The sequence below is a fragment of the Solanum stenotomum genome, chromosome 4, assembly GCF_019186545.1.
Source record: "Solanum stenotomum isolate F172 chromosome 4, ASM1918654v1, whole genome shotgun sequence".
Classification (NCBI taxonomy): domain Eukaryota; kingdom Viridiplantae; phylum Streptophyta; class Magnoliopsida; order Solanales; family Solanaceae; genus Solanum; species Solanum stenotomum.
The window spans coordinates 32,776,398-32,920,576 of NC_064285.1; the positions used below are offsets into that span (position 1 = coordinate 32,776,398).

At 37.3% G+C, this 144,179-nt stretch overlaps 1 protein-coding gene across 1 annotated transcript; it reads left to right on the forward strand.

Annotated features, from left to right (window-relative positions):
• Positions 1-57,210: 57,210 nt before the first annotated feature.
• Positions 57,211-88,625, forward strand: LOC125862658 (cyclin-dependent kinase E-1). The gene is made up of 15 exons (XM_049542779.1): positions 57,211-57,506; positions 57,592-57,702; positions 59,778-59,881; positions 59,968-60,010; positions 60,137-60,235; positions 63,109-63,178; positions 63,282-63,376; positions 63,510-63,543; positions 63,623-63,707; positions 63,828-63,905; positions 69,147-69,194; positions 69,883-69,915; positions 75,572-75,680; positions 88,229-88,447; positions 88,529-88,625. Exons 1-15 carry the CDS (start codon positions 57,300-57,302, stop codon positions 88,595-88,597), a joined length of 1,404 nt encoding a protein of 467 aa, XP_049398736.1. The 5' UTR covers positions 57,211-57,299; the 3' UTR covers positions 88,598-88,625.
• The last annotated feature ends 55,554 nt before the right edge of the window (positions 88,626-144,179 follow it).

The following is a 144,179-nucleotide window of genomic DNA, read 5'->3' on the forward strand; positions in this document are numbered from 1 at the left end:
TTTTATGAGTATTATGGATTTCTAATAAAAAGTATTTTTATTCCTTACGGTTTTTATAACCGAATGCGATTGACTAATTGCTAAGGGCTAGTATTAGACCTCCAAGAGGTCGAGTACGCATGTTACGACTTAGGAGTGCTCTCGGGTTGTGACATAAACCCTTTGAGAATACATAGTCCCCATATACTTTTGAATAAATGAACTTCAAAACTTTACTCTTTAATCTTTACTCAACTTGAACTTTAAGTCTTAAAAGAAAGTTAAAACATTTGGAAAAAACTTTTGAAAAACTCTAAGAACTTCTCTTGACTTGACTCTTACTTCTCTTGACTTTGATCTTAACTTTCCTTGAATTGGATTATGGATTCAAGGTTCATGATCTCGTGTTTATGGATGATTTCATGATGTTTAGATGTACCTTAGAGTGTTGGAATCAACTATAAAACATAGGTACATTGCTAAGGAACAAGTACGAAAGGTGGAGAACGAATGGGGAGAACTGGCGTCCCTGGTGCTATGAGAGGTGCAGGGCGCCAGCTCTCAAAATTCAGAGAACAAGTTGGGGCGCGCTGGCTGGCGCGGCACCCCAAGGGTGAAACTTCAGAAACCCTTTTGGGGTGTGCTGGTTGGCGCGACGCCCCACCCTCTTCCCCAGGTGTTTGACGACTTTTCTTGCTCGTTTTTCATCTCTAAACCCTCTAAACTTCAATGGTTCTTTCCCCAAACACTTAGAATCATTTGTACCCTCAATACACATCAGATTCTACTCGAAAAATACAACTAACAACATGAATCAATCTCAAGAAAACTCCAACAATAGAACCCACAAGAATTCAAATGAATTTCATCAAGAACTCAAGGATTTACTTTTAAATATAATAATTTCGCTGAAATTGAATCATGATTGGCGCGTGGGTGAACTAACCCAATGCTCTGTGATCTCACATACCTTGTAGGGATCACCCCCGATGAAATCCACAAGCTAAACTCGATGATCTTGACGAATCTTGCTTCTCTTCTCCTTTCTCCTCTTCATTTCTCTTTTCTACAAGCCCTAGCGTGAAATTCACTTTTTATAAACTAACTAAAATCTGACTTTTCCCCAATTAAACTCCTAAAAATGAATTAAGTAAGTTGGGTAAGGAAAAGACCAAATTACCCTTCTAAAATCCGGTATTAGACTATCCTACCCTAACTTCCAAAGGGCATAACTCACTCATACGAACTCGACCGCCCATACAACCTCTTCATATACACCTAAGTGTTCCTAAGAGTTACCATAGACAAGGGTTTTATCATTACATTATAACATACTAATTCAACATTCTTTATAAAACCATTTAAGAGACACACAAGCATATAGGGGATAATCACATAATAGCACTAAGGCTTAGGAAACTCACTTTCGCATCATCTAAGCCTACTCGTGCCATGTGTAGATAGCATCCTATACTATTACCTACACGTTGTAGAACCTATCCAATACTAGAGTGCACATCCCATATGATGGAAATAGGCCTTAACCGACATAGACCACACTAGCAAGGTATGGAATCCAGAGTCTATCCTACTCCGTGGAGATTGTTCTACTTGCCAAGCGTAGAACTAAAAGCAACCCTTGTTGGCACACGGTTTAAGAGATGCCCAAGGATGTTCATTGTGCCTAATCTCATGCTCAACTAGGCCACCATCCTAACCACATCCACTCGGTGCTTAGCCTTGGTTTCCATAGAGTATTCAATCACATATGTACTAGAGAGGGCTCCTTTTCTAGTTCAACCAACTCATAGTACCTCTTCCCAAAAAAGGCCCCATTTCTTAGTCATAGCCAATCTAGGTTCATAAGGATAGCTCATTTGACTTTCTTAGATAAGGATTCTCATGCCGTTCCGGCTCCATCCATCTCTAAGTCTATCATTTCACTCAAGAAGGGAACATCACCCTAAGGCCCATCCTTCAAGGTTATACATTTGCTTAGGAAAGCTAGACTCATGAAAAAGTCACTATGCTTAAGTCTACCAATTCAAGTCTTGGCCTAGAATTCCTCTTTTAGCATTCATAGGAAGAGCTCCATTACTAAGTCATAGCCCAACCAAACATTCATATATATAATCAAGCTTTCATGACACAAGACAAGATACTCAAGTCTAGCATAAGAGCCACAACATCATCTTATAACGACTCATCATAGTCCGTCATCACCACATATCACCATTTCAAGAGAAACATGCTTTCACATTAGCATAATAACACTTTATACAATATCACATTAATACCATTAGAACATCTTCGCATTATAGCTTCACACAAACTTTACATATAGCTTCATATAAGACTTTACATATAGCCTCATACAGGACTTTACATATTGCCTCATATATGTATAATAATATAACAATATAGTAACACTCATAAAATGCCCTTCATGGCCTCAATTCACAATAATACAATATTCCAATACCATACAACTTCACCAATGCCTTCATGGCTACAATTCACAATAATACCACATCAGAATAAGATAATACACTTCCACCAAAGGTGGATTCAACCTACGAACAACAATTAATTCAATTAAGAGAGTTCAAGCTTTCTTACCATAATCCAAAGCCATAGCCAAAATCACCAAAATCACCAAAATCCAAGCAATCACCAATACCTCACCCATAAGGTTTACCACCCTTAATTCACCCATTATCAACAATTAATCATGAATAAACATTAAACAACACAAGAGATATCAATACAATTCACTTTACACTTAATTCCATCAACTTTGAATTTATAGAAATAGACCCACTTCATAGCAAATTTTAGGGTTTTGTAGAAGACAATGGTTCATGGAGTATTTCATTCAAAAACCACAAACAAACACCAATTAATCCATATCCAAACATTTCAAATCATTTTCATGCAAGAACCCTTGATAGAATTCAAAAATAAGCTTTTAGTCACTTTTTGAAAACATTGTAAAATCCTTTGAAATTGACTCTAGGATGAAGATGAGTCCTAGCTGAAGAGCCACCATACCTCACTTGAAGAAATCCCAACAAAATTTTGTGGAAGGAACCCTCAATTTGAAACCCTAGCTCTCCACCTTCTTCCTTGAACTTGAGAGAACTCTAGAGAGAGAAATTCTTTGGGAGTTTTAACTTGAAGAATGAATTCAAAATTATGTTTTAAATGTTTTAATACCTTTAAAATACCTAAATTAAGTTAAAACAACCGACCCCATACTTTAAAAGACTAGGGGTGAATTTACCAATTCACCTGACCATTGCAGACTTAAATGACAGCAATATAGGTGCCAAACCACGGCCACCATCCACGGACCGTGGATGGATTGACGGCCCCGTACTGTGCATCCGTGGTTTGGTACTGTGGGGGGGCCAAAGGAGTTAAGCTCCAAAAACTAAGTGTTGGCCTACGGAGGCCATCCACGAACCGTGGATGGACCTACGGGGCGTGAACCCCATCCGTAGATCACCACTTTCTGGTGAATCATTTCATTTGGAGCATCCTTGGGGGTTGAACTTAGGTCCTCCTCAAGGACCCTTAGGGTGGTCCTTGGGGAGTCGTACCCGGACGTTTACCCCCTACACATGTCCAACTACACATTGGAACCGCCCCCTTATGATTTCACCTTCAAAATGACACATCATTATTATTAACAACACACTAGCATCAAAAGACTAGTTTCTGGACATCTCTCGATGTTTGACCTCCAACACAACCAAACTGACCTCTAACACCATTTTTAAGCATTTATACACGATTAGGAACTAAATACCAACACACGAGGTTCTAGTTTCACGAGTTCATTTTTAGGGTCGCTACATTATCCCCCACTTCGAAACATTTGTCCTCGAATGACACAAAGAGACATTTAAGGGAAGCAACCAAACTAAACAGCCCACCATCAAGTATTTAACCATATAAACAATACACAAAACAAAGGAGGAAAAACAACTCCACATCTAATCCTCATATAAGCATCATGCAATTCAAGAACACTCTTAAGCATCCTCAACTAATCAACTCTAACAACTTTTAGCAACTCACCAATTTATGCATATAAGGAGAACAACAATCATGAAACTTATTTTCTCATTTAAATCAAGAACTCAATTTAAAGCATGCATCATTATAAGGAGAAACATAGAAACTCATTTTTAACACAAGTCTCCAAAAACCATGCATCATGCTTCTAGAATTCTATGACTCAAGCTTGATTAGGAATAGAAGAAAGAGACAAGAATATCCAAATTCACCTCAACTCATCATTCAACATACCATCCCCTACTTAGGACAAACCCATCTTAACCAACAAAAAAGGATTCCAATACAAAACTAGAAATTATGACTTACTTGCACTTTCATCCGGATTTGCTTCCTTGTTAACTTGCAGAACATAGAAACGATTCCTTGCTTGACCATCAACACTAGGACCGCAATAAAGAGCTTGCCTAGCATTCCTTCCTTTAGCCACAATATTAGGACAATCTCTCACCTTGTGATCATTTTTCCCAAAAGCATAGCAACCACTAGTGTCGGATAAACACTTCCCAAAATGCTTCTTTGCAGAAGTGGAACAAGTAGGCTTAGCAATTTGAGAGCCACCACCTCCTTCATGGTTAACCTTAGGAGCACTTGAGAAATCTTGATTTGGAGCCCTCTTCTTAAACCTAGGTTGTCCTTGATCCTCATACCTACCCCTTTTCAAGTCTTTCCTCACCCTAGTCATCTTGGACTCCTCAATATATTGAGCATACACAACAAGCCTAAAGATGTTCATGTCACCATGGAGAATTGTCGTACGACACTCTTCCTTAACCAAGTCGGATACACCGGTAACAAACCTACTCATCTCGTCTCTAGAGTTAGACACCAAAGATGGAGCATACCTAAACAACATAGAGAACTTCAAAGCGTACTTCTCCACACTCATATTACCTGGCCTAAGATTAATGAACTCCTTAATTTTACACTCCCTCTTCTCTAGGGGAAAGTACTTACCCAAGAATGCTTCCTTAAAATCCTCCCATTCTATAGGACCCGCTTCCTCCGGTCTATTTGCCTTCCATTGAGTGTACCAAATTTGGGCCACCTCTTTCAATTGGTAGGAAGCCAACTCTGCCTTCTCCCTAGATGACACACCCATAGCATCTACAATCTTGTAGATTTCATCCAAGAATCCTTGGGGATCTTCTCCCATTCTAGAGCCAAGAAAGATAGGAGGATTCATCCTTACAAAGTCTCTCACTCTTGAGGCCACGGTACTCTGATTAGCATTTACCCTAGGCCCCACATCTCGGTTAGCTTGAGCCGTCATGGCTTAAGCTAGAGTTAGAAAAGCCGCCCTAATCTCCTCATTAGTCATGGCCGAGGGAACCACCGGAACCTCATTCTCTGGTTCACCTATAAGGACTTGGCCACCTTAAAGACCTTGAACATCTTGCACAACTTGAGGAGGAACTCCTCCATCACCTAACTCCTCTTCCACCCTCCTTCAGTTCGTCCTCGTATTCATTTCTTATAAACACAAGAGACGGATTAGGAAAGATACTTATAGACCAAACTCTAAGGCACGACGTCAAGATTAATGAAAGAAGTGAAACTTCTACCGTCCTATAGCCTCTCGATCATAGATTTGTCGTGACTTACACCGATGAACAAGACTCTACTAGACGTGGCATATAAGACTTTGAATCCTAAGGGACAATTTCAAAAACCTTATGCTCTGATACCAAGTTTTTCACGACCCGAGAGCACCCCCAAGTCGTAACATGCGTACTCAACCTCTTGGAGGTCTAACAATAGCCCTTAGCAATCAATCAATCTAATTCGGTAACAAAAACCGTAAGGAATAAAAATACTTTTTATTACGAATCCATAATACTCATAAAATCTTTCAAATGGAAAGAAGTAGAATTCCTAAGTATCATGTACCATTTTAGACACGAAGAGAACATCTTAGGGACACGGCCCTTCTACAACAGTTGAGAAAATACCAAGCTTCTTCAGAAGAGTCAATATCCCAAGCTCCCTTAAAAGATCTCCTCACTTTCCACCACCTACACTTATAACAATAGAGAAATATGGAATTAGTACAATAAGTACTAAGTATGATGACCATGCAAGAAAACATGCACAACAGACATTTACTAGGAAGGTATACTTTTAAGACCTTCTTAAGAAACCTTTACAACCACAAGCATAAACCCACATTTCAAGACACCATTCACAATAAGACCATATTAACATCATTTACAACTCAATTAACACAAGCATACAACACTTAAGCAAGATAGCAAAGTGATTCCTTCATTACCATTTAAGTCTCTATCTCAAGTCACCCTAAGACTTAAGTGAATAATGAAGTGACCTCCCATACAACCTCTTCATATACACCTAAGTGTTCCTAAGATTTACCATAGACAAAGGTTTTATCATTACATTATAACATACTAAGTCAACATTCTTTATAAAACCATTTAAGAGATACACAATGATATAGGGGACAATCACATAATAGCCCTAAGATTTAGGGAACTCACTTTAGCATCTTCTAAGCCTACTCGTGCCATGTATAGATAGCATCCCATACTATTACCTACACGTTGTAGAACCTATCCAATCCTAGAGTGCACATCCCATATGATTGAAATAGGCCTTAACCGACATAGACCACACTAGCAAGGTATGGAATCCAGAGTCTATCCTACACCGTGGAGGTTGTTCTACTTGCCAAGGGTAGAAATTAAAGCAACCCATGTTGGCACACGGTTTAAGAGATGTCCAAGGATGTTCATTGTGCCTAATCTCATGCTCAACTATGCCTCCATCCTAACCACATCCACTCGGTGCTTAGCCTTTGTTTCTATAGGGTATTCAATCACATATGTACTAGAGAGGGTTCCTTTTCTAGTTCAACCAACTCATAGTACCTCTTCCCAAGAAAGGCCCCATTTCTTAGTCATAGCCAATTTAGGTTCATAAGGATAGCTCATTTGACATTCTTAGATAAGGATTCTAATGCCGTTCCGGCTCCATCCATCTCTAAGTCTATCATTTCACTCAAGAAGGGAACATCACCCTAAGGCCCATCCTTCAAGGTTATACATTTGCTTAGGAAAGCTAGACTCATGAAAAAGGCACTATGCTTAAGTCTACCAATTCATGTCTTGCCCTAGAATTCCTCTTTTAACATTCATAGGAAGAGCTCCATTACTAAGTCATAGCCCAACCAAACATATATATATATATATATAATCAAGCTTTCAAGACACAAGACAATTTACTCAAATCTAACATATGAGCTACAACATCATCTTATAAAGACTCATCATAGTCCATCATCACCACATATCACCATTTCAAGAGAAACAAGCTTTCACATTAGCATAATAACACTTCATACAATATCACATTAATATCACTAGAACATCTTCACATTATATCTTCACACAAACTTTACATATAGCTTTATATAGGACTTTACAGATAGCCTCATATAGGACTTTACATATAGCCTCATATATGTAAAATAATATAACAATATAGTAACACTCATACAATGCCCTTCATGGCCTAAATTCACAATAATACAATATTCTTACATTATACAACAACTTCACCAATGCCTTCTTGGCTATAATTCACAATAATACCACACAGGAAATAAGATATTACACTTCCACCAAAGGTGGATTCAACCTACCAACAAAAATCAATTCAATAAAGAGAGTTCAAGCTTTCTTACCATAACTCAAAGCCATAGCCAAAATCACCAAAATCCAAACAATCACAAATACTTCACCCATAAGTCTTACCACCCTTAATTCACCCATTATCAACAATTAATCATGAATAAACCTTAAACAACACAAGAGATATCAATACAATTCACTTTACACATAATTCCATCAACTTTGAACTTATAGAAATAGACCCACTTCATAGACAATTTTAGGGTTTTGTAGAAGACAAGGGTTCATGGAGTATTTCATTCAAAAAACACAAACAAACATCAATTAATCCATGTCCAAACGTTTCAAATCATTTTTATGCAAGAAACCTTGATAGAATTCAAAAACAAGCTTTTAGTCACTTTTTGAAAACATTGTAAAATCCTTTGAAATTCACTCTAGGATGAAGATGATTCCTAGATGAAGTTCCACCATACCTCACTTAAAGAAATCCCAACAAAATTTGGTGGAAGGAACCCTCAATTTGAAACCCTAGCTCTCCACCTTCTTCTTCCTTACACTTGAGAGAACTCTAGAGAGAGAAAGTCTTTAGGAGTTTTAACTTGAAGAATGAATTCAAAAATACCTTTTAAATGTTTAATACCTTTAAAATACCTAAAATACGTTAAAACAACCGACCCCACACTTTAAAAGACTTAGGGTGAATTTACCAATTCACCCCCACCATGGCCGACTTAAATGACAGCAGCATAGGTGCCAAACCACGACCACCATCCACGAACCGTGGATAGAATGACGGCCCCGTGTTGTGCATCCGTAGTTTGGCACTGCGGGGGGCCAAATGGAGTTAAGCTCCAAAAACTAAGTGTTGGCCTACGGAGGCCATCCACGAACCGCAGATGGACCTACAGGGCGTGAACCCCATCTGTAGGTCACCACTTTGTAGCGAATCATTTCATTTAGGGCAACCTTGGGGGTTTAACTTAGGTCCTCCTCAAGGACCCTTTGGGGGGTCCTTGGGGAGTCATACTCTGACGTTGACCCCCTACACATGTCCAACTACACATTGGAACTGCCCCCTTATGATTTCACCTACAAAACGATACATCATTATCAATGACAACACACTAGCATCAAAACACTAGTTTCCAGACGTTTCTCTATGTTTGACCTCCAATACAACCAAACTGACCTCTAACACCATTTTTAAGTATTTATACAAGATTAGCAACTAAATACCAACACACGAGGCTCTACTTTCACGAGTTCATTTTTAGGGTCGCTACTTTATCCCCCACTTGGAAACATTCATCCTCGAATGACACAAAAAGAGGAAGCAACCAAAGTAAACGGCCCACCATCAAGCATTTAACCATATAAACAAAACACAAAACAAAGGAGGAAAAACAACTCCACATCTAATCCTCATATAAGCATAATGCAATTCAAGACCACTCTTAAGCATGCACAACTAATCAACTCTAACAACTATTAGCAACTCACCAATTTATGCATATAAGGAGAACAACAATCATGAAACTCATTTTCTCATTTAAATCAAGAACTCAATTTAAAGCATGCATCATTATAAAGAGAAATATAGAAACTCATTTTTCACACAAGACTCCAAAAACCATGCATCATGCTTCTACAATTCCATGACTCAAGCATGATTAGGAATAGAAGAAAGAGACAAAAATATCCAAACTCACCTCAACTCATCATTCAACATACCATCCCCCACTTAGGACAAACCCATCTAAACCAACACAAAAGGATTTCAACACAAAACTAGAAATTATGATTTACCAGCACCTTCATCCGGATTTGCTTCCTTGTTAACTTGGAGAGCATAGAAACGATTCCTTGCTTGACCATCAACACTAGGACCACTATAAGGAGCTTGCCTAGCATTCCTTCCTTTAGCCACAATCTTATGACAATCTCTCACCTTGTGATCATTTTTCCCACAACCATAGCAACCACTTGTGTTGGATAGACATTTCCCAAAATTCTTCTTTCCTCAAGTGGAAAAAGTAGGCTTACAAATTTGAGAACCACCACCTCCTTCATGGTTAACCTTAGGAGCACTTGTGAAATCTTGATTTGGAGCCCTCTTCTTAAACCTAGGTTGTCCTTGATCATCATACCTACCCCTTTTCAAGTCTTTCCTCACCCTAGTCATCTTGGACCCCTCAATAGATTGAGCATACACAACAAGCCTACATATGTTTATGTCACCATGGTGCATTGCCATACGACACTCTTCCTTAACCAAGTCGGATACACCGGTAACAAACCTACTCATCTCCTCTCTAGTGTTAGACACAAAAGATGGAACATACCTAGACAACATAGAGAACTTCAAAGTGTACTCCTCCACACTCATACTACCTTGCCTAAGATTAATGAACTCCTCAATTTTTCACTCCTTCTTCTCTAGGGGAAAGTTCTTACCCAAGAATGCTTCCTTAAACTCCTCCCGTTCTATAGGACCCGCTTCCTCTGGCCTATTTGCCTTCCATTGAGTGTACCAAATTTGGGCCACCTCTTTAAATTGGTATGTAACGACCCTCAAAGTAAAGTAGGATAAAGTAGAGCCTCACATGAGTTTTATGCATTAATAACTTGTTAAAATAATGAAGAATAGCCTTTTAAGTCAATTTTCAAGAGTTTGGAAGTAAATGTCAAGGGACGACCAAGACATTCGGAAACTAGTCTTTTACGTGTTGGTGTGTTCTAGTATGTTGTTCATGTTTTTATGTGTTGTTTGGAGTCTAAAATCAGTGGAGGTGACCCTAGTGTCTTAATAAATGTTTTTAGGGTCAAAGCGTTTGGATACGATGCCCCGGGGGCCACCATATGGGTCCCCGAGGAGGACCCCAACCTTGGCCACGCAAGCTGCCAGGGCAGCTTGACATTGCTCATGGAGGGAGCATGTCCGCGTCGCGGACTAGCTCCACCAAGGGCCAAAAGTTTGGTCCGCATCGTGGACATGTCACGGACTCTACTGTCTCGAATTTAATTTCCATAAAACTTGTGGGAACACCTCCATGTCGCGAACTTGTTTCCCAATGAAATCTGCGAAAATAAAACTCAAGTTTGACTTATTTAAAAAGGTCCAACTAAGTGAGGGGTAGTTTGGGTACTTTGGGGAATTATTATAAATGGTTATTATACCTATTTTAGGGTATTTTAAGTTGGTTAGAACCCCAAAACCTAAAATTAGACCCCATTCTTCAAATTGACATTTCCCTCTCAAAATAGATTCTCTCAAAAACTCCATTGAAGACCTTGATGAAGCTCAAGCTACAAGATGGGTTTTCAACTGATTACTTCTTCAATTTCATGGGTCTTCATTAATTAAGGTATGGTGACTCTTGATTCTTGAATAACCTCTCATTCAAGGAGTTCTATCAAAGATTTTCAAAAGTGATTCAAAGACCAATATTCCCAATTTCAATCTAAACATGGGTTCCTTGTCAAACGATCTTCTAAATCATTCTATTGATGAATTAATGTGGAATTGATTTTTTTAAGATAATTTTCAAATGAATTCTTAAAGAACCCATGATCCCCAAATTCTCAAAATTGGCCTATGATGTGGGTCTTTGTGAATATGATCTCTATTGGTGAAATTATGTTTACATTAGATTGTATTGATGTCTCCTATGATTATCTATACTTATTCATGTTGAATGTTGGTATATTTATGAGTTGAGGATTATGGCCATATGGGAAAAGTTATGGGTTGATCCCTTTGTTTATAGAATTGTACTTAGATTATGTTTATGTTATTGAATTACATTGTTGATTCTTATTGCTACCTATATCAATTGATTATGAAGTGTTGAGGATTGATCCATGGTGATCATGGCTTGGAGAATTGGTAAGTGACCTAACTTCTAGTCTATAGTATGAGAATTGATGTTGTGAGCTTTGATCCACTTATGGTGGAGGTTTTTACTTCTTGTCTATCTATGCATGTTGAGATCATGGCCTTGAAGGCAATAGATGTGAAGTGAATTGATGATTATGATGCCTATGTTTATAAAGTTGTGCTATGAAGGTTATGTATGAAATCCTCAATGCTAGCATGATGTTTAAAGTGTGTTGATGATGAGGAGTGTAATGTGAATGATAATGTTAGGGATAAGGTGTGGTCTACATGATTGATTATGTTAAGTACTATTATGGAATGACCCCTACCTATATGACCCCTATATGAATGTGTGATCATATACATGTTAGGAGTACCTATGCAATGTTGAATGTGTCCTTGTCTCTTATGATGAAGTGTGGGTGTGTGGTATAGAATCCCTAAGGGCTTTATATGTGAATTGCTCATGAATTGGGGACATTGTGAATATCTTGTGATCCTTTTAAGGGAAGAGCACTCATTATCAATGTTGTTACTAATATGTCACTATGAGGACCAATATGCACACACATACACTCTACATGTATAGCTATGAATATGATGTGTTATGGTGTCTATTGAAAGGTTTACTCTTAAATACACCTTACATCTTATTATGCATGCAAAATGTATGATTAGCAAGGTGTGAATATGTGTTGCATGAAGGTGTTTATGTGAAGGGATTTCTCACATATGTACACACATATGAATGAATGAATAAGGTTTATAATAATCTAGTGAAAGTGAGTCTCTTGAAAGGTTTCCTCAATTGTACTCTAAACTAGACTATGTTATGAATATGGTATGATTGTGTGAAAGGTCATTCACACATAATGTAGGTTCTATGATGAAAGGTCATTCTCATCTTAGAAACCTTTGAGTTATATGATATGAGGGATTAAGTCCCTAAAGCCTATTTTATGAACTAATGTTCAATAAAGGCTTAAAGATGTTTAAAAAGGGAGTTGGAGCTTAGCACCAAGGTAACATGAAAAATGAGAGTGGGGGCTTCACGTCTAGCAAGTCCGGTTTCCCACAAGAGAATCTTCACGTTTAGTCAGTCCAGGTTCCCAACATAGATGTTGTCTCATGAGATAGAAGTCTCCACGCTTAGAATTGGAGCGAATCCAGATGCAATTTACCAAGTCAAAGCAAGGGGGTAAGTCAAGGTTTTCTAGTAGCAATCTCCTTGTTCCATAATTACGTGCCCCTGTAGGTATTAGCTTAGTGGATCCACTAGATAGATATTATGTATGTAGGTCCTACTTTGGCAAGTAGTACCCTCTTTTTTCGGTGTGGGAGTAGAACACCAGATTCCATGTAGCTCACATGGTCTATGTCGGTTATGGAAATGTCATCCGAAAGTTAAGAAATGAACTAAGATAAGAATATGAACTCTAGTCATGATTTCTTGAAGAGTTACTTAGTGTAAGTAGGACTATGGACCCTACTTATGCATTGCACAAATGTACTCTAAGGGAGGTTATGATTAGGCTCTTTACGTAATGAAGACTATGGTCTATGTATGTTAATATGAAAGCATGATAAGGTTGACTTTACTTATGTCAAGACATGAAGTATGATTATGCATGTGAATTACACTTATAACTTCTTAATGGGTTTGCTTAGTATATGTGGGGGTATGGGACTCCATGTGTACATTTCACAAGTGAGCTTGTGAAGGGGTTGTGAGGGTGGTTTACCTATGATATGAACTAAATGGGTTATGACTAATGATGTAGTAAATGAATGAGTCCTTACATGATGTTATGAAGTATGTTGGTCTTATGTCTAAGGTTAGATGAAGATGTTATGACTTGTTGAATATGATGTGCCTAGTCTATGGTGGCTTCCTAGGAACACTTGGTGTGAGTAGTATTATGGGATGCAACTTGCACATTGCACTAGTGTGACTTGGGGGTTGTCTTAGGTGATGGTTCCTATGTGAAGACTATGTCTTATGGTGTACTTATGACTCTATGAATACATGTGGTTGGATTGATGAAGGCTATATGTAAGTTCACCTTTGGTAACCTTAAGGCAATACATTGCACCAAGTATTCCCTAAGGGTTGCTTGAGGAAAGGAGTCAAGATAAAGAGGAAGGTAATGTATTGTGTGCATTGAATGTGCCTAAAATGTTATAAGTGGCTCTAAGTGCTATTATGAATGGTTTCCGTGTGTATGATGATGTATGTGGTTTATATTGTGCCTATGTACTAAATGTTCTTGAAGTTTCTCTAAAAAGGCATGATGCATAGTTTCCAATTAAATGTCCTTTTAAGAGCATGTTTTGCATGGTTATCATACTTAGTGCATTCTTGTACTAACACCATTTTTCTTCATCTTTTTACACCAAGTGTAAGCGATGGTGACTAAAGGGCCTTTCCTAGAAGTGATGAGCTTGTCTTACTATTCCCAAGTTCGGGTGTGTCCTTAAAGATTCAAGGACCTTTATGTTAAAAAGTTTCCTTAAGTACTATGTACTAGATAGTAGTTTCATTTGTATTGTAAGGGTTGTGTCCCTCTAGTGTTGTAGTCATGTTTTAAGATGGCTACCTTGAGACGTAGTACTCCGATTTTGTAATAAAGATTTAAATGAGGTGACTTTTAAGTCTTGTGTTATATTATGAAAAAGTTTTAAATTTTCCACTATTTTTCTATGATAAATGCTATGATGCATGCTCAGGGCTTGTATAAGACCTCCGAGAGGTCGAATACGCCGGTAACGACTAGGGGGTGCTCTCGAGTCGTTACATGGTAGGAAGCCAACTCTGCCTTCTCCCTAGATGACACACCCATAGCATCTACAATCTTGTAGATTTCATCCAAGAATCCTTAGGGATCTTCTCCCATTGTAGAGCCAAGAAAGATAGGAGGATTCATCCTCACAAAGTCTCTCAATCTTGAGGCCACGGTACTCTCATTAGCATTCACCCTAGGCCCCACATCTTGGTTAGCTTGAGCCATCATGGCTTGAGCTAGAGTTAGAAAAGCCACCCTAATCTCCTCATTAGTCATGGCCGGGGGAACCACCAGAAACTCATTGTCTTGTTCACCTATAGGGACTTGGCCACATTGAACATCTTGCACAACTTAAGGAGGAACTCCCCTATCACCTAACTCCTCTTCTGCTCTACTTCAGGTCGACCACGTATTCATTTCCTATAAACACAAGAGACGGATTAGGAAAGATATTTATAGACCAAACTCTAAGGCACGATGTCAAGATTAATAAAAGAAGTGAAATTTCTACTGTCCTATAGCCTCTTGCTCATAGATGTGTCGCGACTCACACCGATGAACTAGACTCTACTAGACGTGGCATATGAGACTCTGAATCCTAAGGGACAATTTCCAAAAACTTATGCTCTAATATCAAGTTTGTCACGACCCGAGAGCACCCCTAAGTCGTAACATGCATACTCAACCTCATAGACGTCTAATAGTAGCCCTTAGCAATCAATCAATTGCATTCCGTAATAAAAACCATAAGGAATAAAAAACCTTTTTTTTACAAATCCATAATACTCATAAAATCTTTCAAATGTAAAGAAAGAGAATTTCTAAGTCTCATGTATCATCTTAGACACGAATAGAACATCTTAGGGACACGGCCATTTTACAACAATAGAAAATATAAGTCTTATACAATGTCTAAATGGAAATACTAGAAAGATAACAACTATGTCCTCGAATATATGACGACATATCAAGCTTCTTGAGAAGAGTCAATATCCCAAGCTCCCTCAAAAGATCTCCACACTTTCCACCACCTACACTTATAAAAATAGAGAAATATGGAATTAGTACAATAAGCACTAAGTGTGATGACCATGCAAGAAAACATGCACAATGGACATTTACAAGGAATATATGCTTTTAAGACCTTTAACAAACCTTTAGAACCACAAGCATAAACCTACATTTAAAGTCACCATTCACAAATAAGACCATATTAACATCATTTACAACTCAATTAACACAAGTGTACAATACTTAAGCAAGATAACGATGTGATTCCTTCAATACCATTTAAGCCTCTATCTCAAGTCACCCTAAGCCACACTTAACTGAATAATGAAGTGACCGCCCATACAACCTCTTCATATACACCTAAGTGTTCTTAAGAGTTAGAGTAGACAAGGGTTTTATCATTATATTATAACATACTAAGTCAACATTCTTTATAAAACTATTTAAAAGACACACAAACATATAGGGGCAATCACATAATAGCCCTAAGGCTTAGGGAACTCACTCTGATACCAAGTTTGTCACGACCCGAGAGCACCCCCAAGTCATTACATGCGTACTCAACCTCTTGGAGGTCTAATACTACCCCTTCGTAATCAATCAATCGCATTCGGTAATAAAAACCGAAAGGAATAAAAGTACTTTTAATTACAAATCCATAATACTCATAAAATCTTTCAAATGTAAAGAAGTAGAATATCTAAGTCTCATGTACCATCTTACACACGAATAGAATATCTTAGGTACACAGCCCTTTTACAACGATAGAAAATATAAGTCTTATACAATGTCTAAATGGAAATACTAGAAATATAACAACTATGTCCTCGAATATATGAGGACATACCAAGTTTCTTGAGAAAAGTCAATATCCCAAGCTCCCTCAAAAGATATCCTCACATTCCACCACCTACAGTTGTAACAATAGAGAAATATGGAATTAGTACAGTAAGTACTAAGTATGATGACCATGAAAGAAAACATGCACAACAGACATTTACAAGGAATGTATGCTTTTAAGACCTTCTTTAACAAACCTTTACAACCACAAGCATAAACCTATATTTCAAGTCACCGTTCACAAATAAGACCATATTAACATCATTTACAACTCAATTAACACAAGTGTAAAATACGTAAGCAAAATAGAAAAGTGATTCCTTCATTACCGTTTAAGCCTCTATCTAAAGTCACCCTAAGACACACTTAAGTGAATAATGAAGTGACCGATCATACAACCTCTTCATATACACCTAAGTGTTCATAAGAATTACCATAGACAAGGTTTTTATCTTTACATTATAACATACTAAGTCAACACTCTTTATAAAACCATTTAATAGACACACAAGCATAGAGGGGAATATCACATAATAGCCCTAAGGCTTAGGGAACTCACTATAGCATCTTCTAAGCCTACTCGTGCCATATGTAGATAACATCCCGTACTACTACCTACATGTTGTAGTACCTATTCAATACTAGAGTGCACATCCCTTATAATTGAAATAGGCCTTAACCGACATAGACCACACTAGCAAAGTATGGAATCCGGAGTCTCTTATACTTCGTGGAGGTTGTTCTACTTGCCAAGGGTAGAACTAAAAGAAACCCATCTTGGCACATGGTTTAAGAGATGTCCAAGGATGTTCATTGTGCCGAATCTCATGCTCAACTAGGCCACCATCCTAACCATATACACTCGGTGCTTAGCCTTGGTTTCCATAGAGTATTCAATCACATATGTACTAGAGAGGGTTCCTTTTCTAGTTCAACCAACTCATAGTACCTCTTCCCAAGAAAGACCCCATTTCTTAGTCATAGACAATCTAGGTTCATAAGGATAGCTCATTTGACATTCTTAGATGAGGATTCTCATGCCGTTCCGGCTCCATCCATCTCTAAGTCTATCATTTCACTCAAGAAGGAAACATCACCCTAAGGCCCATCCTTCAAGGTTATACATTTACTTAGGAAACCTAGACTCATGAAAAAGTCACTATGCTTAAGTCTACCAATTCATGTCTTGGCCTAGAATTCCTCTTTTATCATTCACAGGAAGAGCACCATTACTAATTCTTAGCCCAACCAAACATTCATAAATATAATCAAGCTTTCATGACACAAGACAAGATACTCAAGTCTAGCATACGAGCTACAACATCATCTTATAAAGACTCATCATAGTTCATAATCACCATAAATAACCATTTCAAGAGAAACGTGCTTTCACATTAGCATAATAACACTTTATACAATATCACATTAATACCATTAAAACATCTTCACTTTATAGCTTCATATATGTATAATAATATAACAATATAGTAACACTCATATAATGCCTTTCATGGGCTCAATACACAATAATACAATATTCCAACATTATACAACAACTTCACCAATGCCTTTATGGCTACAATTTAAAATAATACCACACAATAATCAGATATTACACCTCCACCAAAGGTGGATTCAACCTACTAACAACAATCAATTCAATAAAGAGAGTTCAAGCTTTCTTACGATAATCCAAAGCCATAGCCGAAATCACCAAATTCCAAGCACTCACCAATACTTCACCCATAAGGCTTACCACCCTTAATTCACCCATTATCAACAATTAATCATGAATAAACATTAAACAACACAAGATATATCAATACAACTCACTTTACACATAATTCCATCAACATTGAATTTATAGAAATAGACCCACTTCATAGCAAATTTTAGGATTTTGTAGAAGACAAGGGTTCATGGAATATTTCATATAAAAACCACAAACAAACATCAATTAATCCATATCCAAACGTTTCAAATCATTTTCATGTAAGAACCCTTGATAGAATTCAAAAACAAGCTTTTAGTCACTTTTTGAAAACATAGTAAAATCCTTTTAAGTTGACTCTAGGTTGAAGATGCTCCTAGATGAAGAGCTACCATACCTCACTTAAAGAAATCCCAATAAAATTTGGCGGAAGGAACCCTCAATTTGAAACCCTAGCTCTCCACCTTCTTCTTCCTTGAACTAGAGAGAACTCTAGAGAGAAAAAGTCTTTGGGAGTTTTAACTTGAAAAATGAATTCAAAAATACCTTTTAAATGTTTTAATACCTTTAAAATACCTAAAATAAGTTAAAACAATCTAACCCACACTTTAAAAGACTTGGGGTGAATTTACCAATTCACCCCACCATGGCCGACTTAAATGACTGCAACACAGGTACCAAACCACTGCCACCATCCACGGACCATGGATGGACTGACGGCCCCGTGTTGTGCATCCGTGGTTTGGTACTGTAGGGGGCCAAATGGAGTTAAGCTTCAAAAACTAAGTGTTGGCCTACGTAGGCCATCCATGAACTGTGGATGGACCTACGGGGCGTGAACCCCATTCGTAGGTCACCACTTTGTGGTGAATCATTTCTTTTGGGGCAGCCTTGGGGGTTGAAGTTAGGTCATCCTCAAGTACCCTTAGGGTGGTCCTTCCGGAGTCATACCCAGACGTTTACCCCATACATATGTCCAACTACACAATGGAACCGCACCCTTATGATTTCACCTTCAAAACAACACATCAATATCAATGACGACACACTAGAACACACTAGCATCAAAAGACTACTATCCGGACGTCTCTCGACGTTTCACCTCCAACACAACCAAGCTTACCTCTAACACCATTTTAAAGCATTTATACAAAATTATCAACTAAATACCAACACACGAGGCTCTAGTTTCACGAGTTTATTTTTAGGGTCGCTACATTATCCCCCACTTGGAAGCATTCGTCCTTGAATAACACAAAAAGACTTTTAAGGGAAGCATCCAAAGTAAACAGCCCATCATAAATCATTTAACCATATAACCAATACACAAAACAAAGGAGGAAAAACAACTCCACATCTAATCCTCATATAAGCATCATGCAATTCAAGAACACTCTTAAGCATCCTCAACTAATCAACTCTAACAACTTTTAGCAACTCACCAATTTATGCATATAAGGAGAACAACAATCATGAAACTTATTTTCTCATTTAAATAAAGAACTCAATTTAAAGAATGCATCATTTTAAGAAGAAATATAAAAACTCATTTTTCACACAAGACTGCAAAAAACATGCATCATCCTTCTACAACTGGATGACTCAAGCTTGATTAGGAATAGAAGAAAGAGACAAAAATATCCAAACTCACCTCAACTCATCATTCAACATACCATCCCCCACTTAGGAGAAACCTATCCAAACCAACACAAAAGGATTCCAACACAAAACTATAAATTATGACTTACCGGCACCTTCATCCGGATTTGCTTCCTTGTTAGCTTGGAGATCATATAAACAATTCCTTGCTTGACGATCAACACTAGGACCACTATAAGGAGCTTGCCTAGCATTCCTTTCTTTAGCCACAATATTAGGACAATCTCTCACCTTGTGATTATTTTTCCCACAACTATAGCAACCACTAGTGTCGGATAGACACTTCCCAAAATGCTTCTTTCCACCTCTAAACCCTTAGCAATTTGAGAACCAGCACCTTCTTCATGGTTAACCTTAGGAGCACTTCAGAAATCTTAATTTGGAGCCCTCTTCTTAAACCTAGGTTGTTCTTTATCCTTAAACCTACCCTTTTTCAAGTCTTTCCTCACCCTAGTCATCTTGGACTCCTCAATAGATTGAGCATACAGAACAAGCCTAGAGATGTTAATGTCACCATGGAACATTGTCAAACGACACTCTTCCTTAACCAAGTCGGATACACCGGTAACAAACCTACACATCTCCTCTTTAGAGTTAGACACCAAAGATGGAGCATACCTAGACAACATAGAGAACTTCACAGCGTACTCCTCCACACTTATATTACCTTGTCTAAGATTAATGAACTCCTCAATTTTGCACTCCTTCTTCTCTAGGGGAAAGTACTTATCCAAGAATGCTTCCTTAAACTCCTCCCATTCAATAGCACCCGCTTCCTCCGGCCTATTTTCCTTCCCTTGAGTGTACCAAATTTGGGCCACTTTTTTCAATTGGTAGGAAGCCAACTCTGCCTTCTCCCTAAATGACACACCCATTGCATCTACAATCTTGTAGATTTCATCCAAGAATCCTTGGGGATCTTCTCCTATTCTAGAGCCAAGAAAGATAGGAGGATTCATCCTCACAAAGTCTCTCAATGTTGAGGCCACGGTACTCTCATTAGCATTCACCCTAGGCCCCAGATCTCGGTTAGCTTGAGCCGTCATGGCTTAAGCTAGAGTTAGAAAAGCCGCCCTAATCTCCTCATTAGTCATGGCCGGGGGAACCACCGGAACCTCATTCTCTGGTTCACCTATAAGGACTTGGCCACCTTAAAGACCTTGAACATCTTGCACAACTTGAGGAGGAACTCCTCCATCACCTAACTTTTCTTCTGCTCCCCTTCGGTTTGTCCTCGTATTCATTTCTTATAAACACAAGAGACAGATTAGGAAAGATACTTATAGACCAAACTCTGAGGTACGACGTCAAGATTAATGAAAGAAGTGAAACTTCTACCATCCTATAGCTTCTCCCTCAAAGATGTGTCGCGACTCACACCGATGAACAAGACTCTATTAGACGTGGCATAAGAGACTTTGAATCCTAAGGGACAATTTCCAAAATCTTATGCTCTGATACCAAGTTTGTCACGACCCGAGAGCACCCCTAAGTCGTAACATGCATACTCGACCTCTTGGAGGTCTAATACTAGCCCTTAGCAATCAATCAATCGCATTCGGTAAGAAAAACCATAAGGAATAAAAATACTTTTTATTACAAATCCATAATACTGATAAAATCTTTCAAATGTAAAGAAGTAGAATTTCTAAGTCTCATGTACCATCTTAGACACAAATAGAACATCTTAGGGACACGACCCTTTTACAACTATAGAAAATATAAGTCTTATACAATGTCTAAATGGAAATACTAGAAACATAATAACTATGTCCTCGAATATATGAGGTCATACCAAGCTTCTTAAGAAGAGTCAATATCACAAGCTCCCTCAATAGATCTCCTCACTTTCCACCACCTACACTTGTAACAATAGAGAAATATGTAATAAGTACAATAAGTACTAAGTATGATGATCATGCAAAAAAACATGCACAACGGACATTTACAAGGAATGTATGCTTTTAAGACCTTCTTTAACAAACCTTTACAACCACAAACATAAACCCACATTTCAAGTCACCATTCACAAATAAAACCATATTAACATCATTTATAACTCAATTAACACAAGTGTACAATACTTAAGCAAGATAGCAAAGTGATTCTTTCATTACCATTTAAGCCTCTATCTCAAATCACGCTAAGCCACACTTAAGCGAAAAATGAAGTGACCGCCCATACAACCTCTTCATATACACCTAAGTGTTCCTAAGAGGTACCGTAGACAAGGTTTTTATCATTACATTATAGCATAGTAAGTCAACATTCTTTATAAAACCATTTAAGAGACACACAAGCATATAGGGGACAATCACATAATAGCCCTAAGGCTTAGGGAACACACTTTAGCTTCTTATAAGCCTACTCGTGCCATGTGTAGATAGCATCCCATATTACTGCCTACACGTTGTAGAACCTATCCAATACTAGAGTGCACATCCCATATGATAGAAATAGGCCTTAACTGACATAGACCACACTAGCAAGGTATGGAATCCGGAGTCGATCCTACTCCGTGGAGGTTATTCTACTTGCCAAGGGTAGAACTTAACGCAACCCATGTGTGCACATGGTTTAAGAGATGTCCAAGGATGTTCATTGTGCCTAATCTCATGATCAACTATGCCACCATCCTAACCACATCCACTCAGTGTTTAGCCTTGGTTTCCATAGAGTATTCAATCACATATGTACTAGAGAGGGTTCCTTTTCTAGTTCAACCAACTCAAAGTACCTCTTCCAAAGAAAGGCCCCATTTCTTAAGCATAGCCAATCTAGGTTCATAAGGATAGCTCATTTGACTTTCTTTAATAAGGATTCTCATGTCATTCCGACTCCATCCATCTCTAAGTCTATCATTTCACTCAAGAAGGGAACATCACCCTAAGGCCCATCCTTCAAGGTTATACATTTGCTTAGGAAAGCTAGACTCATGAAAAAGGCACTATGCTTAAATCTACCAATTCATGTCTTGCCCAAGAATTCCTCTTTTAACATTCATAGGAAGAGCTCCATTACAAAGTCGTAGCCCAACCAAACATATATATATATAATATATATATATATAATCAAGCTTTCATGACACAAAACAAGTTACTCAAATCTAACGTATGAGCTACAACATCATCTTCTAAAGACTCATCATAGTCCATCATCACCACATATCACCATTTCAAGAGAAACATGCTTTCACATTCGCATAATAACACTTTATACAATATCACATTAATATCACTAGAACATCTTCACATTATATCTTCACACAAACTTTACATATAGCGTTATATAGGAATTTACAGATAGCCTCATATAGGACTTTACATATAGCCTCATATATGTATTATAATATAACAATATAGTAGCACTCATATAATGACATTCATGGCCTCAATTCACAATAATACAATATTCCAACATTATACAACAACTTCACCAATACCTTCATGGCTACAATTCACAATAATACCACACAAGAATAAGATATTACACTTCCACCAAAGGTGGATTCAACCTACCAACAACAATCAATTCAATAAAGAGAGTTCAAGCTTTCTTACCATAATCCAAAGCCATAGACAAAATCACCAAAACCAAGCAATCACTAATACTTCACTCATAAGGCTTACCACCCTTAATTCACCCATTATCAACTATTAATCATGAATAAACATTAAACAACACAAGAAATATCAATACAATTCACTTTACACATAAGACCATCAACGTTGAATTTATAGAAATAGACCCACTTCATAGCAAATTTTAGGGTTTTGGAGAAGACAAGGGTTCATGGAGTATTTCATTCCAAAACCACAAACAAACATCAATTAATCCATGTCCAAACGTTTCAAATCATTTTCATTCAAGAACCCTTGATAGAATTCAAAACCAAGCTTTTAGTCACATTTTGAAAACATTGTAAAATCCTTTGAAATTGACTCTAGGATGAAGATGAGTCCTATATGAAGAGCCACCATACCTCACTTGAAGATATCCCAACAAAATTTGGTGGAAGGAACCCTCAATTTGAAACCCTAGCTCTCCACCTTCTTCTTCCTGAAACTTGAGAGAACTCTAGAGAGAGAAAGTCTTAAGGAGTTTTAACTTGAAGAATGAAATCAAAAATATATTTTAAATGTTTTAATACCTTTAAAATACCTAAAATAAGTTAAAACAACCGACCCCACACTTTAAAACACTTGGGGTGAATTTACCAATTCACCCCACCAAGGCCGACTAAAATGACAGCAACACAGGTGCCAAACCACGGCCACCATCCACGGACCATGGATGTATTGACGGCCCCATGTTGTGCATCCGTGGTTTGGTACTGTGGGGGGTCAAATGGAGTTAGGCTCCAAAAACTAAGTGTTGGCCTACGGAGGCCATCCACAAATCGTGGATGGACCTACGAGGAGTGAACCCTATCCGTAGGTCACCACTTTGTGGTGAATCATTTCATTTGGGGCAGCCTTGGGGGTTGAACTTAGGTCCTCCTCAAGGACCCTTAGGGTGGTCCTTGGGGAGTCGTACCCGGATGTTTACCCCCTACACATGTCCAACTGCACATTGGAACCACCTTCTTATAATTTCACCTTCAAAACGAGACATCAATAGCAATGACAACACACTAGAACACACTACCACCAAAAGACTAGTTTCAGGATGTCATGGACGACTCTCGACGTTTAACCTCCAACACGACCAAACTGACCTCTAACACCATTTTTAAAAATTTATACAAGATTACCAACTAAATACCAACCCACGAGGCTCTAGTTTCAAGATTTAATTTTTAGGGTCGCTACAGTTTAAAATGTTTTTCACATTTAAACAAGAAAGGAAACCTCGATTTCCAAAGAGCCTTCGGGTTAGTTTTCAGAAAAGAGTAATTGCTTTCTAAATGAAGCAACAGAGGAAACTTTGATTTCCAAGATAGCCTTTGAGCTATGTTTTTTAGCACTAATTTCAAATCACAGAAAGAAGTATGTTTTTAAAACATAAGAGCTAATATTATATTTTTGGGAGTAGTATTAAGCACCGATATGGGGGATAGTTCGGACAACTCACAGCCCCCATAAACCATGTAGCCATCATGGATAGAAAAGGGTCATACTTTTTAGATGATTCCTTTAGTGCTTTTTAGCGTAGACTAGTGGATCCACTTAGTAGTTCAGGTTCTATGCCCTCGACAAGGTATAGGACGGCCCTGGAAGCGTGAGGAAAAATGTTGTATCATCATAATAGCCCTTACGTGATGGTTGTCGGTTAGATAAACTCTCACAGAATTAATTGTATTTCTAAATACATAGTTTATTATATTTTTACATACATTTCAGAGTTATATGTATCTTTGCATACACACAGAGTTGACATCATGTTTTGAACTACTTTTCTTTATATTGCACTTGTTTTAAACTGCTTTATATTGAAATGAGTTCAGTTATGTTGAGTTGAGTTAAACCAGGTAAGTTCTTCAGATTTTTTTCAAGCCTTTATTTTGTTTAGCATTCCAACTCGCATACTCGTACATTCAATGTACTGATGCTAGTTGGCCTGCATCTTATTATGATGCAGACACAGGTAACTAGGATCGGCATCTAGCACATCGTTGATCCAGTGAGCACTTCAGAGTCATTTGGTGAGCCTCTTTGTATTCTAGAGGACTCCTTTTTATTTCTTTCGGTTCTTTTCAGTATTTCATTTGTTACGATGATTGGGGGTCCTATCCTGACATCCATCTCAGTTGCTTTAGAGGTTTCATAAACAATCAGATGTTAGTTCTTTAGTCTTTTCACTGTCATTATCTTATGTTAAGACTTGAGTTTGCCTTAATGGCCAAGTTGAATGGTCCATTATAATATTTCAGTTTATTACATAGACTTTTCATTGTTGAATTAAGTCTTCCGCTGAGTAAGTAAGCCAACAATGGTTCTCGAGTGTCAGCCACGTCAGGGGTGTGGGCTCGGAGTGTGACAAACTTAGTATCTGAGCACAAAGTTCAAGAGTCCTAGGGAGTCTATGAAGTCGTGTCTGTAAAGTCCTAGTTATCGGTGTGAAGCGCGCCACATCTATAATTAGGGGGCTACAACACTTAGGAAATTTTTTCACTTCTTTCACACTCATTTCGTGCCTTAGTGTTTGATCTCTAAAAAATTTCCTTTAATTCATGCTTGCGCGTGTTTTTAGATAATCATGCCTCCATAAAGAGCAGTCAGAGGTCATTCGGCTAGGAGAAATGTTGAACCACAGGAACAAGGGATACCTAATGCACCTGAAGTGCAACCTCAAGGACAAGTTACCAATGCTGAGTTCCGTGAGGCTATCCGGATGTTGAGCCAAGTTGTGACCAACCATGCTGGGCAACAAAGAGGAGCTAGATAGGAAGTGGCTGATACTTCTAGGATACGAGAGTTCTTAAGGATGAATCCTCCAAGTTTCACGGGTTAGAGCACTACTGAGGATCCAGAGAATTTTATTGAGGAACTGAAGAAGGTATTTGAGGTCATGCATGTTGCCAATACCGAGAAAGTTAAACTAGCTACATATCAACTAAAGAACGTTGCTAGGACGTGGTTTGGTCGGTGCAAAGAGGGTAGAGCTGAGGATGCACTACCTGCTAATTGGGCTTGTTTTGAGGAGGCTTTCTTGGGGCGTTTCTTTCCCCGAGAACTGAAAGAGGATAAGGTACGAGAGTTCCTCACACTTAAGCAAGATTATATGAGTGTTCATGAGTATGGGTTGAACTTCACCCAACTGTCCCATTATGCTCTGGAAATGGTTGCGGACATGAGGAGTAGAATGAGCTTGTTTGTTAATGGGCTAGCTCGTCTGTCAAGTAAGAAAGGTAGGGCAGCAATACTGATAGGTGACATTCATATCTCAAGGTTAATGGTATACATGTAGCAGGTTAAGGAAGAGGAGCTAAGGATAGAAAAGAGTTTAACAACAAGAGAGCTAAGACGGGGAACGAGTCCGGACAACATAAGAGTAATAACATCTGGTCATCCTTCCAACAGAAACAAAAGGGACCTGCTCCATCATTTGCTAGTGCACCTACACCTAGGAAAAAATGTGAGTTCAATAGTCAGAATATTAGAGCAAAACCTGCTTATTCTCAGGGTAGCATGGCGTAAGGGGGTAGTAAGACTCTTGCTTGCGCTAAGTGTGGTAGGAAGCACTCAGATACATGTCGTGAGGGCTCCACTGGTTGTTTCAAGTGTGGTCAGAATGGTCATTTCATGCGAGAATATCCAAAGAACAAGCAGTGTAATGGTAATGGGGGTAATAGAGCCCATTTCTCTTCAGTTGCTCCACCAGACAGAGCTGCACCTAGAGGAGCCACTTCCGTTAGTGGTGCAGGAACAAACCGCTTGTATGCTATCAATAGTCACCAAGAGCAAGAGGATTCACCAGATGTTGTCAGTGGTATGATCCAAGTCATTGACTGTACTGTTTATGCTTTGCTAGACCCATGAGTGAGTTTGTCTTTTGTAACTCCATATATTGCTATGAATTTTGATATTATTACTGTGCAACTTAGTGAACCATTAGGTATTTCTACACCCGTTGGTGAGTCTATTCTAGCAGAGAGAGTCTGTCGTGATTGTCCCATTTTGGTCAATTATAAGAGCACCATGGCTTATTTAATTGAGTTAGACATGGTAGATTTTGATGTCATTCTTGGTATGGACTGGCTTCATGCATGTTATGCCTCAGTTGATTGTAGAACTCGAGTTGTGAAGTTCCAATTTCCAAATGAGCCAGTCTTAGAGTGGAAAAGTAGTTCAACAGTGCCTAAGGGTCGTTTCATTTCGTACCTTAAGGCAAGAAAGTTAGTTTCTAAGGGTTGTGTCTATCACTTGGTCCGATTTAATGACTCTAGTGTTGAGATACCTCTCATTCAGTCAGTTCCTATAGTTAAAGGATTTCCAGAAGTCTTTCCAAAAGTCATTCCAGATGATTTATCCGGAGTCCCTCCTGAGAGAGAGATAGTCTTCGGTATAGATGTTCTTACAAATACCCGTCCTATCTCTATTTCACCATATAGGATGGCACCAATAGAGTTGAAAGAGTTAAAAGAGTAGTTGAAAGATCTTTTAGAGAAAGGGTTTATTCAATTAAGTGTCTCACCTTGGGGCACTCCGGTCTTATTTCACCATTTTTTAGGGTGGAAAGAACTTTATGTAGAATGACTTGGTAAGCTCTTTCTAAGACGTAATGGAGTCCCTTGGTAGACCTGCTAACCACTTGGTTGCTTCCCGATCAAGGAGAAAGGGAACAACCGGAGCCGAATTGATTCTTGTGAAATATTCTTGAGCGAGAATGGACTACATATATCCACAAAGTTCCAAATATGGTCATAGGGGTTCTCATGATCCAGCCATCCAAATACACCCTTAGCTTGCAAGAGTTGTAGCATCGTGTTTGTTACATGGAATGTTGCATGACCCACAATCGGAGGTACGGGAATAGCACCTACGTTCCCCAATTGAGCTTCATTGGCATGATTGAAGTCACCATCATTGTCTTGGTGACCAAGTTGGTTAACGGTGCTTCCATTTGCACTCATCTTGCCATCTGATCACAAACAGCTCACAACACAAGGTAAGTAGATTCAACTACAACATAAAAATATCACAATTTAAACTTCAATAATAGAATTCTAAACACCACTCCCTGACAACGGCGCCATTTTTTATAAACACCCAACTACACCTCATCCAATACTAGGTGTAAGCGAGCGTAATCTAGTATAAAACCTAAAAAAATGAGTTGGGGTCGAACCCACAGGCAACAGTACAAGTTCGAATTCGGTTATGAATTTATAAACGTGGTCTAATCGGTTATAGAAATAGAAATTATCGAATTCAGTTAAGTATATAAAAGGGGTGACACGAATTTTAGATAGGGGGATTTGTGTGTTAATTAACAACAAAAGTAATTATGAAAAACAGGGGAGTAATCAAGTGATTAAGGAGTACTTTGGGGATAAGACCGATTGATTGTCAATTTCACTAAATGGGTGATCAACAATTATTAAAGTTTGCTAAATCTTACTAAGTAGGCTAGACTTCAGATGAAATATATTTATCTCGAACAACTATTACGATTCAAGCAAGTTCTCTCAAACCTCGACAATATTAACACTATAAATAACCCAAATCCTCACTTTATCTACTCTCTCGAGCTATATAGGTAGAATCGAGGTTAGAATTCACTCTCTCGAGCTGAACCCACAACAACCCAATCACTACAAATGCTGATCTATAACCTTGACTTAACACCTCTTTCTCAAGCAAGCATAAAATACTGAATTAGAATTGCAATCTTTACTACAATTCATAAATTGAACCTCAGCTATAGATTAGACCCACTTCAAAACAACAATAAATCAATAATCCCTAATACCCATAAGCTAATTTAGACAATCAATCACACAGTCACTACCCCCAAGAATGGGGGTTTTAGCCACACATCATAAAAAGTAAGAAATCAATATTGATTACATTCTCCAAGATAGGTATTAATCTTCAAATCCTTACAATGATTCAGTGTAGCTTCAATTCCAAACCCAATTCAAAAACTACTCAAAAAACTCTTCAAAACTAAGCAAGAACAATATTTTTGTTCGAACTATGACTTTTTACAATGATTGAATGCTCTGATCTTTTTTAAAAAGTCCATTTATACTTTCTCAGAACTTGGCCTATAGTGTCATTCAGCGATATAAGTTGAGTGTCGCCGAGCAAGTCTGCGACACGCCACATGCTCATTTTCATAACATTTTGATATTGCGTTATCACCATTTAAATGTTGTAAACTTGGGTGATCGAGGTCGGGATTGCCGGCCCAATTGGCGAAGCACCACTTGTCCTTGATAATCGTTGTTTTGGTTGTGTCTTCACCAACCATTCTGTAATATTAAGCTATCTGATCCTCCTTCGCCATACCATTCGACGGGTCGCCGAAAGGTATGTTACCTCGCCCAAATTCTCTTCTTCAAGGGTTGGCACCCTGTGACTTTAGGGGAGCGAAGGGACTACTCGGCGAGTCACCGAGTGTCTTCGGCAGTCTTCAGCTTTACTTTTCTTCTTTCTTTTGTCCATTAATGTCCTTGCCTTACTCTTTTGCCTTTTGATCTGCACATTAGCATTTAAACATCATTTTAGAGCGTGAAATAGGCATCGAGGACAATAAAACTATGAATAATAAGCCTTAAATGAGTCAAAATCTTAGACTCATCACATACCAATAGGAGATTTGAATGTCGTGCGGTAGCTCTGAAGTGCATCATCAGACCTGTTGGACCAATCAGTACAATGGACATTCATATTTTGGGCTAAGAAGTTCGTTATTTCTCTATTAGACACCTCAACTTCTCCACTCGATTGTGGATGGTATGTTGTTGCAACTTTTTGCTTAACCCCATATTTTGAGAGGAGGGCTGCAAACTGACGATTGCAAAAATGTGATCCTCTATCACTTATAATGGCCCTTGGGGTACCAAACCTTGTGAAGATATTCTTTTTGAGAAACTTTGTGACACTGCGTACTTCATTGTTTGGTAATATCATCGCGTCCACCCACTTGGAGACATAGTCAACTGCTAAAATCATGTACTTGTTCCCAAAAGAGCTAGGAAAAAGACCCATGAAATCAATCCCCAAAACATTGAACAATTCAATCTCAAGGATTTGCAAAAGTGGTAATTCATGTCTCCTAGATATACTCCCTTGTACGTAATTGACATTTGACACAACACTTGCAAAAAGCATGAGCATCTCTAAAGATTTTAGGCCAATAATAGCCACATTGTAAAACCTTAGAAGTTGTACGAATGCCCACATGATGACCACCAGCTTGCAAGGAATGGTGTCACGACCCAAGGCTAGCCCCTAGACGCGACACGGCATACAAGACTCGAAAAAGTCTCATACAAGCCTCATAAAATGTCATCACATAAGATGATAGAAATAGTGCAGAATTTAAACTTTTTTTTAAATCCATACAATCAAAAAAATCTTTTAAAAAAGCGAAGTCTACTAGTCTCACATGGCCATCTAAAAACAATCTTCGAAACAAAAGTAGGATCACGGTCCTTTACAATATAAAGTCTAAAAGAGTTTATTACAATAAAAGACATGAAACATCAAAAGTACTTGTCCTCGAATCCATGAGGACATACCACTAGCCTTACAAGAACTCAATCCAAGCTTCGACTAGAGAAAACTCAACTCACTTGCCGGAACCTACACTTTGTAGAAAAATAGAAGAAATATGGGTTAGCACATTTAATGTATTAAGTATGATAGCCATGCAAAACTCATGCTTTAAAACGGACATTTGGTTTGAAAACCATGCATTACGCCAATTTAAGAAATATCATGAACTTTTGCATAAAAGGCATAAGATATAACATAATCAACATACAAGTCATTTCATCACATTAGAGCTTTCACCTCAAGTAACCCCAAACCATTCTTTGTGCAATGTATGAATAGTGTCCCATACCACCATCCACACTAAGTACCACATTAAGGCTACCAAAAACGAACTTAATATTCTTCCTTTTCATCATTAGATAATACTCATACATAAGGAACATAGACATTTCATAAGACATAAGAACAAATTGGGACCATCATCTAGGGAAACCCTAAGTCATACTTGTGCAATGTATGAATAGCATCCCATACTACTACTCACACTAAGTACTTCTTTCAAGCCACCATAGACAAGGAACATTCATATTCAATAAGTCATGTCAAGAAAGTAACTCATAATACAATCCAAGTATAGCATGCATCATTACATTAAGCATAAAAGTCAACATTCTTCATTAGCTTCATTTGGAGCACTTTCATTCATTAGTCATAAGACATTAGAGAACTCACTATAGCCCCCTCAAAGCCTAATCGTGCAATGCATGGATGGCATCCCATACTACCACCCACACTTCATAGAACTTCTTAATAAACCATAGTGCACATCTCACATGATGGGAATAAGCAGTAACTGCCATAGACCATGTGAGCTTGACATGGAAACCGGTGTCATATAACCCCATACCATAAAGACGTGGTCTAATTGCCTAAGGTAGGACCAGTAACATTTTAGCTTAAGTGGATCGACTAGCTAATATCTTATGTGGGCACATAGTTATGGGATAGGAAGATGTTCATTGGAAATCTAACCTAACATTGGGAGAGTTTCCATCTTACCATATACACTCATCGCTTAGCCTCCATTCCCATAGAGAATTTCATTCACATTACATTATTGTACTTGAGAGGAATGGCATTGGCTTATCGACCCAAGTTACATCTTTACACATGAAAGGAATGCCATAAGCCTATCGATTCATAGTTCATTTTTAGGATAGCTCTAGAATCCTAATGAAAGGGATGCCATAATCCTATCGGTTTATGGTTCATCATTACATTATTATACACATGAAAGGAATGTCATAAGCCTATCGATTCATGGTTTATTGACTCATTAGGAAAGAAATGTCATAGGCCTATCGATTCAAGAGTCGTCATTACATTAGTTCATTGGCCCATTATGAAAGGAATGTCATAAGCCTATCGATTCATATTCATAGCCTTAGAACACATTCATTATTCATTTATGAAAGGAATGCCATAAGCCTATCGATTCATATTCAATTAGTCAAGACACATTCATTATACAAGAAAAAGATGCTTTAACCTACCAATTCAAGGTACTTCACTCAAGACCACATTCATCAATACAAGAAAAGGATGCCTTAGCCTACCAATTCAAGATACATCAACCACATTACTTTCATTTATACAAGAATAGGATGCATAAGCCTACCAATTCAAGATATACATTATATAGAGGAAACCCTTCACATTCTATCATCATCATTCATGAGTGTTAATTGAGAACATGCTTTCAATTATAACACAATTACATTCTAATCATGATCATTATATTTTCATTGAGATCACACACATATATTTCACATCATAATCATAAATAGATTCTTCATGAAATTGCCCTCCAAGGCTTACAAATCATCTCAACCCAAATATCTAAGATACTACAATAGATAAGGGAATTAAAATGATTCAGTAACTAATTGAATGTAAACATAAACAATTCAACATGCTTTCTTGATTAATCAATTCCCAATCACAAATCACAACTTAAGATTTTGGGGGAAAACATGGGTTCATAGGAGAAATTCACCATAATTCATATTTAATTCAACAATCCATTCATAATTCATCATATATAAGCCTTTGAAAACGTTTTGGAATTGAACCCATGCATAGATTAAAAACTCTACGCTTTTGGGGGATTTTGGAAACTAGAAATCACTTATGATAGGGCTCCTTAAATGAAACTTAATCAATGATGAAGACTACCATACCTTTATGGAAGAAACTCCATGGAAATTGAGAGTGAAAGGTACGATCTGGAGCTTGAAAGCTTGACTCTTTTTTCTCCAATTGTGGTTTCTAGAGAAAGAATATTTGGAGAGGGTGGGAGGTTTCTATTTCTTTATTTGAAGTAATGAATTAGAAAAGGAGTTTTAATACCTTTTAAAGTCTTAAAATACCTTAATTAATCATTAATAACCGTCCCTTAACTCATTTAACTTAAAAAGGAATTTACCATAACACCCCTACACTTGGCCGAATTATGGCAGAAAGCAATGGTGACTTACGAACCCCACCCACGGACCGTGGCGGGGTCCACGAGCCGTACTGGCACACCATGGTTCGTGGTTGCAACATCTATTTTGGGACCTTGACCCACGGGGCGTATGTCCCATCTGTGGCTTACCATATTTTGGGCAGATTTTTTGTTTCTTGGGGTCTTGGGGGTTAGGCTTTAGGATTCCCCTCAAGGACCCTTGGTTGGTCATTGGGGGTCGTACCTTGACAATTAACCCCTTAACCCTTCAACTTAAGCTCGAGAACTCATTCTACACATTTAAACCTCACAACAAACTCAAACACACACTCGTTAGGCTCTAGTTTCACCTATTCGTTTATCGAGTCGTTACATCATCTCCCCCACCCCCCGCCTTAGGAACATTCGTCCTAGAATGACACTTTAAACACTTTAAGGGAAATAAAGACTCAAGACTAGCAGCCCATCGTGCATACAACCTCTTAAACAATGCACAAAACTAGGAGGAAACATCAACTCCATCTCAAACATACTCCATGCAACACAAGAAAGTAGGAACTACATCTACAAGCTCATTATGCATGAAAACTTCAACATTTCTCATTTAATTGGAGGGATTACCTTCTCCAACTCAAATCATGCTCATCATAACACCATTAGGCACATTATACAATTTCTCTTAAAAGCACATTTAGGCATGTTCAACAATTCACCTCATGAAGCATGTAGGCAACTCATACTAAATGAACATCAACATGAGGAACACAATTCATAAGAACTCATTTTCTCATTTAAACATGAATTCATCAAAAACATTCATAACATAAGAAGATAATGGAAACACATAATCACACATGACTCCAAAACATGAAACAAGCTACAAGGAACTCTTGGTCTCAAGCTTGAATAGAAATAGAAAGAAAGAGATAAGGATATTGGAACTCTCATCAACGTTACTATTCAACATATGATCTCCCCCTTAGGAGTAAACCCTTACTAAGGCTATCATGAAAATAACATAGGAACCTTAACAAGACATTCACAACTATAAGAAATCATCACTTACCGATGCCTTCATCCGGAAGAGCTCCTTTTCCCTCTTTAGCTTGAAGCACATAGAAATGATTTTTCTTGGGATCATTAGGATCCGACTCATTAAGAGAAGCTTGTTCAGCCTCCCTTCCTTTGGCCGTAGGACAATTTCTCACTTAATGATCATTCTTTCCACAATCATAACACCCACTAGTACCAGCTAGGAACTTCCATAATGCTTCTTCCCACACGTGGTGCAAATAGGTTTAGGAAATGGAGACCCACTCTCTTTCTCTTGTTTAACCTTAGGAGTTCTTGAAGATACTTGGTTTCGAGCTCTCTTTTTGAACCATGGTTGACCTTGCTCATCGGATCTAACTCTCTTCATCTCCCTATTCTTTCTCTTAAGTTTGGACTCCTCAATAGATTGAGCATAAACCATAAGCCTAGAAATGTTCATATCATCATGGAGCATTGTCGTACGGCACTCTTCCTCAACTAGGTCAGATACACCCATCACAAATCTACTCATCTTATCCTTAGGGTGACACCAAAGATGAGGCATACTTAGACAATTGGGTAAATTTCAAAGAGTATTCTTGAACATTCATGTTACCTTGCCTAAGATTGATAAACTCCTCCACCATAGCCGCTCTCTTCACATGTGGGAAAAACATACCAATGAATACTTCCTTGAACACTTCCTAATCTATAGGCCCCGCTCCTACATGCCCATTACTCTTCCATTGAGTGAACCAAAGTTGGGCAACATCATTCAATTGATAAGCGGCTAATTCCACTTTTTCTATAGAAGTCACCCCCATAGAATTCACTACCTTATACACCTCACCCACAAACTCTTGGGGATCCTCTCCCACCTTGGAACCTAGAAACACCGGAGGATTCATCCTCACAAAGTCCCTCAACCTAGAAGCCATAGTGCTCACAATAGGGTCCACATGAGTCTCAACACCTCTATTAGCTTGGGCCATCATAGCTTGGGCTTGAGTAGTTACGGTTTGAGCCATCATTAAAATAGCCGACCTAACTTCTTCATTGGTCATGGCCGGGGGATCAATAGGAACTTGATTGCCTTCAGGAACTTGGCCACTTTGAGGACCCTGGTGAGGAACTCCCTCATTCACATTCTCCTCTTCCATCCTTCTTGTGTTCGCCCTTGTATTCATATCCTATAAACACAAGAGAAGGGTTAGAAAAAGGAATCTTATAGATCTAAACTCTATGGCACGACTCAAAGAGTAATGAAAGAAGTGTAGCTTCCTAATGTCCTATAGCCTCTCATTCATAAATGTGTCGCGACTTACACCAATGAACAAGACTCTACTAGACGTGCCTTTGAGACATCAATCCTAAAAACCATTCCAAGACTTTGTGCTCTGATACCATGTTTGTCACGACCCAAGGCTAGCCCCTAGATGTAACACGGCGTACAAGACTCCAAAAAATCTCATACATGCCTCATAGCAAGTCATCATATAATATAATAGAAATAGTGCGGAATTTAAAACTTTTCTTTAAATCCATACAATCGAAAACATCTTTTAAAACAACAGAAGTCTACTAGTATCACATGGCCATCTAAAAACAATCTTCGAATAAAAAGTAGGGTCACGACCCTTTACAATAGAAAATCTAAAAGAGTCTATTATAATAAAAGACATGAAACGTCAAAAGTACTTGTAATCGAATCCATGAGGACATACCACTAGCCTTGGAAGAACTCAATCCAAGTTTCAACTAGATAGAACTCAACTCACCTGCCGGAACCTACACTTTGTAGAAAAATAGAAGAAATATGGGGTAGCACATTTAATGCTCTAAGTATGATAGTCCTCGAATAACACTTTAAATATTTTAAGGGAAATAAAGACTCAAGACTAGCGGCCCATCATGCATGCATCCTCATAAACAATGCAGAAAACTACGAGGAAACATCAACTCCATCTCAAACATACTCCATGCAACACAAGAAAATAGGAACTACATCTACAAACTCGTTATGCATGAAAACTTCAACATTTTTCATTTCATTGGAGGGATTACCATCTCCAACTCAAATCATGCACATCATAACATCATTAGGCACATTATGCAATTTCTCTTAAAAGGACATTTAGGCATGTTCAACAATTCACCTCATGAAACATATTGGCAACTCATACTAAATGCATATCAACATGAGGAACACAATTCATAAAAACTCATTTTCTCATTTAAACATGCATTCACCAAAAACATGCATAACATAAGGAGATCATGGAAACACATAATCACACATGACTCCAAAATATGAAACAAGCTACAAGGAACTCTTGGTCTCAAACTTGAATAGGAATAGAAGGAAAGACATAAGGATATTGGAACTCCCATCAACCTTACTATTCAACATACCATCTCCCCCTTAGAAGTAAACCCTCACAAAGGCTATTATGAAAATAACGTAGGAACTTTAACAAGACATTCACAACTATAAGAAATCATCACTTACCGGTGCCTTCATCCGGAAGAGCTCCTTTTCCCTATTTAACTTGAAGCACATAGAAATGATTTTTCTTGGGAGCATTAGGAACTGAGTCATTAACAGAAGCTTATTTGGCTTCCCTTCCTTTGGCCGTAAGAGTAGGACAATTTTTCACTTAATGATCCTTATTTCCACAACCATAACACCCACTAGTACCAGCTAGGCACTTCCCATAATGCTTCTCCCACACGTGGTGCAAATAGGTTTAGGAAATGGAGACCCACTCCTTTTCTTTTACTTAACCTTAGGAGTTTTTGAAGAATCATGGTTTCGAGGTCTCTTATTGAACCTTGGTTGACCTTGCTCATCAGATTTAACTCTCTTCATCTCCCTATTCTTTCTCTTAAGTTTGGAATCCTCAATAGATTGAGCATACACCATAAGCCTAGAAATGTTCATATCATCATGGAGCATTGTCGTACGTCACTCTTCCTCAACTAGGTTGGATACACCCGTCACAAACCTACTGATCTCATCTCTAGGGTTTGACACCAAAGATGGGGCATACTTAGACAATTGGGTAAATTTCAAAGAGTACTCTTGAACATTCATGTTACCCTTCCTAAGATTGATAAACTCCTCCACCTCAGCCTCCCTCTTCTCACGGGGGAAAAACTTACCAAGGAATGCTTCCTTGAACACTTCCCAATCTATAGGCCCCTCTTCTACCGGCCTATTACTCTTCCATTGAGTGAATCAAACCTGGGCAAGATCCTTCAATTGATAAGCGGCTAGTTCCGCTTTTTATATAGAAGTCACCCCCATACACTTCACTACCTTATACACCTCATCCACAAACTCTTGGGAATCCTCTCCCACCTTGGAACCTAGAAACACCGGAGGATTCATCCTCACAAAGTCCCTCAACCTAGAAGCCATAGTGCTCACAATAGGGTTCACATGAGTCTCAACACCCCTATTAGCTTGGGCCATCAGCGCTTGGGCTTGAGTAGTTACAGCTCAAGCCATCATCAAAAGAGCCGACCTAACTTCTTCATTGGTCATGGCCAGGGGATCAATAGGAACTTGATTGCCTTGAGGAACTTGGCCACTTTGAGGATCTTGGGGAGCAACTCCCTCATTCACATTCTCCTCTTTCATCCTTCTTGCGCTCGCCCTTGTATTCATATCCTATAAACACATGAGAAGGTTTAGGAAAAGAACTCTTATAGAGCTTAACTCTATGGCACGACTCAAAGAGTAATGGAAGAAGTGTAGCTTCCTAACGTCCTATAGCCTCTCATTCATAAATGTATCGCGACTCACACCCATGAACAAGACTCTACTAAAAGTGGCTTGTGAGACATCAATCGTAAAAACCATCCCAAAACCTTATGCTCTGATACCATGTTTGTCACGACCCAAGGCTAGCCCCTAGATGTGACATGACGTACAAGACTCTGAAAAGTCTCCTACAAGCCTCATAGCATGTCATCACATAAGATAATTGAAATAGTGTGGAATTTAAAACTTTTTTTAAATTCATACAATCGAAAACATCTTTTAAAATAGCAGAAGTCTACTTGTCTCACATGGCCATCTAAAAACAGTCTTCGAATCAAAAGTAGGGTCACGACCCTTTACAAAAGAAAGTCTAAAAGAATTTATTACAATAAAAGACATGAAAGATCAAAAGTACTTGTCCTCGAATTCATGAGGACATACCACTTGCCTTGGAAGAACTCAATCCAAATGCACACAACAAGACTCAATTTACTTATGCAGAGATCGAATGTGCACTCAAAGATTCAAGTTGTGACTCACCAATATCAAAGAATCGCATCTCACTATACTTGCTTCAAATGCAAGTTCAAGCTCAACCAAAGTGTTCAAATACCCTCACACAAGGAATTATTTCATATTCACACAATGGTTCACAGTTTAAAGCTTCGGAATCAGATGCAACGCTTACACTCACAAAGAAGAACACAATGCATAATTTCACCCATAGGTTTGCCCGTATTTTCCAATCAGCACTTGCTTCAGCTCACTCAAGATCACAAAGGTCTTTCAAGGCTTGAAATGGGGTTGAGTGCAAAGGTATGGTCATTTAGGCTCAGTGACTTTTATCCTCATGAAATGTGGTGGTCTCAACAATTCCTCTCCTTTTCTTGCATCATTTTCATTAGTGCTCATAAGTCATCCTATTATTCACTTCCCATGGATTGTTTGGGAACCCCTTTTCTTTTGTACTTTTCAACTTTATTCCACAACTTCTCTTTTTCATTCTTTTTTTTTCTTTCTTCTCACTCTTTTGTTATATGGAGGGGTTCCATTTTTCTCAACATCATGGGTTAAAGGAGACTTTCCTTGCACTTCTTGATTTTCTCTTCTTTTTTGACCACACCCCCAACTTAGGCTTTTGGCCTAAGTTGGCTATTCGACTAACCACAACTTCATAAGGATTATGGTGATGGATAAAGAAAGGTCATTGTTTTCATCAAGTTTCTCCCAAAGAAAGGTAAGGCTCAAGGGGTGTTCAAAAGCGTTTCACACACTCACTAGGTAGGCAACAAAAGAGGTATATGTCAAATTGGCTCACACTCTTAGAAGTTGCCTAAGCTCATATCAAGAGATAGCATCATTTAGTTGACCGGACCAACGGGGCAAATTCTACGATCCATCATGCATAGTTCACAGGTAAGCTCATCACACTAGGCATTGACACTATAAGTCAAACAAGACTCCACACTTTCACTAGTGTGCAACGATCATCACAAGAGACTCGATTAGATCATTGGCTAGTCACATTGAGATGCAAAGAGTTCACATATTGTCTATGCAACTTCATTTGGCCTCATTGTTGCCGCACATTAATATGTGTTTGATTATAAGTACTATCCAAGTCATCGTTATTGATCGGAACCGATACTCAAATTTGCGAAGGAACAGCCATATTCAACACAGAAGGGGTGGCAGAAATTTTTTGGAAGGGTCAAAATCATTTTGCAATTTAAAACACGGAGCCACAAGCTCAAACCTTCCATGAAAGTAGTATTTAACACAATTATAGCTCACAACCAATGTACTCAAACAAAACACCATTCACGAGTAGCACACAAAGCTGGGCCTCACCCCACCACAATTAAAAAGTATTTGTCCTCAAATGCAAATGAAATAAAGTATCCAAAACTGAAAGTAAGTAAAACAGAGAGGGAAGTCAAGAAAGGATCGTGTCTACATAGTCGCTCCATCAGTCGGGGCCTTAGTGCCGGTGTAGTGCTCTGAATATGGACATCAGTTCCCAAAGTAACCTTAGAAGGAATAGCAGTGCCAGATCCACTAGGAGTTGTTGTGGACGTCTCAGTCAGCGATGTCTGGGTCACCGGCTGCACAACCGTCTCTACAAGATTTGGCAACTCTCTAAATCTGCTCTCATCTCAGTTATCTCTCATCTCCTCATCGTGTGCTGCTATCAGCTCCTTGTCGGTCTCTGCATCTGACTCCTCATATGTTGTGCCATCCCTCTGCACTTCTCCGGTGGTAGCCGGAGGAATCCCCGAGGTTTCAGGAGCATCCTTGTCATCTGCACCCTGAATCAATGAAGTGAAGTTGGTAGACTTCAAATAGTCTACGTCCTTCCTCAAATCTTCTACTTCGGCTTTCAAAATCGAAACCTTAGATGTCTCTCTCTATCTGCTCTCACAAGCAGTGACTCTAGTAGCCAGATCATCAACAGAGACCCTAAGGGGGGTCAGTGCATCCAAGATAGCACTGCCAATCATCTCTAGGATGGATCTCTCCAATCGAGTCTCCCTCACATCAGCTGAATAGGCCAGATTCCCCATTTTCAGGATCACCACCGGAGTAATCTTGGAGGGCTGGGAGGATGATGAAACACCTGGGACCTTCAAAGAAGAGGAAGGGGCAGGTGTACCTGAAGGCTCAGAGGACGGAGTCGACGAAGATGCCTTTGCTTGTAACTTGTCAATATCGACCTCTGGGAAGTATCTGTCGGAGTTGTTCTCTCCTGTCAACCTCCTCTCATGTGTGCTAGTCCTCAATACGCCGAATGTCAGTAGAAGAAGACAAGGTGATCTCAATATCCCTCGTAGTGTCCCGAGGTACTCCAGCACACTGGCACAACACGATGATCAAGACTGGAAATGGCAGAGAAGTCAGCTTCTGCTTGGCTCTCATGGCCATCTCCTGTGAAATCAGCAGTCCCAAGTCAATGCATCTCCTAGACATTATAGAACCAAGGCAAACTGCCTTAGGATGGCGCAAAATGGACTCGTTTTAGGATGTCATTATGGTGCTGCTGATGAAGCCAAACCAGAACCTGGCAGCAATGTTCAAGTCCTTCATCTCAATAGGGGCTCCTACCCCGATCTACCTCGAGTGGTGTCAAAAATCAGAGGAGCCAACCAATCCTTCAAATCATCTAGGGACTGAACAATAGGCAACCTCTCGTAAGGAAGTACAGAGTGCAGCGGTCTACCCAATATAGTGTTAATATACTTTTTGTGGCACTCAACTTCCTTGCCTCTAACCATGACCGACTTTATCAGTCTAAACTCGCTTGCCTTCTTCTTGTTCTTGGGAACCAACTTCCCATAAGCTGCGTAAAATTCCCTAACCCAGGGGCCTTGTTAACTACTCAAACTCATGGTATCGGAGGGTGTCAATCACATCGGGATACTTGCTTTCCAGGCTTTCCATAGATAATAGTTTCTCTTCTAGGATGGTTTGTACCCCATCACCTTTCAATCTGTTCAACAGTCTAGGTAGAGGAATGATAGGGGGCCGGGGCCACTGGGGTGCCTGAGCTGGCACTGAATTTGTTCTAGGAGGGGTGGCAGCTGCGGGAACTCTAGTAGGCGAGGATTGAGATCTACCCTGGCGTCTACTCATTCGATGAGTCAAAGGCTTCTCGTCTTCTGGTTCAGAAAATTCCACATGGGTCTCAATAGCTACTCCTTTCCTAGCTATGTTCTTCTTCCTTTTGCCTTTATCTCCCGGTAGGAGTTCTTCTCCTTTCCTCTTTGGAGGATTTGACCCCCCCTCATCGTTTATGGTTATGCCCTTTGCTTTTTTCTGAGGTTGCGTGGTTAGATTTGTAAGTACAATATCTACAAAAGATCGAAACAAATTAGGAGAAAATCAAACATAAGCACATAAAATCTATTGCAGACAGACTCCCCGATCCATTCGACGAGTCGCCGAACCTCTTTGGCTAGCTAAGTTGGGCTCGCCGAAGGGATTGGCTTAAAGATTATGGCAAGTCGGCGATTGGAAGGCCCTTCGGCAAATTTCCGACTACTTTTGGTGAGTAAAGGTTTGTCTGCCGAAAGTTACAGTACAACAAGGGTTTCAGGGGTGCAAATAAAGAGCGATCAAGAGTACTTTCGGTGACCTCAGGCTTCTCGCCGAAAGTTACAAAATCAAACCACAAATTTAACACAAAAAAAAGCGAAATGAAGACATTACGTGAAACACCGAGTAATTCGGCGAGCTCGACCAAGCTCGCTAAACGGCCCAACGTGCCCATTTTCAATCCACCTTCTCGAATTCAACCCGCAACCCCTGAAAGAAAAAATCAAAGCATGCACTAATGTAATTCAAACAAGACCCATACTACCCATCACCCCGGGATACTCAGATTTTTCTCGGTTTAGCCAAATTTGGCCATTTGATGATATTTGCTCTTAAGAGTGGTGTTACCCGCTCTATCAGTGAGCAATTTTCATCATTTAGCACAAACATGGGCCACTCAGACTTCACCCACTCAATCTGAATAATATGCAAGCACAACCCAACAAAATTTCATTCATTTAAAAGCACAAATACATAGGCATTTGACGATTAAAACAATACCAGTGAGATTTTCAAATTGAAATTGGCATGGAAATATTCTAATCCTATTAGAGAGGCCCAGCACATGACAATACGATATGATCATTGCAATGAGTACAAAATTTTTGAAAGTAAACTCGGGATTCGAAAACCAACCTTATATGCCGATTAAAACGCGATTGAAAAGCTAGGCGGCAAAGAAATCCTAGTTTCGAGCACCAATCAACAACTAAAATACTAATGGAATATACAAATATTGAAAATACAACCTTGGTGTGAGTTTGTGAAGATTCAAAGCGAGGGAAAGTGAAGGATTTCAAATTCTAAGACTCTTGGCCATTATAAACTGTCCAGTTCGCGCCCATTCGGCGACATTAGTCGCACTCGCCGAACCACTCGGTGACACGCTGAGTGGTCACTTGGCTCGCCTAGTTTTACAGGACCTTCAGTCAAAGTTAGGGTCCAAACGGCGGTCTTCATCGTGAACATCGTACAGGTCAGCGAGTCACGAAATTGCTCTAGGCCTCGCCGAGTTTTACAGACTCTAAGTTAGTCTTGTGTGGGGTCAAATTGGCGGGTCAAATCGGGCACCCCGACCATTTCGGTGATTCATCGACTGAGCATTTTACTCGTCAATATACCTTTTTCAAACACCTTCAGCATTTAAACCTGCACCACTAACACACCATTATTTATAAAAGCAAACAAAAGAATCTACAACCTTGGGTTGCCTCCCAAGAAGCACCTTAGTTAACGTCGTGGCACGACGCAAGTCATTACTCACTCTCCATTGGTGGAGTTGGTCCTAGTGTTACTAGGTAACCCCAATAGTTCATTTGAGTGAAGAGGAGGCACTACATAACTCATGAGTGTCCTGATTAGCAGGATTGATCTAGAATGGGAGCCAATCATTTGATTCAACACTTCAATATTCTCCTTCATCTCTTCCAACATTCAATCTTGCTCGATAATCTTTTGGAGAATGATTTGGAGTGTATCCTCGACACGATTGTTCTCCCTGTCTCTAGAATGTTTCTACTCATGAGGGGATATGTACCTCCCTTGGCTCTTGCACTGGTTTTCCACCTCTGATATTTTGGTGGCTAACTTGTTCAGCTAAGTTACCAGTGCGGTTAACTTGAAGTCCCTCTCGACTTCTTGACTCGTCTCAGCCGAGTTGCTACCATTTCCCTCAACAATGCTCAGGGTATCTGCCTACATCAACAACTTCAAAGCAAAACAAAACTAAAAATAAAATTAGTAAACTACGACAATCAAAAGCAAAATTTGTCTTAACCAAAAAATTTCACGTAACACCACTCCCCGGCAGCAGCGCCATTTAAAAATTTGCATAACAAAACACAACTTCCAAAGCAAGTGTTTATGATCGTACAATAGTAAAGTAACCCAACCAAGGGTTGGGGTCGAGTCCTAAGGGAGTGGGCTTGAGAATTAATAGAAAAATAAAATTAGTTCTAATTAGTCATAGCTAAAAACATTATCGAATATAAACATGTTAAATCTAAGGGGTGACGCAAGCGTCAATTATCAATGGGGGTTTGTGACAAGTAAGCAAAAACAGCAAAAATGTAAAGAGTACTAATCAAGGAGATGGGATTCTTGGGATGTGATAGGAATACGGGATAGACTAAACTATTGGGTATGTGATTTTGATAATAAATTCGTTGAATATTTGTGACTAGGCTAGACTATAGTGGGGGTAAATTCTCTCTCGAGCAACTTACCCCGAATCAACTCGATTTCTCTCGAACACCGAGTTGCCGCATGAACAACATCCTCCACCTTAGCCCACTCACTCTCTCGAGCTGAGTGTGTGGGAGAAGGACTAGGGTTCACTCTCTCAAGCTGAACCTCATGTCGATCCAATTCCACCGGCCATCAATTTAGTACTCTTAGTTTTTCCTCTCTCTCGAGCAAGCCGAAAACACAAAGGTGATATCGTATTTGCAACTACAATTTCATTAAGTTCCACCACAACTACTAAATGAAATCACATTTACGCAATAATTAAACCATCAACAAGAAAAACCCAACATATAATCTAACCCATAATCAAAAAATCACACTCGGGTTTAAGCTAGACATATAAAAGAGATAGAAATTTATACCACTATGAGTTTGCATTCAAATGGGTATGAAAATTTAAGTCTCAAAACAAGCAAAGAGTAAAGAATCCACAAGACCCAAGTCCAAATTCTTGGAGTTGAAACCTTTTGAATCTTCAAGTTCTTCAAAACCCTCTCCAAACTTAGAACTCAAAATTCTATGTTAAAAATTTCTATATTAAAAATCTGATATTAAGCTACAACTCTCAACGAGTATTTATATTTTTCAAAAATATGTGCTGCAGCGGATCATTCGGCACCGTTAGTCGAGATCACCGATCAACTCGATGATCCGCCCTTTGGTAGCTTTCATCACCGCCTTACCCTATCCTTCAACATCGTCGTGTTTTGGATCATTGGGCGACATAGTACTACTTCGCGGAACTGATTGGTGACACGCTGACTGCTCCTTTTCACCGCCGATTTGATCTTTTCTTTCAAGGCACAACACACTGGAACAAAAGGCAAGGATAAGACCTTTTGGCGACTCGCCGAATGGGTTCGGCGATTCTCAGATCTTCATTTCTTCGTTCTTTTAGCTGCCTTTGTTCCTTTTTGCTAAGTAGTGTCCATGTTTTCCCTCAAACTCCAAATACTTGAAACTTAAGTGTTTTCATCAGATATTGAGACAAAATATGCATTTGAGGACACTAATTCTCTCAAAATATAGCCCTAAATGAGTCCAATTTGTGGACTCATCACTTGCCTACCCAAGTATTGAGAGAGTTTGGATATGAACTTTGGATCACTATAGAAGACCACAGTCTAATTTATAGATTCTCTTAAAGGTTTGTCTAACTTATCGATTCGATTGAAGGTATCTGCTCACGCTTGAAGAGATAATTCTTGAATTAAATCTCAGTAAGTTTATGTGTTCTAGCATAATTATATGTGTTCTGGCATAATTATATGTGTTCTAGCATAAATGTATTTGTTATCAATGATTCACTTAAGTAGCAAGATTATGGTATGCTTCTGTTGTGCAGATAGTTTTCCAATAATTGGCATCAAGATCCAGGCTTGCATCTATAATATATAACATGAATAAATATACCTATTTGTAATTATGTATGAATGTATTGGCTTTTCTGAACTCGTATCGACGGATGAAAATATGTAAAGTAAGGAGTGGGTTTAGCCCTTAAATCTAAGTGATGATTGATAACGCTCAACTACACATCATCCAATTCTAAGTGTCAGCGATCGTAATCTAGTATAAACCCAATGAAGAGTTGGGGTCGATCCCACAGGGAGTGATACGGTAGAGAATTCAACTACGAAGTGAAAGGCATGTTCTAATTAGTTGTAGGAATAGAAATTATCAAAACCATTAAAGTAAATCAAAAGGACTGAAAACTAGTGTCAAATAGGGGGATTAAGATTGTCAATTAACAACTACAAAAATAGGGGAGTATTCAAGTAGAGAGGGGTCCTTGGCGATGTGATCGATTAATTGCCAATTTCGATGTACTAGGTGATTACTAATTACTGAAAACTGTTGAATCTTAGTGGGTAGGCTAGACTTTAGATGTAATAGCCATCTCTCGATTAACTATCACGATTCAAGTGAGTTCTCTCGAACCTCGACAAGCATAACAATTAAGAACAACCTATACCCTCAATTAATCTACTCTCTCAAGCTAGATTTGTAGGATCGAATTTAGGATTCACTTTCTCAAGATGAACCCACAATAACCTAATCACTACAATCATCAATTGATAACCTTAATTCTAAAACCTCTTTCTCAAGCAAGCATAGAACACTAGGCTAGAACTGCATTTGCAACTACAATTCATGAATTAAATCTCAGTTATCAATCAAACTGACTTCAATTCGATACTTAAATCAGTAACTATTAACACCCATAAGCTAATTGAGACAAGTAATCACATAATCACACCCCCAAAATGGGGGGTTTAGCCACACATTATAAAAAGTAGGAAACAATTACCAACTATGTTCTCCATAAGTTGGGTAACAATTTGCAAGTCTTCACAATGATTGAAACCAAATAAAAATCAAAACCCATTTGAAATTCTAATCAAAAACCCCAAGACCAGTGTTTGGAATAAAAAACTCAAGATAAAAACTCTCAAACACTCAGAATAGTTGCTCAAAATTTCTGAACTCATTTCCATCATTTAAAAATTCGCATTTATACTCTTCCAGATTTTAAGCTTTTGGACCAATCGGCGGAATTAGTCGAGCATCGCCAACCAGGTCGGCAATGCGCCAAGTGTCCTTCTCTATCACCGTCTTGACTTGCCTCTTCACCATTTAGACCCTGTAACTTTAGTCGATCAGAATCCTTGTCACTGATTCATTTGGCGATTTGTTGAAGGTTCGTTTCCATTGCCAATTTGGTTTTTCCCCAGGGTTGGCACGCTATAATATTCGGGGGGCTGAAGTACCACTCGCAGAGTCACCGAGTGGTCTTGGCGATCGTTAGCTTTCCTTATCTTCAGCTTTTTCACTCCATTTTGCCCGGTAATGTCCTTGCCTTGGTCTTTTGCCTTCATAGCCTCAAATTAGCCCTTAAACATACGTTTAGAGCATAAAATAGGCATTGAGGACACTAAAACTATGAATAATAAGCCCTAAATGAGTTGAAAACCCAGACTAATCAACACCTCCAACTTAAACTTTTGTTTGTCCTCAAGTAAAACACGATATCAATCAGTTCGACAAGGATGTCTACAAACAGTGCTACCCAAGACTCAACATGAATGCACACAAGCGGTTCAAACTACTCATGCAATGTTCAAATGTGCACTCAAAGTTTCAAACTGTGACTAGTCACTACTCATCATCAAGTAGAATTCAAGCTCACAATGTTTGCTTCAAACGCAAGTTCAAGCTCAACAAAAGCATTCAAATGCCCTCACACCAAGAATGATTCCATGCTCACACAAAACTAATCAATTTTCCAGAATTTTGGAATCAAAGAAACTTTCACACTCTCAAAGACAAACACATACATGACTCTACCCATAGGCTTTCCCGTATTTTCCAACCAACATGACTTTCAACTCACTTTAGATCACAAAGGTCTTTCAAGGCTTGTAATGGGGCTGAGGGTAAAAGTGTGATCATTTTGGCTTAGTGACTTCTACCTTGATGAAGCATGGCCTGCATTTCACTTTTTCTCCTTTTCTTTCACACTTTATGATTTTCACAATCCACCTGATGCTCTTTTAAGCATGATTCATCGAACACCCCATTTCTTTTATCCGTTGCACAAACTTTATTTCAACATTCTCTTTCTCTTTCAGTCTGTTTCTTCTTTTTCTTTTCTCTTCTCTCTTTTTTTATATGGAGGGGTTCCATCTTTTTCAACACAATCCATCAACGGCAGATTTTCACCAACTTATTGACCTTTTCTCCTTTTTCACCACACCCCCCAACTTAGTCTTTTGGCCTAAGTTGGCTATTTAAACGAACCAATGCTTCATGAAGGTTATAGGTGATGGGACAAAGAGGTCAAAGTTATTCATGTTTCATCCAAAGAAGAAGGGTAGGCTCAAATGGTGCCAAGCTAGGTTCACACTCTCACAAGGTGGTCACAAAGAGGTATAATAGCAATTGTGGTTCACTCTTCACAAATTGTGCCTAAGATCATCTCTATCGTTCACTTGCATTAGTCAATTGGACTAATGAAGCAAGTTCTAGGTATTACCAAGCACATATTTCAAGGGAATCTCACAACACATGGCATTCAACACAATCATCAAACGAGACTCTACAATTTTCAACTAGCGTGCAACGATCATCACAAGAGGTCAACTCAACAACCGGCTAGTGACAATGAGATGCTAAGAGTTCACATATAACTTATGCAACTCAATTTACCTCATTGGAGCCGTACACACATATTGTTCAATCGAGAGCACTATTCAAGTCATCCGTATTGATCACAACCGACACTCAAAAGTGCAAGAGAATAGCTACATTCACAAACATCAAGAGGCGACAATTTTCAGTTCGGGTCAAAACCGACATAAACATTAAAACCAATATATATCAACAAAATCCATCATTCACAAAAACAATCACACAAAACACATAATATCCATAAAATAGCCCAATAGAGGTAGGTATGGAAATACCTCACCCCGCCAAACTAAACTAGCAATTGTCCTCAAATGCAAAGAAATAAACGGTCTAAACAAGAACAGAAAGAGAGTAAAATATACTCCTACCAGGCTAAGTCTGGTGAACTCTACATGATGGTGACTCCCTCGGTCTGGGCATCAGTACCCAACTCAACATCATCATTTGCTTCACTGGAGCCTACCATAGATGTGTCCCTCATAGATTCCTCTACAAATATATGTACCATAGCCCCCTAGAGGTTCTCTAAGTCATCATAAAGAGCTGCAACTCGAACACTCAACTCCTCCTCATCGGTCTCAGCCTCTAACTCAGCATCATCATCAGCCCTAGCAACATCTCCGGTTGTAGTAGCCGGATGGATCTCAGAACTGGCTAGAACACCTGTGCTCGAAACCACAGGGAGTTCCACTGTCCTGGAAAACATCGAGAGATCGGTGGATTTCAGCTCATCCATATCGCGTCTCAATTTAACAATATCGACCTTCAAGGCCGTCACAACCTCACACAAACCCTTTCCCTGCTCACATGCCTCCACTCTCACAGTAAGGGCATCCAAGGCTAAGCCAAGTGCATCAATAAGCTCACAGTGCTCTCTCAACTCAGCTCATATAAGGGCTAAAGCAGATGCAATGGCTTTCTCAATCATCCTGAGGACAACAGCCTCAACCCGAGAATTTAGCACGAGTTGATTGGGCCAGGTGGCCCATCTTATATAACATAGCCTGGGTAATCGAGTGTCGGGAAGAAGCAGAAGCAACAGTAGGAGGAGGAGAAGTAGTAGAACTAGAAGGGAGAGAAGTGGGAGTGTTAGGGGGTACATGTAAGCTCAGTGGCCTAAGGAGGAAGGATTGCCTCTATCGGCAACATCTCCACATCAACTACCGGGGAAGCATCCATCGGTGCAGCTCTCCTCCTATTAGCCTCATCTCTCATGTACTCGACCTCTATCCTCTTGAAGTCAGTAAAGGAAGTGAGAGTCACTTCCACATCCGTCTTCGAAATCAAAGGAACTCGGGCATACATGCACAACTCCGTAATCAGGATTGGGAATGAGAGAGAGGTTTTGCTCTGCTTGGCTCTCATGGATATATCATGCTTGATGATCTAACCAAGATTAAAATCATCTTGGTAAATGATGGATCCCAACAATACAGCCTTCAGATTCCTGAGTATAAACTCATTCTATGAAGGCATCAAAGTGTTGCTGATAAATCCAAACCAGAATCAAGCAGCCACATTTAGATCTTTCTTCTCTATCGGAGCTCCTGCCTCGATCCATTTCGGTGTGATGTCAGATATCAACGGTGCTAACCAACCCTTCAAGTCATCTAGGGTCTTCTTTTGTATCCAATCCACCAAGAAGTGGATTATATTCCTCGTGCACTCTAGCACCTCATTGATGTCGGTGCTACTGCATTTTACTTTCTGGCCCCGCACCACTACATGGTCAACAAGATTGAATGAGCTTGCCTTTTTCTTCTCTTTAGGAGCCAACTTGCCATACTCTGCATAAAAATCTCGGACCCAAGTAGGAATATATGAGCCTCAGGGCTTTGTGAAGATTTCGAACTTGTGGAACTTGATAATGTTCCACACCTCCGGGTACCAGTTTACTACTCCATCAGTAGATAATTGCTTCTCCTCTGAAATGGTCCTCAAACCCTCGGCCTTAAGTATATTCAATGACCCGGGTGGGGGTACCGAAACTGGTGGCATCAGAGGTACCTTCTCTACAACCTGAGTTGGAAGAGCGGGAGGAGTCACTGGGATCCTGGCTTAATCATTCAATGATTTGGAGCTTAGCTCTCTCCTAGTTTGGAGAGTCTGATCATATTCCGATTCAGATACGGAGGGTGAAGATCTATCACCCGAGTTGCCCTCACTTTCTGAAGCAGTGAAGTGGGTGGCATATACGCCTATACTATTAGAGATCTCCCCCGTTGGCGTTGGCATCACGGCCCCCTTTTCCTTGCCTTTTCCCCCTTTTGGAGGAAATTAGGCAAGTGTAGGCCAGGAGGGTGCAGAACCCTTTTGATAACAATGCCCCATGCATATTTTCAGGGTGGCTGATTTCTCCTTGGTACCTTTGGTCTAGTCATACCTGTAACACAACATAAAACAAATCAATACATTAGAAACAGTTCAAAAAATTAACAACTTTGAAAAATATGCAGAAAAACTCGTCGAGTAGTTTGGCAAGTCCCTGAACCCATTTGGCGAACCAGATTGGGCTCGCCGAATGTTTCAAAACAAAAATTCCCAGAAATTAACACAGATTGGCGATGCTCAGGGCCCTTCGACGAACTAAAAGTAGCTCGCCAAAAGTTACAGAACACTTTCTAAAAATTAAGGCGCAGAAGGGAGATCTAAAGGTGCTTTCGGCGAGCCGACTAGTTCACTCGGCGAGCTCAGGCGTATCACTGAATGTTACAAAATGATTTCCACAATTTGAAAGTTAAAAAGGGCGATTCAGGGTCTTTAGGTAAACCATTGAACTATTCGGCGAGCTCGACGAAAGGTTCTTCGTGCTAGATTTTGACCCCGACCTTCAATTTCTAACCCGCAGCCCATGAGAACAAAATTAAACACTTATTTTATGCAATTAAGCCCAGACACAATACACTATTGACCTCGGGGTTCTCAGACTTCACCCAATTTGTCCAAAATTGACCAATTGACATTTTTTGCCCTTAAGAATGACTTCACCCGCTCTATCATTGGGAAAAATCAGTCAATTGGTGCAAATGGGGTTACTCAGACTTCACCCATACTAGACCCAACAAGTTAATCAACACAACCCACAATTTATATCATGCAAATTCACGAGATTTCATAGTTAAAGGCTAAAATACGAAATGAAGTACGATAAGGGCATACATTACCAACTAACATTCAAACAATCAATATTACATAATTACAACGACACGACAATGATCATGCATTTGAAAATACAAAAATTTAAAGACGGTGTTTGGATAACCAACCTCAAAATCGAGTAGGTGAATGCTAGGCCAAAGAATTGAAGAAAAATGCATCAAAGTCCCCCCCGAGCAAATGATCCAACACGAAATTACAAGAAAAAGCAAGTACAAAAAGCTAAAGTGCAGTTGTGAAAGTGTAAAAGTCAAAAAATATGAAATGAGGGAAGTTTTTGAATTTAAAAATGCTTCAGCCTTTCTTGACCCTTCAGTTCGCGTGCTAGTCGGCGACAGTCACTTATGTCGTCGACCATTCGACGATACATCGAATAGCTCTTTTGCCTACCGAGTTTTACAAAACCTCTAGCTAAATAGTTGGTTCAAAAGACGATCCAAGCCAGGCTCGCCGACCTATTTGGCGAGTCGCAGACTGGTACCTGGGCTAGCCTAATTGCTCATTTTCCCTAAATTTCGAATTTTCAACCTGCACATTCAACACATGTTATTCAAATAGCAATAACAAAAGCTAAAAACTTGGGTTTTCTCCCAAGAAGCACCTTATTTAATGTCGTGGCACGATGAGGATATGCTTTCAAGGTTCATTCTTTGGGTTAACCAAGGTATCACTTGGTAGACACCCTTTTTTCCTCGGGTTTAAATGAGATGATATTTGGCCCATCTGTGTTTCCAGCTATTTAATGGACACCTAGTGAGAAGTAACCGTCTCATTCAGAATTGAGACGTCCTCCTTCATTTTTTTGAGCACTTTGTCCGACCCTTCCACTTTATTGAGAATGCGTGCAATCATATCTTCAGTGTGGAAATTTTTCGAGTCAACCCTTTGCTCTTTTGGCTTTTGATGCTCATTGGGGGGTACATATCTCTCTTTGTTATTGTCTCGCTCCCTTCAGTTTGTACCACGGTCATGCCACTCTTATCACAGTCTTTCCAACCTTCATCACGCTCTCTATTCCAACCTTGGTTCCCAGTTGGCCTTGGATAATTTTGGCGGAAACCTCCTCCCTGATTTGCTTGAAAGTGTACTTCTTCATTGTACAAAGCTTTAAAGTGCACATCATCAGGATTTACTCTGATAACTGCAACTGCGTTCACGACCTTAGAACCACTACCAATGACATGTTTTGATAAAAGATCCATTTGGGTAATCATATTAGCCATGTTTTCATCCCGCTCTTGGTCTTTTTCTATTTGTTTCTTTGTCATCCTAAAAGTCAAATGAGACACTAGATCCTCCCTAGTATACCAAGCACGGTTTATCTTCGTCATTCCATCAAGGAGACTCGACGCTATTTCAAAAGGTTGTTGCATAATACCTTTTTGGACAAGCCAGTCAGCCACACCTTTGTTGACCGAATCTAAACTCCGGTAGAAATATTGTAACAGCACGTTGTTCAGGAGTCCGTGAGTTGGACATTGCAGTAACAACTTCTGAAACCTCAACCATGTCTCGTGGATTGGTTCACCATCCAAATGTTTGAAACCCTGAATGTTATCTCTCAATGCCATCATCTTCAAATGAGGGAAAAATTTTTTGTAGAACGCCTCAGTAAGCTCATCCCAAGACGTAATCGAGTCCCTTGGTAGGTCAGCTAACCACTTTGTTGTCTTCCCCATCAAAGAAAAAGGAAACAGCCGGAGTTGGACCGACTCTTGTGAGTTGTTCTTGAACGAAAATGGACCACACACATCCACAAAGTTTCAAATATTGTCATAGGGACCCTCGGGAGCTAGCCCTCTGAATAAACCATTCATTTGCAATAGTTGCAACATCGTGCTAGTCACATGGAATACAATATTTCCCATGACCGATGGTAATCGAAAAGCACCTACATTACCCAATTGAGCTTTTTTGACATCATTCAAGGTCCCGATGTCATCTTGATGTCCAAATTGGTTGGTGTTACTCCTGTTCACACTCATATCGTCACATGTTCACAAGCAACCAATAACAAACACAAAACAAAGTAAGTCGATTCAACTACAAACAAGATTAGATCACAACTAAACTTCACTAAGAGAATTCTAAACACCACTCGTCGGTAGAGGCACCATTTTTTATAACGCTCAACTACAGTTCATCCAATTCTAACTATAGGCAATCACAATCTAGTATAAACCCAACGAAGAGTTGGGGTCGATCCCATAGGGAGTGATACAGTAGAGAATTTAATTACGAAGTGAAAGGCATGTTCTAATCGGTTGTAGGAATAGAAATTATCGAAACCATTAAAGTAAGTCAAAGGGATTGACAACTAGTGTCAAATAGGGGGGTTAATATTGTTAATTAACCACTACGAAAATAGGGGAGTATTCAAGTAGAGAGGGATCCTTGGGAATGTGATCGATTAATTGTCAATTTTGTTGTATGGGTGATTAATAATTAGTGAAAACCATTGAGTCTTAGTGGGTAGGCTAGACTTTAGATATAATAGCCATCTCTCGATCAACTATCACGATTCAAGCGAGTTCTCGCGAACCTCGACAAGCATAACAATTAAAAACAACCCATAACCTCAATTAATCTACTCTCTCGAGCTAGATTGGTAGGATCAAATTTAGGATTCACTTTCTCACATTGAAACCACAATAACCCAATCACTACAATCATCAATCGATAACCTTAATTCTAAAACCTCTTTCTCAAGCAAGCATAGAACACCAGGCTAGAACTGCATTTGCAACTACAATTCATGAATTAAAACTCAGTTATCAATCAAACCCACTTCAATTCAACACTTAAATCAGTAATTACTAACACTCATAAGCTAATTGAAACAATTAATCACATAATCACACCCCCAAAATGGGGGTTTTAGCCACACATTATAAAAAAGCAGGAAACAATTGCCAACTTTGTTCTCCTTCAGTTGGGTAACAATTTGCAAGTCTTCACGATGATTGAAATCAACTACAAATCAAAACCCACTTGAAATTCTAATAAAAAACTCCAAGAACAGTGTTTGGGATAAAAAAACTCAAGGTAAAAACACTCAAACACTCAGAACAGTTGCTCAATATTTCGGAACGTCTTTCCATCATTTAAAAATTTGCGTTTATACTCTTCCAGATTTTGGACCAATCGGTGGAATTAGGCGAGCATCGCCGACTAGGTCGGCGATGCGCCAAGTGTCCTTCTCCATCGCCGTCTTGAAATGACTGAAACACTTTTAGTTCGAAAAAATAAAAGTGATAGACATTTAATTTTGTTGAGAAACAATTAAGTGTAGCATGATGTTGATAAACTAATATACTAACAACACAAGATGAAATTATGTATTAATCTAAAAACGGTCAACGATTTTGGTGAAGACAATCCTGATTAATTTTCGTTGTTAATCCTCAATTAAGTGATATTGTTGATTGTTACTTGTCATAAAGTGATTTTTAAACCAAAACCCCAAATTTCTCATATTTCCCATTTTGTTTAGGAAATAAGTAGATAATAGTAAATAACTGCATGGATTAGATCTCACCTTACTCCTTATGGGATTTGATCCCAATCTAGTTGAATTTTATATTTGATAACGACCGCGTTATACTTTTTTATATAGGTGTAATTATCTAGATAAGATAGTAGACATTTAACAGATCACAAACAAAATAAATATTCATACAAAACATATATTTAGGAAGGCCAATCAACTACATGATTACTTGGAAAGTATGACTTTAGATCAAAGGGGTTGTTATAGTTTCAGGTCTTCAGAAAACTACCAAGTAAAGAAAGAAAAATCATAAACACAGATAAACAACAAATACCAACGTTGAGAAAAAATATATAGAAGAATTACATCAACATGCTAAATCAATTGCAACAAAAGACAATGAAGCACTACTATAATATTTACATCTTCATGTTTTGCCTTTTTAAAGGCCATAAAGTTGTGACTAAACTTGCTGGCCTAAGGTATTTTAGGTTACAAAAAGGACAGACAAAAAGGTTAGGTTATGAAGTCGGATCAGTCAAAAGTAATGTGAAGTCCGTTAGGAGCTTAGAAAGAAGAAGCCTCGGAGCAGCACCATCTTTTCCATCACTACTTCAGCTAAAAATAACATAAAAGATTAGGAAGTTGGTCAAGATTAGAAGCACTGGAATGCAAAAGCCTTTACCCCAAGATTCAAGATGAAGCCTTCTGATTCAAACACATCAACAAGTTCACCTTAAACTTAAGCACCTCCATTGGAATACACAACTTTAGGACAATAGAGTCAAATAAGAGGAAAAATTAAGCAGAAAGAAGAAACAAAAGAAGATATACTTACTTCTACGAGCTAAATACACTCCACCGACATATGAATGAAAAATATTGATGATCCAGAGGAGAAACTCGAACATGACACGGTTAAATGGATATTAGAACATGGAGGTCGGGAAACAATGAAGAGGAAGACAGAGGGAAGAAGGAATATGAAATCCTATATTTTAGGAATAATGTGTCAAGGAGTCATTCACTTTTGGACCGAGTCTGTACTTTTATTCCTTACCAATTGGGCTTTGTTTATTGTTTGATTTTGGGCTGATAATATTTTAGCTATCAGTCTTTGTTGTTATTGATTATTAATAAAACAGAGCATTAATCCATAAAGTTGATTAAAAAAAGTATTTTGTATCCCTATTAAAGAGGATTTAAAATGTTTATTCATACCCTAATTTCTTGTTATCCATGACTATCAATTGCTCTTTAACAATAAAAGTTCTTTAAGATATATTTATGTCGTTTTATAACATTTGATAGTTTTTTATTAGTTTAGTTCATATTGAAAATTGAGTTTCAATAAATGACCATATCCTATTTTTATGTAATATCCTATTTTTATGTAATAAGTTATTTGTTTTGAAAGATAAAACAAAAAGTCTATATTTGGATTATTTATTTTGACGATGTATCAATAAGTTTCTCTGCATTATGATAAAGATTAGAAGAATTCTTTTCCTCTTTGTATGTTCATAGATGACGTTAATTAGGATTTTTGTTTATAAATTTGAAATATTTTTTTTATAATAGTTTAAATATGAGTCAATAAGTTTCTCTGCATCATGATAAAGATTAGGAGAATTTTTTAAATATAAATATAAGATTTAAATGACCCACTATTAATGAGCTGGGTTGGCCCAGTATATTTAGGAAATATTGAATTTAATTATGATACTGGTGTGATAATATTCATTTTTCATTATTATTATTTAAAAACAAGTGTTGCATATAATTTAAATAAAATAAAATAAAAATGTTAAGTATTATTTTTTAAATTGATGGGATGCATTTTTTGTATAGAGGTGCTCCAATTGAGCAAGTCCAAGTGCCACAAAATTTCATCATCCAGCTTTGCGTCTGTACTCTGTACCCTACCTTGTGACGACACGCTTCTTCCCTTATACTACTTTTTTCTTGTCTAAAAATGAAAAAAAAAGACACTCTCCCTTAGCCCTCTTTGTTGACGGCAAAGCTCAAAATCTCGTCTGTCAATTATATTTGATCGCCATGGGAGATGGCAGAGGCAATTCCAATAGCAATCGGCCAGAGTGGTTGCAACAGTATGATTTGATAGGGAAAATTGGGGAAGGGACATACGGGTTGGTTTTTTTGGCTAAGATCAAAGCTAACCGCAGCAAATCTATTGCTATCAAGAAGTTCAAGCAATCCAAGGACGGTGACGGCGTTTCCCCCACCGCCATTCGCGAAATCATGGTTCCCACTCTCTCTCTCTATCCCACTTTCCCCTTTTTTGTTTCTAGTAAACACTATATCATTAACAACGACAATCTTGATGCAGTTGCTTCGGGAGATATCCCATGAGAATGTTGTAAAGCTTGTCAATGTGCATATCAACCAGGCAGATATGTCTCTCTATCTCGCTTTTGACTATGCCGAGCATGACCTCTATGTCAGTATATACACTTTATTCCACTTGTCTAAACTCTAATCTAAACTATATCCCCTTCCATACGTGTTTACCTTATTTACTATGGAAATTAAACTATACAACACTCCAGCAAACCTTAAGGTTATGATTTTGAGTTTATATACCCTTTTGGGAACTTTTTATACAATCAATGTGGGGCAACTATTTATACCATGTGTGACCTGATTTTGGGATTTACACATGACATTAATGCAATGTTACGAGTGCGATATTCATGCCAAAAATATTTATACCATGTGAAATTGTTTGAGCATCAAACTTAAAACCTTAAGGTGATAGGATAAGTAGTACCAGACTTCTATATCCCCTTACAAAACCTAAGTGGGAGGACTATATAACTGGGTAAAAACAATAGATAATGACAAGGTCTCTTCATTAATAGCAGAAAATAAAAAGAAAACCTCTAGTCATCGAAGCTTTCCAATTCCTTTGCATAAAGTCGGAGACCAGCTTCGGACCAAAACAACTGATGACGAAACTAACACAAGGAAATCAAAAACTGAAGAAATGAGAAATTAGAGATAGAATTTCGAAAGACATGATAGATTCTAGTAAAGGTAGCAATTATTCAGCCACAAGTTTAGACTAGTAACCAACAAATTAACATTCAGTCACTAGAATAGAATCCAGGGGGAGGAGCAATTGATTTCATACAACAATACACACTAGAAGTATTCAAGAAAGTTTCAATTGAAGGGTATTCACACTAAGGAAGGCTCCCTCAGGGCCACAAGAGAATTCATAAAAAACTAGATAAAACTCTATGTTACTTCTAATTATACTATTAGCTAAACAATGGGATTGGGTCCAAGTCCAAGTACTTTAACATAATAAAAGTCCTAACATAACTAAATGAATTGTGAGGCTAGTGGGGGCATGTGGGACCATGCTTATCCCTAAAACTGTAATGGTAGTTGTTGAAGTGTGTGAACATCTCATCTAAAAGATTAAGCTGCTAGAGAGATCATACTTTTGTTAGTTAATTGTATCTTCAACACTCCCTCCTCACATACGGGCCTGATTATTTTTCATGGCTCAAGCACGTGGACATTTTTTTGATATGGTTGACAATGAGATTTGATCCCAGGACCTCTGCGTGCTCTGCTACCATGTTAAAGTATGTACCATCTCATCTAAAAACTTAAGCCGTTAGAGATAGCACACTTTTTATTAGTTAATTATATTCTCAACCATAGTTAACTCTTGGTCAACATTGGATAAACCAATGGCCAGCTCTGATCAAACATTGTCAACTGTCGATCAAACCTTTCATTAAGTCTTCCAGTCTTCTTGATAAGGTAAGTTCGCAGTCATGTTGTTGTCATTATCCCTCTTAAAAAGATTTTGCCTCAAATCTTGTACTACAGTCAAAAGAGCCTTACAGGAATAAACATTGGAATATCTCACAAGGGAGAAGATCACAAATCATTTTATCCAGCACGAACACTCTTCCAACCATATTTTGTTTATTCCCGCACATTCTGTCATGATCCAATTTGCCTAATCCGCGATGACACCTGACCCCTACCTGTTAGATGAACCCAATTAGCATTCAACTTAATACTTATAAGACATTAATGAGTCTAAAGGCAAGTAATGTCTAGGTACGTTATCTGAACTTTGAAGATTGACATAGTGCATTATCCCCTTATTTCGTTAGTCAATTTAAACTTATCTCTGTAATTTAATTTCTGATGGTAAAACCAAAGAGGAATTAACGTCCAGCTTTAGACCAAAACAACATTTTTTCTTGAGAATGTTTAGGTGTATTGTACACGCCACACATATCTAGGTACTTCGTGCCAACTTTTAAGATAAATGAAATGGATGACCTCTTACTTTCACCAGTTAATTAAAACCTGATGGCAAAAAAATGAGGATTTCACTCTTCTATTCAAATATAAAGCTAATTATGTCCTTATCTTTGCTTCTTGAATAATATGCGTGTATCTTTTGCTCCTAATGTCTTAATTATCTATGTGGGGGGAAATTGTCATCTAACTCCATTGTCCATTTGAAACCTTCATTGACATTAGGAAATTATTAGACACCATAGAGACAAGGTCATTCTGGCAATCAATCAGTACACTGTAAAGTCTCTGTTATGGCAGCTGCTTAATGGTCTCAATTATCTTCACAGGCAAGACATGTTTATTAAATTTCTTTGTTACTTTTATAACTATATTCTTATATTGCCTTAGTGTTATCTTTTGCATTTCGTTGTAGTAATTGGATTGTACACCGAGACCTAAAGCCATCAAATATCTTGGTATGGTTCTGGCCTGTCTATCCTAATTTCTCTTCTTTTACATTTTCTTTTACAGTAGCATTGGGCCATATGACATTCTTGTAATCAAAACATCCCTAATTTTGTATCCTTCATTTCCCTTTACAGGTAATGGGCGAGGGAGAAGAACATGGAGTTGTTAAAATTGCTGATTTCGGCCTTGCAAGAATTTATCAAGCTCCATTGAAACCATTAGCTGAGAATGGGGTGAGTTACTCCTATTATTGCGACTATTGCTTCTCCATCTCTTCTTTTTGGTTTAACTTGTGATTGCTGTTGTGGATGGTGCTTATGCTTCCCCTTTCCCAGTAAAGTAGTTACACCTTATATATAAAAGCTTAAGCTATTTTCTGTTAAGTGGGCACCCACAAGGTGTAGTCTAGCAGTCACTAGAGCTGGAATGGACTATGGAAGACCAAAGTTCAAATCTAAGCAGGAAAAAAAACCACATTTGGTGGTTCCCAATTCTATAAGCCTTGATGGAAAGGCTATGTTGGTAGAAAGTATCTAGTTTCTAGTTATCTGGTACTTGTGCTGGTGGGAGGTAGCAGATACTTGGTGGGTTAGTCGAGGTGTCCGTTTGGCCCGGATACTGTAGTTATCCAGAAAAAGCTACACCATATCAACTGTGTTATCGTTCCCTTGTCTCTTATCTTTTTCTTTCAAAAGCTTTTGCAATTTATGTTTCCAATCTGTTAAAGAGTTTTATTGGTGCTGGACTGCTGGTGCACCACTTTGCTCTGGGGCAGCTTGATATTGGAGCAATAAGTCTCCCCATTTTCAATAGTATATATTCTGCTATTCTTTTGGTGGTTTTTGGATTTCAAATTGTTTTGTTTTTGTTTTGGTTTTAGAAATTAATCTTTTTATTTGTTTTGAAAAAGTAATTGTGAATATTTGTGTGAGAAAATAAGACAAGAAAGGGAGAATTGAACACAACACAGCATAATTATTCCCTCAAGCAATTGGGTATAAATAGTGAATGTACAAGTGCTAAAAAGGAAAGGTAATATTCTGACTACTTGATTACAAGAATCGATCTATTTAATTCTAAGTAATCCTAATCGGTAGACAATATCATCTAATATTCTTAACCATTTGGATTTGGAAGATTGATTTGGCTATGTTTACTTTTGTTGAAAAATATCACCAAAGCCCTAATAAATTAATGTTTGAAAGAGATTAAACCTAACTAATCTCCGTATGGAATTTCATCCCCCCCCCACACACACACAAACAAACAAACAAACAAACAAAGGGCCAAGGAGAAACTTAAGAAATTTGAGAAACAGCCCAGCAGTTGGCGATTAACCATAAGAAATACCTGACTTGCCTTTTTTGTTCTAGGTGAATCCAATGATCAGATTTTTTTGTATCATCCTGTTTTCGTTTTTGAAATCAAAACAAGTTGGTCCCAGAATGAAACAGATAGATGCCATTATGGAAAATGTTTAACCCTTCAACTTTGAGAGAACTGATACTAGAACTGTCAAAAGCATCACTTGGTATATTAAAGACTTATTAATCACCTATCTTTTATTTCTGGTCAATGAATGGTGGAGCCAAAAATGTGATTGTTGAAAGTCCAGTCTTTTTCTTTTTCTTTTTTTGATTGAGTAATAATTTATTGATGTTGTGGGCAAACCCTGCTATACAAGTCTTATATGAAAGTGTAGAGGATCGATGTCGATTAAAACAGGAAAGACAAGAATTAAAGATAACAAGTATGGAATATAGATAAGACTAAACTGGAAGCAAAATATAAAACATTCATGGAAGTACAACTGTCCTAATTAAGCTACAATTAGAGCCAAGCTTTATTGGATACTCTCAAGAGAACAGTAATCCCCTTGAAAACCCGCTTGAATAGTCTTGAAGAAACAATGAAGATTATCGATTCCCACTGGTTCAATATTCATCAAAGAGGTAAGCTCTGTTTCTACTCTTAGTTAAAAAGTATTTATACTAGGTAAGTCCTCAACTAGGCCTAAAAAGGAAACATACCAAAATTGATGAGCTCTGATGATTCAACTTTAAAGTGTGGATCTGGTTGCCTTTTGTGGAGATGTTTGGTGGCCTCCAGCTTCAGAAAGTTGGAGATCTTCATGGAGATAATCCAGATAGTGGGGGGATCTTCAGGGAGATGAAACACATTTTTTGGAGATGTTTGGTGACCTCTGGCTTCCGAAACGTGGAGACGATCCAGATAGTGTTTTCGACTCTTCTTCCAGTTTTTTTGGTTAATCAACCCACCAAATATAATGATGTTTTAATCACTATATTACAAGCATTTGCAAGTGTCCAGAGCTTTGGCTTGAGCCCTTGTGAATGACTCAGATGCTTGTGTGCTACTTTGATCTATTTTGAGGATAGGCAAAAACATATGGCTCTTCAAATAATACCTGTTTATCTGTATCAAATAATAGAGATCTCTTGGGTACAATTCAACAAAAGCGAAGTCATCCCCCCAACCCTCATCCACCAGCTGACATCGATTCTTCTACACTAACACACATGTTTTTTCAATATATATATATATATATTGAGGATAGGCAAAAACATATGGCTCTTCAAATAATACCTGTTTATCTGTATCAAAGTAATAGAGATCTCTTGGGTACAATTCAACAAAAGCGAAGTCATCCCCCCAACCCTCATCCACCAGCTGACATCGATTCTTCTACACTAACACACATGTTTTTTTAATATATATATATATATATTAGATCAGTCATATAGACTATGTTAGGAATACATGCATAAATGAATATATATATGAGCAGTGTTCGAACTGGAGAATAATTTTAAGAGTTTGAGAATGAGCGAAATAGATCTGAGCAGCATCACATTACTTCTGATTGTTACAACTCTGCTGTGTTAATACTTTTGTTCTGAACAAACTCAACAGTCCTGGATTTTTATATGGATTGCTTTTCTGATTGAGCTGCAAGACTGGAAGTTAAATACATGAAAGATGACTCCTTGATTCTTTTCTTCCTCATAGGTGCATGTTTGACTTTCTTTGTTGGACATCACTGCTTTGCAGTGACTCTGAAAAGTTGTACATTGGGTAATGACAGGTTGTAGTCACTATCTGGTATCGTGCGCCGGAGTTACTGCTTGGGGCAAAACACTACACAAGTGCAGTTGGTATGACCCTTTGGCTTTTTTGAACTTTGATAATTGTTGTTCTAAATAAGCAAACATTTTCTTTCTTCTTTTTGAACCAAGAGGAAAAAATGTGTTAATGTAGATATGTGGGCCGTTGGCTGTATATTTGCTGAGCTTCTTACTCTAAAGCCACTATTTCAAGGGCAAGAAGTGAAAGGCACACCAAACCCTTTCCAGGTTAATATTTTTATATTCTCCAGCATCACTTTTTATGCTTTTCCTTTTGGAGGTTCTATAACATACCTTTTATTCCTTTTTACCGTGTAATTTTCTTATTTTAGTAATCTAATACACAATTCTCGTAATGTAGCTTGACCAACTGGACAAGATATTTAAGGTTCTTGGTGAGCATTAATTTTTGTATATTCTCTTTTTTTCCCTTTGCATTGATTTGAACACTGCGCTAAGTTCATATTGTGTCAGGACATCCCACACCAGAAAAATGGCCAACACTGGTAAACCTTCCGCATTGGCAATCTGATGTGCAACGTATTCAAGGACATAAGTAGTAGGTTCTTTCATACCATTTTTAGTATTAAAAATTTCTTTTAGCAGTGAATTCTCTTGCTATCCTTACCTTGCTTGCAATTGGAGTTGTCATCTAAAATTTTTATTGTTTCCGTTGCAGTGACAATCCTGCACTTTATAGTGTTCTGCACATGTCTCCCAAAAGTCCTGCATACGACCTCCTTTCGAAGATGCTTGAGTATGTGCTTATTTCTTAATGTAACATAAATTTTTTAATGCGTTCAATATGATATGCCAATAAGCCTGCTAGTTGATGGTATGCATGCTAAATTTCTAGGGGGTGCTAATCTTTGTTTGAGGTGTCACGCTTACACATAACTAGTCAAGTGTATGTGCTTTTCACATGTGTATCACATTAATTACTAATATACTGGAATCCAGTGGGACAAGAGGGGGGATCTTGATGATGTGGGATGAGAGAGCCTGGAAGGGGGAAATCTTAGAAATAGGGGCATACTCCATCACATGTAAATTTGAATCTCAATTCCAAGATTTTAAATGCCACATCACAGGAGTGTATGCCCCAAACTGTTACAAGGAAAGAAGAATAGTGTGGGAAGAGGTGAGTGCAGTCAGAGGACTAATGGAAGGACCATGGGCTATTTGTGGTGATTTTAATGTAACAAGATACATATCTGAGAAGAAGAATTGTACAGTAAGAACAAGGGGTATGAAGGAATTCTTTGATTTTATTGAAGACATGAAACTAGTTGACTTGCAACTTGAGGATGTCACATATACTTGGTTCAAAGGGGACCAACAGGAAGCAGCCTCCAGGATTGACAGGATCCTAATTTCAGAGGAATGGGATGACAAGTTCCAAAATTTGAAACAGATTCCACTTCAAAGGTTGATTTCAGATCATATTCCTATAGCCTTACTAGGGGGGTCTTGGGAAAGGAACAAAAGTTACTTCAAATTTGAAAATTGGTGGTTAGAATCTGAGGGCTTCATTGACAGAGTCAGAGAATGGTGGTCTTCTTTCAACTTCACAGGGAAACCTGATTATAGATTGGCTTGCAAACTAAAAGCTCTGAAGACTAAACTTAAAGAATGGAGGAATGGGGAAGAAGGAAATTTGGGTATACAGAGGAAGAAATTGCTTGAACAGTTGGCTGATCTAGAAGCTGAGAGGGAAGACAGAATCCTTACTAATGAGGAGTCTGCCAAAAAATCTGAATTGATGTTGAAATATGAAGAGTTGATAAAAAAGGAGGAGATCTCCTGGAGACAAAAATCAAGGGCTCTATGGCTGAAGGAAGGTGATAAGAATACTAAATTCTTTCACAAGATAGCAAATGCACATAGGAGATACAACAACATTGATCAGCTTATGATACATGGTGAACTGAATCAAGAGCCAAGCAGAATTAAAGGGGAAATTGTTGAATATTATAAAAGGTTGTATAAGGAATCATCTCAGTGGAGACCTGAGTACATAAATGTGCAATGTCCTGTCCTAACAGAAGAAGATAATCAAGCTCTACAAAGCAACTTTGAGGAAAGTGAAGTGTTGAGATGTCTGAAGTTATGTGCTGTTGACAAAGCAGCAGGTCCAGATGGTTTTACTATGGGGTTTTTTATTAAATGTTGGGATGTGGTAAAGCAAGACATCATGGACACCTTTCAAAACTTCTATGAACATGAAGTTTTTGAGAAGAGTTTCAATGCAACTTTTATAGCTCTTATACCCAAAAAGAAAGGTGCCAAGGAGTTGCGGGACTTCAGGCCAATTAGTCTAATTGGTAGCATCTACAAACTTATCTCCAAAGTTCTTACTGAGAGGCTGAAAAGGGTGGTGGACAAGTTGGTAGACTCACAACAAATGGCTTTTGTTAAAGGGAGACAGATAATGGATGCAGTTTTGATTGCAAATGAAGCAGTTGACTCCAGAAATAACCAAAAGAAGCCAGGTGTCCTTTGTAAGTTGGATATAGAGAAAGCTTATGACCATGTTAGCTGGAAATACTTAATGAAGATGTTGAACCTGATAGGTTTTGGGCAGAAATGGTTGAACTGGATAAAGTTTTGCATATCAACTGTAAGATTCTCAGTACTCATCAATGGTAACCCTGCAGGTTTCTTTCAAACCCAAAGGGGTCTCAGACAAGGGGATCCCTTGTCACCTTTTTTATTCCTGATCACCATGGAGGGTTTAAACAACATGATAAAAACTGCTAACTTGAGAGGCTGGATAAGGGGTTTTGATGTGGCCAGAGAAGGTACTGAGAGACTAGAAGTCACACACTTGCAATATGCAGATGATACCTTGATTTTCTGCGATGCTGAGGAAGAACAACTGAAGTATCTAAGGGTGATTCTGGTCTTATTTGAAGGTATTTCTGGTTTGCATATCAATTGGAGGAAGAGTATGATGTATCCTATAAATCAAGTAAACAACATGAGTTGTTTAGCATCAATTCTGGGTGGTGAAATAGGAGTTCTGCCTACTATATACTTGGGAATGCCTTTGGGGGCTAAATCCAAGTCCATAGACATATGGAATAGTGTGATTGAGAAGTGTGAGAAGAAATTGGCCAAGTGGAAGTCTCAGTACTTATCAAAGGGGGGTAGACTGACCCTTATTAACTCAGTACTTGATGCTTTGCCAACCTATATGATGTCCCTGTTTCCTATCCCACCAGGGGTCATTAAGAGGTTGGATCGTATCAGGAGGAATTTTTTGTGGCAAGGCAACAAAGAAAAGAAAAGTTTTCATTTGGTTAAATGGGAAGAAGTCATGACAAGCAAGGAAAATGGAGGTCTAGGAATAAAGAATTTGAAATTGCAAAGCAAGGCTCTTAGTATGAAGTGGTTGTGGAAGTATGCAAACAACAACCAGATGCTATGGAGGGAAGTAATTGGAGCTAAATATGAAAAAGAGGACAACTGGATAACTAAAGAAGTAACCACTCCTTATGGTGTTAGCCTCTGGAGGTTCATCAAAAGCTTGTGGAATGAAGTTAAAAGTAACTCAAAGGCAAAAGTAATGGATGGGAATAAGACCAGATTTTGGAAGGACATTTGGCATGAGAAAGGCAACATGGAAGATCTCTTTCCAGACATCTACAACCTAATCATGTTTCAACAAAGCACTATAGCAGATATTTGGTCACCACAAGGATGGAATTTCATTTTTAGAAGAAACCTTAATGATTGGGAAATAGTGAGAGTTGCTGAATTTTTAAACACGGTGAACACTTTCACTGGACTACAGCCAGGTGAGGATAAATTGTGGTGGACAAGAGATGACAAGGGAGTGTTCAAAGTCAACAAATCCTACAAGTTGATGGATCAAACAGATCAACAGTGCTCAAGTTGGCCTTGGAAGCAAATATGGAAGAGCAGAATCCCTCACAAAGTCTCCTTTTTTGTCTGGTCAATGGCTAAAGAAGCAGTCCTTACACAGGACAATGTTATGAAGAGGGGTAGAACCTTGTGTTCCAGGTGCTTCCTATGTGGTGAAACATCTGACACTGTTAACCATCCATTTTTACATTGCAAGTACACCCATCATCTGTGGAGAATATTCCTAAGCCTCAAAGGCATCTCCTGGACAATGCCCAGGAAGGTGGCTGAGGCATTACTATGCTGGGAGGAAGCAGGTGTACATGGTAAGGACAGAGGTAGATGGAGAATTATCCCGGGGGCAATCTGGTGGGCTGTTTGGAAAGAAAGGAATTCTAGATGTTTTGAGAGCATAGAGAACAATGTGCAGAAAGTTAAACTAAACTGCATTTTACTTTAAGTCTTTTGGTGTAATCAATTATACTCTAATGACACTGTCTCTATTATTGATGTTATTGATGTGTTAGACTCAATTTAGACGTAGAGAAGTGAAATCAGGAGTACACTTGTACATAAGGTTACAGTACGACCCATGTACTGTTTTGTGATATAATACAAAGTTACCAAGTTAAAAAAAAAATAAAAATTTCAGTAATAAATTATTGTATGTACTTTATACTTTATATATAAGTAATAACTTGCACCGAGCGAACCAATATAACCATTCTATCTGACCCATGCACCATCTTATATTTTAGTTAGCATTGTCATTTTAAAAGTATTAAGTGCGGTTACTTTTACAAAGATAAAGTATCATCATTTAAACATTATGCACATACGTATGTACAACAATGCAAATAACCCGTTTTGGAATGTGCGACCATTCATAATAGTATTTTCATATGATCTGAAATCTTCTCATTCTAGGGTTATCATGCACGTGATGTCAAGACTCATCATTCTGTATCTTTTGAACATTTGCACCCTCTGTTCCAAACTGGCTTTAAGCTGCATATATAATACTTTTAGCTCCAAAATCCCAACTCAAGATTTCCACATAAATAATGCTACCCGGTTTCGCATTTACATAGACCAGTTGCTCGCATGAGTTATTGAAGTGATATTGTACTAGTGCCGTATCCCCCTTTGTATGCAAAAAGTAATTTCTAATATTCATCAGCACACTTTAAAGTCTTAAAACCATGAGAAATTTATAGGGCCGCTGCACCAACATTCACTCTCATATACTCTCCCTACGTCCTCATTTAAGTGTCTTAGTTTGTCTGGGTACAAAGTTTAATTAATAAAGGCATGCTTAAATCTAGAGGTCTTAAATTAAAGATGTGTGAAGTGATTTAAATCTTGTGGGTTTGAACTTGTCATGTAGGAGGTTGGAATTGGAAAACTTACTAAATCTAGAAAGAGACTTTCTTTTTGGGACAAAACCAAAAAGGAAAGTAAGACATTTAATTGGGACGGAGGGAGTAATATTGCTAGTCTTATAACAATTCTATAGAACTTTCTTTTATTTTGTTATAAGTATCCTTTTATTCCACCACACTTCTGTAGCACTTTTGCATTTTCGACCATCCTGTTTTGATTTTGTGTAAACTTTTTTTTACTCTATCATAACATTCTTCTGTAACCTCGAGCCTAGATATATGAATTATTTGCATTTGGGCACAACCAATTCCATTTAATCTCACCTCAACGTCCATATATTTGTTTTTTTTAAAAGAAACGAAAGATGTTTTGAAGAAAATATGAGTTCTTTATCTTATAGAAATGTACATGCTTGTACCGTGTATCTTTTTGGTGTTAAAATCTAATTGTCAGTGATATAGACCATATGATTGCGTTTGTGAATACACTACATACATAGCTATATAAGGAAGCTTTTGTATTTGTAAATACTAAATACTTGTCTTAGAGAACTTTTTTGGTGATATACACAATAGAAGTACCTACCTTCTCTTTTTTTTTTTCCTTTAAAACGCCTTACTAAATTATAATACTATTTGGTTTTATGCCCTAATGTTTGTTTCCCAATTGTTATTGACATGTTACTTATATTCCAGAAGCTTCTATTTAATTGTGATTAACATAATATTTAACGTCATCTAATATGCAGATATGATCCTCGTAAAAGAATAACAGCAACACAAGCTCTCGAGCATGAGTATGACATCTCCATCTCGATTCCCCCCCACCCCAACCCTCACACCCACACACTCTTTGCTCTATTGCGTTATTCACTTACAAATGCTTCTGAAAATGACGGAAATATTTCATCACAAAATAAATTTGTAAAATGGTTCATACATATTCACTAGTTGATTATCTTATATGTCTCTGATCAAAAGAATAGACAAAGTTAACTACTTCTCTATTTTTTTGTTGTCACCTGCCCAGATAACAAAATTTACCATTTTGAATTTTGATGTCCTAGTTCCATCCTTTAAGCACTGGGCTTACTCTACTAATCAATTGTTGAACGTATTTGGTCAACATATTTTCACTATTTAATTGCATTTGCCATGCCATAAACTTTTTCAGCTGATCTTCCAGCCAAGCAAGGCCTCTTGCTAATAGATTTTCTCCTGGAAGTGGAAAGTTGGCATAGTGTTTGGCCTAGTGAAGTTATCTGGGGTTATTCCTTTTTATACCAAACACTTTTCATGATCTTGGAAATTTCTTGAAATGAAAATATGAAATAGAGGAATTCTATTTTTGCATTGGTTTTACTTTTTGCAATATGGTTCTAAACCAGGAAGGTGAAGGCCTAGAGTTTCTTTTGATATCTTGTGATAATAGGTGGTGCTTCCCAAGTATCATTGTTAAAGCTTTCTACTTTTTCTGGTTTATAGGTACTTTCGGATGGAACCTCTACCTGGCCGCAAGTAAGTACACAACTTTCCAGTCTCTTGGCAAACAATTGATCTATAGGAACTTCATTAAGCTAGTTTGATGAGATCATATGCTAGAACACTTGAGTATTATGAAAATTGAGATTTACAAGTTCTACCTTTTTATATCCATTTACACATGCTGTAAATTTAATACTTATATAACCTTTTTGATCATTGATTCCAACAAAGAGAATATTCTATCCACTCTTGACATTGGCACTTTCCTACGCTTTGTGCTTAAAACTGGCAGTACGCTTATGTAGCCATTTGTCTATGATTTTCTACTTAATAGGTACATACATGTAAGTACCAAGTTGCTATGCCAGTTTTTGGAAAACTGCTTAGACTGTTGTGAATGAAGATGTGTTTAAATACTCTTTTCATTATTTCTATGTGAGAGATGTATGTTAAAGAAGTTCCAATGCTACTTTCATTGCTATTATACCCAAGAAACCAAATGCAATAATGTCAGAGATCTGACACATTAGTTTAGTGGGCCAGCATATTAAAATTCTTTCCAAGGTGCTTACAGAGTCACAACCCAATTTTCCTATGCTGCGATGGCACCTAACCCAACCATTACATGAACCCAAAAGGTATTTCAAATCACAACATGATTGATAGGAGACAATTCATGTAAAGTTGCTAATTTGACTTTCTAATAGGCTTGTTAGTTCCGCAACTTGGGGAGAAAATTTGGATAATTTAATTGTTGATGGATAGAAGGGAAATTGCTGCTTTAGAAGATACAATGGTTTCCGTTTCCCCTACAGTGACCCCTATTACAAAAATAGTGCGAATAATCATTACCAATTCATGGGGACTGGTGGTATAAATTATGAGTATCTAAGATAATGGAATATTACAAGTGTCTTGACAATGTGGTACTATCTGGAATAATGAACAACATATAAAAATAGAAGAGACTCCAAGGTGCTGCTGATTGGATCAAGCAGCTCAACACGACAATCTCGACTTACTCCTAGGTTTTGCTGGAGCACGAATTAGTATTTGATCTGCGCATAGTGCAACAAGTGCAGTATGACTACATCAACAAGTATTCATTAAGTATTATCATCCAACACCTAACAAGGTAGTGGCAAACGTTAGTTTGAAATACTCACTTAAAACACCTTGATAGAAGTAAAAGAACAGTACAACAAAATAAAAACAACATACCCAATGAAATCCCACTAAATGGGGTATGGGGAGGGTAGGTTGTATGCAGGCGTTACCACTACCTCGTGGAAGTAGAGAGGCAATTTCCGAAAAACCTTCGGCTCAAGTACATCAAACTAAAGTAACAGAAGAAGAAAACAATGAAGAAAACATAACATTAAATACGAAAAGTTGTGTAGTGCCTACAAGAAAAGAACAATACCAACAACAAAATAGTGCGATAATTGTAACATCGTACACAATATATGACGATAGATAACAAAGGTAAGACAACACTCTATCCCTATTAACTTCTACCCTAATACGCGACCTCCACTCCTTATCTAAGTCATGTCCTTGGTAGTATGAAGCTATGTCATGTCTAATTACCTCTCCCTAATACTTTTTCGGCCTACCTCTACCCTCCTTGTGCTCCCTACAACTACCGTCTCACACCTTCTCATTGGGGCGTCAGTGCACCTCCTCTTCATATGCCCAATCATCTTAGTTTCGCTTCCCTCATCTTGTTCGCTTCAGGGGCCACTCCCACCTTCTCCCGAAAACCTCATTCCCAATATTGTCGCTCCTAGTATGCCCACACATCCATCTCAACTTCCTCATCTATGCAACATGCATCTTTTGAACATGTCAGTTCTTGACTGGCCATATAACAAGAACAGTCTAACCACCACTATGTAGAATTTACCTTTAAGTTTAGGTGGTGCGTTTTTATCACACAACAAAATAAAGTATGCACAAATACAACATATTGAGATATACACAAATACATTCATTATTTCCTAAGCTAAGAAGTGAATAGAATAATGAATGGGGCTTTAGTTTTTGGATTTACAATAGATACTTTATATATTTAGGGGTAAAGATGTAAATATGATGATTCTTACTGGGTTAACGGTGAAACTGAGTAATCCTCCCCCGCATCGATAAACCATTTATTATGAAGTTTTAATCTGTTCACCAATAGTTAATCCGATAACCCAATGCCAATAAGCCAATAAGCTAATTTTGTGGTGGATTATCAGTTATTGTTAGGTTTTGAACGGGCCCACTGAAACTTGATTGGGAGAAGGCTTACGACCATTTTTATGGCCTTTTCTATATAATAATAATAATATACATTGCATAAGATGGGGTTTGGTGATAGGTGGATTGACTGGATGAGGTTCTGCATCGTGGCCGTCACATTTTCCATTGTTTTCAATCACTCATGTTGGATTTTTCTATTCCAAAGAGAATTGAGACAAGGCAACTCTTTGTTGCCCACCTTTTTATTATGGTTGTGGAGAGACACTTGAGGAGTTAAACTGGCTGAAGAGATTTAAGATTTCTGATAATGTTGGAGGTAGTGTGAATCTTTCTCATATTTTGTACGTTGACGACACACTGACTTTTTGTGACGTAGATAAGGAGCAAATCCTTTGATTGAAGGGGCTTTTAATTGAGTTTGAGTCTGGACTTCATATAAACCCGAAGAAAAGTAGTTCATTTTCGGTTGTAAAGAAATAAACCTTGGGCCTAATTCAACTCCAAAAGCTAGCTCAGGAGGGGAGGATCATATAAGAAGTCCATGTATCCATCCCACACAAATGATGTGGGGCTCAATATCAATAACTGCAAATTAGTTGGTTCAAGATTTTGCTGAGGCAATGGGATGCAATGTTGAAAAATTCTCCACTATGTATCTTGGTTTATCTCTTGAGGCAAGGTACAAAGATCATAGCATATGGAAGGTAGACACAGATAAGTGTGAGAAGAAAACTTTGTACCTGGAAAAACAGTATCTGTCACTCGGTGGTTGAATGACATTGTTGAATAATGTTCTTGATGACATACCAATCTATTTAATGTCATTGGTTGCCATTCCAGGTAGAATGGAAGCTCAGCTGGACAAATTAAGAAGTTTTTATAGGAAGGGAACCAAGATGTGAAGAAAAGACATTTGATCAGCTGGGAGAAAGTATTACTATGCAAGGAAAACAGAGGAATGGGTTTTGGAGATTTAGGGCTACAAAATAAGATCCTTTTGTGCAAATGGCTGTGGAGGTGGAGTGATTACAACAAGGAGCATTGGAAAGATGTATCAAGCTAAAATACGTGTGTCTGGATTATGGGAATTCTGTTTTTACTAGTACACCCCATGGATCAGCCTTCTGGAAGCATAGAAATAGCCTGTGAGATAAATTCCAAGAACATACCAAGCTGGTAATTGGGAATGGAAGGATAATTAAATTTTCTGGAATGAAAAATGTCTTGGGGATAATATGCTTTGCTGGCTGCCTCCTTTCCTGATCTGTACAACATAGGCTGTAGAGATTGCGTTATTGCTGATTGTTGATATGACAACGACTGGACATTTCTGCTTAGAAGAAACTTTAATGGCCTGGTGGTCAAAAGGAGAAATTTACTAGAAATTGTTAGAAACATCTCCCTGGTAAGCTCACCAAGTGATTCCTGTGTGTGGAAGGGCTGCAGGAACATTAAATTCTCTGTTAAATCAAGCTATCAGACACTGTTCAGGAAAGACCTGAATTCTCTAGCGTTGGGAACAATTGGCCATGGAAAATGCTCTGGAAATTGAAGGCTACGACCAAAGTTGCTTGCTTTGGATGGGAGGCATTGCATGAGGCTTGTTTGATGCAAGACAAGCTTCAAAAGGACGTTACAATCTCATAAGGTTGCTTGCTTTACTTGGTTGTTAGCTAAGGAATCTGTGCTAAAGCATGGGAACTTGATGAAGAGAGGCATTTCCTTAGCCTTGAACTGTTGTCTACGTTGGACTGAAGCTTAAACTGTCAGACACTTACTTTTGCATTGAAAGGTCACAGGCCAGCTATGGAAGATTTTTCTCAATCACAGGGGCATCTCTCGGACAATGCCTAGTAAGACTGTTGACACTCTTTTTGGCTGGGAGGAGGCAGGGACTGGGGCTAAGAGCAGAAGAAACTGGAGGATCATACCAACCTGTATTTGGTAGACCATTTAGAAAGAAAGGAATGCTAGAGCCTAGATGTTTTGAGAGATGAAGTAGCACTATACAGAAGATCAAGCTCAACTGTGTTTTGCTATTTTGTTTTTGGTGTACAGTCTCATATCCTGTAGACACCGACAAATCCTAGATGTTTTGGATTCATTCTAGGATTGTGTTGTGTTTCTTTTTGTTTTTGTTGTTTTCTCTTCTACACTTTCTTCTCTGAAGGGGGTTTCCGGTACCTCCCTCCCAAGTACTGGCTTATAATACAAAGTTCTTACCTGTTTCAAAAAAAAAAAGCAGGTTACAGTCTGTGGCATACACTACTTATGCAAAGATGATGGTGAATCAGTGTACCACTTGTTAAATTGTAGATTTGTGTAGCAGGTCTTGTTTATGCTTCTCAATATATTTGATGTTCAGTGGGTTATGCCTGCAAGTATCAAAGAAGTTCTTTGAACCTGGCAAAGTTAGAAGATAGGAAATAAGCATAGTAAGTTGTGGAAGACTGTTCCTTTTTCTTAATGTGGAGTACTTGGCTAGAGAGAAACCAAAGATACTTTGACGGGAAAGAGGAAAATAGTTACTTAGTGAAAACAGATGTATCCAAAATCTTTAATTTTGTTGTAGTGCTGATTTTGTCTGCGATACTGTTTTAAATTTCCCATTTAGCAAAAAATCCCTGTTGTTTTGTTAGAGTTTTTGGAATCCCTTGCGCCCTAGAGTATTCCAATCTTTTCAGATCTTGTACTTGCTTTAGTATTAATCTTGGTATTGAATCTTTTAATAAAATTTCCATTTACTTGTCAAAAAAAGAAGAAGAAAGAATTGTGTAGCTCGATCTGGTATTACAACTTTGAAAAAAGTTGAGCATTCAACTCAAAACTCTTACCAAAGTTTTTCAGTTGGCTCAAAATCTTTAGAGGCCCGATGGTTATATATGCCCGATTTGGGACTTTATATAACCTAACAGATGAATGTGAACATCCTGTCCGAGTCCTTAAGACAATGGATGATTTCCCAAAACCTTTATAAACCTTTTTGGATACTTTTTTAAAACCAATGTGGGAATTTGTTTACTTTTATGTTTTTGATATCTATAACCCAATTTTGGATACACACATGGATTTGAATACCAATTTGAGTGTGAAAATGGCTTAGCAACCCAGGTTCTAATACTGAATCCAAGCATCTAATGTAGAACTATGACTATAAAATAATGAGTGGGATCGTTCATGTTATTTAAACCCATTTGACCCCATGTGGAAGATGTTTGACTTTATGTAATTCAACAACAAACATTTCATCCCTTGTATTCTTATCGACCATCATTATGAGAAAACACTTTTGCATGGTAACGTGTTGGTTTTTCTATAGTTATTGAAATGTGGAGCTGTAGCACTTATAAATGCTTCATCTTTCCTTCATTTCAGGGAGACTACTTTGTCTTTATTAAGCTAGTTATTTCTGTTAATCATTAAAACTGCTTAATTGTGACAGTGCACTTGTACCACCACAACCTGGAGAAAAAGTTGTGAATTATCCAACTCGACCCGTGGACACAACTACAGACTTTGAAGGAACCATTAGTCTTCAAACTTCTCAGCCAGTAAGCAAAATTCTGTACATTGACTAGGTTTATATCCCTATGCTTGCTGGTTTATTTACTACTGATGTATTTCTTATTTCCTATTTATTAAATTTCAGTCAAAAAGTGTAGGAGTCAACTCAAGAAAGCCAGTCAGTTAGAACTATTATCTAAGTGAAATTGAAATGTTTCCTCTGCAGCTCAGCTAGAATGGTTGTTCTGCATTTCATCTAGAATGGGATTCACTAAGTAAATTTTAAACTCTGGATTTCAGACAGCATAGGTGCTCTGTACCATTGCTTAGAGCCTGTATGGATTGGCTTATTTTAGGTGCTTTTAAGCCAAGGTATCTTTTAAGCACTTTTGTAGTGTTTTAGTAAAATGAAAAAGTGTTTTTAACCACTTGTTTTTAAGCCAAAATCACGAAAATAAGCCAAAAGTCGTTAGAATTCCCAACATATGACTTACTGCTTATAAGCCATAATCTATAAGCCCATGACTTATCTAAACATGCCCTTAATCTGGATTTACTAAGATACTGTCTTATCCAATACTGCTATCCAAGTTGGAAAATAGAAAGTTTGTCTATATTTGGATCCTGCTCGGTACAAATTTCAGATTTATGTATACCAAGGGAGGAGGATTTCCTAAACAGTAGTAAAATTTATTTTGAACTCAAAGTATAAGAAAAAGCTTGAGAAGAAGAAGGTAAAGTAATTTTTTTATGGTTCCGGAAGATGTATTGTTTATGTTGGACACCGTTTCAGCACCATGTTGAATCTTTTGTTTTCCTTCAAATGGGAGACATGTTCTTGGTGACAAGTTTTCTCAAGCATCCTGGGATATGAACTTGTTTTATAAATTCTCATATGTCCTATTTTGTATATATATTTATATACTATTATTATTTTGAGTTTAAACAAATTTTCCATTACTACAATCTTCAAAAATTTCAATCTATGCCCTTTAACTTTGGGTGTGCATAAGTAGACACTTCGGGTGTGCTATTTTGACAAAATCATGCATGTGTTACACAAAAACATCTAAAATGCTTATATTGGTGAAGATGTATGTATAATAGACTATTTCAATGCCTTATCAAAATAAAAGAATAATAGATTATGTCAACAAAGGTTGTCATATCTAAGCATTCATTCAGTTGAAATACTATTCCAACGGAGACCCTCTACCACTATCCTTTGAAAGAGATTTGTGATCAAAATTGTTTGAATTATTTAAGGGATCTCCTTCAGCAAATATGGGGAATTTCCTCTCTTGGGAGCCGCCTATACGTTCTAGGATCACTAATTGGCTCCCCTTGTTATGGAAAAAGTTTAACGTCCAGGTCCATAGGAGTACATATGGGTCAACGGGTACGGGATTCCTCAAGAACGTCTTGGGCATACTTAAATCGACCTAAGTCCTTTGTCCGAAAATAGTGAAAGAGATGTTGTTCAAAGTTAATTATACCATCTTGATCATTTCCCATGATGACTTTATCATCAACATAAACTACCAAACGTGGACAAATTTGGAGTTGTATGCCAATAGAATACAAAAAAAGTTGCCTCACCGCTAGTCCTACCAAACTCCTGAACAATCATGTTGAACTTGCAAATTAATGCTCGAGGAGAATTTCAAACCATATAAGGACCTATGGAACCGACATACAAGATCACTAGGTCCCTCTGAGCAACAAAATTAGATGATTGCTCCATATATACTTCATCCTCAAGAGCACTGTGTAGAAAAAACGTTCTTAATGTCCAATTGATAACGAGGTCAATGAAAAACCACCATAGATACAATAAGATGAACAAATGCTATTTTAGTCACGGGGTAGAATGTACCACTGTAATTAAATCCCAAATATTTGAGTATAACCTTTGGCAACAAGACGGACTTTAAGTTGATCATTTAACTATTTGGACTAACTTTGACACTATAAACCCATCGACAACCAACTCTAGAGTCTAGATTTTACTAGAGGTAGCGCAACAAGCTCCCAAGTACCACTAGCATGTAAAGCAGACATCTCTTTGATCATAGCCTATCACAATGCAGGATGAGATGACATTTCACCTACAGTCTTAGAGATAGACACAGGAAAAAATGACACAAAGGCATAATGGGGAGACAATAGACGATGATGACTCAAATAAGTATAATGGGTACCTCAATTGACCAAGATCCTTAGTCTGAAAGTGCTAAAAGAAGTAAGGTTTCAATTTGGTGATTCCCTCTCATCATTACCTGGGAGGACTATGAAGGTGTTTGACTAAGCTTATAAGCTAGTCAATTTGGCTTATAAGCACTTTTTAACTTATTTACACACTTGTAATTACCAAAGTGCTTATAAGTGAAAATCAATCAAAAGTCATAAGATGGTTACCCCAACCTATAACTTTTCAGCTTATAAGAACTTTTGGTTTGACAAAGAATTTATTATTTTATTTGAATTGTCAAAATATCTTCTCCAAAACAAAATTCCTAACTTCCTCATCACATCGTATCCGTCGTTCTTCCTTTTCTTTACAAGGATACACTTACATTTATATCCTTTTTTGCAAAAGTTGTAAGGGTGATAGGGAGTCTTAATTTTTTATAATCATAATGGTTTCACAAGGGGGAGACAAAAGAGTTGATGCTTCTATGGTTGCAAATGAGTGTATTGAATACTTGGTTAGGAATAAAAAGTCAGAACTCTTAGCAAGCTAGACCGTGAAAAGGCATATGATCATGTAAATTGGACATGTTTATTGGACATCATGAGATGATGAATTTGGGAGAAAAATGGCTGAAATGGATTTGAGTAGTGCATATCTACGTAAGATTTTTCCAATGCTTATCAATGGAAGTCCTCAAGGTTTTCTTAAATCTTTCAAGAGGGATAAGGCAAGGGAATGTGTTGTCTCCATATTTATTTATTTGTTCTGATTACGAGAACAATTAGTAGTATGCTAAAGAAAGCAGAGCAATTGCGCTGAATTAGGGAGTTGTGGGTAGGAAGAAGGGGGTGGTGGTGTAGATTAAGTGATTTCTCCCATTTTGTATGTTGATGATACTCTCCTAATTTGTGAAGCAGAGAAGAACAATTCCTATATTTGAGAGGGGTTTTACTAGTGTTTGAAGCAGTGACAAGTTTAAGGGTGAATCCAGTTAAGAGTAGTTTGTTTAGAATTAATGCTGACCATTATATAGAGGATTTAACTGAGGTATTGGGATGTGAAGTGGAGCAGTGATCTACAATATGTTTGGGCCATTTTTTAGGAGCCAAGACAAAAGAACAAAGGATTTGGCAGGGGTATGGGATAGATGTACTAATAAAACAGACTCCAGAGACAAAATAGTATCTGTCTTTTAGAGGTACACTTACCTTGCTAAGCAATGTGTTGGATGAAATTCCAATCTGTTTGATGTCTTCATTCTAAATGTGGAGAAGATATTGAATACTATAAGGGGTCGTTTGGCGTGATGGATAAGAGAAGATAATCCTAGGATATGTTTTTAGTACCCGTTAATTCTTTGTCTGGTTACAAAGTCTGGGATAACTTATTCCAGGATATATAATTAGTACTGGGATGAGTTATCCCCCTGTGGTGGAATAGTAAAACTGGGATAACTCATCCTATGATAAATATGTACAATAACAAAAGTACCCTCTTTTATGCATCACTTTTACATCCATGTATATTCGCAATTTCACATAATTTTTAATATCATTTTAATATCTTTCACAACATTCACTATTCGTTATTTTTATTTTTATGATAATATATTTTTTCATTAAAAAATTACACTATAAATAAATTTGTATTTATGAATATACTAGTATCGATGCACGTGCGTTACACGTGAATGCCAATGAAGTACACTATTTTAAAGATAATATAAATATTATTAAACCAAAAATTTTAGTAAAGGATTATAAATGGAATAAATAAAGTATAAGTTCCTATAAATAATGGATGTAAACTTTCTTATGATTACTAATTGCATGCATACTGAAAGTTGTAAAATGAATATCCAAAAGCATCTATATCTATTTGTTATACAAAGCTAAGCATAGACAAGGTGGTGTGTATCTTTTTTCTCCTCTTTTTTGACCTTTTTCTCATTTTAAAATTAACTGTGATATGTAAATGAAAAAAAAATACACTTAAAATCTCTTAATTTCACCTCTTAAATATACCTCTCCTCCATCCCTATATTCTTTGCTTACTTATTGTTGTATTGTTGGAGTTAAATGTTTTTAATATAATATAAGTATAAAATATAGAAGATAAACGAAATTGAGTATTTTTAGTTGAACTATCAAAGTAATTTAACATTCAAGTGAGGGGTGTTCAAATTCCACTAAACTTTGAACTCCCACAACGACTTCAAATCACACTGGAGTTTTTTAAGAAGAGAAAAATAGAAAAATTAGAAAATTCGTGGTTTAAAAATGTGAGGGAACCCCTCCATTTATAGCAACCAAAGGGTAGTATGAAAATGTGCTTATTGTGTCTCATCAGAAAATTCAAAAATCTTTGAAAATGTCACAATTCTTCGAAGAAGTTACAACCCTTCGATAAAATCACAATGGTTCCATATGAAAAAGTTTCTGCTTTTTATATAATAATATAATATAAGTAAATAAACAAATATGAAATATTGAAGATATACTAAATTGGGTGTTTTAAGAAAAAGAAAAATTAGAAAATTCGTAGTTTTAAAATGTGAGGAAACCCCTCTATTTATTGCAAATAAAGGGTAGTATGAAAAAATTACTTATTGTGCATTATCAAAAAAGTCTCAACCTTTCAAAAAAGTTATAACCATTCGGAAATGTCACAACTCATTAGAAAAGTCACAACTTGTTGGAAAAGTCACAATCCTTCAGAATAGTCACAACCTTTCGAAAAATGCACAACCATTCAATGTGAAAAGGTGTATGCTTTTAATATAATAAAATATAAAAAATATACTAAAGTGGGTGTTTTAAAAAGAAGAAGAATAGTATGAAAAGGTACCAACCTTTCAAAAAAGTCTCAATAATTTGGTAAGGTCACAACTCATCTAAAAAGTCACAACTCTTAAATATGAAAAGGTATTCTCTCTTTTTTGAGAAGGAAAAAGGTATTCTCTTTTAATATTTATAATATAATGTATAGAAGATATACTAAATTGGGTGTTTTAAAATTATAAGAACCCTTCAAAAAAATCACAATTCTTTGAAAAAGTCACAATCTATTTGTTGCCAACAAAGGATAGTATGAAAAGGTACGTGTAAATATGTGTGTTTTTCATATAATATAATATAATATAAATATAAATAAATAATTCTAATATAAATTATAGAAGATATATCAAATTGAGTGTTTTAAATATAAATAAATATAATATAAACTATAGAAGATATACCAAATTGTGTGTTTTAATTAGAAGAATAGAAATAGAAAAGTTAGAAAATTTTTAGTTTAAAAGTGTGAAGTACAAAAACTGTTTATTGTACCTTATCAGAAAAATCATAACCTCTCAAAGAAGTCACAGCCCTTTGGAAAGATCACTACTCATCGGAAAAGTCACAACTCTTTGGAAAAGTCACAACCCTCCGGAAAAGTGACAACCCTTCAATGTGAAAAGATGTTTGTTTTTAATATAATATAATTTAAATAAATAAATATAATATAATATAGTATACTATACTATACTATAAAATAGGCTCAAGTCATATGCAACCCCTTAAAGTTGTCAGCATATTTCATTTAGACACCTTAATTTAGACTTGTACCTATTGAACACTTTAACCTTAAGAAATTTTTACCTATTTGACATAAACGGACAAACAATTGAAAAATAAAAATACGTGCATCTCAAACGTGACTACAAAATCGATTTACCAATAAAATGATGACAGTTGGTATTGTATTTAATTTTTTTAAAAAGCTCTATTTAAATAATTCAAAAAGTATTTTAAAAATTAAAAAGTTTTATTAATTAATAGCCCCCCCCCCCCTCTCCGCGTCCCTTCTTCTTCGATAGAGACCCATTTTTTATTTCCCCTTCCACTGGAGCTGGTGCACTGGCAACGCCATCAAACCATCGCTCTACCTTTTTATTCTCTTCCATTGGCGTCAACAGTACAAGAATATACCATTTCTATCCACTCAAGCTAAATACACATTCTCTTTCATTTCGATAGCATCAAAAAATTTCACTCATTGCCTTCATCTTCTATCCATTAGTAACTTTTTGTTAGAATTGGAAAAAAATAATAACAAACTTTTGCCCAAAAATTCAATTCATATTTTTCATGTAATAAATGGAGCTTCATTGAGATATTTGAAACATAAATCAACATAAGAAAAAAAAAGGAAAATAAGAAGAAGAATGGCAGAGGGTGAGAGAAAGGGAGAGGTGGAGGGTGTGTGTGTGGTGTGGTGTGCGCGTGTGTCTAAAAAGAATGATGAAAATGGTGAAAAAATAGTTGCAGGGATGGGGAAGAAGACGATTGTTCCTTCTTTTTTTTTGTTAATTAATTTTTTTTCTTTTTTATTAATCTAGGTGTATAAGTTAAGGGAAAAAAAAAGAAAAAAAATGTTATTTTTAATAACTTAACGCGCTCAAAGAAAGTGAACCACACGTTTTTTGCCATGTCAGCATTTTGTGTTTAATAGGAATGACTTTTGAACAAATAATGTGTTCAATTGGCACAGAGATAAGTGAATTATGCGGACAACTTTAAGTGGCCGCAAATGACTTAAGCTTATAAAATATATAAGTTATACTAAGTTGTATGTTTAAAGTTGGGGTTATTATAGTAATTTAACATTCAAGTTAGGGACTTAGTATAGATAGATATAGATATAGATATAGATAGATAGATTATTCATTGTAGTTATTTGACTAATTCTTATGTTAATTTATATTTTGGTTTCTCTTAAAATGTTTACACCACTCCTGAATTACATATTTTTAATTAAACTAGATTCATGGCACGTGCGATGGCACCTGTGTGGGACATGATTCTTTAAACATATTGGTATATAACTGTTCATTTAAAGTATGCATGAAAGGATATAATAATATTTTCAATTTTCCGTGTTGATTATTGTGTCTTGACATGACTGTCGTTGTCAATTATACCTTAAGCTAACATACACTTTTTCATTATTCAAATTAAAGAGAGACATTTCATTATATCACTGAATAACTCATTTTTATTTTCTTTTTAGTAAATAAGATAGTAAAGGCATAATTGGATCACTTTGTTTCAGTGACATTTAATCAGGCTGGATAGGATTTGAAGAGTAGTCACAATCATTCACATAACTATGAATAGGGATGCATAGTATCCTTCAATGATGACTCTTTGTCGGGGGGGGGGGGGNNNNGGGGGGGGAGTCTAAAAAGAAGTAGAAGAAGGAAATTAAAATGTAGTTTTGCATCCATAAAAGAAAACTTTGCACATATTTGGAGTATACATAAGTATGTATTACTTGCATGATTCAATGTAGTTAGATCAATGACAGCCTGGTCAAACAGAAATATTTTTTTTTTTATCTTTGCCATGGGTCAAAATTTGAAGTACAATAATAAAATTAGATATCAAAATGTAAAAAAAATATATATTTGATTGAAGAAACATCCAACATGCATTAAAAGAATTAGGAGCATGTACTTGAGGGAATAAGGTTGTGAAAACCACTTGAGAAAATTACTAAATATGTATATGACACAACAATAATATATTCATTGTAATCCCATAAAATAGGTCTAGGGAGGATAAAATGTACGTAACCTTATAGGTAACCTGGAGATAGAGAGATTGTTTTCGATAAACCTTAAGCTCAAGAAAAAAACATCCAAAAGTAGTATAGAAAAAGAAATAACGAAAATGAAAAACACATGGGAAAATAATTTCGACAACCTGACAAATCAACAATAGAATAACATGATAAACAAAAATTGAAGTACAAAAAAATAAATAATAATCAAACTCAAAGCAAAACAAAACTGCATGAGTAATACTATGATTAATTAGTACATAAGAATAAGTGAAGACAACACATCACTATCTAACTAATTACTTTCTGTACTAATTTATGTCCTCCATAATCTCATAAGGTCATGCCTGTGGTAAACTAAGTATGTATGAGACACATAATAAATTTAAATAAGAGATGATTAATTAAAGTATATGATTAAAATATCAAATTAGATTTGGGGTTACCTAAAGTGCAATTACAAGGGTAAATACTTTCCCGCATAGGATATTTTACCCTATAATGTCTCCGGCGAAGGATATTTTTTCCAGATATGAAACCTCATCGGCTTCTTCCATGTATCTCATTTATGCATTTATTTTGCTTTTACCTAAAAGAAAATTTGAGAATATTCCGTACGCAGAACAAAGGTTTAAAATGCTGAATTTGAAATTAAAAGATCAGAATTTAGAGAGGACCAAATTTGAAGGGAAAAAACGTTAAAAAGAATAGCAAAGAAGGAATCTAAGGACCAATTACTTTTTTGTGTTTCCTTCAAAATCCGTGTATGATGAATTCTCTTTGCAGAAGCAGTGCTAGAAACATGTTTATTCAAAACATGCTTGAAATGTTGGCATCTTTTTGGAGGATTGTAAAAAAGTTTGAATGTTTTTGCTAAGCGATGTGCTTTTTGCGTTTGGAGTTGTTGGCCAGCATATTTTTAAAGTTATAATTATAAGTAGGGTGTTTTAAGTTTATAAGGGTATGTGTATTTTAACTTGTTAAAAGTAGGTTTGGGTTTATAAGGGTATTTTCATAATTTAACTTTTGAGTTAGGGAGTTCCCGTTTTTAAGGTAATATAGATATAGATAGATAGATAGATAGATAGAGTCTTTTAGTCGCTTGAGACTTCATATTTTATATATCAATTAAAGTGAAGATAACATTAATATTTTACAATGTAGGAGTGATATGTGCTTAAATGAAGTGACATTAACAATAAATCTCTTTTACTTTGAACAAACTTAGGATGAAAGTTTTATTTTTTTTTAGCTAAAATAAGATGAAAGCTTAATTTTTAAGCCAAATAAGATGAAAGTTTTATTTTCTAAAAACACACGGCACAATCATTGGAATGCACACACAAAAATATTTAAGCTAAATAAGATGAGAATTTTATTTTTGAGCTTGAATAACTAAAGCTTGCAAAGTAAATATTAAAAAACTAAATAAGGTGAAGAGTATTTTTGTAAACAGACAACTTATTCTTAGAAATTATGCAATGCATATTAATTTTTTAATGAAAAACCAAACAATCAATAAGAAATTATTCTAGCATAACTTATCTCAATTCTAGAATAACTTATCTTCAAACAAAACGACCCCTAAGGAGTAAATTTCTGTATGATGGTAAGGCAACACAAGAGAAGTATGGGGGTTAAAAATATAAGACTTCATAATAAGAGCCTATTGCAGAAATGGCTGTGGAAATCTAAGTTGTGTGGACTCTTCACTTCTGGTACCACACCTGTGTTGACAAGACATGGGCATGGTTGTGGAATCGTATGGGATATGGTCATTGAGAAATTTGAGACTATACAATAAATCTGATACAAAACAAAGCTAGGGTGAAATAGCTCAAGTGGCAAAAGGTGGAGGATTTGTGGCTTAGGTTGCAGGTTCAAGCCCCACACCATGCAAAGCGAAGCCTGGTATTTAAGTGGAGAAGGGTAGAGGGGCAGGCCCATTATCCACCGAGTTTAGAAGGCTGTGATTGGTCCAAAGGGCGGGTCACAGACGGATTTCTCGGTTATCAAAAAAAATAAAAATACTTAGGCACATATTTTTTTATCTTTTTTTTTTTTTTTTTTGAAATTGGTAACTTACATATATTCTCATCTTTAAAAGATATATGTATTAAACAGTCTGCAACTAGAAGATGTTTAAAAATATTTACAGGTCCACCACTGAGGAATGTGCAATGAACTCAAAAAGTCTATCATGACCTCTATAGCATTAGCAATTAGGTGTGTTCAAAATTGAACAATAACCGATAACCCAAACTGAAAAGGTATTATTGGATTATTGTTATCAGTCTACACTTCGGGAGTGGATTAGAATTTTTATAAATAATGAGTTTTCGATTTGGTATCGGATTGTCTAACTTTTATATTAGATAAACTGATAACCCATTTTACTTGCCCCCCCCAAACCGATAATTCTACTTTACTATAAATTCCTTTTCCCCTAAACATCTGTTTTCATTCGCTGCTCACCCCAACCAATTACCATTGGCATCGCCTATCAACTGTATTCTCTGCCAACAACGACGATTTCATTTGATGAGATCAGGCCATCGGACGAGAAGTCATTGGTGGAGTACATAAAATCGTGACTGGTACCCCGTGGAATTAGTCGAGATGCGCGAAAGTTGGCCCGGACCACCACAGTTATAATAAAAAAAAATATGTTGATTTCAATTTTATATTGGATAAATCGACAACTTTTAAGGCGAACCAAATCAAACCGATTTCTTATTGGTTTAATACATATAATACACTGATAACGATCAGCCACTGCAAAAAGCGAATTGAACCACCCGATATACACCCCAATTTGCAATAATGTTACTTCAAAAAACAGCAAGGAGATGCATTTTCTACTTAATAATAATTACATATCCAAACTTGCTCTAAAAAATTGTGCATTCCTTCCCTTCCAATCAGTCAACCATATTAAAAGGGCTTATGTTGTAACTCTATTTTAGATATTGAATTTTTTTTAGAAAAATTCCTAAACCCGTATCCGTACCTAGATGCATACCTCAAATCTTAAAATTTAGATCATGAAGTATCCCACCTCTAGATCCGCACCCATATTGGACTCCCACACCTAAGTTTGAGCAACTTAGGTGGAAATATAATGATGGAAAAGGAAGTGCTTGGAAGAATCTGATAAATGACAAATATGTGAAGAAGTATATATGGAGCCCTCCTATCATTCAAAATTCTTCCAGAGTTGGTATCTGGAGTAACATTAGTAGGTTGTAGAATGATTATTAACAATGCGCTAAGTTGAAGCTGGGAAATGGTGTGAAAAATCAAATTCTGGTCTGAAGTGTAGGTGGGGGAGTAAGTTTGAAAAACAGATTTCCAACCCTGTACAATTGCTCCTCTAACAAAGACGGAAAGTTTTTAGAGTATTATTCTTCCAGTGGGTGGCAGTTGAATTTTAGAAGAGAATTTAATGATAAGAGAATGGAAGATGTAGGGCAACTACTTCAACTAGTGGGTACAACAGTGGTAGAAGAGGATAAAGAGGATTTCATGGTTTGGACAACAAGTTATTAAAAGCTGTTATAATCTTTTGCAGAAACAAATTTTTCTCTATGAAAAACCAAAGCACCTGTCAAGGTAGCCTGTTTTGGGTAGGTTGTCATTAGAGAAACTTAACCAAGATAAGTTGCAAAGAAGAGGACTCATTTTAAGCAAAATGTGTTACCTATGTGAAGAAGAGCTGGAATCAGTTAACCAACTCTTTGTTCATTGTGGAATTGCTAAGCAATACCGGAAGCTTTTCTTGAATCTTTGTGGGGTTGTTAGGAGTATATTGGATAGCTGGTAATGGAAGAAGACAACAAAGATCCACAAGCAGTGCTGGAGGACCATCCCATTGTGCAGTTTTTGGACTATTTAGAGACGAAGGAATAGTGTGCTTGTTTTGAGAATAATAAGGATTACATTTCTAGAGTAAAAATCTGTGTCTGCACAATCTGTTATTTTGCCATAAGAGGTATTTACTAGAAAAATATGGACTTGTTGGATTTGCTAGGAAATGTGTAACTAGAAGCTCTTGTAGGGGTGGTCTGTTTTTGTTGTACTTTTATGTACCTTTTTGGTACTTCTATTATTAAAACTTCCACCTCATCATAAAAAGGAATTTTCTTTGTCTGCAAAACATCTGACGCTCCTCTCCTTCCACACTGCTCACCAAATGCAAGCAGGTATGGTGTTCTTCCCTGTGCCTTCTTTATTTTCCTTTTCTTTATCCTTCTGCTTCAAACAATGAAGTAGTTGAGTTGTGATCCTCTGCATTACCCACGTTAAACCAGCAACGTTTAGGAATATTTGCAATAGTTAGTCAGTGACATTGCTATCCACAATAGGTGCATGATAATCTCCTTCCTTTCCACATAGATGACATCAATATAAAAAATTAGGACATAAAGAGCAATCAAGAGCACACTAGGCTTGATTTGTCTCCACTGGGTGTTTGGAGGGGTTATGTTCGTACAGTGCAGGTGGTTGGATGGGTAGTAGTCCTTTATATAATGCCTTCTAGATAATCTTCAAATAGATTCAAATGCTAATTCATTTCCCTGAATAGTGTGCCTGTTCTTTTCTTTTGTCACTGAAAAAAATCTTCATGCTCTTGAAAAAATGCCATATGTATCTACCATATTACTTAAAACATTGAACATATGTGAATTATCTTGGTGTTCTGCAATTTTTATATAACCAAGTATCATCATTCTAAAGGATTAGTATGACGCCGTATTGTCAATTGCATCTTGCTCATATTACTATTTGTTGGGGCAGGTATCATCTGGAAATGCAGCATCTGGTGGCATGCATGGTCCCCATGTTATGCCAACTAGATCTGTACCCCGACCAATGCAAATGGTCAACATGCCAAGGATGCAACCTCAGGGCATGTCTGCTTATAATCTTTCTTCTCAAGCTGGCATGGGTGCTGGAATGAACCCGGGAAACATGCCCATGCAGCGCGGTGTTGCTGCTCAGGCACATCAGCAGCAGGTTGCTTTAGTCAGCCTGGCATTATTATACTTTTGGTAGTTCTGATCCCTAAATTGATTAATGCTTTTGGATGTCAAGCAGATGAGAAGAAAAGATCCAGGAATGGGAATGCCTGGATACCCTCCACAACAGAAATCTCGACGGTTCTGAAAGTCTTTTTCATTGACAATCATGCACTGTATTCCCTTTTCCCGCTGAAAGTAGAAAGTTCCTATCTTTTACTGTCTGTTTCAGTGAATCCCTCCTCTCATTCTCTTATTGTCTCTAGTGGCTAAACTAGCAGGCAAACGGCAGTAGCATCCAAAACGTTTTCAAATTGATGTTTTCCTCCTTTTTAGTTATGGGATTTTTTGAATAACTCTGGGTTGCTGACTTTTTGTTCTTTTGAATTTCATGTTATGTTGTTCACAAGAAAAGAAGTAAAGATGCCTTTGCATTTTTTATTAAAGGGCTGTAATGTCATGGAAGACAATAATTTCTCTTCTTTTTTTAGCATAGCAGGTGGATTAACATTTCTGAAGCTGACTTAATTCTGAATGTTAATGGACACAAGTAGATGAAGCTGAAGAGGGTTTACAGACAGGCAGTAGTATGTCAGACTTGGAGACGCAATGTCTTTAGTGTCTCAGTCAAAGATGATTGCGTAAAGAATAACTTGTGTTGTGGATGAGATATATCAGCAGTCAGTAACAGATCAGTGATAGTGATGGTCAGCTATCCATTATTATAGAGTTATGTATACAAATAGTATGTACACCAACCAATTATCAATGTATCGTCTTTACTCATTGGTAGGAATTACCATCGATGGCATTGCAATTTAAAAAGTTAGAAATGATGTATAGTTAAGTACGGAATGGATGTACAAATGAATAGTACATGAGTTGGGATACCCTCCAGTAATCTTCAGCAACTGCAGATGGTAATGTATTTATGCACAAATCCAACTTAACATTTCACTCTTCTAAGTAACAAATAGTATATGATGTTTCTTCTTCCTCTGTTTCCCCAATGTTATTATGTCAAGTTTTCCAGTCAATTCTCATTTAAATTCTCCAAATAATTTTACTTTTGAGACAAAGCTCTAAATCCTTGTTTTGGCCGGACCTGTTGCATCCTAATTCTTTATTAGCTGGTCTTCGTCCTCCAAAAGCTTCGACTGTCGGGCAAATATTTTTCATGGAATATGTTTTTTTTTAGAAAATGTTTTGTTGAAAAATAAGTGGGCTAGGTAAGTGAAAAATAATATTGTTTTAAGAGCATTTATATGTAATCTAGTCAAACACTATATGGGTGAGAAGTGGGGGCATTAGGGATGTTGAGGAGACAATGAATTAGGAATGAAATTTATTTTTCCTACTTTCATTTGAAGTCATTTTTTCTCATGAGCCACATCTTTTAAAAAAATATTTTTATTGTATGTGAACTGATAAAAGCCTAAAGCAAAACAAGGTTTCTAGATATTTTCAAGCAAATTATAGGTAAAATAAGAGAATAAATAAAAGAGAAGTATTGAGAACACCCCTAAACTTGGTGCGACTTGTTAGTTTTATTTCTGAACTATTGACAGACTTAAAAACACTCCATTATTTTGACTGACTAAACTTAAATACACATCCGATCTTGAACCATGTTTATTTAGTCAAGTAGAAGGGTATTTTTAAAGCTATCAATAGTTTGGGGACGAGACTAATAATTTGGGCCAAATTTAAGAGTGTTTTCAACAGTTCTCTCTAGATAAAATCTTGAGCAATCTATTATCATTTTTTCAACTACACACTTTATTTTTGTGGGTTCTATTACTCCCTAAACTATTTTAAAGTGAAATTAATTCCACTAGTTGAATTTTTTTTTTTTCCAAAAAATTCTTCTTCAACCATTTTCAGCCTTAGTCATTGATAAAACATCACTTATAACCCCCACAGAATCCTTGTGTCTAATAAGTTTATCAATAAGTAAAATACATTTGTTTTTACTTATTTTAAGGGTTTTATTTCTATTAATGTGAAAACTATCTTTGAAAAATAGCCATATTTTGAGATAGAAGCGTTCAAGAAAGATGAAAGAGGAGACTTTTCATGAAAATCGACTTTGTCTCTCCCGTTAGATCCTTCATCAAGAATTCGGTTTGCGGGCTAAAGCGGAGCTACATTAGGGCTAGAATAAAGGCTTGGCATTGAGTATTAGAACATAAATAAAGTCATTGTACAATTATACTTGGTAGTCAACAAGAGTCCTTATAGTATTTGTTGTCCTTAACTACTTAAACCTTGTATTGTTTATTATTTATTCAAAGCTCATGAGAAGAGCGTAATGTGCAAAAACATTACCGCACATTACTTTACACATGGTATCAGATAGCCATTGATTGCTAAGGGCCTATTCTATCTGCTATTTCCCTTTTCCTGCGATCCTTTTGCCAAAATATGTAGACTTCTGCCGGTAGTGAGCAAACATCATCACCACTTTTGCCTTCTTTACCAAACGACGTAGTATTCCCCTTTCTACATGGCGTCCTTAATGAGGAAGTCTTCATGAAACAACCTCCAGGTTTTGTTCATGCCGACTATCCTAATCATGTTTGCAAACTAACAAAAGCTCTATATGGCTTGAAACATGCACCCCACGCTTGGTTTCATCGTTTTAGTTCATTTCTTCTTTCTCATGGTTTTGTTTATAACAAATCTCATAGTTCAATGTTTATCTATCATTCCTCCCTTGGTGTCCTTATTTTATTACTTTATGTTGACGATATCATTCTCACAGGTAGTCATATTGGTCTTCTAAATCAATTCATTTCTCGGCTTTCTAATCAATTTGCTATGAAAGATTTAGGTGATCTTCATTTTTTTCTTGGTATTTAAGCAGTCCATACATAAATATATTTATGATGTGCTTCATAAATTCCACATGCACACATGTAAGCCTGTGTGTACTCCTATAGCTTCTCGCACTTCTATCTCTCTTATGGACGGTGAGTTACTTTTAGATCCTAGTGAGTATAGCAGCATGGTAGGTTCTCTTCAATATTTGACTATGATGCGTCCAGATATCACTTATGCCGTGAATGTCGTATCTCAATTTATGCATGCTCCCCGCACCACTCATTTGCATAGTGATGCATGATTTCATTGTAGACTTGAATAGTGATGCATGATTTCTTTGTAGACTTGAATAGTGATGCATGATTTCATTGTAGAATCGAGGGATACAACATGATTAAGCCTACATACATGGTCTTTGTATTGTTGACCTTTATAATATAGTAAGTGACTACACAATCCGACAAGTTGGATCATGACACCATTAGTGTGAACAAGTTAAATCCTATTTTTTTAATCAATAAGTATAACTAGCCTTGCTAAATCTATGTTAAATTCCTAACTAAACCATTTATTACTCTATAATGAATTTGATTCGTCAATTTTATTGGTGTTAAAAACACTACTACCTGCAATTTCTCTTGAATCATTATCTATTATTCTTGAAGAAGTCTCAATTGATAAAACTAAGAAATTTAATGAATAAAAGTGTTGTTGAGTTTAGATAACATGTTTTATACCCCAAATCAAGACTATTGTCTTTGAAATTAGAGTGTTATTGATTGTAAAGAGTAAATATTTCCCCAATTTAAGTCACCATATGAGTCAATTGCTTAGAAAAATAAATAAATTAATGGATATGCTTTTAAAAAATGATTTGATTTATTGAAATGTGTTTTAAACAAGTCTTGTTGGTACCTTTTATATCAGACAACTATGATGAAACTTCGACAACGATAATGACAGATGTTGTATATTTGTATGGATAGTATAATGAGAAAGAGAGAAAAAAGAAAAGAAAAGAAAAGAAAAAGAGAAGAGAACAAAAATAAAAAGGAAAAAAATGTAAGAAATAATATTCAATAAAGAATATATTATAAAATTAATTTTTGATATATTTGTTGTTTCTTACTCTACTTAAAAGAGTGAAATACACTTTCTATGCTTCCCTCCCACTCCCTCCCACCCATAGAGATAAAATATATAGATGAAACATGATAATAGGTTTGGGTGGGGGGGGGGGGGGNGGGGGGGGGGGCGGCATTGGGGCATTGGGCAATTTTCTCGGTAAAACAACGCAGTGTGACTGCCAAACATTTTTATTGTCAAATTTTGTAGCATTTGATCTGAAAGACACTTTACACTCAAATCGTAAAGTCAAATTCTAGTATCCCGCTCCTGCTTTCTTCTTTTTGATGAATTTCTTTTCTCTTTTTATATTCTCACTTTTTTCACCCATTGACGATCATCACCGCACACTTTTTTTTTCTTTTTCTATTTCGTTGTAGAAAATACCAACATGCTAGCTTCTTTCTCCTCACTCTTTTTCCCAAGGCTCTCCTCCTTTTTCAATGATAAAATATTTATCTTCTCTCGATAATGCTCATCCAAAGTACGATAGTGGTTGATACCTTCTCCACTTGTTGTCCATTTTAGAGATGATTTTGCGTTATTCTTGGAATACTTCAAGAGAAGTATTTCTTGTGACCAAGTTTGTCGGTTCTTCAATTCTTTTTCTTCTTTTATACATTGTGTAATTAGTGTACAATAGTTGTATCATATGTGTAAAATTAATGCGTATGCATTATACACTGAATATACATTGATAATACATGTATTGAGCCGAATTACACAGAAAAATGGGTGTGAAAAGTGACTATGTTTGATACTTGATAGTGGCAAAAATGTATATATTGTGTATTAATATTGTATGAAAAGTGTGTCTACATGATATACAAAACATATACGGATCAGGCGGATAATAATACTTAACGACTTGGCTTACCAGACATTATTTTTAAATATACTAATCTGATATGCAACCAATAAGATATCGATTGGGTTGGTATCATGTCAAGAAAGTGTAGTATATGCAAGGAAATGTGACACACCAAGGCTCGTTGTCCTCGTAGATATCCTTTTTAATATAAGTATTTAACTTTTAATATTCATGTTTATGAGTACCAAAATTAAGTTCCATTTATTTTAAGCATATAGTTAAATTTTTAATATTATAAAATCAATTTGTCAATATCGAAATAGTAATAAAAACATAATACACTTTACAATAAAAGATACAAATAATCGAATATAATAATTAAGTGATACGATAATCATAGTTTATATAATGTTACATATTTTAATTCTTCATCAATATTTGGTACAACATCAACTTCATCATTTATATATCAATTTGGACTCGTATTTTTTCTTTGCTCAATTAAGGATAACTGATTTATACAACAATACGGCACACCAAAATTCAGTGTTTCTGGTAAAATTTTTTGTAAACCAGTCCATTTGTTAACAATTGGATAAACGGAATATGTAGAATCTCTATGTAAATTTTCATCTTCTAGTAGATTCCAATGTTCTTCTTCATTTGCTCCCTTATAGTTATGATCGTCTAATGAATGAAATATCTCTAAAGCATTTTTCATTTCATTGATTTCCTTGGACAAATATTCAATAACGACTGCTTCTTCTCTAAACTTGCATGTTTGATAAGTAGCCGACAATGCTTGTGAAATTAGCAAACCATGCCAACGACATAAAACTTTGTAATCACACCTCTTCGAATATAAACCAAGTCACTCGAGCGTTTCGCCCCAAATAATAAAATCATCCATTTTAGAAGAATGTGGTTCTCCCTCAATAATGTGTCCTGCAACTTGTAAATCATAATAAATATTGATTGGTTTATTTTCTAATGGATGAATTTTCCCATACCATTTTCTTCCCGACAAATCGGTGTAGCACCCAAATACTTTTCTACGATCTTTTGAGATACTATTATTATTTTTTTAGTACTATCAAACCAACTTTGTAATTTCATTTTTTTTTTTTGCATTGTTGAAAAAATATGTTTTCAAAATATGCATGAAAACGTATATTTATAATAAGTGTCAATCCAAAAATTATGGCACAATGGCCTATGCCTATGCGCATTTCAAGGAACAACATCTAACATACCATGTGCCTCTCATCAAGACTGAAGTGACATGACAATTGCTTTTGCTTTACTTGAAAATAAAATTTTGCAGTGTTGATTCAAATCAACACTGCAAGGTTTTTCAATATAGATAAAGAGTTTGCGTGTTAAATTTTTTAAGTGTTGAATTGATTCAACACAAAAAGTGTTACGTGAATTTTTTTTTTTTAAAAAAATAATAGGCATTTGAATTGACTTAAAAAATCGTTTTTAAGAAAAAAAAACTAAGGGAAAACATACTTCTATTGTTTTAATTATTTCAATAAAAATTTAAGTTAGGTTTAACCTTGTTCATCAAATACTTCCTAACTTATTTGAGTAATTTTTATATTTCTCAAAAATTTACAAAAGTTATAAACTAACAAAGTGGTAAGCTTATTATTTTCTCTATATATACCAACTCTTGTAGAGTTATCATATATTCACAATGGTTTTGCTAACACATCATTTTCAACATGAAATCTACATTAAAAAAAATGTTAGATACTATCCAAATTTTAGTAGCAATAGTAAGAATGGAAAGTACCTTCTTGAAATAAGATTCCACCAAATTAATTTGGATGGATACAATCATGTTATCTCTTTTTTTTTACAAGGCGAAGAAGCTAGAATGCCTTTTGTTATAAGTTTACTTTGCTTACATTCACAGGCTGAAGAACTCGAGTGTAAGTTTACTTTTCTTACATTCACAAGCAAAAGAACTCGAGTGTAACTTTACTTTGCTTACATTCACAGGCAGAAGAACTTGAGTGTTAGTTAATTCTACAACATCATGATGTAATGTCATGTTCTTGGAGATAACAATCAAGTTAAAGGATTTCAAATTTGAAGGAGAAAGTTTTAACTTCAAACTTGATTTTTATGATATATTTAAAGTGATTTGCTGATGAAATTTGAAGTCATTTCATTGAAGATTTAACTTAGTTAATTATGAACTACAAGCAACTGAAAATCGTAGAAATGTTGTCCTTTATATTTTCTATTTGAAATCTCTAGAAGTGTTGTCTTCTATATTTTCTATCATGTTCCCTTATATGTTGTACTAAATAATATCAAATTATCTAAACTAATTGCCGTGAAAAAAATGTACTTTTGAACGATTCAACACGTATTCATGGGCTTTGACATGGTCTTGAAGAAAGAATATAATTAAGAATAAGAATCACTATATGTTGACTTGCATAATAAACGATTCTGGAGCAAAAAGGACAACTTTACATGTAAAATTTAAAATTTACCGTCTTATAATTTTATAATTTACCGTCTTATAATTTTATAAATAAAGTAATATCATAAGACTTTACATGTTAAATTTAAAATTTAGAAATAGTAATTATTTTTCAAAGATATGACCGAAAAGTGATTGGTGGGAATAACACTATTTCTATGAAATTCTTTTATCCCCATGAAATTCTACTATTAGAGCAGAATAAATTTGAACCTCTTTTAATATTATTATTTTTTTCTTAGTTGGACTAAATCTTACAGATTTTAATTTAATATATAATATAACATAAAAAGAAAAAAAGGGTAACAACAGTTGTCTACTTGTCTCTATCTTCATTGAAAGAAACCATACTACAGATTCACATATATATGTCCGTCAAGATAGAAACGTGTGTATCTTTATGCATCATATCAACAACTATGTATTATTATTATTTTTATTAGACTTTCATCAAACAAAAAAATAAAACGAGAATATTTTTTTTTTTACAAAAACGAACAACCCTGCAAGGCTCATTGGCGGCTGAGCCTTACAAGGCTCAGTGGACTTTGAGCCTCGTTTTAGAAAACCTAATTTAAACGGTGTTAAAAATTGTTACCCTTTTGGTTTCATAATTAATTGAGTTGCCCTTTTGGAATTTTCAAAAAAATTTGTTGACCTTTTGGTTTCGGACTCCCGTTTCACGTTGTCTCTTTTCAGCTAGCCATCCATGTAGCATCGCCTTGTATTTACGGTTAAGACGATCACTAATTGGTTCTTGTGCAGGATTTGTACTAACCGCTTGTGGTTTATAAATGGTGTAACAGTTAGCTTCACCTTTAGAAGGTTCAATTCATAAGCTAACATTACTAAACACTGATCTTTTCTTCTTCTCATCGATCATTTTTACGGATACTCTCAAAGTAAAGAAAACAAAAAGTAAAGAAAACTCAAGAATAATAGTTGAGAAGTAATGTGGTTTTAATCTAGTTTTTGTATTTGCGTAAAAAAACTCTAGGGCATCTATAATTAATTTTACAAAAAAATTAGTGGAAAATAACTTTGACCATCAAAATAATAAATTCAAATCATCATTGAATCAAAGGAGTCATATAACATATGTGTGAGAAGAATCAAATATATTCCTACATGGATTTTTTTTGAAAATTAATCTAAATTTTTTTATTTTTCACTTTCATTAGAGGAAAATGGTATATGTGAGCATTTGTATAATAGTATGGGTATATATAAGCCACTTTAATAACGAGGAGTATATCAACTCTAAAATGACAAAGTTGAGGGTATATCAAACCTTATTTTCTCCTAAAAAAGTGCAATACGACACAATATTTTTCTTTATGAAACAATAGTAACAACCATCCGAACAAACATAATTACTCTAATCTAGTAAAAATAGACCAATTAAAATCTTGTTTCCAGAAAACCCAAATCTTACTGATAGAACAAAACTCAAACTGATTTCTTTCAAGAAATCATCAAACACTTAGGGCACAAATAGTTTCAACTAACAAAACTAAATTATAGTCTCCGCTGCCTCTCCCTCCTTCGTTGTTGCCACCGTTTGCACCATTACTAGCTCTGTCGTCATTTCCAACTAGACCTCTCACAATTTGTTGAACCTTGTGATGCCAACACCAATTTAGGTTGTTCAAAAAATATTTTTGCTTGTATTTTTCCTTTAGTGTGAATTTTCTTATTTGGCCCTTTGTTCCGAGCTTTTCCTCCAAGATTGAAGATTCAATTTTTTATTTTTGGGAGGATTCTTCTTTTGACATTCCAATATCCTTTCATTTAAAAAGTAAAGTTGTAAAAATACATAAAATACAAAAAAAATAAAGTTGGCTAGTAGCTAGTGTAACATAAACTTACCTTGTTTTTGTGTTTGAAATCCCTTTTCATGAGGTTGTTCCTTGCTTCACCGAAAGGTGGACGCCAGGGGTATTTTAGGGTTGATAGGTGGATGGAGGGTAATTTTGTGTCACGACCCAAAATCACAAGTCGTGATGGCACCTATGTTCCTAACGTAAGCCACCACAATACTTTTACCAATTCAATTCAATATTTAGTATAGAAATATAAGAGAAAAAATAATATCCAGACACTAAGTCTTTTACAATAAAATGCGGAAAAACGGAAATACCACCCCGGGATTTAGTGTCATAAGTACAAGAGCTTCTAAAGTCAATATAAGTCTCTAATTAATTAACAAGTCTATACATAAGAAATATCCTATCATAATACCAACACAACCTAATAAATAGATAGTCGTAGAATATCCAAGAATCTCACCACAACTCAAGATAATCCAAACTCAGACTCAAGCTCCAAGAAATGCGCTCAAATTCGAACTACAATCTGCACCACAAAAGAGTGCAACAAGTGTAGTATGAGTATGAAATCACGTGTACCCAGTATATCTCATAGACCGACAACGAAGAAATAGTGACAGGAGTATATAAGAAAATAATCCTTAAATTTTACAAGTCCACAATATATTTATCAACAAAGTTTTCATCAATAGGGACAATCAAATTTTACGTAATGTCCAACCACTAAATAAACACATAATCAACAAGAATGAAGGATGTCATGAGATGCAATGCAATGTGACACCATGAAATGAAATGCCGCAGATGTCAAGTACTCACTCAACCGTATATATATGATACTCCTCGGAAATACATCGAGAGTTCATGACCCATGAGGGACTCGCGAAGTCCATATACCGACACAGACGATCTCAATGCACTATCATAAAATCAAACAATCCCAACACGGACTATCTCTACGTGCCCAACTTATAATCATAAGCAATCACTCGCATGGACGATCTCCACGTGACCAAATTATAACCATAACTTGATCTCAACACGGATGATATCCACGTGTTAGACCTTTACTCATACTCAATCTCATGTGCACAATATGACATCAATAAAAAGAGGATGATGCAGTATCTGAATATATCAAATGTCACTATGACATATAATCATACAAATCTTTTCAACACTTTTTCTGTGTAGGCAGATTGATGAACAAAAAAATTGTTTGTCAAATTCTCAATTTGCAAACCAAGACATAATTTTATCCTACCAAGATCTTTCATCTCGAATTCATTCTTTAAATAATCAATTCCCACTGAAGCCGATAGTTCCAATAAGGTTTATGTCATTAACATAAACAGGAAGTACAAGAAATTCTGATGTTGTTTTCTTTACGAAAATACATGGGTAAATTGCATTATTTGTATAACCTTCCTTAAATAAATACTCACTAAGACGGTTGTACCACATGCGTCAAACCATACAACGATCTTTACAATTTAATTGAATACATTTCCTAAGATTTTAAACCACATGCTTTAGGCATCGTAAATCCTTCAAACAATTTCATGTATATCTCATTATCAAGTGATCTATAAAGATAGGTTGTAACCATATTCATCAAATGTGTTTCAAGTCTCTTATGGACTGTGAAATTAATGAGATAATGTAATGTTATTGCATCCATAACGGGTGAGTATGTCTCTTCATAATTGACACCAGACTTTTGTGAAAATTCTTGTGCAACAAGGCGTGCTTTATACCTTTGTATTTCATTTTTCTCATTTATAATCATTTATAGCCAATAGGCTTAATACCATTAGGTGTTTGAACTATAGGTCCAAAAACGTCACATTTGACAAGTGAATTCAATTCTGATTGAATTGCTTCTTGCCATTTTGTTCAATCATTTTTTGTCGACATTCTACAACATATAAAGGTTCAAGTTCCTCACTATCTTGCATAATTTTTTTGAAACATTATATGCAAAGACATAATCAACCACTATATTCTATTCCGATTAATTTCAATATCTCTTTAATTTCGGAGTAGTTCATTATTTTCTTGAGTCTCAAGCTCATCGATTTCTTCATGAATACTAGAATTATTCAAATTTTGAACTTCCATATATGATTCTTTTATAGTGTCATCTTGGCCTTCAATTTTTCCTTTTTCTAGGTATTTGATCCTTAGAACCCAATGGTCTACCACACTTTGATTGTGCTTTTGACTCATTAGCCATGACATTAGTGGATGGTCCTATAGGGACATCAGTTTGAATTGGGACATTCTTTGTAGGAATATGTGATTTAGTAATCCTTTTCAAATCTGTAAATGCGTCTGACATTTGATTTACAATTTTCTGCATGTGAATGATCTTTTGTAATTCTTGCTCATAAATAGAAGAACGTGGATCAAGATGAGACAATAATAAATTTTTCCACAAAATTTCTCTTTTTATGTCACTATTCCCCCCCGCCCCCCTAATTTTTGGAAAATTGTCTCATCTAATCAATAATCTGCAAATCGAACAGTAAAACATGTCTCCAGTTAATAGTTCAAGATAGGGAATAATGGAGGGCAATTCAAACCTAACATATATTCCTAACCTTCTTTGAGGGTCCATCTTAGTGAGGTTTGGTGGTGCCACAAGCACATGTAGAACACATTCAAAAATTCTTAAATGGGATATATTTGGTTCTTAACCCATAACCAATTGCAATGGAGAAAATTTATGACAATTCATCGGTCTGAGACGAATAAGTGTTCTAGCATGCAAAATTGCATGACCCCTTATAAAAGTGGACAGCCTAGTTTGCAGAAGCGATGATCTTTGTATCAACTATAGACATTTAATTAATGACTCAGCAAGGCCATTCTGAGTATGAACATGAGCAACAGGGTGCTCAACTTTTATCCCAATTGATGGGCAATAATCATTAAATGATTGGGACGAAAACTTTGCAGCTTTATCAAAGCGAATAGACATAATCTGATTATCAGAAAATTATGCCCTTAATCTTATTATTTGTGCCAGCAAATTTTCAAATGCCAAGTTACCAGATGACAATAGGTACACATGAGACCATCTAGAAGAAGCATCTATTATGACCATAAAGTATCTAAACGATACACTAAGTGGGTTAATAGGTCCACAAATATTCTCATGTATATGTTCCAAGAACGCAGGGGACACAATCTCAACTTTCATTGGTGATGCTCTCACAATTAACTTGCCTTGATAACAAGCAATACAACAAAATTCACCATTTAAAAGAATTTTTAGCTCCTTTAATGGATGCTCATTTGAATTTTCTATAATTCATCTCATCATTATAGACCCAGGATGTTCCAGACAATCACGCCAAAGTACAAAAGTATTGAAATCAAGAAACATTTGATTTACTATAGAATGTGCCTGAATTGGAATAATTCTTATCCAATACAAGCCAGAAGATAAAGCAAAAAACTTTCTATAACACATGTCGGCCGAGAAACATTTTTGGTGATATCAAGATATTCAAGATTTATTTCATCCATTGATTAGATATGACAACCATTTTTACGGATATCTTTAAAACTCAACAAGTTTCTCCAAGACTTGGGAGAAAACATAACATTATTTATGATGAGTTTAGTTCCCTTAGGTAAAATTATTATGGTTCTTCCAAAGCCCTCAATTGTATTAGTACTACCAAAAATTATAGTAACATTTATTTTGCTCATACTGAAATGAGAAAAATATTTCTCATTTTTGAATATCGTATGTGTTGTACCAGAAACAATCAAGCAAATGTCTTCATAATTAGATAATATGCTTTGAGAATTGTCCATATCTTCAAATAAAATGAAATAAATATCTATTAAGCCTTTATTACAAAGTAAAAGTTAGATAGTATAATAAACTAATAAACATCTTCTACAACGTAATTAATAAAGTAATAAACACATGCACATATTATAACAATGTATATTTTTTATTTTATTTTTTCGTGCGTATATGAATAAGTTGTGTTACTTGACATTTTTACAAGTAAAAAAACGCATTAACTAGTGTACAATAATTAAATAGATATTCAATAGCTTTTCAGTACACTATTTTTGTTATACTTAATACAGTCAATATATTAAAAATTCAACCATCATACAATAAAAAAATACAAAACCTATTAGAATACAAACGAATAGTAATTGTATTATTTATTCACTAGACCAATTTAAGTCTTAGTTTATTATAAACACATAATAAGGTTTAGTGTTTGACTAAAAAGTATTTCTCGAAAACTTTTCCAAATATAAAAATCAGCTCAAATATCTGAGATTAAAATACAAATAAAATGTACATTTATCAATGACTTTAATAAGATGCAGTTTTTTTCTTTTCTTTTTATCAAGCAAATAAAATATAAAAAACATTATTTAACTATGTTAAAATCAAATTCAAGTTCAATTCAATAATGAATTACAAAACTAATTAACACAAACTAAAAAAAGAAAAACTAACACTCATGTAAACAACTATCTTTACATGATTTATTTAATAACTACTAAAAAAAGACAAACAAGATGTTCACTCCTCCATGGCCACAGAACCATCACCAATCAAGTGATCTATCTTTCCTTAAGGATATGCGAAGAAATCTGCAACATCCAAGTGTGTGATGAAACCTTGATTTTTAGAGACAAAATTCGCTTTAGGATTTTTCTGTTTCTTGTTTAGCAAATCTTGGTAAAGTTCAACCAAGTGATTGGCAGTACGATAATCACGTGCACAATGACCTTTTCCACCACATCGAAAACAACCTACCCTAATTGCTTCACGTTTCTCATCCTTTCTTTTTTACTTTTGATGGTGGTTTTTATTTGATGAATGATGAACACCAGGAAAATAATTTCGTTCTTGACCATAATTACGACCAACATCCACATCCACCACCACGATCAGGTCCGCGACCTTTTTCACGCCTAACATGGTGGGTGTACGCCTCATTCACATCAGAAAGTGGTTCAGACACATTAAGCTGATTCTCATGATTTTTCATTAATAAATCATTATTTTGCTCAGCCATGAGGAGATGAGAAATTAGTTTAGAATACTTTTTGAAACCTTTCTCTCAATATTGTTGCTCCAGGAGAACATTTGAGGCATGAAAAAAGGAGAAAATCCTTTCTATCATATCAATCTCACTAACCGTTTCTCCACATAGTTTCAACTGAGAAGTGATTTTGAACATGGTAAAATTATACTCAAGACTTAAAGTCTTGTAGCCTTAGATGCATCCAATCATATCATGCCTTTGGATGTATGACCATCTTCAGGTGGTCATATATTTCTTTCAGGCTACTTGTAACGACATGTTCCCGTCATTATAGAAAATCCAATGGGGAAAGAATTGGGGCAAGAAAACTTTTGAGTAGTAACTTGGGAATTCCTAGCCTAGTCAGATTTGGATCAAATCTGAGTCAGTAAGGTCTAGGGAAATATGGTATTGCATGAGAGATTTAATAATGATTTGATGACATGAGTAGATATTCAAGACGTTAAGGAAACTGTATGACTTTCAGGAATGAAATTCGGGCGAGTAGAACTCTCGAAACTGATCTTAGCATGAGAGGGTAGTTTTTGAATGTCAAGGGTTGAAGGTGTGTTGTGAAATGGGGGCTTGGAACTAAAATTCCAACATTATGTCTCTGTGTAGGCTGCTGTAGTGGGATGGATCCCATTGTAGCGGGGTCACTGTAGTGGGATGGGTCCTTCTATAGCGGAACAGTCGCGACTTAAATAAGGTAAAACCCCTCCAAAATGTTATTTTCAGCAAAAGTTCATTCTTGAGAGCTAAGAAACGACCCAGGGCTATTTCTCGAAGGTTTTCCACTTTTTCTAGCGCTAAAGTTAAGATTTGTACTCCCGTAATCCATTTTTGGGTCCACAAAACTTAGATTCTTAGGTAATTATTATTGGGGGAAGGTTTTGACCTGCAATTAATGGTGGAAAAAACCCTAAATTGGGTATTGGTATTTTGGGTTTGGCCTAGGGTTGATAATGTTGATTATAAGTTGGGTAATTAGGCCTAGTTTATTGATTCTTGCATGAAATTTTTGTTTTTAGATCATGAACAAGCGGAGAGAATCTGGAAAGGGAAGATTCAAGTTTCTTAGGTGGTTTCAAACTTGCGTTCGAGGTATGTGATGGTTTGATTTCATGTTTGTGTGATTTATGTGGGTATTTGCTACATTGTAGTGTATGCATGTATGTGAATGTAGCACTATTGATCAAACCTGATGTAAATGAGTATGAATGAATGATTGTATGCCATGAATCAACACTTGATTTTATGATTATGAGAATGTGCATTTTGTTTGTGCTTATGGTATGATGATTGGATCGAGTGTCACTTTCTGACACACTAACTTGGATGGGGTGCCACATTCTGGCTCATGTATGGGATCAGGTGTCACGTCCAGCACACTAATTGGGATCGGGTACCACGTTTCGGTACGCTAACAGTTTGCGTATAGGTTCCATGAGAGGACCATGATATATCGTGAGTTTACAATATTTTTAATACATTTCACTTCAGAATTGTGTGTATCTAGGGATATTTTGTATTAGAACTAATGTTTATTGTGCTAAATTTTCAGGAAATAGGCTTGGACGAGGTCGAGAGAGATACAATTGAAATTCTGCAGAAAAGGCCACCCACGAAAGTGACCTACGGACCGTAGGTCCAGTTACAATCCGTCAGTAGGTAGGCATGGATTGCTCATCTGGGAAGTCTGACTAAGTGTGGAACTACGGAGGTGAGTGATGGACCGTAGGTTGACCCACGGGCCATCCTACACGTCCGTAATGATCACTGAGAGTTGAAGTTCCAGTACCTGACGAAAAAAACTAAGTGTGGAGCCACGGAAGAGGACCCATGGACCGTGGATTGACCAATGGTCCGTACTGCACATCCGTGGATTGCAACTTGGAGTTGAAGGTTCCAAACTTCTAAGAAATTGTCTAAGTCTTGAGCAACGGAAGGGACCTATGGACCGTAGGTCAGTTCATGGTCCGTAGGTGAGTATCATCGATTGAAGCCGCGTCCAGAAAAGTTTATTTTCTTAATTCGTTTCCCTTTTGTTTAAGATTTTTTTTCTATAAATAGGGCATGTAAACCTCGTTTTTGGGGTTAGACATTATTGTTAACTTTTAGTTCTTGGTATTTTCTTGGGAATTAACTTGCAAATTTAGCAATTTTATTTCCTAATCTCAGTTTATAAATATTTTTTCTTTGAATTCAATTGGAGATTACGAGTTTCTTCTACTAAATACGTAAGTTCATGAATTCATCTCCTACAAATATGAATTGTGTTGTTTCAAGCATGAGTAGCTAAATCGACAACTAGGGTTCTGGGAACCATGAGCAATTAACAATGTATGAATATTAACATGTATTGGTAATTCTTTCGCTTAGAAATCTTTTTAACGAGTGCACGCGTTAGAACTCGCCTTGTTGCTACTTGCCGGACCACAGAGGTAGTTAATAAGAAAAGAATTATCAATGGAGATTTAGTGTGATACTATCTAATAGTCTAATGTCAATTAGTGCGAGGGTGAACACTAAGCCATACATTGATGTGATGTCTAATCCGAGGTAAAGCTAAGGGTTAGTAAATTATATACACGTAGCCGGACCAAGGTGCGGGGTGAAATTCCCTATTTGGTAGACCAAGCACTTAGGGATACATAACTTACCACTTTGCATGTGATAAAGTGGGAAGGGATTACTATTATTAGGATTACCGAGTTAATAGCTAATGGAGAACACATACACCGTAGTTTCTCTCTCTCATTGATAACAACAAAAGTTTGAATCTTGCTCCCTTGTTACTTAACAATCAAACAGTTATTTGTTTCACAACCCCCCCCCCCCTCCTTTACTTACTTCTCTCAGAAATATGTTGACTAAACAAATATAATCGTAAGTTAAAGTTAAGTCTAAACCATATTTCTCGTGGGATCGACCCCGCCCTACTCCACCACCACCAGAGGAGGAATGTTACTATGAGGAGGATGCTTACTTGGTGAATGATCAGACAGTGGGTTTCTGAGCCTACGCCCAAGGTTCCAACTCGGATAATTGGCGCCAAGGGAAAGGAAACCAAGGTCGGAACTATGGAAACTTCAATCGAGAGGGTCAATATGTCAGGGATGAGAATTATAATCGCGACAACAACTACAACTAAAACAACTATGGCAACAAGAACGATAGAGTTGGGCATTATGTTCCTCCACAAAATTGGGAATCTGGCTATAGGGAAGCTAGGGGTAGTATGTCACGGATTAAGGATATGATGTAGAAGATGATGAAGAGGTTTGATTCGACTGATGTGAATGTGAAGGAGATGCGGAATGACTTGTTTGGTATTGGTCAAAAATTTGATGCCCATGCAGTGTCGATCGAGCAACTTGAGGAGCACATGAATGAGTTGTCCACTACAGTAAACCCAAGTTAGCCTGGCACACTTCCTAGCAACACCATCCAGAATCCAAAGAATGATGGGCATTGTATGGAAGTCTCTACTCGAGGGGGTAAGAAGACCATTGATCCACCTAAGCCGTCTAAGGTTGAAATTGTAGTTGAGAAAGATGATGATGAGATTGAGGTTACTGAAGCGTCCAGGAATGCTAGAGAGAAGGAAGCGGAGATAACCCAAAAAGTTGTCCCCATGCCTAGACCTCCACCTTCATTCCCACAGAGGTTGGTCAAGAAGAATAAAGAAGGGAAATACCGCAGGTTTAATACTATATTGAAACAACTTTCCATCAATGTTCCATTGATAGAAGCTTTGGAGAAAATGCCTGGGTATGAAAAATTAATGAAAGATTTGGCGACGAAGAAGAGGGCCATGAGCTTTGAAGATGATGATAGGTTGCAACATTGTAGTGCTATTGCTACGAGGTCACTTGTGAAGAAGAAGGAGGATCCTGGTGCCTTCACTATTCCATGTACCATCGGGTTATTGCATTTTGCTAAGGCGTTGTGTGATTTGGGTGCTAGCATTAATCTGATGACATTGTCTATTTACAAAAAGTTGGGTTTAGGGGCTCCATACCATCTGCAATGTGTTTTCTCATGGCTGATAGAACTGTGAAGAGGCCCATTGGTGTGCTCCAAGATGTGCTTGTGAAAGTGGAGTCTTTTATTTTTGTGGCGAATTTTCTGATACTTGATTGTGAGGTTGATTTTGAGGTTCCCATCATCCTAGGGAGACTATTCATTGCTACTGGGCACGCCTTGGTCGATATAGAGAAAGGGCAGATGAATTTTTGATTAAATAGTGAAGAGGTAACTTTTAATATCTGTAGGTCCATGAAGCAGGAAAGTGATCTCAAGTTAGTGTCAGTGGTGAATCATATTGTGGAGCTAGGTTCTGATAAGTCTATTAAAGAGCGGTTGGGTGTTGATGCACTTGCAGCTGTGATGATGAATTTTGAGGGTGACAGTATTGAAGACTATGATGAGTTAGTTGCCGCACTTGATAGGTTCAAATTCCTTTCCAAACCGAAGAGATTGGAGTTGACATGAAGAATCGTGACTCTCCACCCACAAAACCGTATATTGAAGAGTCTCCAAAATTGGAGCTTAAGGCTCTACCATCATATTTGAGGTATATATTCTTGGGGAGAGATGGTACTTTACCGGTCATCAATGCGGCCGATTTGAATGCGGAAAAAGTTGAGGCTTTGGTTTCTGTGTTGAAGAGGTTCAAGCGGGCTATTAGGTGGACTTTGCGGACATTATTGGGATTCCTCCTGGCATTTGTTCTCAGAAAATCCAATTCATGCCGGATCACAAGCCTAGTATTGAGCACCAAAGGAGATTAAATCCACCTATGCAAGAGGTAGTGAAGAAGGAAATCATCAAGTGGTTGGATGCTGGAGTTATTTATCCCATTGCAGATAGTAGTTGGGTTTCTCTTGTTCAGTGTGTGCCCAAGAAAGGTGGGATTACTGTGGTACCTAATACGAAAAATGAGCTTGTTCCGATGCGGCCCATTATTGGATGGAGAGTATGCATAGACTATTGGAAATTGAATGCTTGGACAGAAAATGACCACTTCCATATGTCGTTCATGGATTAGATATTGGACCGCCTTGCTGGTAAGGGTTGGTATTGCTTTCTTGATGGTTATTCGGGCTACAATAGGATCTCCATAGCTCCGGAAGACCAAGAGAAGGCGACATTCACTTGCCCTTATGGGACTTTCGCCTTCAAACAAATGCCATTTGGGTTGTGTAATGCTCTAGCGACTTTCCAGCGTTGCAAGATGTTGATCTTTTTGGATATGGTGGAGGACATTATTGAGGTATTAATGGATGATTTCTCTGTGGTAGGTGGCTCATTTGATGGTTGCTTGAATCATTTGGCCGAGGTACTAAAATGGTGTGAAGAGTGCAATCTTGTGCTCAATTGGGAAATGTGCCACTTCATGGTGAAAGAGGGGATCGTTCTGGGTCATCAGATTTTTGAGAAGGGTATTGAGGTTGATAGAGCGAAAGTTGAGGTAATAGAAAAGCATCCACCACCTATCTCTGTTAAAGGTGTTAGAAGTTTTCTTGGGCATGCAGACTTTTATGGGAGGGTTATCAGGGATTTCACCAAAATTGCACACCCATTGTGCAAATTGCTTGAAAAGGAGTGTAAGTTTGATTTAGATGATGGTTGTTTGAGAGCATTTGGAGAGTTGAAGGAAAAGCTAGTTTTCGCACCTATCATTATTTCACCGGATTGGGTACAACCGTTTGAAGTGATGTGTGATACGAGTGGAGTGGCGCTTGGTGTTGTATTGGGACAGAAGCGAGAGAAGATTCTTCATTCTATTTACTATGCCATCAAAGCTCTAAATGTGGCTCAAAAGCATTATACAATGACTGAATAGGAACTCCTTGTTGTGGTTTTCGCATTCGAGAAATTTTGATCCTACTTGCTTGGTACTAAGGCCATAGTGCATACTGACCATTCTGCATTGAGTTATTTGATGGCTAAGAAGGATGTAAAACCGAGGTTGATTAGATGGGTATTGTTGCTGCAAGAGTTTGATTTTGAGGTAAAAGACATAAAAGGGACAAAAATCAAGTTGCACCTAATTTGTCTAGATTAGAGGAGGAAGCTATGCTCAAGCTAGGAGATGGTGCTGAAATTAATGATGTGTTTCCAAATGAACATGTATTGGCGGCTTCTCATGATCATATTCCTTGGTTCACAGACTTTGCAAACTACTAGGCAAGTGATCTCGTTCCATCAGATTTGTCTTTTCACCAAAGGAAAAAGTTTATGCATTATGTGAAGAAGTTCGTTTGGGATGAGCCTTATTTGTTTCGTATTTGTGCTGATGGGATTATTCGTCGTTGTGTGCCTGAGGTTGAGATGATGAGTATACTTGAGGCGTTTCATTCTTCACCTGTTGGTGGGCATCATAGAGGTATTCGGACTGCGCATAAGATTTTGCAGTCTGGATATTACTGGCTTACCATCCACCAATATGCTCATGATTTCACCAAGTCTTGTGATCGTTGCCAAAGAGAAGGAGGAATTTCAAAGAGGCAAGAGCTACCTATGGATCCGATATTTGTGATTGAGTTGTTTGATGTTTGGGGCATTGATTTTATAGGTCCATTTGTGAGTTCACATGGGATGAAGTATATTCTTGTTGCGGTTGATTATGTGTCAAAATGGGTGGAAACAATTGCGCTTTCAAACAATGAAGGTAAAAGTGTACCGCATTCCTGAAAAAGAATATCTTCTCCAGATTTGGTACACCTAGGGCGATTATAAGCGATGGAGGTTCTCACTTCTGTAATAAGTTGTTCAAAGCGTTGCTTGAGAAATATGGAGTTCTCCACAATGTAGCCACTCCTTACCATCCGCAGTCTAGTGGGCAAGTTGAAGTGTCCAATAGTGAAATAAAACAAATCCTTGCTAAGACTGTGAATGCAAATAGAACCGATTGGTCAACGAGGCTTGATGATGCTCTGTGGGACTATCACACCGCATTCAAGACTCCCATAGGTATGTCCCCTACCAACTTGTATATGGGAAGTCTTACGATTTGCCGGTAGAGCTAAAGCACAAGGCTATGTGGGCGCTAAGGAAGTTGAATTTGGATTGGGGCGCCACATCGAGTCAGAGAGTAAATGACATTAATGAGCTTGATGAATTTTGCCTAAGAGCTTATGAAAGTTCAGCCTTGTACAAGGAGAAGATTTAAAAGTATCATGATCAAAAGATTGAAAAGCGTTAAGTTGCCGTGGGTTATCCAGTTCTTCTATTAACACAAGGTTGCGCTTAATTCCTGGCAAGCTCAAGTCCAAGTAGACCGTGCCATTCATAGTTACTCAAGTGTTCCCTCATGGAGCGGTCGAGCTCGAGAACAATGAGGGAACAAGGTTCAAGTGAACAGGTAAAGGATCAAGGTCTACCTAGGAAAAGAAGAGAATGTGCAAGAAGTGGTTGAGGCCTATTATTTTTAGGAAGTCTTAGTAATCAAGGGACCTGCGTCGTGCCACGATGTTAAATCTAGCGCTGCTTGGGAGACAACCCAAGATGTACCATCTTTCCAACTATAGGTTTTTCTTTTCGATTTAGGAGTTTTCTTTTTTTATTTGAATTTCTGTAATCCTTTAGATAGGTGTTTTATTTTTTTGTATTAGTGTTGGATAGCTATAGCACAGGGTCCATGTCTAAAAAGTGTCCAGAAAATGTTAAAAGAAAGTCCTAACGGTTGCTACATGTGCAGGGATGAAGAACCAAATCTACAGAAAATGTATGTTGCAGAGGTCAATGGACCCCATCGACGGTCTGTGGTTCTATCCACGGACCATGAATGGAGTCTGTAGACCCTAGGTAGGTATCCTAATTTTGTCTAAGTGTTGAGTGACCGAAGGTCGACCCACTTCCCATGAACGGGGTTTCGTGGGTCCAGTTTAGGGTTTCTGGTGACCCGACCCGGACCCTTCTAATGAAAACTCTTCATTTTTAAATTCATCCCCCACATCCCATATTCCCTCCTAACTATTTCTAATCCCTCCAAATCCCAAAATTCCCTCATTATATCCCCAAATCACTCCCATTTCCCATACATATCTTCTCCTCTCCCAAATTTCCATTCCTCTCTCCCAAAACTGATCACATTTTCTCCTTCAGAAAAAGAGTTCAAGGTCCGGGTTCAGTGTCAAAGGTTTGAGAAAGGTCTAAGGAGTTCATTGCATCACACAATCACCCACTTCCATTACTTGTAAGGTAAATGACTTCACCCTGGCTTTGAATTCATTATTCATAGTTGTTTTTTGAAGTCACGAAGTGGATCTTGACCTTGGGTGTTGAAATTTTGTGTGTAAACAATGCTTTGTATGCTAGAAACACCCTTGGGACGATAGAATGTGATTGTGCTATCTTTTTAATCAAATAACTCATTGAATATGGTCTAAATGGACATTTCGACTTAGGGTTCCTAGTTTGGTATGTTAAAATGAAGAAATTGTGAGTAATCGAAACCTTATGGATGACAAACTACCATATAATGTGTTGAAATGCATGAACTGACTTAGGTTTATGGTTTACGTTGTTGAAAAATTGGTTCCAAAATTAGGGTGTTTGATATCGGGCAAAGACGTTAAGCACATAAAAATCTCATTAAGTTTGGATCCAACGACGGACCATTGTCCACATCCGTGGTTCCCATCAGAGACCCAACTTTTTGGGACCTCTGACCTACGGAGGGGACCTACGGACCATAGGTACCCATCGTAGGTGGCCACTGATGCTATTGTACAAAAAAAATTTAGTTTTTGTTTTGGTTTTTTCTTTGTTCTAAAATTTTTTTCGAGTGTGTTATTTGGTTTATTTTTGTACTAACTAAGCCTCCACAGGTACCATGGATCCCAAGACAGCTCCGGTCTATGCCGCAAGGGGCAAGTCCAAATCAATGGCACCAACCCTTCGGCTATTTAATGAAGATACTGATGCAAAGAATGACCCCGCATATGTCCCACCCACTACTAGGACATCCTCTACCGCACCACGCACCACACGAAATCAAGCCCGATAGGTGATTTCCGATGTAGTCACTGCCTCCCAGTTAGATGAGTAGGACACATTAATCGGTTCACCGGCTGGTTCTGAGTCCGCTTTTAATTCCAGCTCCAGCTCCACATTCGGCTCCAGTTCTAATGGCGCCAATGCCTCATCCTCTAAGACTCATAGTGTAGATGACATAATAGTGGCTCTGAGTATCGATCCTGCACCAGTTCCTGGGGAGCCCAACAGATGGTGTGTGAATGGCCAGTGGCAGATATACCGTGACTCCAGGATGCTGAATGAGAAAGAGAAGATGGATCAATTGATTACCGAGGAGCTCCGGGTACTCACATGCAACCTTGATACTATGCCTGACATCCAGGATCTCTTCCAGAGGCACATGTGCTAGTGGATGGCCCATAGCCCAGTGTCCTTCAGCGAGGAGATCATCACGGAGTTATATGCTTCCTATGCAGCTATCCTCCGAGGTTCCATTGATAGATGGCCCAAGCTCGCCGCCCAGCCCTCTCTCACATCTACACTAGTGTGTGGGTTTGCTATTGATATATTCGAGACCACCATCCGCATATTCCTCTATGGTCCAAGTCATACTCTTGTCATTAACACGGCCGAGTTTGATTATCACTGGGACATCGTTAGGAGCGAGGTATTCTAGAGGAATGCAGAGCAGAGGGAGACTATATTGCATTGTTTAGCCCGTCACCTTGCCACAGACAGAGATCTCGCTGAGTTTGTCAGCACCCCGAACTTGGGCATTAAGAAGGCCATCCTGACATTTGTTGCCAAATTCTTCTGGTTGTTGGTGCGGAATCGAGTGCCTCCTACGTAGGTAGACAATGTGTTTACATGGGACTGTGCATCCATGGTTGCAACTTTAGTTGCTGGGTTCAAGATGGATTTTGCCTGCATGCTGATTGAGGAGAGTTATGAGAGGGCCTTCAAAGTCACCACCACCGATCCCTTCCCATACCTCATTTTTCAACTGTATAGGGATGCTGGCGTACTGGTCTGGCATTGTGACAAGTTGGTTCAGGTGACCAAGACCATGTATATCAGCTTGATTCAAGATGAGGCTAATGTGGTTGCACCACGCAGAGAGCCGCAAATTGAGGTGCTACCATTGGGAGCAGACTTAGTTGATGATATGGAGAAGATGCAGGGTGACGCGCTTGCCCCTCTAGCGACTACTGAGGATTCCCTAGTTTCCCATTCAGGCTCCTATCGCCTCCAGAGCCACTCAATCTTTAGGGTGTGTTACTGTGCCTCTAGCCCATGTTCAGAAGCTGGAGGCCCAGATGGCTACAATACTCCAACATGTGCGACCTTTGATGTAGTGTGCGATTGAGGAGTCTGCGACTAAGGTTGAGCAGATGATGGATCATAAGGTTCAAGCCGTTCACCAGTGCCTTGATGCATTTGAGTTGCGTGTCTTGGAGCGACCAATCCCCACCACAGATGTCTCTACTTTCCAGACGGAGTTAGCTAGTCTCCGGGTTGATCTTGATACCCTACTAGCTCTGCCAGAGATTGAGCCTAAGTCAGCCCCCACAGCACCGGTTGATGATACGGTGTTAGATAAACTATTTGGAAATGAGATGCCACCACCTGCTTCTTCCCGTCACCATGGGCTATGACCTCGCTCCAGTCATGCTTCTGATGATACTTAGGCTGGGAGAGCTAGGAAGAGGGAGCGCCAAGAGACTGAGGCGGCTCCGAGGGCATCCATCATTGATGAGGAGTTGCGACAGCAGAGGATTAGGGAGATTGGTGTTAGTGCCTCTAGCAGTGTGAGCACCACTGATGGTGCGGTGAGAGTTGATGGCAGCACTACTGAGGGTGATGAGTTTATTGATGCGGGCACTACTGTTGATGACTCGAGTGTTGATTAAGCGGGATCCGGGAAAGCAGCCCCACTCGATTGTTGATAGGTCTTCGGCGCTATGCGCCACAGGTTTGCTTCACCCGATCCTTTATTCTTTACTTTTTGTGCATTGGGGACAATTGCAATCTATTTTGTTGGGGGTGGGGTAAATGGATTGTGAGTAATAGGGTGAAGTCTGAGTTACCCAACTCATAATCCTCTCTTGGGGTTTTATTGGCTGTGTTCTTTTTCCCCAAGAGACTGTTTTTAATTTCTGTTGAACTGGCATGTGTTAGGATTGTATGTGTAGTAGCATGAGAAAGAATAAAGCATGATGGCATAATTACAAAAGAAAAATGATACACATCCAAAAGTTGTGATATTTGCTAAAATCTGTAGGCTAGAATGAGTTGAATGTCTTGGCTCGGAGTATGACATGATAAAGAACCAATTTGTTCTCATGACTTAAGCAAAAACTTGAACTGGGTAATCTGATAATTAAACAATGTGCCAAGAGTGTATGAGGAAAGTTGATTATTCATACAATTTGTGCCAATCTAGAACTTGCCCCGTTGGTCCTGGTTAGATAATCTAAGCTAGAAGTGGGAAGTGATCATAGGCCCTTGTTCAAATATGTCCACATAACCCTAAAAGAATCCAACCAAATGAAATTATTGTTCCCTTTGATCCAAATATTTGAGCCTAAAATTGACCATTTCTTTTGATATACCTAACTCACCTTCCCTAAAATAAGTCTTTTGGCCCCGGTCCCTCCTTGGACATGTGCACCTTGACTTAGGCCAAAAGCCTAAGTTGAGGGTGGCTAATGCAAAAAGTGATCTCAATCTTGGCCCTGGTCCGACATCGGATATTGTGCACCTCAACTAATGGAAAATCCAAAAGTTGAGGGTGGCTATGAAAGAGGAAACCGAAAGAAAAATGGGTATGAAAAGAGTTGTGTGTTGAAAAGTGAAAAATAGAAGATAAAAGAGGATGTGATTTGTGCCAAAGAAGCAAAAAGATGATAAATAAAAGTGCTGAAAAATAAAGTGAAAGAAAAAAAGAAGAAAGTGAAAAGTAAGAGCTACAAAGTCAATAGTCACATCCATGGTGAAGGAGCCAAGGGAAAGAAGGTAAAAAGGAAGGATGTCAAAAATAGGTCGAAAAGAGGTAAAAAGCCAATGTAATGTCAAGGAGGGCAGAGAGTCACTAAAAAAAACCCAAATGTACCACACCTGACCCTGGGCCTACGTTACAAGCAAAGAAAGTCCTATAGTGATCCTAGCAACTAGTTTAGAGAGTCTAAGTAGAGAAAATAAGGGCAAGCCTATGGCATTGAGCACTAACTATACTTGAAGTTACTTCTGAGCGTGAGTGTTAAATGAATCCTTGTACTCAAAATCATATTCATTGTGTGAAAAAAGGATTTCATTTGAAGTAAGGGAACTAGTTACATTTTCGGAGAGTTGGTACCTTGTTGATAGTGAAAAGTGTATGTTGTGTGTTTATTGGTCGATCTTTATCATATCTTGATTCGCATGAGTTAGCTTGTTGAGTCTAAGAGAAAATATTTGCACTTGAAAAGGGAGTCGGGATAGAAATCCATGTGATTTCTTGAGTTTGAATGTCTGCTTTTATACAAGTGTCGTTTAGAGTCTTAGTGTGTCGCTTGAGAACAAACAATGAATTTAAGTTGAGGGTGTTGATATACCGTGAATTTATGGTATTTTTAATACATTTCACTTAAAAGTTGTGTGTGTCTAGGTCCATTTTGTATTAGAACTAATGTTTATTGTGCTAAATTTGTAGGAAATAGGCTTGGACGAGGTCGAGAGAGATACAATTGAAATTCTATAGAAGTGGCCACCCACGGAAGTGACCTACGGATAGTAGGTCAAGTCACGGTCTGTCAGTGGGTAGGTGTGGATTGCTCATCTGGGAAGTCTGACTAAGTGTGGAACTACGGACGCGAGTGACGGACCGTAGGTCGACCCACGGGCTGTCCTGCACGTCTGTCAATGATAACTGAAAGTTGAAGTTCCAGTACATCATGAAAAGTTCTAAGTGTGGAGCCATAAAAGAGGACCCACAGACCGTGGATCGACCTACGGACCGTGGATCGACCCACGGTCCGTCTATTGCAACTTGGAATTGAAGGTTCTAAACTTCTGAGAAATTGTCTAAGTCTTGTGCAACAGTAGGGACCTACGGACTGTAGGTCAATCCACGGTTCGTAGGTCAGTATCATCGATTGAAGCCGCGTCCAAAAAAGTTTATTTCTTTATTTTGTTTCCTTTTTTTTAGGACATGTCTTGCTATAAATAGGGCATGTAAACCTCGTTTTTGGGGGTTAGACATTATTGTTAACTTTTAGTTCTTGGTATTTTCTTGAGAATTTATTTGCAAACTTTAGCAATTTGATTTCCTAATCTCGGTTTATAAAGATTCTTGTTTTGAATTTCAATTGGAGATTACATGTTTCTTCTACTCAATACGTAAGTTCATGAATTCTTTTTCTACAAATATGAATTGTGTTCTTTCAAGCAGGAGTAGCTAAATCCACAACTAGGGTTCTGGGAACCATGAGCAATTAACAATGTATGAATAATAACTAAGTAATTCTTGACTAGTGTTGATACATGTATTGGTAATTCTTTCGCTTAGAAATCTTTTGCACGAGTGCACGCATTAGAACTCGCCTTGTTGCTACTTGCCGGACCAAGGAGGTAGTTAATAAGAGAAGAATTTTCAACAGAGATTTAGTGTGATACTATCTAATAGTCTGATTTCAATTGGTGCGAGGGTGAAACCTAAGTCATACATTGATGTGATGTCTAATCCGAGGTAAAGGTAAAGTTTAGTAAATTATACACACGTAGCCGGATCAAGGTGCGGGATGAAATTCCCTATTTGGCGGACCAAGCACTTAGTGATACATAACTTACCACTTTGCATGTGATACACTAGGAAGGGATTACTATTATTAGTTTTATCGAGTTAATAACTTATGGGGAACACATACACCCTAGTTTCTCTCTCACATTGATAACAACAAAAGTTTGAATCTTGCTCACTTGTTACTTAACAATAAATCAATTATTTATTTCACAAAGCCCCCCCCCCCCCCCCATTTATTTACTTGTCTTGGAATTACGTTGACTAAACGAATATAATCGTAAGTTAAAGTTAAGTCTAAACCATATTCCTCGTGGGATCGACCCCAACCTACAAGTTGGGTTCTTTACTTGATAACGATCGCTTATATTTCTTTAGGGATGTGTAATTTGAGTGTATCAGACCATTGAATTGGGTTCCGTGAGAGGACCATTGAATTGTGATGTGTATCTACTTGTGATGATTACCTTCATATCTAATGGTGATTGATATTGGAAGACTGTTTGTTGCTCTAAAATGATAACCAATGTGTATATATATTCTGTACATGTCATGTTTTCTATGTTGTGACTGCTTATATATATATTGCTTACTGGAATAGCTATGTGATCCTACCAGTACACTGTGGTTGTATACTGATACTGCACTTGCTCGTTCTTTGTTGAGTACATGGCATCTTCGGGCGGCTATTGATAGACCTTAGCTAGGAGATCAGTGATCGAGACCGAATTTCAAGGATCAGCCATTTCTTTCAGGATGCCACAAAATCCTTCATTTTGTTTACTCCATTATCTTTGGACTCAGACAATTGTTAGATGTTTCTTATGCTTAGTTTTGGGTTGTATCCATTTCCTTAGACTTGTTGAGTTTAGATGTTTTGGTACAATGACTTTCAAGTTCTAAGGGTTAAGACTTCCACATTAGTTTGATTAGTTATTTGTTTAAACCTTTGGATTTTATGGGAACTCCATATTTATTTTGGTCATTTAAATCTGCTTTTATATCTCTACATGTTTAGTTCTTGGGTCAGCTGATTAGTATTAATGGTTCTCCCACCGGAGGGTTAGTGTGGGTACCAATCACGACGGTCTGGGTCCTAATAAAGTTTGTATCAGAGCCCTAGGTTCATTGACTCTCATTGTACCAAAACGAGTCTAGTAGAGTCTTGCAGAACGATACAGAGACACCTGTACTTTTCTTCGAGAGACTATAGAACTTTAGGAAAATCTCATTACTTTCTACTCCTTTCGTGCTATGACTTGAATCCAATTGTTATCTAGGTGATACAAATTGGTATCTGAATTTCTTCACTCTGTTTCACATCTAGTTAGTAGTTGAGTTGTAAAGATGGAAACAACAACACCAGCAATAGAAAATGTGTCCTTGGAAATAGGTTTGTTTCCCTGACTCACTGTGGGCATGTAATGGCTAGAGACAAACATGAGTTTTTTATTTTGTTCTTAAGGTTGAAACATTCATTCTTTATGGGTAATGAATATGAAGATGTTTAGGATTTTCCTTGTTGTCTGTCATGAGTTGCTCTATAATATGAATATAATGGAGAGGTTTGGGGTTGAGTTTGTGACATATCAATTCAAGGGAGACCCCGAATTGTGGTGGTGGTCTCATATTGAGTGCCGACTAGTAAATGCACTACTCATGACTTGAGAAACATTTTATAACTTACTGTATGGAGAAGTATATACCCTAAACTTTGAGGGATATGAGGAGAGATGAGTTCTTTAATATAGAGCAACATAATGTAATTGTTGCAGCCTTTAAGGCAAAGGTTTGTGTTTTATCCAAATATGGTACTCAACTTTGTTTTAGTCTAGAAGAAAAAATTTTCTTGTTGTGAAGGGATTAAAGTAAGATTTGCATATTTAAGCTTATAGGTGGCCGCTTTAGTAAAAATCTTTTCAGGAAGTGGTTTGTTTGGTGACGGAGGTAGAAGGGGGTAAGTTAGAAGACTTTTCCAAGGTGACAACATTCAAGAAGTTTTGTAAGAGAATGCTAGATAATGAACACCATTACTTGGAAAATGCATTTAATATTGTTGTCATATCATGTATGGGTTGCTTAGTAAATGATGAAATTATGTTGCGACAATTGAAGTTATAATATCTGTTGCAATTTCCTAAATTGAATGTATGTCAAAGAGGGTCATGATACGACTACTATAATAGCAGTGATGCTTACTTGGCTAAGTTATTAAGTGTGTTACAATTGTGGAGAACCTGGGCATATGAGGAGGAAATCTGCGAGGTCGTGGAGCTGGGGAAATGGTAATGTAGGTAGGGAAGAAGTGCCGCCAGGCAAGGAGGTTGCCCGTCAAGATGACATGGCTCAATTTTATGCCTTTCCAGGCAAGACCAAGGCTGAAGTGTCTGACGTAGTGGTGGTCACAAGTTCTATTATTGTCTGTGATCGAATGGCTACCATTTTTTTTATCTGGGTTCTACTTATTCATATGTGTTAGTTCAATTTGCCTTGGGATTTGATATGGTTTGTGATGTACTTGAAGCCCCTGTCCATGTTTTTACCCCAGTTGGAGAGTCTGTCATAGTCACCCATGGGTATCGTGATTATCCTGCTTTGTTTATGAGTTTTCAGACTTGGGCTGATTTGGCTATTTTGGATATGACTGATTTTGATATAATCTTAGGAATGACTTGGTTGCCCCTCTATTATGTTGTGTTAAATTGTAACACTAAGTATGTGACTCTAGAGATCTCCGGTAGGGAAAGGTTAGAATGGGAAAGGGTGTACAAGCCTAAGCCAGCGAAGTTCGTATCCTCCATTCGGGTAGAAACTGGTGGAGTAGGGATGTTTGGCATATTTGGTTCATGTTCGGGATGTTGAGGTTGGGTCTCCCTCTATTGAGTCTATTTCTGTAGTGTCTGAATTTAAAGAAGTGTTTCTACCTATTTTCCTGGTATGCTACCGAAATAACAAACTTATGGATGAAGAAAGTTCCATTGAGTATACTTAGGTGAAGAAAATTGAAGATTTTAGTAAGAAAGTGCGTATAAAAATTGTGTTAGCCCTTTGAATTTGATGAGTATACCTGAGTTTGAGGTGTCGTGTTGAGGAAAAGGTTGCCTTTGTAGTGATAGCCAAGGCTAATCGAGCATAATGGTAGTAAGAGTTCGTGATGGATTGTTATGGAATACAACTATATAGTAAGATTGTTGGTTAAGCGAATTTTGTATAGTAATTACGACTTGCGAGTATCTAGGTTGTGGTTTTCAAATTTTTGGTGAGTAACGTGGTTGTATGGAAAGCTTTAAGAGATGGTGGGACACCACTTGAATCAAATTTAAAAGAGCTAGAGTCATAATGAAGAAAAATAGTGGGATGTCGTATAGACTTTAGAGAGAGGCGAGAGCAAAAGTATTTTATTTTATTGCAAAGGCTAAAGAGGTATCTTCAGAGGACTAGAGAATTGGATTCAGAGACGCGTGAATTCATTCGTTGTTATGGTTATGGTAATAGTGTCACGGGTCCATCAGATTAGTTAAAGAGTGTGGTGATAAGTGATTTGGTTTTATTTTTGAATTTAGTAATGAGTACGAGTGAATTTTTAGTGAAGGATATTGTAAGATCGGTGGAGATGTGATCAATGATAAGCGAAAATCCATGAATTCATAAAAATGTTCAAGGTACAAGCTAATGTTGATAGATATGGGGATTGTGTTATAAGGTTGGATTTACAATTCAGATTGTTTTTCATTATAAGTCTACATTCGTGGTGATATATTTATCAAGGTATGAATTGGCAATGTGAGAAACGATCAACTGTATTCGGTATTGAGCATTTGAAAGGACTTACACTTGGGTTGGTCGTAAAGTTTATTACTGTTGATTGTTAAGTACCTAAGAAATGTTTTCATTTAAAAGTGTTGGCTTATAATAAGGTAATTGGTCGGAGTGTTCATGATGGTTGTTGGTATTGAGAGTGTGGACTTCAGTGGAATGATGTGAAGAGTATGTGGAGTCAACTTAATGGAAATAACTGGTATTGACTCTTCAGAGGAAAACCTTTATTGTTATTCTGTAAGATTCTTACGTGACCATTCATTTCATTTTGTACACAGTGGTGAGTATGTTTCACTAGCTATGATAATGTGTGTTTTCACTTTTGTCGGTGGATCCCAAGTGGTGGATCAAGGGTACCAATCCTATGATGTTCTCTTGGTTGAGTGGAATGATTGAGAAGACTTGGTTATTTCAGATGACATATTTGGTGTTGTCTTGGAGTTGTTAAAGTATTTCAGTGGTTCTACATGTACCACCTTGCTTATGAGAATTCATAGAAGAGCTACCATGCGTAATTATGGTTGTTCGATAATTTTAATATTCATCTTGTCGTCGAGGTCATGAAATGATTATGTGTGGTTGAATGTGGTGATCATTGGATCCAATTCTACTGTTCTTAAGGGTAATCTACAATCACAATAGCTAAATCTAGCATCTCGATAGTGTTGTTAGAGGATTTGTATGCTTGGACATATCCCTTGATGAGTATTGTATGTCTAAAGATCAAATTTTTACAACTTAAGCTCATGGGAATTTATGTTGTGGGATGGAGATATTGTTAAGAGCTATGATTGTTTGGGTATTACAGTATGTGTTGGTTGGTGCAGGTTCACTTCTAATTGTAGCGAGTATTGATTTGGAATTTAATCATGCTAAAGTGCTAAAGAATTCGTCCGGATGATTGTGTCAAGGTCCTTGATAATATGTTGCAGACATGTGTACGATCAACTTTGGTGGTTGTTGAAAATCAATTTTGTTGTTAGTTAAGTTTATATACAATAATAACTATCATTCGAGTATTGAGATGACTTCATTGAGGCATTGTATGAGAGGATGTGTAGGTATTTCATTGGTTGGTTTGAGGTTGGAGATGTGAAACCCTTGGGGGGTTGATTTGGGGTAAGATGCTCAAGATAAGGTGAGAAGCATCCAAGCTAAGCTTCTAGCAGCCCAGAGTCGACAAAAAAGTATGCGGGCCAAGTATCCCAAGTTATTCGACGATTCAGGCACTACTCTACTTTTACCTTAGCAAATTTTTCCAAGTTTATCACCTAGGGACGAGTGATGGTAAATTGAAATCTATTGTAACGACATGTTCCTGTCGTTATGGAAAAGACAATGGAGAAATAATTGGGGAAAGAAAACTTTTGAGTAGTAACTTGGAAATTCCTAGCCTAGTCCAGATTTGGACGAAATCTGAGTCAGTAAGGTCTAGTGAAATCTGGTATTGAATGATAGATTTAATAATGAATTCGATGGAATAAGTGGATAGCCAAGACGTTAAGGAAACCATGAGACTTTACTGAATTGAATTCGGGCGAGTAAAACTCCTGAAACTGATCTTAACGTGAACGGGTAGTTTTTGAATGTCAAGGGTTGAAGGTGTGTTGTGAAATGGGGGCTTGGAAGTCAAACTCCAATATTCTGTCTTCGTACAGGCCGTTGTAGTGGGATGGGCCCTGCTGTAGCGAGACAATCGCTACTTATTTTCTGCGAAAGTTCGTTCTTGAGATCTAAGAAACGACCCAGGGCTATTTCTTGAAGGTTTTCCACCTCTTCTAGCGCTAAAGGTAAGATTTTTACTCACCTAATCCATTTTTCAGTCCATAGAACTTAGATTCTTGGGTAATTATTATTAGGGGAAGGTTTTCACCTACAATTAATGGTGGAAAAGCCCTAAATTGCGTATTGGAATCTTGGGTTTGGCTTAGGGTTGATAATGTTGATTATAATCCGGGTAATTAGGCCTCGTTTATAGATCCTTGTGTTACTGTTTGTTTTTAGACCACGAACAAGTGGAAAGAATCAAGAAAGGGAAGATTCAAGTTTCTTAGGAGGATTCAAACATCGGTTCGAGGCAGGTGATGGTTTGATTTCATATTTGTGTGATGTATGTGGGTAATTGCTTCATTGTAATGCATATATGTATGTGAATATAGCACTATTGATCAAACCTAATGTAAATGAGTATGAATGAATGATTGTATGCCATCAATCAACACTTGATTGTATGATTATGAGAATGTGCATTGTGTTTGTGATTGTGGTATGATGATTGGATTGGGTGTGACGTTCTGACACACTAACTTGGATCAGGTGCCACGTTCCAGCACATATATGGGATCGGGTTTCACGTCCGGCACACTAATAGGGATCAGGTAACACGTTCCGGTATGCTAACAATTTAGGTATGGGTTCCATGAGAGGACCATTGAATTGGGTTCCGTGAGAGGACCATTGAATTGTGTTATGTATCTACTTGTGATGATTACCTTCATATCTAATGGTTATTGATATTGGGAGACTGTTTGTTACTCTAAAATGATAACAAATGTGTATATATATTTTGTACATGTCATGTTTACTATGTTGTGACTGCTTATATATGTTTCGCCTACTGGAATAGCTGTGTGATCCTACCAGTACACTGTGGTTGTGTACTGATACTGCACTTACTCGTTCTTTTTTTAGAACAGGACATCTTTAGGAGGATATTGATAGACCTCAGCTTGGAGATCAATGATCGAGACCGGATTTCAAGGGTGAGCCAGTTTTTTCAGGTTGCAAAGAAATCCTTCTTTTTGTTTAGTCCATTCACTTCAGACTCAGACTATTGTTAGATGTTTCTTATGCTTAGTTTTGGGTTGTACCTATTTCCTTAGAATTGTTGAATTTAGATGTTTTGGTAAAATGACTTACAGGTTTTAAGTGTTAAGACTTCCACATTAGTTTGGTTAGTTATTTGTTTAAACCTTTGGAGTTTATGGGAACTCCGTATTTCTTTTGGTCATTGAAACCTGCTTCCGTATCTTTAAATGTTTAGTTCTTGGGTCAGCTGATTAGTATTAATGGTTCTCCCACCGGAGGGTTAGAGTGGGTGTCAACCACGACAGTCAGGGCCGGGACACTACTCCACAAAACAAGTGGATCCTTAACGGTGAAATATTCAATTTTTAGAATCTCGAATGATGACGCAAAAATATCATAGTCTTTGCACAGTTCTGCTTTGGTGCTTTATCTTCATCTTTTATGGTGTCTCCAAGAACCATTGCATCAAGGTTGTCATGACCCAGACCATCGTGATTGGCACCCACACTTACCCTCCGATAGGAGAACCATTTACTACAACCCAACTAACATGTCACGACCCGAGAGCACCCCCTAGTCGTAACACCGAGTACTCAACCCAGAAGGGGTCTTATACAAGCCTCATAGCTCGTTCATTGCATAAGATACTTGAAAACATAGAGGAAATCAAAACTTTCTTTACAATCGAAGACATTTTCATTAAAAAGCAAGCATAAGACTTTCTAGACTTTGTACATTATGTCTCAAACCATCTAATACTTTGAATACAACATGGGGACTTAGCCCATACAAAAGCTTAAACAATACTAAAGACATAAAGGGAACACAATGGGTTTTGTCCTTGAATCTATGATGACTCACCAAGTCTTCATCTTCAAGCACCTTAGAAACCTACTCCTCAAGCATAGAACACCAACATCTCCAAACTCTACACTTTAGTAAGAAAAGGGGAAGAATGGGGTTAGCACAATTAAGTATTAAGTATGATGACAATGCAAAAACATGCTTAAAAAGGACATTTGTTTGAGAGTCATGCTTTTATGCCATTTGGGTAAACCTTTATGAAATACAAGTATAAGACACATGATATTCAGTCATAACCAACATACAAGTCATTATTCACTTTAGAAAATAATCCACATAAAACCATTAGCTTCACATTAGCCTTTACCTCAAGCAACCCTCAAGCTATACCTTGTGCAATGTATGGGTAGCATCCCATACCACCACCCACACTAAGGTATCACCTCAAGGTCACCAAAAGTGAACTTACCATTCATCCTTTCCACCTTTAAACAATAAAGCATATAAGAGGCATAAACATTACATAAGTAACATCATCACATTAAAACCAACATCTAAGACAACTCTAAGTCATACCTTTGCAATGTGCAAGTAGCATCCCATACTACTACTCACACTAAGTACTCCTTTGAAGTCACCATAGACAAGGCACATTCATACCCAACAAGTCATAACAAAGAAGTACCCATATATACAATCCAAATATAGCATGCATCTTCACATTAAACATATAAGCATTTAAGCCACCTATTCTTCATTAGTTTCATTAAGAACACCTTCATTCATTAGACATTAAGCCAACATTCTTATTAATATCATCGTAAGAGCCCATTCATTTCATTTAACATTATAAAGGAACACACCATGACTCCTCTCAAATGCCTACTTGTCCAATGCATAGATGGAGTCCCATACCACCACCCACACTAAGTAGTAAACCCTTAAGAAGCCATTTCATTAACATTCTTTGTGGGGGTAAGCCTTAAATGACATAGACCATGCGAGCAATTGATGGAATCCCAGTGTCACCCTCACCGGATAAGGGATTCCTACTTGCCTAAAGTAGGACCATTGTTCTTTAGCTTAACTGGATCCACTAGCTAGACCTATGTGGGCACATAGTTAAGGGATAGGGAGATTGCTACTAGATACCCCGCCTCAACTCACGGTTGAGCATCCATCTCAAAAGGTTGCTATTAGATACCCCGCCTCAACTCACGAATGAGCATCCACCCTAATTCATATCCACTTGGTTCTTAGCATTATTCCCCACGGAGTGCTTTACATTCATTACATTAGTTAATTATGGGATAAGGGATTGCTACTAGATACCCCGCCTAAACTCCCAGATGAGCATCCATCCCAAACCCAACATTCACTAAAATGGGATATAGGGGTTGTTACTAGATACTCCGCCTCAACTCCCAGATGAGTGTCCATCCTATCCCAACATTCATTCATTGGAAAGCTCATAGATTCAAATATGAGAATATCCTTTCACCTAAGAATCCCCTTATTGTAAGAAAGTCCTTTCACAACAAGTCATTATCATTCATTGGAGTACAATTGAGAAATAGCCTTTCAATAGACTCCACATTGATTAGCATTATCATTGAACTTCATTCATTCATTCATTTATGAGAAGGCTACCAACATTAGGTCTACTAATTCAAGACATTAAGACATTAAGTCAAGATACATTCATCATATAAGAAAAGGATGCCTAAGCTTACCAATTCAAGAGATCACATTCAACATTACATTATAGAACCCTTCACATTCCATGATCAACATTCATGAGTGTTAATAGAGAGATAACATTCAATCCTAACACAATTAGCTTCTAAACATGATCATCATTCTATCATTGAAATCACATGTAAATCCTTCACATCACATTCACATATACAATATCATGACAATACTTCAATCCCTGCCTTTAAGGCCATGATCACAATATACAAAGTAATTAAACACCTCCACCTTTCAAGTGAATCAATTGGTCAAGCACAATTCTACTTCAACATGTAATTAGGTCAAACTTGCCCTTTCAAGGCTATGATCACAAATCCTCAATTCACTGACAATTCACCATAATTAGGCATAGATGATGATATACTTCAACAATCTAAATCAATCAAGGCTTAAATCCATCAACATTCATTCATAATAAACAAAACCACTTCATAAGGCACAATTTAGGAGTTGAGAGAAATCACGGGTTCATTGTCATGACCCGAGAGCACCCCCTAGTTGTAATCGGCGTACTCGACCTCTTGGAGGTCTAACACAAGCCTCTTAGCATTCATTCATCGCTTAGACACTAAAACCCACAAGGAAAAAAATTTCTTCACACACGAAGAAACTTTCATCAAATAACAAGCGGAAGACTTTCTAGACTTTATACATGATGTCTCAAAACCATCTCATACTTGAATACAACATTGGGACTAAGCCCACTCAAACTATAACAAAACTACAAGACATACAGGAACATGTTGGTTATTGTCCTCGAATCTACGAGGACTCACCAAGTCTTCATCTTCAAACACCTTAGAAACCTATCCATCAACCATGAAATATCAACATCTCCAAAAATCCCTACATTTTAGTCAAAGGGGAAATAAAGAGGTTGGCACAATTAAGTACTAAGTATGGAAACCATGCAAACATGCTAAAAAGGACATTTGGTTGAAAGTCATGCCATATGCCATTTTAGTAAAACTTCATGAACATTGACATATTAGGCATATTATAGAACATAACCAATATATAAGACATTAACCACATTATAGACATACTCAACACTTTCACCAAGTAACTCATTTCATCATCCAAGGACCCTTATCTAAAGTTACCCTAAGACACACTTGAGTGAGACATGAAGTCGCCGCCCATACAACCTCTTCATACATACCTAAGTGTTCATCAAGGCTACTATAGACAAAAACCATCATGCTTCTAGTTAACATACTAAGTAACTCACTTCATTAACATAATCTATTTATTCAACAAATCATTTAGACAATAAGTCAACATTCTTCTTTAAAGTCATTTAGGAATTCATGCTTTTAGGGGACTTCACACTTTAGTCAAATAGACTTAGGGAACTAACTTTAGCACCTTCAAAGCCTACTCGTGCCATGTGTAGATAGCATCCCATAGTACTACCTACACGTTGTAGAACCTATCAAGTAACTAGAGTTCACACTAAGGGTATCAAGTTTTACATTTAAAGATCCAAGTGTCAAGAACACTCAAGCACAAATTTCCAAGAGATTCAGTAACAAGGCTCGCCCAATATGTACATCATGTCTTCGCACCAAGCACAAACAAATATAAAAAAGGGTCGACGCGTTGTATCAAGAAGGGTCAAAGCCCAATAATCAAGAGAATCAAGAACCATATTAAAAATGGCTTCCTAGTTCGAACATAAAATGGACAACTTCCATTATTAAGACGGACTAAAAAGCCAGAGTCAAGATGGCAAATGATCCGAATCAAGAGGAATGCCAATAGTGAATAAGTCACAACCACAAGAAGGACAAGGTCCCGACAAGAGTGCCAAGGGATCAATCAATCCATACAAGTGGGCGAGTTACACAAGCGTCTTTAACGTCTTAAAGGATACCAACACGACAATGCAAAGTGACAAGAGGTAACCAAGGTACCAAGATCAACATTCAAATATTCCAGCAGTTAAAAGAGTGCAAGTACAAGTTTATACATAAACCTCAGTACTTTAACAAAGAAACAGTCCACACAACTTTGTGAGTTCAGACTGTAGACCAACCAATGTTTCAAGGTACTCAACTTGTTCACGAGTATATACAACCTTAAAAATACAATTACATAACTTCTATTGGCTCAGTAATGTTGACGTAAAACAGGATCATCATCACAAGTAAGCCTAGCATGTACAAATACAATGATGCTCCCAAAACAGTGAATCTGTCCAGCCTGGTACCTCAAGTCGCAAGTTAGATTTGAAAAGGAAAACGGAAAAACTAGACTTTATAACCTTTATGAAAGATGTAACTACATATCTTAAGGTTGCAAACAAACAAGAATCACCACAAAATACATTTTGTACAAAAAGATATATTAAAAACACTAACAGCTGATTATATAGGATTTCAATTTGTGAAATCTGGGCAAAACTTGCCCTATGTTGCGTCCCATATTTCGTATACATAACAGTTAAATTAGAGTTTTACACAAACATAAGAGTTGTAGGTATACAAGTTAGCTTTCCAAATCATATTTATTAATTGTAAACGAAGTTCTAGAGAACGACATATGCATAAATTACTAAACAGTACCCAACTCAGAAACAGATTTCATCACTTACATGTGAAAGGAATGTCATTGCCAATCGATTTATATTCAACATAGCTTATCATTTATCAAGAAGAGCATCTAAGTCTACCAAGTCAAGAGATGACATTCAACAATATAAGGCACTTCACATTCTATCATCTTCATTCATAAGTGTTAAGAGAGAACATGCTTTCGATTACAACACCCTTGCATTTACAACATAATTACCTTTACTTTATTAGATTCTCATTCAACTCTTTCACATAACATTCACAACACAATATCATGGTAATACTCAATTATTCATATAATACCTTTAAGGCCATGATCATAATACATTCAATAAGTAAACACCTCCACTATAAGTGGATCACACATCAATCTATCACAATCCTAAATCAACTTTTCATTAACAACAAAGTTAGGTCAACATACCATTTTCCAAAGCCATAATGACCTTTACTAAATTCTACCACAATTCACCATAAGATAGGTGTAGATAACAATAGAAACCAATAAAACAATTCAATCTAAACATAATTCAATAATCATCACGAAGATTAATTCACAAAATGCCCATTCAAGGCTATGAACCCAATTACTCAATTCACTAACAATTCCACACAATTAGATATAGTTAATGGCATAAATCAACAGTTCACAACAATCTAAACATAATTTTATTATCATCGAATCAAAATCAATATACCCACTTTATGGTGAAATTTAGGAAACTTGAAAAGATATGGGTTCATGAAATTTTCTTTCTGAAAAACCATCAACAAACATCAAAAATAACATAAATAATCATTAAAAGTCATTTAATGCAACAACCCATGCTTTGAATCGAAATTTGGATTTTTGTGTTTTTGGAAGAACTTTGAAATCATTTGGATTGAGCTCTTTGAAAGGAAGAATAATCAAGGATAAAGGATCCCCATACCTTAACCTTCATGAATCCCACGAATATTGAGAAGAAAACACTTGACACCTTCAACCCTAGCTTGATTTTGGACCTTGACCTTTAATGGAGTTCTAGAGAGAACTTTTAGGAAAGAAGGGTTTTGTTTTTGAGAATTATGAAGAATGAATTTTAAAATACCATTTTAAAAGTTTTAATACCTTTAAAAAAAAATACCTTAACCATGCATCTTGACCACACGAAATACCATCAACACTCAAGACGACACAAACGAACCCACGTTAGGCTCTAGTTACTCTAGTTTGTTTTTAGGGTCGTTACATTATCGCCCACTTGGAACATTCGTCCTCGAATGACACTTAAAACACATTAAGGGTAATGACTCAAGACTAGCAGCCCACAATCAATCATGCAACATCAATATAAGGCACATAACTAGGAGGAACATCAACTCCACATCATTAAGCTCAAAACACAACAAGAAGGTAGGAACTACATCTATAAACTCATCATGCATCAAAGCTTTAGATTCTCATTTCATTGGAGGAACTTCCTTCTCCAAATAAACTCATGCTCACAAACAACTTCACTAGGCACATTATGCAATTCTTCATAAAAACACAATTATGCAACATCTTTCACGAACCCATCTAAGCATGCTCACATTTTCACCTCATGAAGCAAATAGACAAATGCTAAATGCACATTTAACAAGAGGAGTACAATTTATGAAAACTCATTATTTTTCTCATTGAACAAGAATTCAACTAAAACATGCATAACATAAGGAGACCATGGAACTCTCTTTCACACAAGATTCCAAAACAAGCTACCATCTACTAGAAACTCTTTGTCTTAGGCTTGAATATGCACATAAACAAGGAGATAAAGATATCAACACCTATCAACAACTTTACTACTCAACATACGATCCCCCACTTAAGGAAAAACCCGACTAAGGTCAACATGACATAACCCAGAAACCTCAATCAAGACATTCCCAACCTTCAAGAAACCATCAACATACCAGAGCTTTTAAACCAGGAAGGTCCTCATTAAACAACTCTTGCTCATCTCAACCTTACCGACACCACTCAAAGGTCTCATATGAGTCTACCACATCGGGTCTAAACTCCACAACTCACTACACCTCTTAAAATAAAAATATCACTCAAGCCTAACTCATGAACATCAAAGACACTCAAGGGCCTTACCATCTAGTCACATTATCCCTCACTTGGGAGAATACTCATACTAGCTCTTCTAAGCTTCACTTTTTCTTTCCAGTTCTAAGGTCGGAGCAAAACCTCACTAAACCTTCATACCCATCACACCTAAGCATTTCTAAAACACTACATTTCACTAACTCTTTCAATACTCCTCCAAACTCATCATAACTATGCCGGATTCTACCAACAACTCATAATCATAAGACATCTCATTCAATCTCAAGTCAACATCACAATCTTCCACCTCACATCTATCAAGTCACTAAGCCATAGTTGGCATCACAACCAACCTTTCCTCTCCCTCAACCCTTGCAACACAAACCTCCCAAGGGAAATCACACTATAAGGACCATCACATAAGGAACAAGGGAAAGACATTATAGAGCTAAACTCTATGGCACAGCTTGAAGAATGAAGAGGTAAAACATTCTTAGCACCTAATAGCCTCCTATTCATAATGTGGCGTGCTTCACATTATGAACAAGACTCTACTAGATGTGGTTTGAGAAAACCTAAGTCCATTCCCAAAACCTTATGCTCTGATACCAAGTTTGTCACCACCCGAGAGCACCCCCAAGTCGTAACCGGCGTACTCGACCTCTTGGAGGTCTAATACAAGCTTCTTAGCATTCATTCATCGCATAGACACTAAAACCCACAAGGAATAAAAAAATTTCTTCACACACGAAGAAACTTTCATCAAATAACAAGCGAAAAACTTTCTAGACTTTATACATGATGTGTCAAAACCATCTAATACTTGAATACAACATTGGGACTAAGCCCACTCAAAACAATAACAGAACTACAAGACATAAAGGAACATGTTGGTTATTGTCCTCGAATATATGAGGACTCACCAAGTCTTCATCTTCAAACACCTCAGAAACGTATCCATCAACCATGGAATATCAACATCTCCAAAAATCCCTACATTTTAGTCAAAGGGGAAATAAAGAGGTTGGCACGATTAAGTACTAAGTATGGAAACCATGCAAACATGCTAAAAAGGACATTTGGTTGAAAGTCATGCCTTATGCCATTTTAGTAAAACTTCATGAACATTGAAATATTAGGCATATTATAGAACATAACCAACATATAAGACAGTAACCACTTTATAGACATACTCAACACTTTCACCAAGTAACTCATTTCATCATCCAAGGACCCTTATCTAAAGTTACCCTAAGACACACTTGAGTGAGACATGAAGTGGCCACCCATACAACCTCTTCATAGACACCTAAGTGTTCCTCAAGGCTACTATAGAAAAAAACCATCATGCTTCAAGGTAAAATACTAAGTAACTCCCTTCATTAACATAAGCTGTTCCTTTAACAAATCATTTAGACAATAAGTCAACATTCTTCTTTAAAGTCATTTAGGACACATTCATGCTTTTAGGGGACTTCACACTTTAGTCAAATAGACTGAGGGAACTAACTTTAGCACCTTCAAAGCCTACTCGTGCCATGTGTAGATAGCATCCCATACTACTACCCACACGTTGTAGAACCTATCAAGTAACTAGAGTTCACACTAAGAGTATCAAGTTTTACATTTAAAGATCCAAGTGTCAAGAGCGCTCATAGCACAAATTTCCAAGAGATTCAATAACAAGGCTCGCCCAATATGTATATCATGTCTTCGCACCAAGCACAAGCAAGTATCAAGAAGGGTCAATGCCCTATATCAAGAAAGGTCAAAGCCCAATAATCAAGAGAACCGAGAACCATATTAAAAATGGCTTCCTAGTTCGAACTTAAAATGGACAACTTCCATTCTTAAGACCGAATAAAAATCCAGAGTATAGATGGCAAATGATCTGAATCAAGAGGCATGCCAATAGTGACAAAGTCAACCACAAGAAGGACAATGTTCCAACAAGAGTGCCAAGGGATCAAACAATCCGTACAAGTGATCGAGTTACACAAGTATCTTTAACGTTTTAAACGATACCAACACGACAATGCAAAGTGACAAGAGGTAACCAAGGTACCAAGATCAATGCAGGTACAAGTTTATACATAAACCTCAGTACTTGAACAAAGAAACAGTCCACATAACTTTACGAGTTCAGACTGCAGACCAACCAACGTTTCAAGGTCCTCAACTTGTTCACGAGTATATACAACCTTAAAAATACATTTACATAACTTCTTTAAATTCTATTGGCTCAGTAATGTTGACGTAAAACAAGATCATCAACACAAGAAAGCCTAGCATGTACAAATACAACTATTCTCCCAAATAGTGAATCTGTACAGCCTGGTACCTCAAGTCGCAAGTTAGATTTGAAAAGGAAAACAGAAAAACTAGACTTTATAACCTTTATGAAAGATGTAACTACATCTCTTAAGGTTGCAAACAAACATGAATCACCAAAAAATACATTTTGTATAAAAAGATATATTCAAAACACTAACAGCTGATCATACAGGATTTCAATTTCTGAAATCTGGGCAAAACTTGCCCTATGTTGGGTCCCATATTTCGTATCCATAACAGTTAAATTAGAGTTTTACACAAACATAAGAGTTGTAGGTATACGAGTTAGCTTTCCAAATCATATTTTTTCATTGTAAACAAAGTTCTAGAGAATGAGATATTCATAAATTACTAAACAGTACCCAACTCAGAAACAGATTTCATCACTTACATGTGTAAGGAATGCCATTGCCAATCGATTTATATTCAACATAGCTTTTCATTTATCAAGAAGAGCATCTAAGTCTACCAAGTCAAGAGATCACATTCAACAATATAAGGCACTTCACATTCCATCATCTTCATTCATAAGTGTTAAGAGAGAAAATGCTTTCAATCACAAAAGCCATGCATTTACAACATAATTACCTTTACTTTATTAGATTCTCATTCAACTCCTTTACATCACATTCACACATCAATCTATCACAATCCTAAATCAACTTTACATTAACAATGAAGTTAGGTCAACATAACATTTTCCAAAGCCATAATGACCTTTACTAAATTCTACCACAATTCACCATAAGATAGGTGTAGATAACAATAGAAACCAATAAAACGATTCAATCTAAACATAATTCAATAATCATCATGAAGATTAATTTACAAAATGCCCATTCATGGCTATGAATCCAATTACTCAATTCACTAACAATTCCACACAATTAGATATAGTTAATGGCATAAATCAACAGCCCACAACAATCTAAAAATAATTTTATTATCATCTAATCAAAATCAATATACCCACTTTATGGTGAATTTTAGGAAACTTGGAAAGATATGGGTTCATGTAATTTTCTTTCTTAAAAACCATCAACAAACATCAATAATAACATAAATCATCATTAAAATTTATTTAATGCAAGAACTCATGCTTTGAATCGAAATTTGGGTTTTTATGTTTTTGGAAGAACTTTGAAATCATTTGGATTGAGCTCCTTGAAAGGAAGAAGAATCAAGGATAAAGGTCCCCATACCTTAACCTTCATGAATCCCATGAATTTTGAGAAGAAAACACTTGAAACCTTCAACCCTAGCTTGATTTTGGACCTTGACCTTTAATGGAGTTCTAGATAGAACTTTTAGGAGAGAAGGGTTTTGTTTTTGAGAAATATGAAGAATGAATTCTAAAATACCATTTTAATGGTTTTAATACCTTTTTAAAAAAATACCTTAACCATGCATCTTGGCCAAACGAAATACCATCAACACTCAAAACGATCACAAACGAACCCACGTTAGGATCTAGTTACTCTAGTTTGTTTCTAGGGTCATTACATTCATAGTGCTTTTTAATCTTAAATCCTCAATTAAATATCAATATAATCATAATTTGTTGTTTGAGAACTTTTGATGAAAGAACCCATCAGATTGAGTGAAAACCTTTCGTTTTTCATGAGCTTGAAAACTTTGAAAACTTCTTTAAAATTGACTCTAGGGTGAAAGCTAACACTAGATGAAGGATCACCATACTTTTACTAAGATTCCCCAAGAAATTTGATGAAGAAACCACCTTGAATCCAAACCCTAGCTCCCACTTCTTCTTCTTTTTTGGAAACTTCTAGAGAGAGAAATATTTGAGAAAAGGTGTATTTCTTTTGATTCAATTTGGAGTGGCTTAAATGAAAGGATATAGGTCATAAAAAGGTCTTATAGTTGTTAGGAAAGGAATAGAATAATACGGACTTAACTTTGGAAAAGGACTAAGGACCCTTAAAGTTGTAACTTAAAAATTTTGCCCTTGCCCGTCAAAGCTCGCCCTTTGGACACTTGGGCTCGCCAAGGCACCCTTGGCTCGCCCTTTGTTCCAGTGAGCTCACTAAATGGGCTAGTCATTGGGCAATTGGAGAGGCGCAATGGGCGATACGCCAACCAGCTTTGCGAGCTACCACTTAGCTCGCCCTTTGGTCCAACACCTAGGCCAAATGGGCAGTCCACTAGGCGATCATAAGAGCACAAGGGCGACTCACCCAATCCCTTGGGTGATCAGGTACTCCCATCGCCAAATAGCCCCTCAAAGAACAAGGTTTCTTTTGCTCAATCTTGCTAGTCAAGGCCCCTACTTGCACCCTAGGCTTCAACCTTGCCCTACTTAGGTTCTAAAACAACCTAGACATCAACCTAAAGTCACACTAACCCAAACGATAAGGCTCTAGTTCAATCTATCATTTTCCGTGTCGTTACATAACAACTCAACCAAAATACTAAGGCATTTAACTTACGAAAGCAAGTTAAATGCCAAGGAAAGAAATAGGGAGTTCCCATAAACTCCAAAACAACAGTCTAACAACTAAACAAATGCAGAAGAAATACGCCTAGAACCTGAAAGTCAATGTACCAAACATCTAACAAGATCCATATGTCTAACAAGAAGGGTTACCACCCCAAACTAATGTATTAATAACTAACTAGAAAGTCTAAGTCCGAAATGTGGACATAGATAGACAGAGAATTCATGGCAGCCCAGAAGAACTGGCTCACCCTTGAATTCAAATAATCACTGATCTTCTAAGCGAGGTCTGTCCATAGCTGCCTGAAGATGTCATGTACTGAACAAAGAAAGAGCAACTGCAGTATCAGTACACAACCATATTGTACTAGTAGGATCACGTGTCTATCTCACTAAGTGCAACATACATAAGTCAAGAGAGCAATACATTAACATGCATACACCGAACATATACAATATCATCATCATTTTATGAACAACAAATAATTTCACGATTCTCAAATATCACAGTTATATCAAGTCATTGGTCCTCTCATGTAACCCAATCTGAAACTGTTAGCATACTGGAACATGGTACCCGATCCAATGATTATGCCGGAACATGGAAACCGATCCTATAATTATGCCGAAATGTGGCAACCGATCCAACCTAGTGTGTCGGAACGCAACACCCAATCCATTCAACAAGCCACAATCACAATCACAAAGTACATTCTCATAATCATACAATCAAGTCATGATTCATGGCATTCATCATTCATATATCCTCATTACAATTAATTTGATCAATAACGCAACATTCACATACATACATTTATCATAATGAAGCAAGAACAAACATACATCACACAGTCATGGAATCACAACCATCACCTACCTTGAAACAAGCTTGAAACCCCTAAGAAAATTTGTTCTTCCCTTTCCGGATTCGTTCCGCTTGTTCTTGGTCTACAAATAATTATAATAACACGGATATCAATAAACAATCACGAATTACCCGAATTACAAACAATTCTATCAACCCTAGATCATACCCATGCTCCCAATATCCAAATTAGGGCCTTTTCCTCCATAATTCTCAGATCAAAACTCTTCCCCATCGATAATTGCCCATTAGATTACACTCTACGGATCGATAAATGGATTCCGGGAGTGAAAATCTTACCTTTAGCCTTAAGAGTGGTGGAAAACTGTCAAGAAAAGCTTTTGTTCATTCCTTAGCTCTCAAGTTCAAAAATTACAGAATAAAACATTTTTGGGGTTTATTTTCGACTTTAAGTTGCGTCTACCCCGGCACGGCGGCCCCACCCTTGCGGCAGAATCCTCGCCAAACCGGCTTGCATGGAACAGTGGGCAAAAATAATAATTCAAAGACCCCATTTCACAACACACGTTCAACCAATGACACTCAGAAAATACATGTTCATGCTAAGATCAATTTCGGGAGTTTTACTCGCCCGAATTCAATTCCGTAAAGTCGTACGGGTTCCTTAACGACTTATCTATTTACTCATGTGATCAAATTCATAATTAGATCACCCAATTACTAACAGATTTCCGTAGACCTCACAACCTTCGATTTTGTCCAAATTGGACTAGGTTGGGAAATCTCAGGTTACTACGAAATAAATTTCCGGCCCAAAAAATTTCCCCGTTGGCTTTTCTTTAACGACAGGAATAGGTTGTTACAACAGATACCAATTTACCCATCACTCGTCCCCGAGTGACAAACTTAGGAAAAACAGGCTAAAGAAAGAATGGAGTAGTACCTTAATCAACGAACAATTAGGGATACTTATCTCGTATGTCCCTATCGGTTTACCAAGTAGCTTCCTCAACTGGATGATGCTTTCATTGAACCTTCACGGACTCAATCTCCTTGGTCCTCAACTTACGCACATCACGATCAAGAATTGCAACCAGTTCCTCCTCTATTGGAGGTCTTTATCTAACAAGGACTAAGCTTGCCCTTTTTGCCAAATCTTATCACCCCTTTCATGGGTGACACCTTAAGAAGAATATTCTCACCAATCTGAAATGTCATGTTTCTCACCTTATGATTTGCATACTTCTTCTGTCTACTCTGGGATGCTAAGAGTTTAGTTTGGATGCTCTTCACCTTATCTTGAGCATCCTTCACTAAATCAACCCTGAAAGGTTTCACATCTCCAGCCTCGAACCATCCTATGGGTGATCTACACCCCCTCCCATATAATGCCTCAAATGGTTCCATATCTATGCTGGAGTGATAACTAATATTATAGGAAAATTCACACAAGGGTAAGAACTTGTCCCAATGCCCTCCAAAATCAATCACACATGCCCAACATGTCTTCTAACACTTGAATAGTCCTCTGCGATTGCCCGTCTGTCTCTGGATGAAAAGCGGTACTAAAAGTGAGTTGTGTGCCCAATTCATCATGTAATTTCCTTCAAAACTTGGAGGTGAACTGTGTACCGCGGTCTGAGATGATAGAAAGGTGAACCCCATGCAACCTCACTATCTCGTTCACATAAACCTTAGCCAATTGTTCAACATTATAATCTATTCTTACCGAAATAAATGGGCTGACTTAGTCAATCTATCAACCACTACCCAAAGAGAATCAAACTTTCCCAAAGTCTTGCGAAGACCAACCAAAAATTCCATGTCTATCCTCTCCCACTTCCATTCCAGAATTGACATTCTTTGAAGCAAACCGACAGGACTTTGGTGTTCATACTTCACTTGTTGGCAATTTTGACACTTAGCCACAAACTCCGCTATATCCTTCTTCATGCCCGGCCATCAATAAATTTGCTTCAAATCTCAGTACATCTTGGTCACGCCCGGATGAATGGAATATCGCAAACCATGTGATTCTACCAACAATTTCTGAATCAAGTCATCAACTCGAGGAACACAAATCCTTCCTTTAAAATTGAGCATACCTTCCACATCAAGAGTGGTCTCTTGTGCCTTACTCATCACAGTCTTTTTCTTAAGTTTATTCAAATTTTCATTCTTAAATTGTTTGGCCTTGATCTCTTCAATGAACGTGGCCCTCACTTCAATGCAAGATAACACCCCACCTCTTTCTGAGATGCCCAAGTGCATGAACTTAGACTCCAAGGTCTGAATTTCCTTAGCCAAGGGTCGCTTGGATACACTCAAACAAGCTAAACTACCCATACTTATCGTTTTTCGACTCAAAGTGTTTGCCACCACATTAGCCTAACCCGGATGGTATTGAATGGTCACATCATAATCTCTGAGTAACTCCATCCACCTTCGTTGTCTCAAATTCAGATCCTTTTAAGAGAACACATGCTGCAAACTATGATGATCAATAGACACCTCACACTTAATACCATAAAGGTAATGTCGCCAGATCTTAAGAGCAAATACTACCGCTGCCAACTCCAAATCATGGGTTGGGTAATTCCTCGCATGCACCTTCAATTGACGTGATGCATAAGCTATAACATTCTTATCCTGAATCAACACAACACCTAAACCAGAATGTGAAGCATCACAGTAAACAGTAAAATCTTTACCTTCAACTGGTAGTGCTAGAATAGGTGCGGTGGTCAAAAGAGTCTTGAGATTTTGAAAGCTCTCCACACATTTTTCAATCCATTCAAATGGTATCTCCTTTTTGGTCAAATTAGTCAAGTGATTGGCAATAAAAGCAAAGTTCTTCACTAATCAACGATAGTAGCTAGCGAGCCCCACAAAACTCCTAACTTCCATCACAGAGCTAGGCCGAACCCAATTATTAACCGCCTCAATCTTTTGGGGATCTACCATTACCCCTTCTTTTGAAACTACATGTCCCAAAAATGCAACAGAAGTTAACGAAAATTCACACTTAGAAAACTTAGCATATAACTTTTGTTTCCCAAGAACACCGAGAACAATATGAAGATGGTCGGCATGCTCTTCCTCACTTTTCGAATAAACCAAATGTCATGAATAAAGACTATAACAAACGAGACAAGAAATGGCTTGAACACCCCATTCATCAAACTCATGAAAGTTCCAGGTGCATTAGTCAAACAAAAAGACATAACTAGGGACTCATAGTGCCCATAGCGGGTTCTAAACGTCGTCTTGGGCACATCCTCAAGCCTAATTTTTAATTGATGGTAACCAGACCTTAGATCAATCTTGGAGAAAATTGATGCACCTTGCAATTGGTCAAAAAAGTCATCTATTCGAGGCAAAGGGTACTTGTTTCAAATAGTGACCCTATTCAATTGCCGGTAATCTATACACATTCTCATACTACCATCTTTTTTCTTAACAAACAAAACTAGAGCACCCCATGGGGAAGCACTAGGATGAATAAGTCCTTTATCAAGAAACTCTTGGATTTGAGCCTTAAGCTCTCTTAATTATGTTGGAGCCATGCGATACGGAGGGATAGAAATGGGGCAGGTACCAGGTTCTAAATCAATGCAGAAATCTATATCTCTATTCGGAGGCATGCCAGGCAAATCATTAGGAAACACTTCTCTAAATTTGACACCACATGAATAGACTCAATAGAAGGAGACTCAACCTTAACATCCCGAATATGAACCAAATAAGCCAAACAACCCTACCCTACCAGTTTACTAGCCCGAATGGAAGATATGATCTTCACTTGCTTAGGCTTGTACACCCCTTCCCACTCTAATTTTTTCCTTTCCGAAATTTCTAGAGTTACAGACTTAGTATTACAATTAAGCACATCATAATAGGGGGACAACCAAGTCATGCCTAAGATTATATCAAAGTCAGTCATATCCAAACTAACTAAATCAGCCCAAGTCTGAAAACCCATAAACAAAATAGGACAAGCACGATAGACATGGGTGACTATGACAGACTTTCCAACAGGGGTAGAAACATGGATGGGGGCATTAAGTATATCACAAATCATAGAAAATTCTGAGGCAAATCACAAGGATACATACGAATAAGTAGAACTTGGATCAGATAACACATTAGCCATTCAGTCACAAACAAGAATAGTAAATGTGATCACTGCGTCAGACACCTCTGCCTTATTCTTTTCCGGAAAGGCATAACATTGAGCCTTATCATCTTGATGGGCGACGTCCCTGCCTGGTTGCGCTGCACCTCTACCTGCGTTACCATTTCCTCTACCCCCACAACCTCGTTAATTACCTCCTCACCCACCTTGTGGACACCCTCGGCCATTATTACCATTTCTCGCGGGTACCAATCCTCTAGTTTGTTGTTGCGCGGAATCCATCTTGCAGGGGTGTGGAAAATCTCTCCTCATATGCCCTGGTTCACCACAGTTGTAACATGTACGATCAAAAAATGGCCTGCTGCCCGCCGAAGGTGCGACTCACTGGCTATCCTAAATCAAATTATGAGGTGGAGTTCTTCAGTAATTACCTATAGAGGCGGGCATAGCGAACCGAATTGGCTTGGTTGAAAGCGTTGGCCTTCCGGACCCCCTGGAGTAAAAACCTTGAAAGTTACCTGAGTTATTGGCCCTTTTAGCTAATGCCTTAGCATGACCATCTCGCCTCACCCCTCCACTTTCTGAACAATGTCAGTTACCTCATTAAAGCTCATCCCTGCATAGGTCATATGAACACACATTACCTGCAACTCAGAGTTTAGTCCCCTAATAAATAAATGGATCCTCTCCTCCTCAGTAGTCACCAATTGAGTAGCATGTCTAGACAAGGCATGAAACTTGGCCTCATAAGCAGCCACAGACATACCACTTTGCTTCCAAAGCCATAAACTCATCCTTCTTGTGATCTCTCAAAGTCCTAGGCACATATTTCTCTAAAAACAGAGCATGAAACTGGGTCCAAGAGAGTGGGGGTAAAGTTGAAGAGCTGCACTCCACATAAGCTCTCCACCACTACTTTGCCTCACCTTGAAGTTGAAAGGTCACAAACTCAATCCCATGATGATGGACAATTCCCAACTTATGAAGCCTCTCATAGCAGTCTAAGATAAACTCATAAACATCCTCACACTAAGAACCAAGAAATACATGAGGCTTTAGCTTCAAAAACTTAGTCAACATTTCATGCTCATTACCAGTCATAACAGAACCCAACAAAGGACGGAGGAAAACATCATTACCTCCAGTCCCAACCACCATTGGCGCAGTGAAAGCAACAAGGGGATTAGTAGGAGCTTGAGTTTCTTGAACATAGGGAAGCACTCAAGGACCAACCAATCCCTTCAAGAATGACATGATCTGTTGAGCTAACACTGGGTCCAAAGGAGGAATACATGGAGTTTCAGCCTGTACCTCTTCCTCTTGTCCAACTTCCTCAACATTTTCAATCTCAACATTCTCCTCTATCTCTTTATGATGCACAGGAGGGGCTTCATTTCTGGGAACATTTTCAACTGGTTCTCTATCCCAAGTAGGTGCCACTCTTCCTCGCATTTACCCCTAGCTCTTCCTCTACCCCTACCTCGATCGCTACCTCTCAGTGAAGATTCCTTAACTGGAGCACTGACGAGAGCTACGGGCCTGACGCCGTTGAATCTAGTGTTAACCATCTGCGGCCAAAAGAGTGAATGAGATTAGATACCACTTTGAATCACCAGATACCAAATGGAATCAAGTTATAGCACAAAAAGAGACAAGAGAAGACAGAGAGATTTCCTAAAGTCCTATTGCCTATCAAAGAAAAGTACAGACGTCTCCGTACCGTTCCATAAGACTCTACTAGACTCGTTTGGGTACATCTAGATCAACGAACCTAGACTCTGATACAAGCTTTGTCACGACCCAGACCATCGTGATTGGCACCCACACTAACCCTCCGGTGGGAGAACCATTTACTATAACTCAAGAAACAACTCAACCAAAACACTAAGGCATTAGTTACGGAAGCAAGTTAAATGCTAAGGAAAGAAATAAGGAGTTCTCATAAACTCCAAAACAATAGTCTAACAACTAAATAAATGCGGAAGAAATACGCCTAAAACCTGAAAGTCAATGTACCAAAACATCTAACAAGATCCATAAGTGTAACAATAAGGGTTACCATGCCAAAGTAATCTACCAATAACTAACTAGAATGTCTAAGTCCGAAATGTGGACATAGACAGAAAGAGAACTCATGGCAGCCTGAAATAACTGACTGACCCTTGAATTCGAACGATTACTGGTCTTCTAAGCGAGGTCTGTCAATAGCCACCTGAAGATGTCATGTACTCAACAAAAAAAGAGCAAGTGCAGTATCACTACACAACCACAGTGTACTGGTAGGATAACGCGGCTATCCCACTAAGTGCAACATACATAAGTCAAGACAATAATACAATAACATGCATACACCGAACATATACAATTTCATCATCATTTTACGAACATCGAACAATTTTTTGATTCTCAAATATCACGATTATATCCAGTCCTTGGTCCTCTCATGGAACCCAATCCCAAACTGTTAGCATATTGGAATGTGTACCCGATCCAATGATTATGTCGAAATATGGCAATTGATTCCATAATTATGCCAGAACGTGGAAACTAATCCAAGTTAGTGTGTCAGAATGCAACACCCGATCCATTCAACAAGCCACAATCACAATCACAAAGTACATTATCATAATCAGACAATCAAGTCATGATTAATGGCATTCATCATTCATACATCCTCATTACAATTAATGTGATCAATAACGCAACATTCGCATACAAACATGTATCATAATGAAGCAAGAACAAACATACATCACACAATCATAGAATCACAACCATCACCTACCTCGAAACAAGCTTGAAACCCCTAAGAAACTTGGTTCTTCCCTTTCCGGATTCGTTCCGCTTGTTCTTGGTCTACAAACAATCATAAGGAAATGGAAATCAATAAACAATCACTAATTACCCGAATTACTAACAATTCTATCAACCCTAGATCATACCCATGATCCCAATATCAAAATTAGGGTTTTTTCCACCATAAATTTCAGATCAAAACTCTTCCCCATTGATAATTACCCATAAGATTACATTCTACGGATTGAAAAATGGATTCAAGGAGTGAAAATCTTACCTTTAGCCTTAAGAGTGGTGGAAAACTGTCAAGAAAATCCATAGGTTCATTCCTTAGTTCTCAAGTTCAAAAATTGCAGAATAAAACATTTTTGGGGTTTATTTTTTACTTTAAGTCGCATCTGCCCCGCCACGGCGTCCTCACCCCACTATAGTGGACCCGCCATAGTGGTAGAAATCCCCACAAAATCGGCTTGCACGGAACAATGAGAAAAAGTAATAATTCCAAGACCCCATTTCACAACACACCTTCAACCAACGACACTCAAAAAATACCCGTTCACGCTAACATTAATTTCGAGAGTTTTACTCGCCTGAATTCAATTTCATAAAGTCGTACAGGTTCCTTAACGACTTATCTATCTACTAATGTGATCGAATTCATAACTAGATAACCCAATTGCTTCCATATTTCCCTAGACCTCATATACTCCGATTTCGTCCAAATTTGGACTAGGTTGGGAAATCTCAAGTTACTACGAAAAAGTTTTCTGGCCCAAAATTTTTTCCCATTGGCTTTTCTATAATGACGGGAACAGGTCCTTACAAAGGTGGATTTCAGCATCCAACACCCATGAAAGGTAGTTCCTTCCCGAACTATGAAGGGAAACGAACTCTAGTTTCGTAAGATTGACCATTAAAATTAAAAGCAAAAGAATAAATAAATACCTAATTAACCTTCAATCTTTGAGACAGTAGAGTCTCGTGTTGATAATGTGTTATGAAACTATAAATAATAAGAAGAAGAAAGTAGGGAGAAGATAGAAACTCTCGTTACTATACTTAGGGTTCTTACTTCACCCAGAGATATGAAAGATCTTATCATTAAAAAGATTATTGATGATATTTTAAATGAAGATTTCTCTCATATTCTTTTAGAATATTACTCAGACGATTATCTGACTAATTATGAAGAATATTACTCTGAATGATTAACGATATTTCTTCCCAGGAAAAGTCTTCATCCAGCTTAGGACAAATGGTTCATTTGGAAGATATTCCAAAAGACAGTCCGTTATACGGCCACATGCAGGCATACTTGGCTGCTCAAAAGCAAAAGGATAATTTTGCTTCCATCATAAAAGAGGATTCTTATGATATCAAATCCTATGAAAAATTACAAAAAAAGGAAATAATATTTCTT

Excerpts from the sequence above, each read along its gene's own strand:
- LOC125862658 (XM_049542779.1), top strand. The coding sequence starts at position 57,300 with ATGGGAGATGGCAGAGGCAATTCCAATAGCAATCGGCCAGAGTGGTTG. Across the intron at positions 57,703-59,777 it reads ATGCCGAGCATGACCTCTAT|GAAATTATTAGACACCATAG; the intron begins GTCAGTATATAC and ends CATTGACATTAG. Across the intron at positions 60,236-63,108 it reads AACCATTAGCTGAGAATGGG|GTTGTAGTCACTATCTGGTA; the intron begins GTGAGTTACTCC and ends GGGTAATGACAG.